At 38.8% G+C, this 144,179-nt stretch overlaps 2 protein-coding genes and 1 pseudogene across 4 annotated transcripts; 1 reads left to right on the top strand and 2 right to left on the bottom strand.

The window, feature by feature from the left end:
- Positions 1 to 32,243: 32,243 nt before the first annotated feature.
- On the bottom strand, positions 32,244 to 121,957 carry PLS3 (plastin 3). 2 transcript variants are annotated; one of them, XM_082864843.1, is made up of 16 exons: positions 121,874 to 121,957; positions 74,707 to 74,787; positions 57,213 to 57,376; positions 51,076 to 51,205; positions 50,435 to 50,567; positions 48,137 to 48,218; positions 46,966 to 47,131; positions 45,130 to 45,272; positions 42,585 to 42,680; positions 38,763 to 38,958; positions 37,602 to 37,680; positions 36,661 to 36,775; positions 36,339 to 36,472; positions 35,564 to 35,687; positions 35,219 to 35,343; positions 32,244 to 33,578 (listed from the first exon to the last, which is right to left on the bottom strand). In XM_082864843.1, the coding sequence occupies exons 2-16, from the start codon at positions 74,777 to 74,779 to the stop codon at positions 33,446 to 33,448; spliced, it is 1,893 nt and encodes a 630-aa protein (XP_082720969.1). In that variant the 5' UTR covers positions 74,780 to 74,787; positions 121,874 to 121,957; the 3' UTR covers positions 32,244 to 33,445. The 2 variants fall into 2 exon arrangements, with proteins under 2 accessions (XP_082720969.1, XP_082720970.1); XM_082864844.1 differs by lacking the exon at positions 121,874 to 121,957 and adding an exon at positions 90,259 to 90,277.
- Positions 95,137 to 95,579, top strand: LOC309978624 (ferritin light chain-like; the record flags this gene model as incomplete). The annotated part of the gene is made up of 2 exons (XM_082865137.1): positions 95,137 to 95,314; positions 95,377 to 95,579. 2 exons carry the CDS (start codon positions 95,137 to 95,139, stop codon positions 95,577 to 95,579), a joined length of 381 nt encoding a protein of 126 aa, XP_082721263.1.
- On the bottom strand, positions 113,973 to 115,080 carry LOC309978423 (heterogeneous nuclear ribonucleoprotein A3-like; annotated as a pseudogene). Its single transcript has one exon. The product of its transcript is annotated as a heterogeneous nuclear ribonucleoprotein A3-like (transcript).
- Positions 121,958 to 144,179: the final 22,222 nt, after the last annotated feature.

Raw genomic sequence — 144,179 nt, 5'->3', positions numbered from 1 at the left:
TCCAGCATCACAGAGCAACACAGAGGTTACTTAAGGGTTTCTGAAGACATGCCTTTGCTTTTTCTGTCACTAGAATAGATTCTAACAACTTGAGCATCACATGTTTGCATGAAGCTTTCACTTATATTGGTGAAAAAAATGCATGCTTTGTGATTAATAGACCTTTATATATCCAATGTTCTTATTTTAAGTAGCACATTCAACACTCACTTTGAGAATCTTAGAATCCACTTAGTTTTAGGCACTTTGACCAGTCACACAGGACTGGAGCAAATTGTGACAATCTATCTGCGAAAATTTTCTGTAAGGATATATTTTGGGGAAAGGAGCACTGAAAAATAATAACAAAGTCATTGTAGTGTTTGTTTGATGCTTTATTCTCTTCACCAACATTTAGAATGAAACCATGTATGTTCTCCCAATGACTATTTGTATTCCTCTCTTGTTCTGTCATTTAAAGAAGCAATATAAAGCAAAAAAAAAAAAAAGAGGGGCTTCCCTGGTGGCGCAGTGGTTGAGAATCTGCCTGCTAATGCAGGGGACACGGGTTCGAGCCCTGGTCTGGGAAGATCCCACATGCCGCAGAGCAACTAGGCCCGTGAGCCACAACTACTGAGCCTGCGCATCTGGAGCCTGTGCTCCGCAACAAGAGAGGCCACGACAGTGAGAGGCCCGCGCACCGCGATGAAGAGTGGCCCCTGCTTGCCACAACTAGAGAAAGCCCTTGCACAAAAACGAAGACCCAACGCAGCCAAAAATAAAAATAAATAAATTAAAAGAAGGCTCAACATTAAACAGAAAAAAAAAGAAAAGAAGTTAGTTATAGAATGATAAGCAGTAAGATCTTATCTCAGCAATGCTACTACCTGGCTGTGGCTTTAAGTAAGTCACACTCCTTGCATTTTAGCTTCTTCGTCGTTAAAAGTGGAGGATAAGGATCAGTGGACTTCTAAGAAGGCTCTTCCCACTCACATATTTCAGACCTGTGTGATTCCGATTCTATGTGTGGTTGATTTTAAATTACAAGCAGAAAGATTCTGTGCCTCTCTTCAAAGGTAGCAATGGAACATTTACATTAGGAAGTTGTGGACAGTGTGCTTGTGTAGGCACTATGCTGAATAAGCCCACGAGGAGAAGCTAATTTCAGGAGGGGAGATGGGAATGTGGATTCAGAGAAATCATGACACGGAGAGTAGTGAAGCTGAACAAGCTGACTTCTCAGTGAACTAGGAAATCAGATCACTGATTGATCATGAAAGCTCTGGGGAGGGTTTGACATTTAATGAAACTAGAGAAGATTTGGATCAGCCACTTGTGGCACATTTTCCAGGGATCCGGGTATGAATGGATAAAACAATTATTAAGGAGTATTTCAGGTTTGACCCCGTACTGCTCACCCACTCTTTCTTCAGACTTGGATCTGAATGCCTTTTATAATTTCTGAAGTTCAAACATACTCTAAGAATGAACATTTACTAACAGTTAATGTAATTTTTATTGTTCCACATGATCTATCACTCTTAGAAATAGAAGTAGCATTATTGGGATATGCCTCCAGCTTTCTAAAATGACTTGAGGTGACCTTGCAGCAAAGGTGAAATAAGATGTCTTTCCTTAGCTGAACTTAAGAAGTGTTCATGCTAAGTATGCAGGCTTGTTTGGACTTGCTTAGAGGCTTGAATGAGATAGGAGTTTTGGTAGGGCACTGCAGAAGAATGTCCACCATTCAGGCTTAACACTGGATTTTAACCTCTCACATTCCATCTCATAACATTTTAGACAAGTGTTTTGATTTGCCATCTCAAGGAGAATGCCGTTACGGCAAATATCATTCTACTGTCTGATTTCGTGGTGCACATCTTTTAGGAAGCTAGAAAATTAAGAATGAAAAAGAATGATTATAATTTGTGTTAAAGTGCATCGATTTGAATGTTCTAGAAGTGTGATCTCTTTTCAAGGTTAAATATATTTAAGAAGTCGAACTGACAGCTTATCCTTAACCTTCATTTTCCAATTGATTAAACTTAAATACATGGTATATAACATGAAAAAACAGCATAAATTATTAAGATCTAATCTTCATCAGTAAACAATGAAAATGTCCATGATACTTGAAGAAAAACGTGGCCCACCCATTTAAAAATGTTTTATAATTTTCCTTTTCCAGCGCTGAAAATGGTGTTGTTTGCCTTGGGTTGAGGGCATATTTCTTCATTTCTACCACTACCACCACCAGCACTAGCCCCATCCCCACACAGTGGTTTTAAATTTTCATGAAAATAATCATGAGTGAAAGGCTGGGAATTAAAGAAGCAAAGAATGTTCCATTTACTTTATACGTACTATTGTTTAATGCTTTCAGGAAATTATATGTTATCAAGTGTGTGTTTATGGTGATGATCGTTGCAGTTAAATGAAGAATTCAGAGCCTGAACCTAAGCTCAAAATAAGATGCCAAAAAAGGAAGAAAAGATCAAAGAGCTTGGAACGGAATTCCAGCAAGCTGAACCCAGGTAATGAAACTAGATATATATTCTATCATGTCAAGATGTGATAGAAAATTACCTTTTAAATGGAAGGAAAACATGACCAGTAACAGACTTTCTTGTATATCAACATTTTAGTTTAAATAACTTTACAAATCTGATTTCCTAAGACAGATCATTTCCATGTGTGGAAAGACTCAAGCATTAGTTTTTTTTAATTTGCCTAAATATTTTGTGACAGAATGTATTATACAAGCAAAACTGTTTTTGAGAGGAAACTTTCATTTTAATTTGAAAACTTGCGTCCCATTTTGTATTACTTTCAGCTCTCCATAGAAAAAGAACCAATAGGATTATATATATATATATATATATGTATATATTTATATGAGTTGGCTCACATGATTATGGTGGCAGGCAAGTCCCAAGATCTGCAGGGTGAGTTGGCAAGCTGGGAACACAGGAGAGCCTTCGGTGTAGTTCTAGTCTGAATCCAAAGTCCTGAGAACCATGAAAGCCAATGGTTTATAGTTGGAAGGCCAGCACTCTTGAGACCTAGGAAGAGCCAATGTTTCAGTTCGAGTCCTAATGCGAGTCTAGGTATGTGGGCTCAATAGTTGTGGCTTGCAGGCTGTAGAGCACAGGCTCAGTAATTGTGGCGCTCGGGCTTAGTTGCTCCGTGGCATGTGGGATCTTCTCGGGCCAGGGATCGAACCCCTGTCCCCTGCATTGGCAGGTGGATTCCTAACCACTGCGCCACCAGGGAAGCCCCCTAATTGCTTTTAGATATGGTAATTGAAACTATCTTTCTGCTGAATATTATTTTACTTAATCATCATCAAATAATATAACAAAATTTACCATTTTAACCAGTTTTTAAGTGTACAATTCAGTGGCATTGAATACTTTCACAATATTGTGCAACCATCACCACTATCCATTTTCTGAACACGTTCATCATCCTGAACAGAAACTCTTTACTCATTAAACAGTAACTCCCCATTTACTCCTCCCCTCCAGCCCCTGGTAACCACTTTCTGTCTCTATGAATTTGCCTATTCTAAGTACCTCATATAAGTGGAAGCATATAATATTTAGTAATGTTTGTCCTTTTTGTCTGGCTTATTTCACTTAGCATAAGTACTTATTCAAGCCCAGATCTAAGTGCTACATGAAGACTGGATATCATCTGGCTCTGAGCCATAACACTAACAAACCAACTTAAAAGTCAACTTCTAGGGGACTTCCCTGGTGGCGCAGTGGTTAAGAATCCACCTGCCAATGCAGGGGACACAGGTTCGAGCCCTGGTCCTGGAAGATCCCACATGCTGCAGAGCAACTGAGCCCGTACGCCACAACTACTGAGCCTGTGCTCTAGAAGCCCCTGAGCCACAACTACTGAGCCCGCGTGCTGCAACTACTGAAACCCACACACCTAGAGCCCGTGCTCCACAACAAGAGAAGCCACTGCAATGAGAAACCTGCGCACTGCAACGAAGAGTAGCCCCTGCTCACCGCAACTAGAGAAAGCCTGCGCGCAGCGATGAAGACCCACCGCAGCCAAAAATAAATAAAATAATTTTTAAAAAGCGTCAACTTCTAGAGGATACAATTAATCAAACAGCCACATGGACCTTCTAAACTAGTAGTCAATAAAATGAAACCAGACTACAAGTAATATTTGGATATGAAGCCAGAGATAGAGAAATCACTTATGGTCAATAAGGTTCCAAATAGACAGTGGAAAGACCATATCCAAGATCAAATGTTGTACCAACAAAAGACAGCTGCCTTTGTTTCGAGAGTCTACCAAAGGATATAGGCTTGGTGATAAGGCAATGCTCAAATATAGGAACCCCAAAACAGCAAAAAGTATTCATCTGGAACTTCATGTAGCCATTGGCCTGTACATGCTGGTCAGTGTACGTGTCGAAACAGAAAGGGGGCAATGAATGTGGCCCGTTGAGAGTAGAAACAAACCAAGAGACAAGGTAATGAACGAGGAGTTGCCCTGCATCAGAAGAAAGACTTTCTTGATGAAAGGGACAGCAGTGGACAGTGTGAAAGGTGATATAAGCAAGTGTGCCAGGAAACCAAGGTCCAAAGAGGCTAATTGCTTTTGCCATTATGAGCCAGGGTTTCACATGACAAATTCACACACACGGGGCTCTCATGCTACAAATCCATTGCTCTCTCCTTGCTATACATGGACTTTCTGATTTCATCTTAGGGTTGTCGGGGAGGAAGACATTTTCTCCTACTCTTCTAGGTTCTTCTGCCTGGTCTAAGGATTAAATTGGCATGAGACAGATTAATAGGAGAAAATCAAACAAAGTTTAATAACGTATTCATTGGAGGGACCCAGGAAAAGTGAGTAATTCACAAAAATGGCTGAAACACTCACCTTTAGTACCATCTTCAGCTAAAGACAAAAGACGGTATTAGGGGTAGTGGTTTGGAACTTCAAAGGGGAGGAAGGCAATTCACATGGAGATGGAAAAGCAAATGCTTGGTAAACAAATGTATGCTGGGCCAGGCACAGACAGTGGGAGACAGAGAGGAATTGTAACAAACAGACTTTGCTAGCTTCCTCCCTGTCTGCACACCTAGTTCATATTATAGTTATCTATGGGGATAGCTCCCTTCCTGGAATAGGTCCTCTATCCACATTCTTTAGGGAAGGTCAAAGCTTCTTCCTGAGTCTTTTCGTCTTGAATATTTTCAGCTCGAGATAATCTGCATGCCAAAGAGACATTTTGGGGTGACAAATTTTGTTCCCCTACAGAGCCGAGACCAACTTGACCTGCAAACCTTCATAACACTTGATGCTTCTAGACTCCCAGCCTCAGCTCCAGCTCCAACTACCCTTCTCGGGCTGGGCCAGTTTCAATGCCAATGAAGGCGAGCTCAGTATACTCTAATTCCTTTCTCAGCCACAGGCCAGGACCATCACGACCTGCTTTCTGACTTGCTTCTGTTCTCTCCAGTTTTGCCTTGGTTCAGGTTCTTTTTTTTCTTTTTTTTGAAGATAAAAGGAAGCACCAAGTTAATGAAAACCTAATTTACATACTGTTCTGTATGGCATTCAGATTAATAGGAGAACAATGGATATAATAAGAAAATTATACAAGGATTGAATTTCACATGGATCATTTGATATTCTACCTGTGCTGTGAGCAAGTCATGTTGCATTAGATCACATCCTGATTTTATTACGTTACCGAATATCCCACTGTCGCATCCTCACCTTTTGCCTCTTCATTATTTTATTATGTTACCGAATATCCCATTGTCGCATCCTCACCTTTTGCCTCTTCATTACAGGGATGTAATCGCAGGATGAACCCCTCAGAGCTTGTGTTCAACTGCCCGTGTGTGCCTATTTCACAATCTGCCATTGTTACAAGACACTCTGGTTAATAAGCAGATAATAGGATATGCAAATTGCATGTACCTGATGAGGAAGGAAAAGTGTTGGGCTCAGGTTCTTGAAGATTACTTCCATTCAGTGTCTCCACCCCTGCCTGTGGATGGATTTTGATTTACAAGCTCAATATGAGGCAGGAGATAGATAGGCCCCAGGGTGAGCAGCTGGAATTCGTTCCCTGTGGACTGATACTCCAAGATGAGGAGAGGCTGAGCCCAGATAAAAGATAAAAGACCACGTATTTCTCATTCTCAAAGTCGAGGAGACCTTCCTGACTATGAAGCTCCTTGGAGGTCAAAAGGGGAGTGATGTCAAGCTACCCATAGGCCTCTTCGCTGGAATCCATCTTGGCTAAGAGATGCATGCACACACGGGAGGATCCTGAGATATACCAAATATGGACTCAGAACCAGACAAATCAAAATGATTGGCCAAAGGAAACCCGGAAGAAATACCCCATATAAGTGATTTAAACTACCACGAGGGCACGATTCTCTCTCTCTGAGTCCACCCGTGTGTCTATCCACATGTACAGTACTCTTTTTCCTCCTATTAAACACTTTGTTTCACTACTTCCCATCTTTGTGGGAATTCTTTTTGGCAAAGCCGAAGGGCCAGGGCCTTGTCACTGGCCACTGGTCTAGCGGCTAGGATTCAGCGCTCTCTGCCACGGCCCAACCTCAATCTCTGGCTGGGAACCAAAACCCCGCTTCAAGCCGCTGCAGGCTGAGGCCACCCGAGATCAAATACTGAGTGCATCAAGCTCACTCCCTTGGCCCCTACATCTCCTGGAACTCCACAATTCTCTCTGGCCTTCTGGTAAGGCAGGAGAGAGATGGGCTTCAGGTTAGACATTTATAATAAGCCTCCTGTTTATACTTCGAGATAGAAATAACAACAGGAACAGGGTAAATTAGCTAGACTGTGTCTCCTGTGGACACTTTAAGATAACAGTAATGGCAGGGGCAGAGAGGGGCTAAACCCTGCTTGGGCAAAAGGTCACATACTTCTCATCCTTGGGGTTAGGGAGACCTTGACTGCACTTGCACAGAAAGGCTCCTCAGGGATCAAAAAGGGGAGGGGACACCAGATCAATAATAAGTTTTGCTAACTTCCCAAAGGTCCTCGCGCTGAAATCCACCTTGGCTAAAGGATGCACGTGCACATAAGGGAGGGCCCTGAGACAAATCAGCTATTGGGTCAAAACAAGACGAATGGCCAGAGGAAAACAAAGACCTGGAAGACTGCCCCCTTATAAACGATTTAAACTTCCCAAAGGCGTGACTTTCTCTGAGCTCACCTGTGTGTCTGTCAGCATGTACTCTGCTTTTGTAATAAATACCTTACTTTCCTCTCTACCTTCTGTCTCTTTGTAAAAACTTTTTTCAAGGCAGACAAGAACTGGGGCACAGACCCTAGCCCCTGGCCCTGGTGGTCTAGTGATTAGGATTCGGCACTCTCACCGTCACGACTAGAGTTCTATCTCTGGTCAGGGAACTAAGGTCTCACTCCAAGTTGCTGCTCATTGCTGTCTCCCCGAAATCACTGGGATACAAATCCTGGCCCCTTCATGCTTTGCTGCACCCTTGTAGGAGGCAGGGGAGGCCTAGGCTGACAAATACTGTTCCTGAAATCTATGTGCTCACCAATTCTGCTCTCAGAATCCTGCTGCCTGAAATGTATCCCATCACGATTTCAAGACAAATACCCACACACATGGTCATATGTAGTTGGGATTAAAGGGAACCTCAGCTTCAATAACAAGTCAAAATCCTTCCCAGATGAAGACTTTTATTTTCCTACTAAAGGCAGACCATTTCCCCAAAGTTTAAAGCGTTCCTTGCCTTCAGTTCAATTTTAAGTAAGCAAGTTGCATTATGCAATTTAGCCACTAGATGGCAGGACCTCTTCAACCTGAGTATAACACTAACTGCTCAGAACATCTCCAGGTGGTCACAAGGGGGAGCCCCAGACAAAGCAAGAGGAATTTACTAGGTTTTGGGGAAAGAAGCTCTTTCCAAGCATATCTTTATCTTGATAATGATGTTAGCAAGTATAATTTTGATCACCTACTTTGTTTCCACATTGATAAATCTCTCCTCTTTACATCCTGTCTCCACATTTAGGAACTCTTTTAAGGAAAACCACTTTAATCAGGAAAGAAAATCTGAGACTTTTTATGGAAATACGGGGCACACACAGAGGCTCCACTTTTGTTGAAAATGTATTTCAGAGGAAGTCCCTAGGAATCCTCAGCAAGCTTGCTGAGCACAGATCCTTTCAAACACAGAAAAACTGATCCAAATTTCACTCAATTATTCACAGATCTTTAAAATTAGTTTCATGCTAAGTACTTTGAGCTCTTTCCAAGGGTGAAGTAGGTGTGTTGCAAAATTATTTTCCTCTTTTTTAGAAAATAAAGCCAGAGGAGACAAGAGAGTGGGCTGAAGGAAAACTGGAGGCAAGGAGACCAGTTCTGGGCATGTGAGTAGAGGTGAAACTTGAATATATTTTCTCACTCTCCTTGCAAACAACCTGAAGATGGAGGCTGTTGTTTCCAGCATTAAAGAACACTAGGACCATCCATCCCTGGAGTGAAACAAGTGAGATTTATGCCTTATTGAATGAACCATGGATTGTCTCCATAAAAGGTTGAAGAAAGTACTTAACTTGGGGTTTTAATTTGTATTAGGTGGTTTTAGAGAGGGTTTAAAGAATCAGTGTTTTGGTCTAGATTGGATGCTGTGATATAATAAGAAATAAATATTTAGTCTTTGTCCCTGGTTGCTGGCACACAGATTCTAAAACCCTTGGAATCTCCCAGAAAATAAGAGTGTGTTTTGTATGCTAATTAGATGACTGATGCCTTAGGGCTGCTCCCAGAAGGACCAAGGCATGATTAAAGGGTTAAACTTTCAGCCCCATCCTCTGACCTTCAGGGAGGGGAAAGGGACTGGAGATTGAGTTCAGTCATCCTCCAGTGTAAGCTGGCATCATCCAATCTGTTGAGGGCCCAAATAGAACAAAAAAGGAAGAGAAATGGTGAATTCTCTCTCTTCTTGAGGTAGGACATCCATCTAATCCTGCCGTCAGACATCAGAGCTCCTGGTTCTTGGGCCTTTGGACTCAGTAAACCACCTCTCACACTGAAACCGAGCAGGACCCTGTGGGGTCCCGGGCACAAAAATCTTTCTGTGTCCTCCATTTCTTGTTTGTAGGAAATAGGCTTCATTCAGCCTCCATGACCTTCCCTGAGTTCCAAAGGGCAGGTTCAAAGAGTTGCTAATCAGGGAAGGAAGGGGGATGCAGAAACAAGGGAGGAGCAGGCAAGAAACAACAGTGCAGCCTTGGGGCAGGGTCCTGGTTCCTCCTCAAGGGATACACATAACAATATCCCTGAGCTCTTCTGCAGAACTAAAAATCCCCACCAAATGGAAGATGTTAACTACTTGATGGAGCATTCTTCATTCCAGAGAGAAGGTCACAGTTCAATAACCTCGATAACCACAGAAGCCCATCACGAGACCATCTGATACCAGATGATCTCTGGATTGAAGAAATGCAGGCCCTGCATGCACCCTGACCCTTATCAGCAACCCAATCCCTTGACTATAAGACTCCTCATGAACCCCCAGCCCCCACCCCAGGTTGGAACACAGTTTTGAAGGCATTAGCCCACTGTGGCCCCCTTTGCCTGGCAAAGCAATAAAGCTATTCTTTTCTACTGCACCCACACTCTGTCTCCAAGATTCAGTTTGGTGCCGGTGTGCAGAGCATGACTTTCGGTATCAACCCCCACCCTGGTTTCTTAGGCCTTTGGACTAGGAGTTACACTATTGTCTCCCCTGGTCCTCAGGCCTTCAGACTTCGACTGAATTGTACCACCACTGGCTTTCCTGGGTCTCCAGCCTGCAGATGGTAATTAGTGAGATTTCTTGGTCTCCATAATCACCTGAGCTATGACCAATTCATCATAATATATATACATATATATATTTCCCATTGGTTCTGTTTCTCTGGAGAACCCTGAGTAATATAATCACCAATGACCAATGACTTAATCAATTGTGCCTACATAATAAAATCTTCATAAAAATCCCTCAACAATGGGATTCAGAGAGCTTCTGGGTTGGTGAACACATCAGGGTGCTGGGAGGGTGGCATGCCTGGAGAGGTCATGGAAGATTTGCACCTCCCTCCCCACAAATGCATGTCTTCCATTTGGCTATTCCTGAGTTGTATCCTTTATACTAAACTGGTAAGTATAAGCATTTCACAGAGTTCTGTGACCTGTTCTAGTAAATCATCAAACCTGAGGAGGGGGTCATGGGAACCCCTGATTTATAGCCAATTGGTCAAAAGTACAAGTGGCAACCTGGGACTCGTGACTGGTGTCTGAATTAGGGGCAGTCTTTTACATTAGCATTCTGTAGATTGACAAACTTATAAATACTATTTACAATTTCTAAAACGTGTGTGCTTTCTTATAAAAAATGTAATGTGGCATGCAACATATTTATCAAGAGTCCTAAATATCTTTACTTTCTCTGTAAAAGGAAGCCTATGTTCAGTATTCAATGTTTCAGTATCTTATTTTATTCTGGAATGATCTAGATATTCAATAAACTTCCATCATTTAACTTAATTTAGCAAAACTCTAAAGTTTCAAGTTATTAAAAAATCTGGAGAAACTATTTTTAAATAGACATACCAAAAAACATAATTATTCTTAAAGAGTTCACCTAAAAACTCTTATCTCATTTACATTTAATTTACTTATGAAAATATCATACCAAGTTATTTTTCTTGCTGACAAATTACATAATAGAAATAATATCTTATTTGACTTCTATTAAACCTAGGTATAATAAAAGTATTGTATTTAATGTTGATGACTGTAAAGACATGTCTGGGGCTTCCCTGGTGGCGCAGTGGTTGAGAGTCTGCCTGCCGATGCGGGGGACACGGGTTCGTGCCCCGGTCCGCGACGATCCCACATGCTGTGGAGCGGCTGGGCCTGTGAGCCATGGCTGCTGGGAGAGGCCGCAGCGGTGAGAGGCCCACATACCGCAAAAAAAAAAAAAAAAAAAAAGACATGTCTGTATTAATTAAACCAACAAACTTTAACTAAATTTAATACCAAATATTACTTTAATACTAAATATTTCCAAGATCACGTGAACCTGAAATTCATTTGGGTTAGTTTCTTTTATATTTCTAAGAACTTACTTAAGCACTTAATTTCCTTTAAGCCAATTAAATAGAGCTCATTTACAAATTAATTTTGTCAATACCATTTGGGGATAGAGACATATCATATCTATAATGTACACACAGACATATAGACAGGCACAACTAGAGACCTCATAGCTTTGTTTTGAAACTTAGTCATAAATCAGATATTACAATATAAAACTCACTAGTTTATAAATAACAGTTGAAATAAGTTAAGTTTACTTGCTTGAGTTTAAAGTTTCTCCCTTTTTTCCCCTCAGTCTCAGGAATTAGAGATGGTCTAGATAAGAGTAGGATAAGAGTTCCTGAGAGCCTTGGTAGAACATTTACATCTCAAAGGCACAGGGAGAGAAATTTGAGCTCCTCCTAGAAGGGTTTTGTTCCTTTAGGGTCAGAATTTGGAAAAGATGTTTTATCAAGCTGGCTTTCTCTAATTGCATAAGCAAAAATCAGTTTTGGAATGTCAAAAAAGAGCCTCATCTTGGCCATTTCAGGGCAGAATTTCCTTAGTTCCCAACTAAGTATATACTTGTGGAGGGTGGCCAAGATTGTTGAGTAAAGAACCTGCGCTCACCTCCTCTCACGAGCACACCAAAATCACAACTATCTGCAGAACAACCATCAATGAAAAAGACTGGACCCTACAGGAAAAGAGCTTCTACAACTAAAGACATAAAGAAGGAATCACAGTAAGATGGGTAGGAGGGGTGGACTCACGATGTAATCAAATCCCATACCGCCTGTGTGGGGACCCACAAACTGGAGAATAATTATATTGCAGAGGTTCTCCCACAGGAGTGAGAGTTCTGAGCCCCACATCAGGCTCCCCAGCCTGTGGGCCCAGCACGGGGAAGAGGAGCCCCCAGAGCATTTGGCTTTGAAGGCTAGTGGGGCTTAATTGCAGGAGCCCCACAGGACTGGGGGAAATAGAGACTTCACTCCTAAAGGGCATACATAAAATCTCATGTGCACCGGGTCCCAGGGCAAAAGCAGTAATTTGATAGGAGCCTGGGGCAGACCTCTCTGCTGGTCTTGGAGACTCTCTTGGAGAGGCAGAGGTGGTGGTGGTGGTGGTGGTGGTGGTGGCTGTGGCTCACAATGGGGACATAGACATGAGTGTCAGACATATTTGGGAACATTCAACTGCGTGAACACTCCTGGTTGCTGCCATCTTGGCTCATTAGCACCAAGACGTGGCCCCACCCAACAGTCTGAAGGCTCTAGTACCGGGACGCCTCAGGCCAAACAACTAACTGCGAGAGGACATGGCCCCACCCATCAGCAGACAGGCTTCCTAAAGACTTCCTGAGCCCACAGCCACCTCTAGACATGCCCCAAGACATGGCCCTGCCCACCAGAGGGCCAAGACCCAGGTCCACCCACCAGTGGGCAGGCACCGGCCTTTCCCACCATGAAGCCTGTATAAGCCTCTAAACCAGCCTCACCTACCAGGGGGCAGATACCAGAAGCAAGAAAACTATAACCCCACAGACTGTGGAATGAGTCTGCTAACAGCAGGTTAGACCCTACCCTAGGACCAGCTGGGACCTGGTCCTGCCCACTAGCAGGCCAACGCAATTTTTGGGACACCCCATGCCCCATAATCAGTTGTGTAAGGAACCGGCCCCCACCCCAACAATCTGAAACAAGCTCTGGGATCTCTGGGCCCTGCAGCCAGACTCCAGGAATCAGCTCTGCCTGCCAGTTATCCAGCACTAACCCCAGGATCTGGCTTTACCTGCTAGTGGGTGGGCAACAGCCCCAGAGTCTTCAGGACCCTGAACCTGACCACCAGTGAGCCAGCTCTAACCCTGGGGTCCCCTAGGGTTCTGCAATCAGCCACCTCCAGACGAGGCCCCACTATACAGCCAGCAGCATCTGCACAAGGCAGAGCCTGGCAACCAACCAGACTAGGGGCCAACCAAGCCTACCAGACCATCCACATGGTCAGCAAGCCACGAGAGAAGGGCCCACGCAGCCCTCTTGGAGGAGTCCCTAGGGCATATGGCTTGGGTGACGAGAGGGAGTGTACTGCTGGAATGCACAGGACATCTCCTACAGAGGGTCACTTCTCCAAGGTCAAGAAATGTAACTAACCTACCACATACATAAAAGTACAAATAGCAACTTAGAAAAAATGAGGCAGCAGAGGAATATGTTCCAGATGAAGGAACAAAACCCCAGAACAACTAAGTGAAGTGGAGATAGGCAGTCTACCCAAGAAAGAGTTCAGAGTAGTGCTCATAAAGATGATCCAAGAAATCGGGAGGAGAATGGATACACAGAGTGAGAAGTTAGAAGTTTTTAACAAAGAGTTAAAGAACAATCAGAGATGAAGAATACAATAACTGAAATAAAAAACACACTACAAGTAATCAAATAGTGGAATAAAAGATACAGAAGAATGGATCAGTGAGCTGGAAGACAGTAGTTGAAATCACTGCCACTGAACACAAAAAAGAATGAAAAGAAATGAGGATAGTTTAAGAGACCTCTGGGACAACCTCAAGCATAATATTCACATTATGGAGGTCCAAGAAGGAGAAGAGAGAAAGGGCCTGAGAAAATATTTGAATAGATAATAGCTGAAAACTTCCTTAACCTGGGAAGGAGAACAGTCCCACAAGTCCAGGAAGCACAGAGAGTCCCATACAGGATTAACCCAAAGAGGAACACACCAAGATACATTGTAATCAAAATGACAAAATTAAAGATAAAGAGAGAATATTAACTAGTAACTGTAAATATATATGCACCCAACATAGGAGCACCACAACATACAAGGCAAATATTAACAGACATAAAAGGAGAAATCAACAGTAACACAATAATAGTGGGGGACTTTAACACCACACTTACATCAATGGACAGATCATCCAGACAGAAAATCAATGAGGAAACACAGGACTTAAATAACACATTAGAACAAATAGATTTAATTGATATTTATAGAGCATTCCACCTGAAAGCAGAAAACACATTCTTCTCAAGTGCACATGGAACATTCTCCAGGATAGATCACATGCTGGGCCACAAAGCAAGCCTCAGTAAATTTAAGAAAATTGAATTCATATCAAGCATCTTTTCAGACCACAACACTATGAGACTAGAAATCAACTACAAGAAAAAAACTGCAAAAAACACAAACACATGGAGGCTAAACAATATGGTACTAAACAACAGTGGATCACTGAAGAAATCAAAGAGGAAATTTTAAAATGTCTAGGGACAAATGGAAATAAAAAATACCTAGAGACAAATGAAAACAAAAACACAACAATCCAAAACCTATAGGATGCAGCAAAAGCAGTGCTAAGAGAGAAGTTTATAGCTATGCAAGATTACCTCAGGAAACAAGAAAAATTTCAAATAAACAACCTAACCTTGCATGTGAAGGAGCTAGAGAAAGAAAAACAAACAAAACCTAAAGTTAATAGAAGGAAAGAAATCATAAAGAGCAGAGAAGAAATAAATGATAGACACTAAAAAAATAACAGAAAAGAACAAGGAAACTAAAACCTGGTTCTTTCAAAAGATAAACAAAATTGATAAACCTTAAGCTACACTCATCAAGAAAAAAAGGGAGAGGGCCAAATCAAAATCAGAAATGAAAATGGAGGAGTTACAACCGACACCACAGAAATACAAAGGATCATAAGAGACTACTATGAGCAACTATATGCCAATAAAATGGACAACCTAGAAGAAATGGACAAATTCTTATAAAGGTACAATCTCCCAAGACTGAACAAGGAAGAAATAGAAAATATGAACAGACCAATTACCAATACTGAAATCAATAATTTAAGAACTCCCAACAAACAAAAGTCTAGGACCAGATGGCTTCACAGGTGAATTCTATCAAACACTTAGAGAAGGGTTAACACCTATTCTGAAACTATTCCAAAAAATTTCAGAGAAAGAAACACTTTCAAACTCATTCTATGAGGGCACCATCACCCTGATACCAAAACCAGACAAAGATACCACAAAAAAAGAAAATTACAGGCCAATATTACTGGTGAATATAGATGCAAAACTCCTCAACAAAATACTAGTAAACTGAATCCAACAATACCTTAAAAGGATCACACACAATGATCAAGTGGAATTTTTCCCAGGGATGCAAGGATTTTTTAATAATCACAAATCAATCAATGTGATACAGCACATTAACAAATTGAAGAATAAAAAACATGATCATCTCAATAGATGCAGTAAAATCTTTTGATAAAATTCAACATCCATTTATGGTAAAAAACAAAACAAATAAAACTCTCCAGAAAGTGGGCATAGAGGGAACATACCTCAACATAATAAAGGCCATATATGACATACCCACAGTTAATATCATACTCAAGGGAGAAAAGCTGAAAGCATTCCTTCTAAGATCAGAAACAAGACAAGAATTCCCACTCTCTCCACTTTTAATCAACATAGTTTTGGAAGTCCTAGCCACAGCAATCAGAGAAGAAAAAAGAAACAAAAGGAATCAAAATTGGAAAGAAAGTAGTAAAACTGTCACTGTTTGCAGATGACATGATACTACACATAGAAAATCCTAAAGATGCTACCAGACAAGTACTAGAGCTCATCAATGAAAGTGGAAAAGTTGCAGGATACAAAATTAATATACAGAAATCTGCAGCATTTCTATACACTAACAACAAACTATCAGAAAGAGAAACTAATGAAACAATCGCATTTACCATCGCATCCAAAAAAATAAAATACCTAGGAATAAACCTACCTAAGGAGGCAAAAGACCTGTACTCTGAAAAATATAAGATGCTGATAAAAGGCCACACAAACAGATGGAAAGGTATACTGTGTTTTTGGATTGGAAGAATCAATATTGTTAAAATGACTATACCACCCAAGGCAATCTATAGATTCAAAGCAATCCCTATCAAGTTACCAATGACAACATTTTTCACAGAACTGGAACAAAAGAATTTTTAAAATTTTTTATGGAACCACAAAAGACCACAAATAGCCAAAACAATCTTGAGAAAGAACAGAGCTGGAGAAATCACGCTCCCTGACTTCAGACTATACTACAAAGCTACAGTAATCAAAACAGTATGGTACTGGGGCTTCCCTGGTGGTACTGGGGCTTCCCTGGTGGTGCAGTGGTTGAGAGTCCGCCTGCTGAGGCAGGGGACATGGGTTTGTGCCCCGGTCCGGGAAGATCCCACATGCCACGGAGCGGCTGGGCCCATGAGCCATGGCTGCTGAGCCTGCACGTTGGGAGCCTGTGCTCCGCAACAGGAGAGGCCACAACAGTGAGAGGCCCGCATACCGCAAAAACAAAACAAAACAAAACAGTATGGTACTGGCACAAAAATAGAACTATAGATCAATGGAACAGAGCAGAAATCCCAGAAACAAACTCACGCACTTATAGTCAATTAATCTACTGCAAAGGAGGCAGGAATATACAATGGCGAAAAGAATATCTCTGCAATAAGTCATGCTGGGAAAACTGGACAGCTACATGTGAAAAATGAAATTAGAACATTCTCTAATACCACATACCAAAATAAACTCAAAATGGATTAAAGACCTAAATGTAAGACCATATACTATAAAATTCCTAGAGCAAAGTATAGGCAGAACAGTCTTTGACATAAATCACAGCAATATTTTTTAGATCCATTTCCTAGAGTAATGGAAACAAAATAAAAAATGAACAAATGGGGTCTAATGAAACTTAAAAGCTTTTGTACAGCAAAGGAAACCATAAATAAAACAAAAAGAAAATCTATGTACTGGGAGAAAATATTTGCAAACAATGCAACTGACAAGGGCTTAATTTCCAAAATATACAAATCACTCATACAGCTCAATAGCAATAAAACAAACAACCCTATCAAAAAATGGGCAGAAGATCTAAGTAGACACTTCTCCAAAGATGACATACAGATGGTCAACAGGCATATGAAAAGATGCTCAACGTCACTAATTATTAGAGAAATGCAAATCAAAACTACAATGAGATATCACCTCACTATAGTCAGAATGGCCATCATCAAAAAGTTTACAAATAGGGCTTCCCTGGTGGCGCAGTGGTTGAGAGTCCTTCTGCTGATGCAGGGGACGTGGGTTCGTGCCCCAGTCTGGGAAGATACCACATGCCGCGGAGCGGCTGGGCCCGTGAGCCATGGCTGCTGGGCCTGTGCATCCGGAGCCTGTGCTCCGCAACGGGAGAGGCCACAACAGTGAGAGGCCCGTGTACCGCAAAAAAAAAAAAAAAAAAAAAAAAAGGTCTACAAATAATAAATGCTGGAGAGGGTGTGGAGAAAGGGGAACCCTCCTACACTGTTGGTAGGAATGTAGATTGGTGCAGCCACTGTGGAGAACAGTATGGAGGTTCCTAAAAAGCTAAAATAGAGTTACCTTCTGATCCAGCAATCCTACTCCTGGGCATATATATGGACAAAACTATAATTCAAATAGATACATGCACCCCAATGTTCATTGCAGCACTATTTACAATAGCCAAGACATGGAAGCAACCTAAATGTCCATTGACAGATGGATGGATAAAGAAGATGTGGTACATATATACAGTGGAATATTACTCAGCCATTAAAAAGAATGAAATAATGCCATTTGCAGCAACATGGATGGACCTGGAGATTATCAGACTAAGTAAGTCAGAGAAAGATAAACATTATATGATATCACTTGTATGTGGAATCTAAAAGAATGATACAAATGAACTTATTTACAAAACAGAAATAGATTCACAGACAAAGACAACAAATTTATGGTTACCAAAGGGGAAAGGGCAAGAGAGATAAATTGGGAATTTGGGATTAACAGATACACACTATTATATATAAAATAGGTAAACAATAAGGACCTACTGTATAGCACATGGAACTATAGCCAATATCTTGTAACAACCTATATTGGAAAATTATCTGAAAAAGAATATATGTGTGTGTGTGTGTGTATTACTGAATCACTTGCTGTATACCTGAATCATTGTAAATCAACTATACTTCAATTTTTAAATACTAAATTATTAAAAATTTATGCCAGATATAAGGATTAAAAAAAGTGAGAATATTAAAAGCAGCAATGGAAAAGCAACAAATAACATAAAAGGGAACTCCCATAAGGCTGTCAGCTGATTTTTCAGCAGGAACTCAGCAGGCCAGAAGGGAGTATCATGATATATTTAAAGTGATGAAAGGGAAAAACCTACGACCAAGAATACTCATCCAGCAAGGCTCTCATTCAGATTTGATGAAGAAATCAAAAGATTTACAGATAAGCAAAAGCTAAAAGAATTCAGCACCACCAAACCAGCTTTACAGTAAGTGTTAAAGGAATTGTCTAGGTGAAAAAGAAAAGGCCATAACTAGGAACAAGAAAATTACAAAATGGAAAAGTTCACTGGTAAAGGCAAACATACAGTAAAGGCAGGAAATCATGCACACAAAAACCTAGTATGGAGGATAAAAGACAAAAGTAGTAAAATCATCTGTATCCACAATAAGCAGTTAAGGGATACACAAAACAATTAGATGTATGATTGTATTTTATTTTACATACAATTAGGTGTCTGTAAAATATGATGTCAAAAACAGTCATCATGAGAGGAGGAGAGTACAAATGCAGGGTATCTAAAATGCATCTGAAATCAAGAGCTCAGCAGCTTAAAACAATAATATTAATATGTATTTATAGACTGCTATAGAAAAACCTCATGGTAATTGTAAACCAAAAATCTATAATAGACGTACACGCAAAAAAGAAAAATGAATCCAAACGTAATACTAAAGATAGTTATCAGATCACCAGAGAACAAAAGAAGAAAGGGGGAAAAAAGACCTATAAAAACAAATCCAAAATAATTAACAAAATGGCAATAGGAACATACATATTGATAATTACCTTACATGTAAACGCCGACCAAAGACTGGCTGACTGGATATTAAAAACAAGACCCGTATATATGCTGCCTATAAGAGACTCACTTCAGATCTAGAGACACATACATTCTGAAAATGAGGGGATAGAAAAAGTTATTCCACGCAAATGGAAACCAATTAAGTAAGTACTTGCAAGTATACATTTTGTGTGTACCTAAACCCGGCTGGGGTATTAGTCAGAGGTTATCTGGTGCTCCTTTTACTTCTGTTTGGGAGACTCTAGTATAGTACTCAATTTAAAGTTGTTCTTTTGCTGGGATAAAATCACTGTTGAAAACTGTGTGATGGGTAGATGGGCTGTTGGTAAGATTAACTCTTCTAGGTGTCACCCCGGAGTCGTTTCAGCTCTTTCACATGTCTCAGTTTCTCTCCCCAGCAGCCTAAAACCACCATGGGCACTCAGTGTCTTCCAATTGAGCAAAATCTTCCCAGTGTCTTTCAACTGGAGAATCCCTAAGTATCTTTCAACTGAGCAAAATTTTAGTATCTTTCAACTGATAAATCTGGTTCCTTTTTAATGCACCACCAAATAAAACTCAGGATCATCAACCAAGATGGGTGATCCAAGACCAAGAGAGAGTCACCCAAATTTGTGTGGACTTGCTGGGGAGGAGGACGGGCACAAGGTGCCCTTGCTGGTACCAAGGCTCCAGATCCTCCTAGAATTCAGGCAAAGGAGAGATGTCTGCTCTGGGTTCTCTCGTGGTCACCAAAACTGTCAACTGAAATAAAAAATGCAGAACATGAAAGCTGTGAGTTTCAATTTTATTCAGGGATTTACTGAGGACTAGAGCCCAGGAGACAGCCTTTCAGATAGCTCTTAGGAACTGCTGTGAAGCGGTAGGGGGGCCACCAGGATATATATGAATTTTGGGTGCTGGGGAATACATGTAGTCAAGTATATATCTTGGTAAAAGATTACCACTAATCACAAAAACAGATCTCTCAAGTTAATGATTTTGGTGCTAATCTACGTATGGGAAGATGCAACAATCTGGGGTCATTAAAATTCTTCCTGAGATATGCATCTTAACTATCTAGGGGCCCATATATCCAAAACACAGATACTTCATCCTGTTTTTCATCCTGAATTCCTTTCAGGGTATGCTGAATGTCAGGGTCTGCAGCAGCTAATGACTTGATCCTTGTAGAATTGGATGTGGGGAAACATTCTTTGTTTTACAATACATACACATACATACACAATACATAGACATACATACACATACAGACAGATGCAAGCAGAGATCTTAGAGCTTTTGTTTAAAAATGTTTAGCCATGAGAAATGTATGATCATGTAAAATTCACTAGTTCATGAAAGAACAGTTGGATTGAAATTGTGTTTCCGGCAGATGGAATAAGTTAAGTTTACCTGCTCAGATGGCTAAAGCTTTTTACTAGTACTCAATATTTGTGAAGAAGACTTTTTTAAAAAATAAATTTTATTTATTTATTTATTGGCTGCATCGGGTCTTCGTTGCGGTGCTCGGGCTTCTCGTTGTGGGGGCTTCTCTTGTTGCGGAGCACGGGCTCTAGTAGTTATAGCACGTGGGCTCAGTAGTCGTGGCTCGCAGGCTCCAGAGCGCAGGCTCAGTAGCTGTGGCACACGGGCTTCGTTGCTCCATGGCATGAGGGACCTTCTCGGACCAGGGCTCGAACCCGTGTCCCCTGCATTAGGAGGTGGATTCTTAACCATTGTACCACCGGGGAAATCCCTCAAGTACACTTCTTAAATGAATGATCTTGTCTAATTGGAATGTACCACATAGTGACCACTGTGATTCTAGATGGTCTTAGTAAGATTTTGCCATTTTTGTAGATATTGACAGCTTCTGGGACCACAGTTCTTAGACACAGAATTAGCAGGTGTGCCACAAGGTGGTGTGCTTAATTCTTTGAAACTTGAGGATCCCATTTCTTTAGCTAAGTCTTGGGTATCTCAGAGCGAAATTAATACCTAAGGGGAATGTGCCAGTGGGTTGGGGATTTTGTGGTGTTTTACAGCATGCCTGTTTGCATAGAACTCTTCTTTGTTTTTTTTTTTTTTGTTTTTTTGCGGTACGTGGGCCTCTCACTGTTGTGGCCTCGCCCGTTGCGGAGCACAGGCTCCGGACGCGCAGGCTCAGCGGCCATGGCTCACGGGCCCAGCCGCTCCGCGGCATGTGGGGTCTTCCCAGACCGGGGCACGAACCCGTGTCCCCTGCATCGGCAGGCGGACTCTCAACCACTGCACCACCAGGGAAGCCCTAGAACTCTTCTTGAGGTTGGCGGGTAAGGTTAGAGTTAGGTGGCAAGCACTCTAACGGCTTTTAAGTGCTTGACCTGTACCCACCAATTTTGTGGCTATGGCTTCTGAGATTCCTGTTAGCAATAGATCTATTATTCCTTTCATGAGAAGATTTCTTTACAGTGGCAGACATCCTAATGGTTTTTAATAGTCTGACTTGTACCTACTTAGATTTTGATGTGCCATTGGTCAAAACAGTCGAATTTCTTGTCTTAATTTGTTCCCCCAAGTCCCACTCTGGCTTATGCTGTGGACTTACCTTGAGGCTTTGTGACTCCCCTAACAGCTGCCATCTTGCTTTCTTAGATTGAAGAGTACCCATTATTTTCCCCTGTCGAAATAATCCTCCCTAATTCAATGAGACTTACTGTTTCTGGCTGCCTGTGCCCAGTTCTTGAGACCTATGAGGACTTCCTGAAGGCAGCTTACCTTGTAGATGAAGCTGGCAACAAACTCAAATGTTGTGGTGCAGTAAGTCTCACCCAGAACAATCTGGAGTCTTTCACATTCTAATTTTCCACTCAGAAGGATGAGGACAAACAAACTTAAAGAGCTCAGAACACAAAATAAGCAGGGATAAACCCAAGAGAAGCTTACCAGAGATCCCGGAGAGTGGCTGAAGAGGCCGCAAACTAAAAGGGCTCTGTGGGTAACTTCACCTGTGTTTTGAAGCGGTTCATGGGATCTTCAGTAGCTGTCTTCAGGTCCCAACTCATTGCCAAAACCGTCAGTTGACAAAACAAAACAACTTAGTAATGAGCTTGATGTCCTTTATTTCCGGGAAAACAGTCCACGGATTGGTGGAGTACAACGCCTCACAAGTAGTGAAGCGCTCTTCCTGAGGGATTTTGGCAAGAGCGAGTTTTATAGAGTTGAAAGAGGCAGTGCCAAAACAGGGCATGATTGGCTACGAGGTCGGGGATTTCCTTATAAGGCTAACAAGTCCTGTTTTCTAAGGTAAATTGCTAAAGCTGAGCGGGAGGATAGTGATTGGTGTATGATAAAATCCCTTGACAGGTGTTTCCTATAAGTGCTGGCTGATTTAGGTTTAGGTTTGTGATGTGGGCCTGGCCACCCGGGTGGGCTTCACTATATGGGTCCTGATATCTGAATCACCTTTATCAATAGGTACAGCAATAGTGTTTGCTGTAGCATAACTTCCCCTTTGGCTGGTTAAGAGGGAATCAAGGATTGCATGATTGTCCATAACAATCCTAACTAATGGGTTTAGACTAGTTTGTCTTTCGAAGCTGAATTTGTGTTACTTATGATTTTTGTTAGGGTCTAAGGCAAGTTTTGAGCCGTGTTTGTCAGTGATATTATCCCTAATGGGGGAATTGCCAGTTACATAGTATGCATGAAAACAGAGTTACTTATACCTTCTGGGAGTTTTGTTTTGTTTTGTATTTTGTTTGGTTTTTTTGCCGTACTCGAGCCTCTCACTGTTGTGGCCTCTCCCGTTGCGGAGCACAGGCTCTGGACGCACAGGCTCAGTGGCCATGGCTCATGGGCCCAGCCGCTCCGCGGCATGTGGGATCTTCCCGGATCTGGGCGCGAACCTGTGTCCCCTGCATCGGCAGGCGGACTCTCAACCACTGCGCCACCAGGGAAGCCCCCTGTTTTGTTTTTTAATAAGCTTGGGTGCACTGCATTTTGAAGGTTTCTGGGTGGTATTTTTTCCAGAGAAACAGGATCCACAGGAGGGATGGTACCTCTAAATATGTAAAAGTGTCTCACAATTATCCTGAATACACAGGATAAATCAGTGTGTGGCAGATCGGTGTAAGCCTATCCACATAAAATGGAGTACTCTAGTTGGAAGTAAACTGTACTGGACGTATAAGTATCATTTATCACAACAGGGGTAAGCCAGTTTGGTGTCCTTTGAGGCAGACAAATTTTTGAGTGGAACTACATAGTTCAGCAAAGCAGGGTGTTTTCTGAAGAGGACGAACTGACTGTCGTGGTCAAGAAAGCCTCAATAATGTTGCCTACTCCTGATTGGCAGGTCTCGCTGATGGTATTATAATAACCTTAGCAAAAGCGTTCTGATAATGTGAGGTCAAGGTCCATTTTTATAAGGCTGAAGGTTGGGATTAATGACATGAGGGAAGCTTAAGTGCCAGAAGGGGCCTATAAAAGGGAATCTGTCTTCCGAGATGTTTAAAGGAAGTGATATTATATTAGTGTCAGCAGGGTCTGGTGGAGGATACTAGATCCAGCAATCAGTTAAATTCAGAGCAGCATCTATGACTGGGAAAAACATATAGGAGAGTTTTCTTTTCCCTGAAGTGGCAGAAGAGGGCAATAGGGGTTCAAAAATAATAGGATGAAGATAAGGGAGATCACATAGCGTTCTGGAGGGTGTGAAAGTGTCTTAATAGGTAATATTAGTAGAAGGGCAAAGGGACAGAAAAAAAATGTTGAAAAATGAGAAAATTAATCTCACTCTGTCATCTTGGGTGGAACCTATCCCCTTCCGAAGACAGCAGCTTTTGTTGTCTCAGGGAGAAGTTGCCCACTTCCGCTGTTAGCGGCTTCTGGAAGATTCCTAACAATCCTTAGTCTAAGGTCTTCTGATGAAATAGATGTCCAGTAGTGTGGGAGGAAGTGATGTATATCTTTTAAGTTAAACATTTTATATACTGAAAAAAAATCTAAGTATCAATACCTTGGAGTTTTACTGATATATCAGTTGTTAATAGTACCAACAAGAAAGTTTTCACTAGGGGTCAATGGAAGTTTTATTTCTGTTGCCTATTTCAGAAGACCAAACCTCCAGGTGGCAGATCACACGGAGGATGTGGTCATAAAGTTGGAGATATTTTATGAATCTCCTGGAATATTCAGTCACATTAGCTTGTAATAGAGTAGAACCTGGGATTGGAAGTGAAATTCCCAAATGCATGAGGCAGTTTATTAACATATAAGGAGGAAACTTGTGGATCCTTGAGTGGTTTATCATCATCGGGCTAATGGCAGTACTTTGGGCCTAGGAAGTCTGAGGGTTTTTGAGAGCTTTAATAATTAAAATTTTAGAATTCTGTTAATTTTCTTTATTTTTTTCTGAGTTTGAATATGGTATGTACAGAGGAATTTCTGAGTAAAATGTAATATTTTAAAGGATTTTAAAATGGCAATACCAGCAAAATGTGTGTCCCTGTTACTGGAGAGATACCTTGGGATTTCCCGTATCAGGAGTGGGAAACCATTTCACTCAGCTCTCCAGCAAGCAGAGGCCTCAACCCACCCTAAGAATACACAACAATAACCAGAACACACTCATTGCCCATTTGGAGATGTTTAAGGGGACCTCGAGGCTCTGGTTCCTATTTCCTACCTTTACAGACTTTCAGGATTTGTGAGATTACAGGTAGGACATGCCTCAGCAGTACCTCTTACCATTTCCCCACTACTGTTGGTTCAGTGCTGTGGCCAAACCATCTCTGCTATTAAGGGTGATACCATGAAGTGTTTTTGCTAAAATCTGTTTTTATCGTGGTTATCTTAGATAATGGCAAAGCATCTCAAGGTCTTTTAAGTCACCATTTATTTTATAGAGGTTCCTAGAGAGGTCAGGAAATCTTCTTCTAAACCATGAGGACATCATGGAATTAACCTAAAATCACATATTTACTATCAGTATGAAATATCCTCCTTTATATTTTGTCAGTTAGTCTGAGCAAGGGCAATTAAGTTAGCTATCAGAACTGATTTAATTTCTATGAGAAGCTTATATTTCAAGGGGACATTTAAGTCCATAATATCATACCCTATTTAGCAATTTTTTAGTTTTACTTTTCCTGTTTGAACCATTAACAAATACAACTAAATCATAGTTATTTAAGAGTCTCTAGAAGGTCTGTCCAGGGCATAGATAATCTAAAAGGCATAAGCAACCATGGGGGTTTTCTGTTTCAGGTGAAGGAAGGAGCGTGACTTACAGCTTGCAAAGTGGGTATGTTTTGGTTATTGGATCTAAGCAATAGAACTTTCATGAGTCCTATGTAACTGAGTCAGTACCTCAAGTGCCTGTCCACAAATATTTTGAACAAAAAAGAAAAATGGTTTGTGAATCCAGAATCCTGGAAAAATGTTTGGAAGAGAGTCATTGCATCAGTCTTTGTGCTTAAATGTATGTTTCTTTTAACTTGAAATGTATTCAATCATTGAAAGATATAATTACCATATTTAATTATGCATAACTAACATAGGAAGATAAACTCTTAATTTGTTAAGTTTATCACCATTATTTTTACAGTTTGAACTTAATTAAAAGGTAGAAAGATTTATTCTTATTGTTCTTTCTTGTATAGAATTGAGAAGCAAATCTTCATATTCCCTAGTGGCCATTTCAGGAAACCCAAAGATAGTTTAGGCATAAAAGACATTTTAATAATTTTATTATTCTGAATTTGGAGCCTAGATTTGGGAGAGGCGAAATCAAGGCTAGCTGTCAGAGGAGATAAGGTGTAAGTCATAAGTATCTAAAGACAAGAAATATTTATAATCAACACTGTAAAACTACACTAGATTATACCAAGGCTAAAGCCGTATTGGGGGAAAAAAGACAGCAGCAGGGCCTCATATAAGCCAGTCGAGGAGGATGTTTGTTCATTTCTGAGATTTGGATGACATTCATATTTTGTCTGTGTTCAGACATGATTACACAGTGGTCTTGGTTTTGTCTCACTTCGTTACCATCATAGAGGGGCCTTGTCAGACGTTGGTGTGTGAATTTCTCTCTGCTCACAGGAGAACAGGCTGAGCCTTGAGTGCCGGGCCAGCTTCCATATGCCAGGGGCTGTTTTCCTCTTTCTCATCAGTGACATAGACTCTGAGAGGACTGTCTTATCTATATTTTAAGTGTCAGCTGTCAAGCCTTACAAGGAGCCCCTTCCATGAAATCTGAGTGTAGCAGTTTTGAAATAAGATTTTGAAACCCGGGAGTAAGTATGGGTCAAATCTGGACCTCAAGAAGAAGCCTGCAGGGTCTTTAAAAACTCATCTGGACCCCTTTATCTCCAGTCAAATTTGTAAGAAATAAATCAGCAGCTAAAGCATCACTTTGCATTGGGGATTTTGCTGACCACCACGACCCCAACCCACACACATTTTGTTTACTCCCATCCAAATTTACCATTTTGGACTCTGTGCTCCTGATACAAACTTTCATAGACATTTTACTTAGTGATAAGTGTTTACGTCCCGGATCCGCAACTATACAGCTCAAGCAAAAGAACGTCTCTCATTCATCTTATTCAGGCCTTGGACAAAAGCCTGAAATTAAGCAGGTGCTCAATATTGTTTAATCGATTAGTGAATTATTAATGAAAAACATTTAAACAGAAGACTCAACATAAAATGTAACTTTGAAAACTTCTCTATCCACAGGAAGTATGTTGAGTAAAAAGCAACAAAAGAGGAAGACTGAAGTCCGAAGTTCTTCCCTGGGGACATTTCACAAAGTGGACAAAATCTGATCAGTTCCTCAGGAGTCGCTGCCAAGTTCCTTTGCCTGATTTTTAATTTTTTTAAAAAAATTATTTATTTATTTTTGGCTGCACTGGGTCTTCGTTGCTGCGCGCGGGCTCTCTCCAGTTGTGGCGAGCGGGGTCTACTCTTCGTTGCCATGCATGGGCTTCTGATTGCAGGTGGCTTGTCTTGCTGTGGAGCACAGGCTCCAGGCGCGCAGGCTTCAGTAATTGTGGCTCGCGGGCTCAGTAGTTGTGGCTCGTGGGCTCTAGAGCGCAGGCTCAGTAGTTGTGGTGCACGGGCCTAGTTGCTCCATGGCATGTGGGATCCTCCCGGACCAGGGATAGAACCTGTGTCCTCTGCATTGGCAGGCGGACTCTCAGCCACTGCGCCAGCAGGGAAGCCCCAATGGTTTTGTTTAAAAACCTTTCACCAATACTATTTGTTTCCCAGTAAGTCGTTGTCATCTCCCATCTTGTTGATCCTTAAAATACACCTTCCCATGAAGTGTTTCTGGGAAGGTATATGAAGGACAGAGGACCACTTCCCATTAAATTCGAAATGATTTGTTTTTATCTTTAAGAACATTTAACAGGGGATCTACCCTCTTAACAAATTTTTGAAGATGACACGATTGTATATGTAGAAAATCCCAAAGAACTTACCCAAAAACTCAAAAAATAGAATGAAATACTTACATATAAACTTCAAAAACTGTACAGATTCTGTATACAAAGAAATTTTAAATGCTGATTAAAGAAATCAGAGAAGACCTAAATAAATGAAGAGATACACTATACTCATGGATTGGAAGAGTTATAATAAAGATGTCAGTTCTCCCCCAAATTGATCTATAGATTTCACACAATTCCCAGCAAATTCCAGCCAAAAAATTTTTTGGTAGACATAGAAAAGCTTATTCTAAAATGTGTGTGGAGGGACTTCCTTGGCGATCCAGTGGCTAAGACCCTGCACTCCCAATGCAGGGGGCCTGGGTTCAATCTCCAGTCAGGGAACTATATCTCACATGCTGCAACTAAGAGTTCGCATGCTGCAACTAAAGATCCCGTGTGCTGCAACTAGGACCCAGCATAGCCAAATAAATAGAGATTAAAAAAATAAAATAAAATGTGTGTGGAAAAGCAAAGGACCTAGGATGGCTAAAACAATTTTGAAAAAGAAAAATAAAAAATCACTAGACTTGATGTTAAGGCTTATTATGCAGCTATAGTCATAAAGACGGTGTGGTATTTATTGGCAAAGGGCTATATACATAGATCAGTGGAAATTAATAGAGAACCCCCAGATAGACCCCAGGGTTAAGGATGAAGGCTGGTGGGTGTGGCTATTAAAGGGGTAGCACTAAGGAGCATTGATTGTGGTGGTTGTTCCATGACTCTACAAGATACAATTGCACAGAGTTATATATATATACACATACACATACAAATGAGTGCATGTAAAACTGGTGAAATATGAATAAGCTCTATGGATTGTATCAATGCCAATTTCCTGGGTTTTTTTTTTTTACTCTTTTCCAGTTCCTGTTTTTTATTCTTTAAATTGCAGTAATAACTGACATATAACATTGTGTTTGTTTTAGGTGTACAGCCTAATTATTCAGTATTCGTATATATTACAAAATAATCACAATAAATCTAATTAACATTTGTCACCACACGTAGTTACAAATCTTTTTCTTGTGATGAGAACTTTTAGATGTACTCTCTCAGCAATTTTCAAATATACAATACAGTGTTATTAACTATAGTCACTGTGCTGTACATTACATCCCCAGGACATGTTTATTTTGTAACTGGAAGTTTGTACCTTTTGACCCCCTTTACCCATTTCATCCACCTGGTGTTTGATATTGTACTATATACATATACACCTCATTTTATTGCAATTCGCAGATAGTGCATTCTTTACAAATTGAGGGTTTGTGGCAACCCTGCATCAAGCAAGTCTATCAGCACCATTTGTCCAATAGCATTTACTCACTTCAGGTCTCTGTGTCACATTTTGGTAGTTCTCATAATATTTCAAACTTTTTCATTATTATTATATTTGTTATGATATCTGATCAATGATGTCACTACCGTGACTTGCTGAAGGCTCAGATGATGGTTAGCATTTTTTGGCAATAAAGTATTTTTTAATTAAGGTATGTACAGTTTTTTTTAGACATAATGCTGCTGCAAACTTAACTGACTACAGTATAGTGTAAACATAACTTTTATACATACTGGGAAACCAAAAAGTTCACTTTATTGCGGTGGTCTGGAACTGAACCCACAATCTCTCCAAGGTATGGCTTTATTGCTATATAGGACATTATTACTGGTGAAACTGGATGAAGGGTGCATGGGACCACTTGTTCACTTTTTGACACTTCCTCTTAACTTATAATCATTTCAAAATAAAAATTTTAAGTGACCCCTCCCCCCAAAAAGCCATGTCACTTATTCAACTGTACCCACCTAAAACAAATGCTACAAACTCATCATAAGCTCATTTATACCAGGTTTTGTAAATATTATTTTGTCTAAATGGCAAATAATTTTTTTTCCTTCTTTTCACAATCAAATTCAGATGTGGGTCATCCTACTACAAAACTGGTCTAAACTCTTAACAAATGTCAATGGCACAAAAGACGAAAAGAGCAACAGATTGTTCCTGTGTCTTACATTTTAAAGGCAGAACAGGGACTTGACAATCAAATGCAATGTGTAAATTTTTATTGTATCCTGGATTAAAAAGAACATCTTTAAAGATACTTTTGCATATAACAAACCCACAGGTATCATCATTCTCAGTGGTCAAAAGCTGAAAGCATTCCCTCTAAGGAACAAGGCAAGGATTCCATTGTCACCACTTTTATTCAACATAGCTTTGGAAGTCCTAGCCACGGCAATCAGAGAAGAAAAAGAAATAAAGGGAATCCAAATTGGAAAAGAAGAAGTAAAACTGTCACTGTTTGCAGATGACATGATACTATACAAAAGAAAATCCTAAAGATGCTACCAGAAAACTACTAGAGCTCATCAATTAATTCGGTAAAGTTGCAGGATACAAAATTAATACACAGAAATCTCTTGCATTCCCATACACTAACAATGAAAGATCAGAAAGAGAAATTAAGGAAACAATCCCATTTACCATCATATCAAAAAGAATAAAATACCTAGGAATAAACCTACCTAAGGTGGCAAAAGACCTGTAGTCTGAACAATATAAGATGCTGACGAAAGAAACCGAAGACCACACAAACAGATGGAAAGATATACTGTGTTCCTGGACTGGAAGAATCAATATTGTTAAAATGACTATACTACCCAAGGCAGTCTATAGATTCAATGCAATCCCTATGAAATTACCAACAGCATTTTTCACAGAACTGGAACATAAAATTTAAAAAATTTTGTATGGAAACAAAAAAGACCTTGAGTAGCCAAAACAATCTTGAGAAAGAAGAACAGAGCTGGAGGATTCACACTCCCTGACTTCAGACTATACTACAAAGCTACAGTAATCAAAGCAGTATGGTACTGGCACAAAAGCAGAAATATAGATTAACAGAACAGGACAGAAAGCCCAGAAATAAACTCACGCTATGAACCTAAAACTGCTCTAAAAATAAAGTCTACAGGAATTCCCTGGCTGTCCAGTAGTTAGGACTCCACGCTCTCACTGCTGAGGGCATGGGTTCAATCCCTGGTCAGGGAACTAAAATCCCACAAGCTGTTTGGTGTGGCAAAAAAAAAAAAAAAAAAAAAAGAAAGTCTACTAAAAAAGGCAATTCTTTGTTGGTTTCATTACTTTTTGAGAATCAGCATTTGCTTTTTATGTTCATTGGTTAATTATAGGTTTTGAGTTGGATATTTACCTCCTTTGCCCAATTTTCTAAAGGAACTTTCTCTTTCATAGATTTGTTAGTGCTTTGAATACATTAGTGATTTTAGCCCTTTATTTGGAGGAAAGAAGAAATGGTGTGTTCAGGCCAATTGCTTTATGTGAACACTTAACAGACCAAAGGTGCATTCCTACAGACTGTGGGCCTTGTACAGTGAACCACCCAAGAAACCAGCTCTTTTTTTGAATAAAGGACAAGATGGAGTAAGCCTTTTTCTCTTGCTTCAAAGGCATTTCAAGGCATTTGGGACATAGTTACTTACAGAGAAGAACTTTTGTACTTGGAAGGAAACAATGTAGATAAGCATTGGAAATATAAGGTAGAAGATAGGTCGTAAGATACAGTCATCCCATCTCATCAGTTACCCTGGCATATGTTTGCAGAAGACTTGTCTTTTATTTATTCATAAAAGGTGTCCTTATATTAAGAAAATCCATGATATGGGCACCATAGACCAAATGTTTGGGTCTCCTCCAAAATTCATATATTGAAACCTAATCTCCCAGTGTGATGGTATTAGGAGGTGGGGCCTTAAATTATAAGGGTGGAGTCATGAATGGGATTAGTGCCCTTATTAAAGAGCCTCCAGAGAGCTTCCTTGCCCCTGCCACCATGTGAGGCTACAGCTAAAAGACAGCCATCTATGAACTAGGAAGTGGGCCTTCAGCAGACAGTGAATCTGCCAGTGCCTTGATCTTGGACTTCCAGACTGCCTAACTGTGAGAAATAAATTTCTGTTATTTATGTCACCCAGTCTATGAATGGACTAACATATGGGACTAAACTTTTTTCCTTGGTCATCTATATTTTACTTTATTATATTTATTTATTTATTGCAAAAGCAGAATTGTCACATTTATCATTCTTTCATTTTATGTCTCTGGGGTTTGTATCATACTAAGAGAAGTCTTTCTTATTCTTAAGACTATAAATACAAAATATTTTATAGTATCACCATGCACTTCCTCAAAGGACTACATTTCATATTACTCATTCACACAAAACCTTGAAATGGTACCATGAACAACAGGTTGTCAACTAGGGATGATTTTGCTCTCACCATGGAACATTTGGCCAGGTCTGGAGACATATTTTATCTACACACTGGGGGTGTGCTACTGACATCTGTGGGTAGAGGCCAGGGATAGAGCTAAACCCCTGCAATGCACAGGACAGCTCCCTCCCACCTCCAACAAAGAATTATCCAGCTCAAAATGTCCATATGGTGATGAGGTTGAGAAAACCTAACGTAAACCATCTCTCTTCCCTGGTTGTTCTGATACCCACTGTTTCGATCTTCTGTATAAAATCAAACATTGAAAAGAGTGAATGAGATGGAAAAGAAAGAAAAAGGGAGAAATTGGATAAGGAAATTTTGGTAAGTTGGAGAAAACCATCTTACCCCACTGATCGTATCCTTAACTCAGTCAGCCCCTGTAATTCAGCTCCAAAAGCTTAAATTTAACAAACATCATTTTATAAAGTACACCAGAAAAAGAGTTAGAATATTGGAGGAAAAAACCTGGCAAACATTACTGGCATACTACTAAGGGACAGAAGCATGAAGAGACTAATTATTATGTAAATGCCTTTATTTGAACTAATACATTGCTACCAGATTACATCACTTTTCAGAGTTAGAGTAACATTGTGATCTTGAAAACTATAGCAAACAGCTTGACAAAGCAAGAGTACATTAAGTCCTACATATATGTTTATTTTTTAGTGACCACATCTCCTTGTCTTAGGTGTAAAATTAGAAAATTTATTATACACTTAGCATACTTGGCCTACCGTATCCTGCCTAAATTCTGAGCCCACTCTCTCCTCAAAAGTGTCATATTCAACAGCACTTTAAATCTAAAGAGAGAGTTTGATGATACAGGTTTTAAAACAAATAAGCATATATTGAACCAAGTGTTTTAAGACAAAACATGTCAATTGTTTACAGCTTCGGTGTGAGAGGGAAGATGGAAATTCAAGGTACATTTTTCTTCTACCTATAATGTATGTTTTTTACTTACTTGAAGACCCCTTAAAAAAAGTAGCAAAATCAGCAGTCTTATTTAATGTAATCAAAATATTCTTAAATGTACAAAAAAGGATCATGTAGAAAGAATACTGTAAAAAGATACTGATTTTTAAGAATAAACGAATATGAAAAGCTTCTATTACATTCTACACAGCCAGTTACTTCTGTAAATTTTCAGTACTAGAGAGATAAGCGAAGGATACTCATATCCAAATACCCTCTGACCACAGTTCTTGAATAAGAACTAGCATACTGGATGAAAAGCAGAATTATTGCCTAATAATATTCATATCCAATCATCTAAGCAAGTCCCAGGAGGTGGACATTCTAAGAGGGAAACAGAAACAGAGAGAAATACGTACAGCAATGGGAAACGTCAAGGGCAGCGATCTAGGAGGAGCGAGTAAATGATTTGGCTATGAGCACATTTCAGGTGGGCATGACAAATCCACCTTGACTACGGGAAAGAGGAGTTGTTATTAAAACTCTTTCCCCTGAGGGCTCCCATGATGAGCTTAGTCTTGTTAAAAGTCCTTTAAATAACCAATGGTTCCTTAAGCCATGAGCATTTCACCTGGAAATTGCTGACCTGCTAATCATGCACTCGGGAGCAAGGTTGTTTTTATTCAAATTGGTTATTTTACACTCTCTTCATTCCCCTGCCCATCAAGCATGCAAACACAGTCATGACCATCTTGGGCTTTACTTCCACAAGGTCTTCCGGGAGAGCATACACCCTGGCTCCAATTCTTCTAGCCATTGACACTGCGTACCTATTTTTGGAGGAAACAATAATTAAGGTGAAATTCTGGTCAGTCAAGGGCACAACATGAGACATCTATTTCCTCTTATATAATCATTTGTCTGGGACACAAAACTTCTATAGTGAAAGTTCAAATCAGAATGATTTCATTTTTCGTTATTTTGTTTTCTGTTTTATTTTGTTTGTGAGGTCACTTATAAGTGACACCAGATTTTTAAGCTCTACTATTTTGGGCTGATAATATTTATTCACTCTTTTTCTACAATATAAAATGAGAAATAATTTTGGAGCACTGATTTGATATGAAAAAAATAGTTTTCTAGAATATATAATTACCCAGATTGATATTCTCGTTGAGCATGTAATAAGATAATAGTAACTCTCATGAGATCTTAGAGATTTGGGGTGGAAAAAATTATGCCAGACGCAAAATACAAGTTGGTAGATGCAGTGAATACTTCCAAATATTCAAGGGAGGGGAGAGAGCCTACATGGTACATGGCCAGAGTGGCCGAAGCAAGGAATGCAAAGTGTAGAGAAAGGAAGGGAGAAAAGAACATGACATGTCCAGCTGGGGGAATCTGCAGGAGCTTCCCTCAATTAATACACAAGGCATTTCTAGGTGTTCTGTAACAGGAATCTTTAAAGATGATCAAGCATCTGGAAAAAGACACCTCAGGAGTTCTCTATAAATTATGGATATTAAATCTTTATCATATTACGCTACAAATATTTTTTTAAGGAGGGCAGAAATGACGTGCTTAACCACGAAGTTTTGCAGTAATGTTTCTTAGCTATCCTGTGAAGTCCAGCTGGGGGCTGATTTTCAGTGTGTACTGGGAAAGTTTTCATGGGTTACCCGTGAAACCAGATCACAGTCTAGGTCTTTGGAGAAGGGAAGAGACAGGTGGAAAAGACCTCAATACTGTTGAAACACAGGAAACTTTCAAGGCACAGTTCCACCTGAGGGTTTAGCATCCTACCCACTTAAGGGACCAAGATAATAAACTCAACATACATAGTAAATTGGTCTATGCACAGTAAGAGAGACATCACTAGATAATGTGTGTTAAAAGAGTGCGACAGAAGAATACTCTTATCAAAGGCATGGTTATTCTTAGCTCATCTTTCACTTGTGAGTTTGCAGCTAAGTTGCATTAAAACATACATTATTTCTGTAATCTACTAAAGCAACGACTGACTGAGCACCTACCTACTAGGTCAGGTGCAACGCTAGGCTCTTACAGATTTTATACATTTCAAAATCTCCAAGATAAGTATTATTATTATTTGCGGTACGCGGGCCTCTCACTGTCGTGGCCTCTCCCGTTGCGGAGCACAGGCTCCGGACGCGCAGGCTCAGCATCCATGGCTCACGGGCCCAGCCGCTCCGCGGCATGTGGGATCTTCCCAGACCAGGGCACGAACCCGTGTCCCCTGCATCGGCAGGCGGACTCTCAACCACTGCGCCACCAGGGAAGCCCTCCAAGGTAAGTATGATTGATCCTATTTTACTGATGAGGAATCTGAGGCTAGAAGAGGTTTCCCCCAGGTGACATCATTCTCAAGTGGCAGAACCTGAATGAGAATGCAGGTCTGCCTGACTATAACGCCTGTGCTCTTGCCAGGATATTATGCAGCATCCCTTACTTGGCATTATTGTGCTTGTCATCTTCTGTTAGATTGCCGCTCTTAACAAGGTCATAGTTTATGCAGCCTGGCTGGATGGCATCAATTAAATCCACAACTGCCAAACTGGAGCTGATCGTCTTGTCCTAGTGTAAAAGGACAATACATCTGAGAATTTCAATGTGTACAAATTAACGTGGATTACCTATATAAAGCTGCCAGAAACAAAGTCCAGTGAATTAAAAAAGAATCACGCCATTGGCCCAACAATGATTCTCACTCACAAAGAAACCAAAAGCTAGCCTTCCAAATTATAGATACTTTCTAGAGCAAACAGTGTTTAATAGTCAAACATGGAATTCTTACCTTAAAACTCTGAATGGAAGTTGATTTTCCAGCTTCACTCAATGTTCTGTTCACCCAGCTTACAATGATGTCATCATTAGCTTTCTGACCATCTCCAAGATCTTCCAGGACATTGAGGGTATATCTAAAAGAAGCAGAAGAAAAGGTCCTGATCTACTTCATGAGAAAAAATTCAATTAGAAAGATGCTTTATCTTTAATTTCTTCTCTTTAGGTTTAGATTTCATGGAAAGAGAGTTGCACTGTATGAAAAAAAAACAACCAACATTTCAAGTAGTAGTGGCTTGCCATTGAGCTGCCTTTTGCACTGGTGGGGGGAAGATTCTCAGTGCTTTAATGAGTAAGCCCAACAGTCTACTGCAGTCTCATTTTGTACTAGTCCAACCATGGTAAGGACTTAAAATAAGCTGTGCTTTGGCTGGTACCCAGTTATAATGAATGCTTTTCAGCATTACAGTTAAGAGATCTTTCTCAAATGTATACATGGGGTATTCATAATTTTTGCTATTTTTATTCACCGACACTGAATGAGGCTCAAGTCTGTCTGTCAGGCTTCCTATGCAAAAAGGGAAATAGTCACAGTTCTGCTGCCTCACTTTCAAGAAGCCATCTCTCATTGGCCATCCAACATATATTCATTACTTAAGCTCACTTCAGAGTCTAAACACAGAAATTTCAAAGATGTAGTCATCGATACATTTGCTTAAAAATAATAAGGACTAGATCACAGACCTGTATTACAGTGAAGCTTAAACAGCTAAAATTGTGTACCATACCTTCTCATCAGCTGCCAGACTAGAGCTAAAGTCAGGGTTTGGTTCCCATCATTCAGGTCTTGCCCTCCAATGCCAACCAGGGAGAATTTGGCAGGATGCTTCCCTAATTCAACAGCATAGTTGCAGTTTTCTAGCTGCAAACACACAAAAGCAAATGCTTAAAAGATTTTTCACTTGTTTAATCTGTATATGGACGTGTGCACAAAACTAAGACACAGTTCCTTTCCTTAAGAAGCTCAGAGCCAACGAGTTTCCCAAACAAAAGAAACAAATTGTGGATCAAAAGTCTGTAAGAAATACGTGCAGCAACCTAATTATCTACCTTTTTCATGTTGGCTCCAAGTTTCGGGTATGGAGGTTTATTCACCTTACTCCAGTCAACAGGAACTTTAATTCGTTCGTATAACTGTAAGATTACCAGGGCATCTTGCAGGTCACTAATGATTTAAAAAGAATTTGATCAATGCTTTCAGACAGCTGGGCCTATGTTTCCTTAAAAACAATAACACTACACTGTCAAACAAGATATATAAAACCATAGATAATACCCAAGACTCCTATTTTTTTAATCAATCTGTGCTGAAAGTAGAGCTAACACCATCCAATTCTCTTAAAAATATTTATTGAGAGTTTATCGTTTGAAAAGTACTGTTCTAGAAGCTGGGCACATAGGACAAAAATCCCTGGCCTTTAAATGAGAGAGAGAGAGAGAGAGAGAGAGAGAGAGAGAGAGAGAGAGGGAGGGAGGGAGGGACAGAGAGAGGGAAGAAACAAGTATATGGATAATATGATTTGGGGTGTATTTAATTGCTATAAAAAAAAAAAAGAACGAGGTTAGGGGTTAGGTAGTGGTAGGTGGTGGTCAAGATCTGAATCAGTGGCTTGAATATAGCAAGGGAATAACGCATTAGATGTGGCAAAGAACATTCCGGGCTGAGAGAACAGTGAGTACAAAGGCTTCAAGGCATCATGGATGGTCTGCTTAAGGCACCCTCTGGTCTCTGTTTCAAAATATAAATATCTGTTCCCTACGGTGTTAGAAAGACGTTTATACATTCTTTCACTTAATGTTAATGATCATGTAAAGAAATAATCTGGGCTTTTGTGTATTTGGAAATGAAAATGGGAGTCACCACTCAACATTTTCCAATATAAGTAATATGCTACAAACTAACATTTAGGAAAGGTTTAGAGCTGTAATTATTTGTGTAGCGTCCATTCATGATGTTCATAACTGTTTACAATAGCAGTAGGAAGGCTTACGCATAGAGATGGTTTACATGGGGATTAACACCAAGAGAGTTCATCCAGTTACGGAAGGTTCTTTCTTCACGAGTTTCTCCTATTAAAAATATTCACAATGTTTATATATTCATTAAATACCTTGTATATGTGCATATAACATCAACCCACATATAAGATTATTTTATTTCTTCTTTACAGATCTAGAGCTTTTTCTCCATTGTGAGTCTCTAAGCAGCCTCTCTAAATACATTCTCTCTAGATACATGCTTCTTTTTTAAACTGGATGAATTTATTTTAAAAGTAAAGAATACAACCTTATTAATAACCAGTTAAGCAATTTAGAGGTGTATGAAGTTTTTAAAATCTCCTCCTCTGTCTAATCCTCCTCCAGTATCTCCCCAAATCCCCATACCTCTAAAGTAACTGATGTTATCAGTTTAGTTTTTATTTTAAAAATTTGCTAGGGTCATATCATATAAACCTCTATACTCATATTAATCTACATCTTCCCTCTACCCATTTAACAAATACTAAACTACATATATGTACTCCTTTTACATGCCTATATTAGAGCAACAAATTATTTGAAACTTCAGAAGCATAAAATTTAAAGATTTTATAGTAATGATAGTAGACATGCAATGAACTACTATTTACATTTGTTAATTTTTAAGTACTATATTTCATGCATATATAATCTGGCAAAGGTAAACTCTGCCTTTCCTGAACTTAAGCGAATAATTACCATGCATTATTATTATTTTTTGAGTAGGTTAAGTGTGAAAGGAACTGGGGCCAGTTTCAGTTAGTCTGACTGGAAGAATGAAACATAAATATTGTAAATTTATAAATTTTGTGCAAATGTGTGTAAATTTTATGCATATAGGCATTTTTCTGTTGAGAGGTTTAAAAAGTGACCTAATTCTAAAATATTAAAATAAAACATTGGTTTACTAAGTGGCCTTAAACTAAGTGACCCTAGGCTAGCTTACTTTAAAAGTTCCCTTGTATCATTCCTTTCTATCAGCTGCCACTTTTTACTCAGCCCTTGGGACTACTTCTAGCAGATGGTTGCTAAAGGCGATAAGGAAACTTATTAAAGTCAAGATTATGAAATCACTGTGGCCTATGTATTTCTACTCTGTAGTCCCAAACATAATTTAAGAAACCTTTAGTTACCTTCTAATAGAGTCCAGTCAATATCCTGGTTCTCTGGCTTAGTTAGTGCCGGGTATTTATTAAACAGGTTAGCCACAAAGGCTAAGTTCAGTTTGGGGTTTCCACTGACGACATCAGCAGGGGTAACAAACTGTCTGCAACCTAATTTGTCTGCTTGTTGAAGCATGCTCTCGGCTCTCTTCAAATCATCTGTTTCCTGTTGAAGTAAAATAAGAAGACATTTTTTAAAAGACCATACTAAAAATATAGAAATGTTTTCCTACAATGGTAGGCTGGGTATACAGTTCTGTTTTCTCTTAGTCAATATATGGTACTTATTGTTTTGAATGCAAAAAAAAAAAAAAAAAAAAAAGTTGGCTGTGCTGGATATGCAGTACCTTGAAAATACCCTAGATGGCACCAGATCGTATATCTAAGGACAGAATACATTTAACTCAATAGAGATTACATCTCTCATGGCAAAATTCATCAAGAAAAAAGCAAAACCTGTTCAGATTTTTAAATTAAGCCCTAAAGAAGGTGTAAGGCTGAAAAAGATGATGGAATTATGAGAAAATATTTTAAAAATAATAATCAGGGATACCAGGTTCCGATAATTTTATTTCAAGTTTAAATTGCATATTTTAAATCGTTGTTTTTCTCTTCAACTATTTTTTCTTTGTTTTATTTTACTTTTCCACCCGGGAAGCAAAGTTGTCCATTTCTGTAAAAAAAAAATACTTACTTTCAACTAATTCCTAGGACTCCTAACTTTTCTTCTTCTCCATTTTGCCTTTTTTTTCTTCTGGAAAGATGCATGCTGATCTCTTGACTAACGTATGGTTTGGTGAAGATTTTTAAGTTATAGATCTGATGATTTCAGACCAATGTAAAAATAGTTTCCCAGGTGCTCACCATTCCCACCTCCCACCAATAAAAGTTCCTCCTCCTGGAGCTGCAGGAGAAACAGTTGCTTTTGGATTATTCCTTTCTAGTGACCTGCCCTCCAGACTGTTCTTGGCAGCTACAACAGACATCTCCACCCCAGTCTACCCCAGGACAAAAGTAGCTCTTCTGGAAAACAGTGTCATGTGAAAAGAAAAGGGATTTTATAACTGGGAGGAAAAAATAGAGAAAGGGAACTTGAGGAATGTTACTTCTAAACCAACACGGTGCATGCAGATTGTATAGTTTGAGAGTCTTAACTCTGTCTTTAATGGGTGGTGGTACCTTTAGTTTTTTAATCTCCAGTGAGGTGCCTTGACTGTCTGGGACTCCAGAACAATGTGTATTTATTGTGTTACCCTTCTCTGTTACCATCTGCAGAGCAATCAGTAACCACGAGCAGATGGGCAATTGAGTGGGATTCAGCCTTTCTTCAGGACTCTCTGTGAGCCTAGTGACTTCCTCTCACAGAGCCTATTTTATTTCTTGTAACCTATCAGTTGTTACTTTAATGCCTCTGGTTTATGCTATTTACCATCTTTATTTTAAAATCCCTTATGTATTGATCATCTTGGCATTCCTAAACAAAAAGCATTGATAATATTGGAATAGAAGGAAGCTTTAAAATAGCCCAAAATTTAAAAAATTCAAATAGTTAAATACATTGTAGAATAGTGAAACAAAAAATAATCAAATAAAAAATATACATATGCAAAAAAGAACTTCAGCCCATACCTCACATCATATTCAAAATTAACCCCAAACACACACACACACAAATGTATAAACCCAACACTATAAATCTAAAACCCAAATGTAAAACTAAATGTAAAACCCCAAACTATAAAACCTCTAGGAGAAAACATAAGGAGAAATGCTTGTGACCTTGTGTTAGGCTAAAAGTTTTTAGATACAACACCAAAAGCATGATTCGTAAGAGAAAAAAAATAACTAAATCTGACTTTGTCCAAATTAACAACGTCTGTTCTTTGAAAAACACCGGGACTAAATATTTGCAAATCACATATCCAATAAAGGACTTGTATTCAAAATATATAAAACACTCAAAACTTGACAAGAAGAAAACAAACAATGCAATTAAAATGGGTAAAGTGTTTAAACAAAGATATATGGATGGCAAATAACTACGTGAAAAGATGTTCAGCATCACTTGTCATTAGGGAAATGCAAATTAAAATCACAATGAGACACCTCTACACCTGTTAAAATGATTCATGTTTAACCACACTAAGGTGTCAGTGAGCATGTGGACGTACTGGTACTTTCACGTCCTGCTGGCGGCAATGTGCAAAGGTACAACTACTTTGGAAAACAACTTGGCAGCTCCTTAAAAAAGTTAAACACACACATACCACACTACCCAGCCATTCCACTCCTAGGTATTTACCCAAGATAAATGAATGCGTATATGCATACAAAGACTTGTATATGAATGTTCAGAGCAGCTGTATTTGTAATAGCCCCAAACTGGAAACAATTCAAATGTTCATCAACAGGTGAATGGGTAACAAATTATAGTATATCCATTCACTGGACTATTATTCAGCAATAAAATAGGAATGAATTTATGATACATGCAACAACATGGATGAATCTCAAAATAATTATGCTGAGTGAAAGAAGCTAGATAAAATAAGAATACATACTGTATGATTCCATAAAATTCTCAAAAATTCAAACTAAACTGAAAGAAAGTAAATCAGTGGTTGCCTGGGATGGAGGAGTATGGGGGCAGGGAGGAATTACAAAGGATCATGAGGAAACTTGATGTGGTGATGGATGGATATATATATATATATATATATATACCCCTAAAGAAGATATGACTGAAAAAGGTGAAGGACACTGAGAAACAAGGGGAAAAGCAAGAGGAAAGGCTCAGAGGTAAAATGAGTGTGTGTGTGGTGGGTACAGAGTAGTGGGAAATTGCACTGGTATAGCAGGGCCTTACATGATCAGCAGAACATTTCGGATTGAACTCTAGAGTCAACGGGGAAACCTTGAAGGATTCTGAGGAGGTAAGAGACAATGAAGGGAGTGCTTTAAGATCAACTAGGGAGGAGTGATAGAGACAGCTCCCTTAGTGCACAAGAGGGCCCCTTGTTCGTGCCAAGAGTGACCTGAACTGAAGAATTTCACAGTTAAAACCAGACAGAAATATAAGCACTACAAAGTCAGTTACAAATTCAGTTCTGATAAGGGCAGCATAAATGGTTTAGCCAGTGTAATCCACTCAATCCTACTGTGAAATATGCTAGAAATGTGGATTTTTAAAAACCAGCAGAATACATTCCACATCTAATGAGTACTAGCAACAACAGGATCCTAGAAAGTTGGGACTAAATAGTCTAGGCCAACTCTTTACTTCATGTATGAACAAAGTGAAATCCAATTTCGGGAAGGAACTTGTCCAAGGTCATTGAACAAATAAGTGATGCAATCAGGGAACATGTTCCGTGACAGTAATTCCCCAAACTGGATTTCAGGGAGCAGCAGTTTGTAAACATATTCACATTACTCTCAACACAGGAATATTACAGATGCATATATGAATATGTAGTCATTAAATCTATCACTGTGATTGTAATCCAAATACTTGGAAAACGTTAGTCTCTAGTGCTTATTTCCCCACACTTGCTTTGAATATTTTATGCCATCCATATGAACCAATGCCACCATAATTACAGAACTCACGAATAAACTGTTAACATAAATCAAAGCGTCTTTCTGTCTGAATTACACCTACAGTAATAAATTTTAAAATAATGCTTAAAATTGTCAGCACCACAACATGCAATTATAAAAATTCTTGTTATTTATAAGAAATTGACAACAACTTTGTAAGCTTGTAGAATTCAAAAGAACACCTATACTTACATTGAAACCTGACATGTTAATATCTATCCGTGGTTCACCTTCCTTTTGTCCTTTTGGTGCAATTTGATTGAGAAGATGAAAATAGGCTTTGGAATCCTACAAATGAATTGAAAATGTCAGTGAGATCACATTTATAAAGAATGAATGTATCCTATTGTCCCATGTTTGGAAGGATACTTGCATCGGATTTTGTGAGAATGTACGACACAAATCTCTATCTTCTAATTTAACAGCTCCTTTCCCCAGAAAAGTCCACTTTTCTGGCCTGAGGTCTGCCTTGAATATGGATGAACTGGATTTTGTCATGACTTTACAATTTATTGAAGTCATCAATACAATAATGCTAGTAAACACGTAACTAGTTCTGTACCTTCACTGAGTTACTGAAGTCAATAAGCTTGATAGATAAAACAAGCAAGAGAAAAAAGTAGGACAGGAGAAATCCAGGAAGCATAGGGAAAGAAAAAATAAACAGGTTACATCATTACAAAGCACAATATGTATATACCATAAGGTATGGAGAAGAGATTAGCTGTGTTAAAGATGTACTTAAATGACAAAAATTTTAAAACGAGTAACACTTGAGGTGGTGAAATAACATTAAACCCTTAATTATCTGAATATATTTAACCAAACAAGCTTCTCTTTGTTTAAGCCCCTGAACTCTTTCATCACTTGAACACTTTCACTTGGAATCCCAATACCTAAAACAAAATGGCATTGCTCATACGGGGTGTGCGCTGGGTGAATGCAGGCTGTGTGGACACTGCACAGAACAAAACGTGAAAACCACTGTACCAAGTGCAAACACTTATGAGGGTCTTCAACACACATGTCAAATTGTACCAGAGGACAGGAACTGGAGTGAAGATTCCTTAATCATGTTATATTTGAAGATCACCTTCCCAGCTATGACAGTTTTCTATTACTAGGCCTTGACAGTCCAGACAGATTATAAAGGAATGTTTCTTGTGGTAAACCCTACGGATTATGTGCATCTTAATCCCCTGGAGAAGTTGTTCAATATGGAGATTGCTGGATCCAACCTCAGACCTACCAAGCACAGATCTCTGGGAGCTGCCCGGAGAGCTGCATCTTAAATGAGCCACCCCAATAAGTTTGATACACTCGCCAGAAACGATTCTAAGATCGGGGAGAATCAGGTGAGTGAAAGCCACTTCAGAGCAATTCATGGAATGCAAACCCAGATCATACCATTAGTGGGCATAGGGGTTATCTCCTTCCAAGGAGTAGTGCATTACAGTTGTGAAAGTGCTTTCGCTTACAATTACCTACTAAAGGTGCAGAAACAATTCATAATCTAACCCTATGTACTTGAGAAAGACAGGTAAAGAGCAGACCCCACAGAGTCTGTACTTACTACCCTGAAAAGGGGCTGTACAGGTGAAAATCTGAACTTGAACATACATTACCTAACAATCCTCTGCTTTTTAAAAATATTCAAAGCAGAATATTTTTTTTAAAAATGTTCATTTGTATATAAGATTCCCTTTTATACATTTAAATTATGTGCTCCGAACATAAAATACATTTATGAATGGTTTTTGGGAACATATCTAATGTGTAAAGCAAAATATAGCTGGCTAAGCATGTTGCATAAATTAAAAGAAGAGGTGGGGTCAGTTGGTTTTATAATTTTGGGGCCATCCTTAATTTTCACTGATGAAATCAGTAATGCAAATATATCCCATTACTTTCTCTCACCACTGAATAAACTGATGTGGTCACAGACTATTTTCACAGCCCTATTGGCCAGTGACATCTGGTGAAGATCCTTGAGTTTGTTCCCTGTGTTCCAACATCCGGATTTTGGAGAGTCGAGTTGGTTAATGAGAATGCCAAGATATCTGCCCTGGTGATTTTGGCCCTGTCTCCCCGAGATGCCAGAGGCAACGTGTGGTAAATGAATGCTACCGATGTCTCCCGCCCTTGCGAGTTTTCCCTAGTGCTTGTGGTGAGCAGTGAGTGCCAAAATTCAACTCAACGCAAGAAATCTTTGTGGGTCTTTTATGTGCCAGGTGTTGTGTTAGAGGTGGGCTTTAGTAGGAGGGCGGTAATGCAAGGGCGGGGGCTGAGGTAGGAGACACAGACATAAATAAAAGTATGTAACTACCCTCAAGAACTCAGTGCCTGAAGGAGGGAGCACATGACAGAAGGAGACAGGGAATCCTGAGGCCCTTTCTCTTCCAGGTCTTTACTAAAAGGTACACTGAGGCCTGGGAAAGGCAGTTAGCAACAGAAGAGTCATGACTGCCTGTCCTTTCGTACTCCATGTTGAACAGTAGGTAGAATAGAAAATGTTAGGACTATAATATAATACTTTTTACCCCTTTCCGCAAAATGAAAGCTAGACTTGGCGCTAGTGCTCCTTACTTGGCTCCATCTCTCTACTGAAATCTACCGTCAGGGCCAAGAGGCAACAAGGCTGGGTGATAAACTCATAGGAATGACCCCCTCCTTTAAGCTGGCATGAAATCTCCCGAGTCGTTATATTCCCCCAAAGTGTCGATAACTGCACAGTTACCTTGATGTCAGCACTAAAATTGTTGATTTTCTGCCAGCCTGAGTTTTCCAAATGAAAGTTTGCCCATCTAAGCAGAAGCTCTTCTGGAGATAATTTCATAAGCTCCTCCAAGGTCTCACCGTCTCGAAGTAAAGCAGCCAAGGCTATAAGGAAAAAACCCACAACCAATATATTCCATGTAACAGTTATTACAAGTTTATTGAGTCTTTTGACACTTTAGTAAGTAAGTAAGAGAGGTACTAAAAGTACTGTGACCTAGTGCCTGGTTTTCAGGTACTCACAGTCTAATAACAAAGATAAATAAAAGTAGATAATTATGATACAGATAGAAACACTGTATTATGAGAATACAAGGCAAATATATATTATAACATATTCTTTATTATTCTTCACATTCCAAATACCAAATGTTCTAGCTTTTAAGTTGAACATTTTCACATTATGTCATATATTTACATAAATTGTTCTTAAATAATATTAAAATCAGAGACTTGGGGGAGTATGTTTAAAATTTTGGAGCCCTTTACTTAACCTTTTGATTAAACGAGTATACAAACCCTAAGGTATTTATATTTAAGTATAACTAATTAACTCTTGAAGTGTTAACCCTACTTTTAAAGGAATAGAATTCAACTTTACATTTTCTATAGCATCTAACATGTAAAGGCTGCTCAATAATTTTTTGTTGTTGAATTGAATGCCTAGAAGAAGCCAAGGGTTTTTTGATAAATATTCCCAGAGGTAAGAGGTAGAAGCTTGGGTGTCTGTACAGAGCACTGTCTAAATTCAAGCACTGTTTTATGAAGAAGTTGTGTAGTCCTTATGCAATAACTACCTCCCATAAGATAAAAGGAGATTTACATTGAACAAGACTGAAACTGCCTGACTTCCAAAGAGGTCTAAGCGATACCTCTAACAGGGAAATTTCATCTTTCATGGACTCTGCTTCATGCCATGTCACTCTGGCACTGAGGGATTTAAGCAAGGGCAGAGGTAACATTCTTACTTGTGCAGAAGCCTCTGCTCAGAAGAGGCCAGCAATTAGAAAAATTTTATTTGTTTAAATATAGGCCCCTTTGAGTGGATTGAAAGTGTAAGTGTAATAAAGTTTTGGATAAATGTGCAAAATAAGACTGTTGACAGGCATTGTGAGACCCTGAAATACTGAGAACCCCCAGTATATATTCTTCCCCCAAAGTAACTGAGGATTGATATGGTGATTTCCAGAAGAAAATGTGAATATTTGGAGTGATGCTTAATATTTTAAACTTCAAAAGGAGAGGATAATGTAGTACTTCCGAGCACCCCAGAACCATTGTATTGCATATGCTTATATATCCTAGAAGTCTATGATGTGATATCAAAACCTATCCTATAAGAATGATGCTTCTGCTAATTCAGGAAACATGAGACCACCAGGGGCAATTTAGAATAGTTTTGAAGAGGCCTAAATCTATGATAGAATAGAAAAGGTATGGAAAATAATAGGAGATGGTGTGCAGCAGTGGAGCTGAGGGTGGTGATGGGGTGGGGACTGTGTGGTCAGAGCAGAAAAGAATACATATTAAGTTTGGGGACTTTGGGCAAGTTCCTTAAACTCTCTGTGCTTTCGTGCCTTTATTGTACAATGAATTCTAAAGTGCCAGACAAATGTTAATTACTACTAAAGAAGAAAGTTATAATTAGGCTATTTTCCTGAATAACACTATAACATTACCTTATGTTTAATTCTAGTTATCATCTAATCACCTCAATTAAGTGAAAGCATGACAGTCTGCATGACTAGAAAAAAATAACCAATAAACAACTTTCAAAATTATGACTGTGTTCCATTACCTTCATTCCTGCTTAATTCAATGTCAGCAAACAAACCGATCTTAATGATCTGCCAAAGCAGTCCCAAAACCAGATGAGGTTTCCCAGCCCGCAAATCTTCTGCACCAATATTCACAACGTGACACCCAATGGCAGAAGCAGAGTTCAGTGCCAAGTTCAAGTTTTCCTGCAAGACAGCCAATTTACAACACTTACTTCTTAACCTTTCTGCGTTTTTGCAGTCTATTTCTCCCTTCACTGAAAATAACACTCAGCAAGGAAATTATATCTTAATTTTACCCATACGTGATCCACAGAAAGCAATATCCAGGCTTTGGTATTAAAAGCATAGCTAGGGTCTTCCCTGGTGGTCCAGTGGGTAAGACTCTGCGCTCCCAATGTAGGGGGCCCGGGTTTGATCCCTGGTTGGGGAACTAGATCCCACATGCATGCCACAACTACGAGTCTGCATGCCACAACTAAGAAACCCACGTGCCACAACTAAACATGCCTCAATGAAGTTCCTACGTGCCGCAACTAAGACCTGGTGCTGCCTAAATAAATAAATATTAAAAAAAAAAGCATAGCTAAAACAAATCTAGCCTCATTGTTATTGTCTTTTTCAGATTTACAGGGGAAGTTAACTTGGTATTTTTATTTGGTCCCTTCTTAAGGACACTGACACTAAAGGGAAAGGCTGAGTTACTAGAGTAAGGATATCCATATGGGTTAAGTGTCGTATTTCTAAAAATGCCTAAATGAGAGGTCTATTGAAAACACCTGAGAGTTCTAGAAGTTCTCCATCTCCACATCCCGAGATGCTCTTGCCTGAGGGAATTTTGCTATCTAACAGTCTAATACTCACTAAATGGAAAATAAAAGCCCTTTGTTCTTTAAGCATGCTAATTAATTAAGAGCTTATTTCTGTATGTTTGAACACAAAATGCAATGAAAAGAACACAGAACTGCTTCGCAGTTAGACCTGGATTTGAACTTTACTTCCAGCAGCAACGTCAGTACAGCTCAGAAGCCTTTCTGAGTCTCAGTTTCTCTTTTCTATGAAATCTGGAACAATCCTCAACTCAGACTTGTTATAAGAATTAAATGAGAAGATGATAGGTGCAGAGCCTATGGTCTGTAGAACAGGTCCTCAAACAGTAGTTTCATGGAAGGAGGGGAGAATGGTGCATACCTGAATGATGAAGGGTGTAAGTTTCTTCTTGTTGATTGCTCTCTCATCAATTGTATCAGGAACTGAAAGGTTGATCATTTTACTGAAACAAATTTTGAAATGAGTTGACTTATTTTAAAATAATCTTTAATATACACAAATACTGTAAGGCTTATTATAACATGTCTCTCATATAATCTGAAAAAAAATGCAACATATGACTTTTAACATGTTGATCTCAAAAAAACTATACATATAAAAATGCTCATAAAAAAGACCAAAGTATTTACAGTAGTTGAGTATTTCTGAGTTGGGCATTAGGGTATACTGTCTTATTTAATTTTTTGTAACTTCCACATTCTTTTAGAAAAATGAATTACTCGGATATTAAAAAAAACTTTATTGAATAAATATTAAAAACAGATAATATCGCACATTGAAACTGAATCTCTCTTCTAGATTACACAATGCACAATTAAAACGACCATTTATCTACAAAGAGGTAAAATTAGTTGAGCATGAGTTTCTTTCATTCACCAAATACTTATTGAGTGCCTAGATGATGTACCAGGTACTATATTTGGTGCTGGAAATACAGTGATAATACAGAGAGAAAGAAAAGTTATCTTAATTAGGTTAGAATCTGACTTAGGAAGAATCTCATTTGGTAAAATTTGGAGTTAGAGTCTAACATCTTAGATGTTTATAATACTGCCCTAAAACAAGTTATTCTGCATAGGGAAAACCATGCTTCTTTCCATGCAAAATTTAAATATTAAATAAATAGTACCATATGAGTCTCTATATTAAAACATATTGGGAATATCTCTTTACAGCCGATAAGTGGCAAGTAAGGGGATATTTCACATTTTTAAAATCAGCTTTTCAAACAACCAAAATGATCTTACTGAAAGAAAAAAGAATTTTATATATTGTACACTGTCATCAGAAATATACCCATTGCACTGTTCTAAGTGCTCTCTATATAGTCACTTAAAGCTCACAACAGCCCTGTGAGGCAAGTACAATAATATGGGGATCATAATGGATGGATCCTGAAATGCAAAGTGATCAAGTACCTTTTATTTATTAAAAAAATTCTTCCCTATTATGGTTTATTACAGGATATTAAATATAGTTCCCTGTGCTATATGGTAGGACCTTATTGTTTATCTATTTTATATATAGTATATTTTATATATAGTGTGTATCTGCTAATGCAAAACTCCTAATTTCTCTCTTTCTCCCCCTTTCCCCTTTGGTAACCATAAGTTTATTTTCTATGTCTGTGAGTCTGTTTCTATTTTGTACATAAGTTCATTTGTATCATTTTTTTTAAGATTCCACATATAAGTGATATCATGTGGTATTTTACTTTCTCTGTCTGACTTACTTCACTCAGTATGACAATCTCTAGGTCCATCCATGTTGCTGCAAATGGCATAATTTCATTCTTTTTTATGGCTGAGTAGTACTCCATTGTGTATATGTGCCACATCTTCTGTATCCATTCCTCCGCTGATGGACATTTAGGTTGCTTCCATGTCTTGGCTATTGTAAATAGTGCTGCTGTGAACATTGGGGTGCATGTATCTTTTTGACTTACTGTTTTCTCCAGACATATGCCCAGGAGTGGGATTGCTGGATCATATGGCAACTCTATTTTTAGTTTTTTAAGGAACCTCCACAGTATTTTCCATAGTGGCTGCACCAATTTACATTCCCACCAACAGTGTAGGAAGGTTCAAAGGGGTCAGTATCTTGATTGCAGCTATTGATACATAGCTACTGAGTGGCAGAGCCTGAATAGGAACCGGGCAGACTGATTATGGAGCATGCTCTTAACCACTGTACGTCACTGCCTCAAAAAAGAGTTGTGTTCACTGACAAACTGTTGATAATCTTATATCATTTCTGCCAAGACACTGTTGGGTCTGGGGCAGCAGGAGTGACAAATGCATTTTCCAGAAATAAGTAATTGGAGGGTGAAAAGTGACGAGTGGCCTGTTTTTCTCTTTTGGAACCTATGGTACTTGAGAATAAAGAGATGCTGACATAAAAAGTTCAACTAAGATGTATTGTTTAGCTTACTCAGTGGAGAGAAGAAACTGGAAGCTGAGAGCTTCTCTAGGAAGAGGTCTCTGGTCTAAATGACTGAGTTTTAGATTCACCTTTGGTGGTACTTTCACGGACAGGCCTAGAGATGAAATGGGCAGAACCTAGACAAATTTCAATTCTGGCTATTCCCCGAGATGAATCCATCAAGCATCCAAAAACAACTATGTCAATTACATGGAAGACTATTTTTGGAAATCTTACCAAAGCACAATTCCATCACCAACAGCTTTGAACAGGTCATCGGTATTTGGGTTCATTGGTATGACATGTCGGCAATCTGGATCATTTTCCAAAGCTTTGTTTATCCAGTTAACGAAAGCATATTTTTCTTCCTCTAAAATTATGTGGAATAAGAAGACATTAGTTCATACTCTAGGTTAAATATTTGACTCTAAAGCCAGAAATAGTTGTTCAGGAGAGCTGTACGTTAATGTATCACAAGCCTGTTGTTATCCTCTTTGGAAACCCAGACAAGTGAATGCAACACAGTGGCTATTAGGAGCTATAAAATAAACAAAAAGAATAGAGCAGGGTTAACTGATCCTTAGAAGTTAGTTACAAAATTCTTTAAAAATTCTATTTATATTACTGTAGGGCTCTGCTGTAATAAAGCCTATCTGTGCATGTATTGTATCATGGCTCTTACAAGCTAACAAAGCCGTACAATAAATACCTGTAATGCCTTTATGGGAAGTATTAGTCCCAAGTCCAAATATAGGTCACAACGACTTCGACTGTATTATTAATTAGGAGGCAATGTATTTCTAGAGCCCCTCCTTGACATTATAGCAGGCAACCTACTCAGTTCACTGTGTTCACCTAACACATGTGAAACTATTTACCTGAGTAAGAATGCTGCGTTCCTTCACTGGACAGCTCTGAAGTTCCTCCCAGAGCACAGATCCCTTCTTTCCTATTGATTGCTTTGCGGAAGGTTTTGGCAATATCGCTGCTTTTTACCTCTTGGAAAATCTAGTAACGGAAATATGTTGTTGATTCACAATTTTCAATCAGGTACAACCATAAGCATATTTATCTTCTTTTATACTGTGGTAACCTACATTTTCCCCCATAGGTGATGAGTGTTAAAAGATAAGGCAAACTAGGCTTGAGTTTTAAGATGCTAAACAAGTACTTCAATACCGCTACCAAAAATGAAGTGCCAGAGGTCAACTGCTCACACTTGTCAAAAACATCAAGTGCCACATGCGCTGAATCCGTTTTAAGCCAAAGACTAGTGTTGTTCAAAGGCACAGGTAAATCTGTTAATTTTCTAGAACAAGGAAGGCTTTGTTCCTTTCCTGGAGAGAAAAGACTGAAGGATTCCCCCTTCTTTAAGCACGATTCATAGTGCAAAGAAAGATGAAAATTTTGGGACTTCCCTGGTGGCGCAGTGGTTAAGAATCCGTCTGCCAGTGCAGGGGACACGGGCTTGAGCCCTGCTCTGGGAAGATCCCACGTGCCGCAGAGCAACTAAGCCCGTGCGCCACAACTACTGAGCCTGTGCCCTAGAGCCCACAAGCCACAACTACTGAGCCCAAGAGCCACAACTACTGAAGCCTGTGTGCCCAGAGCCCGTGCTCCGCAATGAGAGAAGCCACTGCAATGAGAAGCCCGCGCACTGCAACGAAGAGTAGCCCCTGCTCGCTGCATCTAGAGAAAGCCTGTGCGCAGCAACTAAGACCCAACGCAGACCAAAAAAAAAAAAAAAAAAAAAAAAAAGAATAAACCCAGAAAAGAGGCTTTTCAGTGATTGAGCTTCTCTTCACAATAAGGCACATGGCTAATGAAATTAACCTGCACATTCTAATTGTACAAAAGCAGGCTGTAACGAAGCAAATTTCATACCCTACTCTAACTGCTTGACTGAATGACCGGACATTCCAAAGGTCTGCCTATACATGTCTGAAATACTGGAACTTACCTAATCTCCAATTTGTTCCTGAGCTACCAATGTGCATGGCTAAATTAGCCACTGCCAGAAAAACAAGAGCAAGATGTAGCATTTTCATAAAAACTTCTTTAAAACATGTTTAGAACACAATAGACTTATCGAAAGAAACTTACGGCCCTAATGGAAAAGTTGCTGAGCAAACAGAAGATAACCCAAAGGCCTTTAACATTACTGACAAGTACATACTCACAAACACACCTCAGGAGGGGTAGCCTATGTTTGAAGGCCATAGAACAGGGTCACCGTATTTAGCAGTTCAGGCTGTGTCTACGAGAGCAGGCATGAGTAGAAGCTGAAATCCAGCCCATGCTCCCCTAAGCAGGCCTGGTGTCTAGTGCAAGACTGTGGCAGGCAGAAAGAGGAGTGACTTTTTACATTTAGTCTCTCCAGGAGAGCATCTTTTTGTAATTAATCAACTGAGACAGACTCTTTCTAACTGGTAGGAAAGTTGCTGTAGCCCCATCACAAAGTCATCTTTTCCTGTTACCGTCCTGAAATCCTGGCCTTCCTTGGACTTATAAACCCAATTTTATTTAGGAAAATAGTTAGTAAGCAGTAAGTTTTACAAAATCAAGCTTACTCAATTTCCATAGCTGTGATTTTGTGCTATACCTGTAATTTCAGAGGTAGACTCAGAATGTGTGCGCGCGCGTCTATGTCTGTATATGTATATAGACACACACACACTGACTACTCTAAATATTACACACAGCCAATGAAATCACTCTTCCTCCTCTCTGGCCATTATACTGACTCCTGTTAAGTATCCATAATGTGGAACTGACTCATGTACTCTGGGTAATTTCAAATTATTAAAATTATTTTTACTCACACTGATTCCACCTGTAATTTCATTTAATTTACCTTACCTTCCAAGCCAAGATTAGACAACAAAATGGTTACTTGGGAATATAGCAATCTTAACTGTGATGCATTTTGTTCCCACAGCTCCCTCTTTGATAACTATACGTATCTGCTCAGTGGAAAAACAATATTTACTATTCTACCTCATTCTGAACTTTACTTCATTTAGTATAACACTGTGTAGTAAATTAAAATATAAAATGTGTGCTTCTCCTGACTGAGATACCATAAATCACTGGAATGACAAAAATCTCCAAAATGTGATTGCCTCGAAGCTACTACCCTCAGAATGACATATGAAAAGTTATTTTTCTTATCACGACTATTTTTGCCTTAAGGATCATTAGCTTCTAAAAATTAGGTTGTTTCCATGATCACTATTTCAGCTGAAAAACTTTGTAAACATCATGGAAAAGAGGAACAATACAAATAATAATAACTTTTAAAGAAGAATGTCTACTGTACAATATTCTAATGCAATTACTTACATAGCTCTACTTAAACTCTTGATGCTTGGGAACAACATGTTGAATACAAAGTTGCAATTAAATGAGTTAATTTTCAATTGTCTTACAAAAGTTACATGACCTTCCTTCTCTAAATATTTTAAAATAAATTCTTCTAGCCGGGCTCAAATTTTCAGTTTCATAGTATTTTCCTCTGTTCTTTAGGTTTAAAAAAATGTTAAAAGATAAGTGATAGTTGAAGATTTATGTATCTGTTAAATTGATTCACTACGTGAGAATTTGCATTTTATTTTCTACTTTAGTAAAGGAATCAGTCGAGTGGATGATAAAGCAATTTGAGTATAAGCCTTGGCTTTACAAGAATCTCTGAAATCAGAGACAGCACCAGGCCAACTACTGTGCTGGAGAGTTGTCAATGAATCTTTTCAAAGCTGCCCGTGGTGATACTAATGAGCTCACTGTTTCATGCTGTTTTCCCTCCATGAGGAGGGACTTGCTTTATCATGTGTGAACAAACTCCTGGTGTACACTGCTCACTCTGGTTCTATATATCTTTTCCAGTCTCTTTTATGAAACGTATATGTTTCTTATTCCTTTCAAAAGTGTCATCATCTTCCTAGATCAGCACTAGTGGCCAAACCAAAGCAATGCAGAGGCACAGGACTTAAGAAGGAAAGATTTTAGAATGAATTGCAAAAAAATACGGACTGGCTTCCAGTGTTTGAGGCTTGTTTCCAACGCAGCAGGTTTGAATTTTTACTTTTCGGGGAATCTGTTGTAGGCCTAAACTTAGTAATAATAGGAAAAGAACACTGCCTTTTTAATAAATAGAAATAACTACCAACAACTAACACCTGTATAGCATTTGCTATATACCGGGTATGGTTCTAAGCTACTTAATCCTATGAGGTCGGTAATATTAGTAAAAGTTCTAAAACAGGTCAATAACTTATTACCATTATGTAAGAGCAAGGTTCTCACTGTGAAAATAAGAGTTTAATGCAGATTTCTCTGCTGAAAGAACTTATCGCCATACCAATCTTTTTACAGATGAAGTAAAAAACCCCACTATTGGGCTTCCCTGGTGGCGCAGTGGTTGGGAGTCTGCCTACCGATGTGGGGGACGTGGGTTCGTGCCCCGGTCCGGGAGGATCCCACGTGCCGCGGAGCGGCTGGGTCCATGAGCCATGGCCGCTGAGCCTGCGCGTCCGGAGCCTGTGCTCCGCAAGGGGAGAGGCCGCCAACAGTGAGAGGCCGGCGTACCGCAAAAAACAAAACAAAACAAACAAACAAACAAAAACCCCACTATTACCTCGGAAGTATAAAAATCCAGTAATTTAGTTTTGAAATACTTAGAAGAAATAAGATCAGTTAATATATTTAATTTTAACACGTGAAGTTTACATATGATTTGGGGGCTCTTTTCTGCCATATATATATATTCTTCTCCAAAATTAATATAAACATGTTGTTTGTAGCCTGGTTTGCAATTAACACCTCTTAGGTAGCAATTTAAAATAAAACCCAAAAATCTAACATGCAAGAACATGTTTACTTCTATTTCCTTATGTTAATCCCTGACAGGAATAATGTGCTTCCTCTTGCTCAGGTAACTAGGATCTACCCATACTTTGTCTGACAATTTGTAAGATGTTTCATTGATGACAAGGCAGATGGGAGTGGACAGACATTTGGTTGGTTACATACCCATCTTTCTTTCAGTACAGTCACGGTGGTATCATTCTGAAACTTCATGTGGGTTATTTTACTGTCCTTCAGATTTCAAATTTCTTGAATAGAAGGGAGGTAACCGGAAAAAGCCACTAGTCCCCTGTGTAATGTTGGGCAAGTCACTTCCTTTTTCAGGAACCCAGGTTTTTTTAATTTGAAAAATGAAGGAGTATAAACATATTGATTTCTTCCAATTCTAAAATATACATTTTAACCAACAAGGTCCTCATTAGTATTTTATTTTTTAAAAAAATCCCTGGTGATGCCAAAATTATTATGCCTGTTATTCACTTTTTAAGAAAATACTAGGGTAATCACAGCCTTCACTTAAGAGCCACAAACAGCTGTGTGGAATCAGCAACGTTTCAAAATATACAAAATTAAATATTTCCCTAAGATGATTTTTCTCAAAGACAATTTCATAACTGTGTCCTTCATAATACTGGCACACTGCAAATCTTGATTATTTAAGTCTGTTCTTTTTAGTAGATTAAAAAATTCTGAGCAGAAAATTATATCAAAAATAAGTGATCATAGTTATCTACTGCTCTAAGCTGTTTTAAACTCACAATTAAACATGCAGTTACAAGGGAGGCAAGTTATACATCAGAGGACATGCAAGCGCTCATATTGCAAGTCAATTGCAACTTACTATTGAACATAGGATTCGAAACAAAAGGCTTTGGCAATAACTGGAGACAAAAAATGGTGGGGAGGAGATCAGTATTTCAAAAGGAGATGGCAAGAACTATAGCATTATAGTTATGAAATATGTCTGCATTTTTAAAAAAAGTAACACTCCCCTCCTCCCAGCCACGCCCTGCCCTGCCCCACCCCCAGGCAAATGCTATCAGTTGAGTAGACACCACTACTTAGTCAATTTGCTTCTGGAACTCTCAAGGTGTTCTAAAAGGGTTAATTCTAGTTGGAAAAAACATCAGAATTTCACCTCCTTTACTGAGCTATGGTTACTGATGGGAGTATACGCTATCATTTCAGGTGTCTTGGGGCAAAAACAAACGTGGAAAAGGATAGGAGTGCTAGAAAGTTTGTAATAAGTATTAGGCACTAATTACCTATCTGCAATATATATAAGGAATGCCAAATTCGATCTAGTCAAACTCAGCCTTAAATGAATAATAAATAAAAACAATAAAATCTTAAGTGTCCTTAACTGAGGGGAGAGGCAACAGCTATTCTTTAATGTATATCTCAAATACCTTGTTAATGAATATGGATGGAAAATGCCGTACGTCTAGAAAAACCTTGACCCTGCTAGTTAGCAGCTAAAAGCATTAGGCTTCAATAGTGAGTACCACACATACACTCTCTACGCACTGAGTATGGAACACTAGGTGCTTGGGGGTAGAGGAATTAAGAAATCAGCCCCTAACCTTGAAGAGTATTTGATGATACTAGAGAAGAAAACAAGAATTTTAAGTGCCTCTTCCAATGGACCAAAAAGATGTGCTTCTAACTTTTAATTATCAAAATCATCATCCTAGGGAAAACGGTACAGTTAACTACTACTACCACAAGAGTAGCAAACATCTTTTTAATCAGAAAGTTCAACTCAGGAAGCATCCAAGACTGTGAGTCAGGGTGTATCGTTAAAATTTGGGAGTACACTGTTCCCGATAGAAAAAGCACTTGGAGGATGTCATTTCACACCTTGAAAAATGCCCTTTAATGATGCCCCCAAAGGAAACTGTTCACCTTACACAGTGAGCAGAGCGTTATATCTTTGATTCTGTAAGTGTTCTTTTCTTGATTCTTTTGTTAAGATATTCTAATGGCTAAAAGAATGAACTAAATGTAGTGGGTGGGATGAGAGAAATTTTATTAGTTATAACAGTACTACTATGATATATTTAGGAACTTAATAGGACTTAACTACTAAAAGACCCCACAAGACAAAGGAGCAATCATCACTTCTAATAATGGTAGGTCTTCACATACTTACATAAACAAATTCGTCAAAACTTATCTTCCCATCTTTATTCCTGTCACCATCCAGCATGAGTTTTTGAATAATTTCTCTCACTTTATATCCCGGTAATGGCATATTAGCTTCCTTGAAAAGCTCATGAAGTTCATAGTCACAGATGAATCCATTGCTGTTGAGATCTTTGTAAAAAGGGAGACCAAGCAAAAACGGAAACAAATTAACCTATTAGAGTATTTTTCTTCATTTTAGGCTCAGTTCATAAGCTCGCCTAAATACAATGTTTTTCTTTCTTATTGTTTGGTACCTAAGGCTGTTTGAAAGGGAAATGCAAATTTTAACTGAAAGGGCATGGTTTACATCATGTTTTTAATGTTTTAAACAGTGTATAAGTAGCTTTACTTAAAAATAGCATCCCTAATTTTAAGAAAGCATGGCTGCTGAATAAAATTATTATTAAATCATAAAGCTGACAGGACTTTAAAAATTAAACAATTAATATATTATACACCAATAAAACACTGCCATGGTATAAAACATTTTCTACTGTAGCTATTTAGAAGCTTTATGCCCCTTATTCTCCCCTTAGTCTAATAGAACAGTTTATGAATTAATGCTGATTATATTACATAGTACGTCTGAAATTACAATACCATCTTCAGTGCCAATTTTTTCAAGAGTTAATGTAAATAAACGTTTAGCCAAAACAAATATAGAGTTCATAAAAATAAATGCAGTCATGAGTAATACAAATGTATAAATAACTTTTAAATTTTTGTGCTTTCATAACTTAACACTGTATCTAAGTGCTAATGAGCTTTATTCTGAAACTGTTAAAAATGGGGGAAAAAAACTGATCAATGACAAAAAGTTAATTTATCGGAAAAGAGGGCTAATGTCCTGAGGGTTATAATCACTTGGGTATATTTTTTTAGTAAAGACAGTTGGACTTTCAACAGCAATTTCAAATACTTATTGTTCAAAAATGTTTTTTATTCCTTAGGTCCTCCACTGATTTTCATATATAAATTTAATTATAATAAAGGGAAGCAATCTGAATAGAGAAATGACTCAAGATGAACACAACACCATTCAAGAAAATGTACTATGAAGTTAATCTATTTGATATATTACTGCTTAAAAACTGTACCAGATACTGTTCCTGGGATCGGGGATACTGCAATCAATGAAAGAAAGTCTTGCTGTACAAAAGTTCACATTCTAATGACAACTAATAAGCAAATAACATATAACATAAGGTATGATTATAAACATAATGTAATATGACATAAGTGCTATGAAGAAAAATAAAGAGGGGTTAGGGGTTAGACTAGAGGCTATTTTGCCCCCCAGGGAATATTCAGAAATGTCTGGAGACATTTTTGATTAGCACACACAGCTGGGGGTGGGGAAGACACTCCCCGCATCCAGTACATAGATGCCAGGGATGCTGCTAAATATCCCACAATGCATATGACCCTCCTTCCACAGAACTGTGTGGCCCAATATGTCAACGTTGAAGTTGAGGAACCCTGCGTTATAGTGACAGGTGGGGATGTGGGTGGTGGTGGGGGTGCTATTTAGATAGAAGGTTCAAGGACAGCCACTTTGATGAGGTTATATTTGAACGAAGACTTATGTGAGAAAAGAAAGCACATCATATGGCTATCGGGGGGGGGAATTTTAGATAGAGGAAATAGCAAATGCCAAGTCTCTGATGTGGAAGAGTGTCTGGTGTGTTTTGGGGACAGCAAAGATCCAGTATGACTTCAGCAGAGTGAGCAAAGGAGAAAATGAGAGATGAGGTCAGGGAACTGATCATAAAAGCTCTTATTAAAATATTAAATCCCCTGTATGAAACCAATACATTGAAAGCTGATGATATTGTTATGTTTACTTTTAATGAAGTATATGATTTTAGAGTCAAATATTCTTAAACATAGATTACCATATTTTTAATCTATCAATTAAAATATCTATACTTTTAAAGCATCATCACCAAACTACCCAACACTTCTGAAAACCACTAATATTTCCTTTGAGGTAAAGCACTTGATTCCCCTAGGGCACATCTTCAAGTTGTTTTGCTTTGAACTTATAAAAGGCCATACATCAAACACTTGATTAGTAAAGTGTTTATATGCAGAAATCAATCCAGCAACAACATCTGCAGCTGCTAAGAAGAACAAAGTAATTCACGTGGCACTGTGGCAGGATTTTAGCAATTTTTGATGAGTGAAATTCGTGGGTTTCAATACACCTTCTCCTATGCATGTACCAGTCTATTTCTCCCATTTTCTTTAAAAAGTTAAAAGAGAGCTCAGTACTAGAGAGTTAAGTGTGACAAAGTGAAAGAAACACAGCATAGATGAAGGGACACAACAAGAGAGAGTAATAGGACACCAGATCTAATTTCATCTTGGCTACTAATTTGCCCAAGTCATCTCTCCAGATCTTAGTTTTCTCATCTGTAAAAGGAGGACTTTAGATCAAATGATCTCTAACGTCCCCTTTTAGCTCAAAAAACTGGAGATAGGGCTTCCCTGGTGGCACAGTGGTTGAGAGTCCGCCTGCCGATGCAGGGGACACGGGTTCGTGCCCTGGTCCGGGAAGATTTCACATGCCGCAGAGCGGCTGGGCCCGTGAGCCATGGCCGCTGAGCCTGCGCGTCCGGAGCCTGTGCTCCGCAATGGGAGAGGCCACAACAGTGAGAGGCCCGCGTATGGCCAAAAAAAAAAAAAAAAAAAAAAAAACCAACTGGAGATAAAAACCATCATACACAGGAAAAACAAATATAGAGTAATAACATTCTGATCACTACTATACCTCAGTATCTAAATACTATATTCCTTCATTTTATGATATGTTTAGAGAAGGAGATAGCTTATTCCTTGCAACTATCAAAACTCTTTCCAAGAGATCAAGGTGGCAGAAGAGTAAGCCATGGAGATCACCTTCCTCCCCACAAATACATCAGAAATACACCTACATGTGGAACAACACCTACAGAACACCTACTGAACGCTGGAAGAAGCCCTCAGACCTCCCAAAAGCAAGAAACTCCCCACGTACCTGGGTAGGGAAAAAGAAAAAAGAAAAAACAGAGACAAAAGAATAGGGATGGGACCTGTACCAGTGGGAGGGAGCTGTGAAGGAGGAAAGGTTTCCACACACTAGGAAGGCCCTTCGCGGGCGGAGACTGCGGGTGGCGGAGGGGGGAAGCTTCGGAGCCACGGAGGAGAGCACAGCAACAGGGGGGCGGAGGGCAAAGCGGAGAGATTCCCGCACAGAAGATTGGTGCCCACCAGCACTCACCAGCCCGAGAGGCTTGTCTGCTCACCTGCCGGGGTGGGCAGGGCTGGGAGCTGAGGTTCGGGTTTTGGAGATCAGATCCCAGGGAGCAGACTGGGGTTGGCTGCGTGAACACAGCCTGAAGGGTGCTAGTGCGCCATAGCTAGCCGGGAGGGAGTCCGGGAAAAAGTCTGGACCTGCCTAAGAGGCAAGAGACCACTGTGTTGGGGTGCGCGAGGAGAGGGGATTCATAGCGCCACCAAAATGAGCTGCAGAGATGGGTGCGAGCCACGGCTATCAGCTTGGACCCCAGAGGCAGGCATGAGACGCTAAGGCTGCTGCTGCCGCCACCAAGAAGCCTGAGTGCGAGCACAGGTCACTGTCCCAACATCCACTCCGGGGAGCCTGTGCAGCCCGCCACTGCCAGGGTCCCGGGATCCAGGGACAACTTCCCCGGGAGAACAAACCGCATGCTTCAGGCTGTTGCAATGTCACGCTGGCCTCTGCCCCCGCAGGCTCTCCCCGCATTCCGTACACCTCCCTTCCCTAGGCCTGAGTGAGTCAGAGCCCCCTAATCAGCTGCTCCTTTAACCCCGTCCTGTCTGAGTGAAGAACGGATGCCCTCAGGCGACCTACACACAGAGGCGGGGCCAAATCCAAAGCTGAATCTCAGGAGCGAACAAAGAAGAAAAAGGGAGATCTCTCCCAGCAGCCTCAGGAGCAGTGGATTAAATCTCCACAATCAACCTGATGTACCTGCATCTGTGGAATACCTGAATAGACAACGAATCATCCCAAAATTGAGGCGGTGGACTTTGGGAACAATGAAATATATATATTTCTTTATTGATTTGGTTGCTCTCTTCCTTTACATATATATATATGTGTATATTTATATTTTCTCTTTTTGTGAGTGTGTATGTGTATGCTTCTTTGTGTGACTTTGTCTGTATAGCTTCGCTTTTACCATTTGTCCTAGGGTTCTGTATGTCCGTTTTGCTTTTTATTTAAGTATAGTTTTTAGCACTTGTTATCATTGGTGGATTTGTTTTTTGGTTTGGTTGCTCTCTTCTTTCTTTCGTTTTATTCCTTTTAAATTTCTTAATAATTATTTTTTTTATTTTAATAACTTTATTTTTCTCTTTCTTTCTTTTTTTCTGAGCCGTGTGGCTGACAGGGTCTTGGTGCTCCAACCAGGTGTCAGGCCTGTGCCTCTGAGGTGGGAGAGCCAAGTTCAGGCCATGGGTCCACCAGAGACCTCCTGGCTCCACATAATACGAATCAGCAAAACTTCTCCCAGGGATCTCCATCTCAATGCTAAGACCCAGCTCCACTCGACAACCAGTAAGCTACAGTGCTGGACACCCTATGCCAAACAACTAACAAGACAGGAACACAACCTCACCCATTAGCAGAGAGGCTGCCTAAAATCATAATAAGGTCACAGACACCCCAAAACACACCAGCAAACGCGGTCCTGCCCACCAGAAACACAAGATCCAGCCTCATCCACCAAACACAGGCACTAGTCCCCTCCACAAGGAAGCCTACACCACAACCCACTGAACCAACCTTAGCCACTGGGGACAGACACCAAAAACAATGGGAACTACAAACCTGCAGTCTGCGAAAAGGAGACCCCAAACAGTAAGTTAAGCAAAATGAGAAGACAGAGAAACACACAGCAGATGAAGAAGCAAGGAGCAAGGTAAAAACCCACCAGACCAAACTAATGAAGAGGAAATAGGCAGTCTACCTGAAAAAGAATTCAGAGTAATGATAGTAAAGATGATCCAAAATCCTGGAAATAGAATAGACAAAATATAAGAAACATTTAACAAGGATCTAGAAGAACTAAAGAGGAAACAAGCAATGATGAACAACACAATAAATGAAATTAAAAATACTCTAGAAGGGATCAATGGCAGAATAACTGAGGCAGAAGAATGGGTAAGTGACCTGGAAGATAAAATAGTGGAAATAACTACTGCAGAGAAGAATAAAGCAAAAAAAAATGAAAAGAACTGAGGACAGTCTCAGAGACCTCTGGGACATTAAACGCACCAACATTCGAATTATAGGGGTCCCAGAAGAAGAAGAGAAAAAGAAAGGGACTGAGAAAATATTTGAAGAGATTATATTGAAAACTTCTCTAATATGGGAAAGGAAATAGTTAATCAAGTCCAGGAAGAGCAGAGAGTCCCATACAGGATAAATCCAAGGAAAAACACGCCAAGACACATATTAATTAAACTACAAAACATTCAATACAAAGAAAAAATATTCAAAGTAGCAAGGGAAAAACAACAAATAACATACAAGGGGATCCCCATAAGGTTAACAGCTGATCTTTCAGCAGAAACTCTGCAAGCCAGAAAGGAGTGGCAGGACATATTTAAAGTGATGAAAGGGAAAAACCTACAACCAAGATTACTCTACCCAGAAAGGATCTCATTCAGATTTGATGGAGAAATTAAAACCTTTACAGACAAGCAAAAACTAAGAGAATTCAGCACCACCAAACCAGCTTTACAACAAATGCTAAAGGAATTTCTCTAGGCAGGAAATACAAGAGAAGGAAAAGACCTACAGTAACAAACCCAAAACAATTAAGAAACTGGTAAATAGGAACATATGTATTGATAATTACCTTAAATGTAAATGGATTAAATGCTCCAACCAAAAGACATAGACTGGCTGAATGGATACAAAAACAAGACCCATATATATGCTGTCTACAAGAGACCCACTTCAAACCTAGGGACACATACAGACTGAAAGTGAGGGGATGGAAAAAGATATTCCATGCAAATGGAAATCAAAAGGAAGCTGGAGTAGCAATTTTCATATCAGACAAAATAGACTTTAAAATAAAGACTATTACAAGAGACAAAGAAGGACACTACATAATGATCAAGGGATTGATCCAAAAAGAAGATATAACAATTGTAAATATTTATGCACCCAACATAGGAGCATCTCAATACATAAGGTAAATACTAACAGCCATAAAAGGGGAAATCGACAGTAACACAATCATAGTGGGGGACTTTTAACACCCCACTTTCACCCATGGACAGATCATCCAAAATGAAAATAAATAAGGAAACACAAGCTTTAAATGGTACATTAAACAAGATGGACTTAACTGATATTTATAGGACATTCCATCCAAAAACAACAGAATACACTTTCTTCTCAAGTGCTCAGGAAACATTCGCCAGGATAGATCATACCTTGGGTCACAAATCAAGTCTTGGTAAATTTAAGAAAACTGAAATCATATCAAGCATCATTTCCAACCACAATGCTATGAGACTAGATATCAATTGCAGGAAAAAATCTGTAAAAAATACAAACACATGGAAGCTAAACAATACACCTCTTAATAACCAAGAGATCACTGAAGAAATCAAGGAGGAAATCAAGAAATACCTAGAAACAAATGACAATGAAAACACGATGGCCCAAAACCTATGGGATGCAGCAAAAGCAATTCTAAGAGGGAAGGTTATAGCAATACAATCCTACTACGAAACAAGAAACATCTCAAATAAACAACCTAACCTTATAACTAAAGCAATTAGAGAAAGAAGAACAAAAAAATACGAAACTTAGCAGAAGGAACGAAATCATAAAGATCAGATCAGATAAATGAAAAAGAAATGAAGGAAACAATAGCAAAGATCAATAAAACTAAAAGCCAGTTCTTTGAGAAGATAAACAAAACTGATAAACCATTAGCCAGACTCATCAAGAAAAAAAGGGAGAAGACTCAAATCAACAGAATTAGAAATGAAAAAGAAGTAACAACTGACACTGCAGAAATACAAAGGATCATGAGAGATTACTAAAAGCAACTCTATGCCAACAATATGGACAACCTGGAAGAAATGGACAAATTCTTAGAAAAGCACAACCTTCTGAGACTGAATCAGAAAGAAATAGAAAATATGAACAGACCAATCACAAGAACTGAAATTGAGACTGTGATTAAAAATCTTCCAAAAGGGCTTCCCTGGTGGTGCAGTGATTGAGAGTACGCCTGCAGATGCAGGGGACACGGGTTCATGCCCCGGTCCGGGAGGATCCCACATGCCGCGGAGCGGCTGGGCCCGTGAGCAATGGCCGCTGAGTCTGCACGTCCGGAGCCTGTGCTCAGCAGCGGGAGAGGCCACAACAGTGAGAGGCCTGCGTACCGCAAAAAAAAAAAAAAAAAAAAAAATCTTCCAAACAAAAGCCCAGGACCAGACGGCTTCACAGGTGAATTCTATCAAAAATTTAGAGAAGAGCTAACACCTATCCTTCTCAAACTCGCCCAAAATATAGCAGAGGGAGGAACACTCCCAAACTCATTCTACGAGGCCACCATCAGTCTGATATCAAAACCAGACAAAGATGTCACAAAGAAAGAAAACTACAGGCCAATATCACTGTTGAACACAGATGCAAAAATCCTCAACAAAATACTAGCAAACAGAATCCAGCAGCACATTAAAAGGATCATACACCATGATCAAGTGGGGTTTATCCCAGGAATGCAAGGATTCTTCAACATACACAAATCGATCAATGTGATACACCATATTAATAAATTGAAGGATAAAAAGCTATGATCATCTCAATAGATGCAGAAAAAGCTTTTGACAAAATTCAACACCCATTTATGATAAAAACCCTCCAGAAAGTAGGCATAGAGGAACTTTCCTCAACATAATAAAGGCCATATATGACAAACCCACAGCCAACATCACCCTCAATGGTGAAAAACTGAAACCATTTCCACTAAGATCAGGAACAAGACAAGGTTGCCCACTCTTACCACTATTATTCAACATAGTTTTGGAAGTTTTAGCCACAGCAATCAGAGAAGAATAAGAAATAAAGGGAATCCAAATCAGAAAAGAAGAAGTAAAGCTGTCACTGTTTGCAGATGACATGATAGTATACATAGAGAATCCTAAAGATGCTACCAGAAAACTACTAGAGCAAATCAATGAATTTGGTAAAGTAGCAGGATACAAAATTAAGGCAGAGAAATCTCTTGCATTCCTATACCCTAATGATGAAAAATCTGAAAGAGAAATTAAGGAAACACTGCCATTTACCACTGCAACAAAAAGAATAAAATACCTAGGAATAAACCTACCTAAGGAGACAAAAGACCTGTATGCAGAAAACTATAAGACACTGATGAAAGAAATTAAAGATGATACAAACAGATGGAGAGATACACCATGTTCTTGGATTGGAAGAATCAACATTGTGAAAATGACTATACTACCCAAAGCAATCTACAGATTGTATGCAATCCCTATCAAACTACCAATGGCATTTTTCACAGAACTAGAAGAAAAAAATCACACAATTTGTATGGAAACACAAAAGAGCCCAAATAGACAAAGCAATCTTGAGAAAGAAAAACGGAGCTGGAGGAATCAGGCTTCTGGACTTCAGACTATACTACAAAGCTACAGTAATCAAGACAGTATGGTACTGGCACAAAAACAGAAATGTAGATCAATGGAACAGGGTAGAAAGCCCAGAGATAAACCCATGCACAGATGGTCATCTTATCTTTGATAAAGGAGGCAAGAATATACAATGGAGAAAAGACAGCCTCTTCAATAAGTGGTGCTGGGAAAACTGGACAGCTACTTGTAAAAGAATGAAATTAGAACACTCCCTAACACCACACACAAAAATAAACTCAAAATGGATTAAAGACCTAAATGTAAGGCCAGACACTATCAAACTCTTAGAGGAAAATATAGGCAGAACACTCTATGACGTAAATCACAGCAAGATCCTTTTTGACCCACCTCCTAGAGAAATGGAAATAAAAACAAAAATAAACCAACGGGACCTAATGAAACTTCTAAGCTTTTGCACAGCAAAGGAAACCATAAACAAGACCAAAAGACAACCCTCAGAATGGGAGAAAATATTTGCAAATGAAGCAACTGACAAAGGATTAATCTCCAAAATTTACAAGCAGCTCATGCAGCTCAGTAACAAAAAAACAAACAACCCAATCCAAAAATGGGCAGAAGACCTAAATAGACATTTCTCCAAAGAAGATATACAGACTGCCAACAAACACATGAAAGAATGCTCAACATCATTAATCATTAGAGAAATGCAAATCAAAACTACAATGAGATATCATCTCACACCAGTCAGAATGGCCATCATCAAAAAATCTAGAAACAATAAATGCTGGAGAGGGTGTGGAGAAAAGGGAACACTCTTGCACTGCTGGTGGGAATGTGAATTGGTACAACCACTATGGAGAACAGTATGGAGGTTCCTTAAAAAACTACAAATAGAACTACCATATGACCCAGCAATCCCACTACTGGGCATATACCCTGAGAAAACCATAATTCAAAAAGAGTCATGTACCAAAATGTTCATTGCAGCTCTATTTACAATAGCCAGGAGATGGAAACAACCTAAGTGTCCATCGACAGGTGAATGGATAAAGAAGATGTGGCATATATATACAATGGAATATTACTCAGCCATAAAAAGAAACGAAATTGAGTTATTTGCAGTGAGGTGGATGGACGTAGAGACTGTCATACTGAGTGAAGTACGTCAGAAAGAGAAAAACAAGTACTATATGCTAACACATATATATGGAATCTAAAAAAAAAAAAAAGGTTCTGAAGAACCTAGGGGCAGGACAGGAATAAAGACACAGACATAGAGAATGGACTTGAGGACACGGGGAGGGCGAATGGTAATCCGGGATGAAGTTAGAGAGTGGCACGGACTTATATATAGTACCAAATGTAAAACAGATAGCTAGCGAGAAGCAGCCGCGTAGCACAGGGAGATCAGCTCAGTGCTTTGCGACCATCTAGAGGGGTGGCATCGGGAGGGGGAAGGGAAATGCAAGAAGTAGGAGATATGGGGATATATGTATATGTATAGCTGATTCACTTTGTTATAAAGCAGAAACAACGCACCATTTGTAAAGCAATTATATACTCCAATAAAGATGTTAAAAAAAATGAGTTACCAAGAAGAAAATTAAATATAAAAAAAACTGTTTCCCCGCTAGCAATTTCTGATAGAACGATATTTTTAAATGTATTCTACTTTTCTCTGACTTCTGAAATGACATATCTGAGCAAAATTTAAGCATGTTATTTAATCCAGTTTAGAGCTAGAGTGTTGTTCTTTTTGTGTTCTTAGGGATACAACAGAAGTGGAAGGTAGAGATGTTTAAAAATAAATACTGGAGAACTATAATGAATTCAGGGCTACATGAAACTGACAAAGGCCCTGAGAGTCTAGTCTATCTGGCAGTTTCTTCGCTTTAGGTAGAAGAGAGGTGCAGGCAATGGGGGAACTACCACTTGTGTGCACCCTCTCTGAAATAACCTCTCTTGAGCATTAATTAGAAGCTCACTGATGTGATTAAAAGATGCCAGGAAGTAGCCACCCTAAAATATAACTAACATAAAATAGCCACATGTGGAAATACCATTTTGAAGTAAGTGTAGTAATAACAGATGCTTTTAGTAATGGACAGGAACGTTTTAAAGGGCGGTTGGAGGAATAAGAATTTGTCATTACCTGACAATCTTATGAGACTGTAAATCTCTTGATGAAGATTCTTCTAAACCTTTTTATCTCCCACCCCAATATGTAGCACAGTACCTTGCATAGAATAAGCAGAGGGAAAAGTAATTTTTGTAGAATCATTGATCCTCAAGTATTTTTTAGTTAATTTTTATTGGAGTACAGTTGCTTTACAATGTTGTTAGTTTCTGCTGTACAGCAAAGTGAATCAGTTATACATATACATATATCCACCCTTTTATAGATTCTGTTCCCATGTAGGTCCCAGTACTCATTACAGAGTATTGAGAAGAGTTCCCTGTGCCATACAGTAGGTTCTTATTAGGATCCTCAAGTATTAAACCAGGAAAAGAATACTCTAATCTAATGAGCATTTAAAAAACAGAACTAAGCAAACAACAATGACCAAAAAATGCAGAAATAGCACTGAAAAACTGAATGGCAATTCATCAGGAAACCCTGAGGACAGAAATATCCCTTAAATAACATTCAATCTCATTCCCTTTGTTCTAATTCTGTCCCCACCCAGCAGCCTTCAGATCTGTAATTTGGTTTTCTAACTGAACACACCCACCAAGGAGTCTCCAAGTAGACTACCAGTGATGGCTGTCAGGTCAGGACCTCTCTCTCATTCTAAATGTAGAAACCTGCTTTGACTTTATTAAGAAATACCTGTGCATTTGTATAGCAGGAGTCAACCTCCAGAGCAAACTGAGTACCTACTCTGTGGCAGGCACAGCGCTAGACACCAAAGATACAGAATTAATCAGACAGAATCTGTGGCTCTTTCTTGAAACTGTGGCTTCAAAATACTTATAAAAATTTGGAGTCACTTTGAATCTCTTTCCTGTATCCTTCCTGATATGGGAAAAGAATCACTGACCATGTGTCATCTACTTTTACATATTTGTAAAGTTTTATCTACTCTGTTTCTCCATATTTTAACAGCAGATCTGGCTTGTACTACCTCCCGAGATCAAAGGCATTTTAGTGTTAGTACTAGTAAATTACTGCAAGGTTTTCTTAGAGTCCCCAAATCATACCTTTTGAAGAAAACAATTTTAATTTCAATAAGGCAGAGGGAGCCTAAAAAGGCAGCTTGCAATTAATTTTGGAAAATCTCCCAGCTGCTAAAGTACTTGAAAGACAAAACAGGGTGCAATTATTTTAAAAGAGTTTTATGCTAATTTTATTTCCAATCCCCAGCCAAAACACACACACACACACACACACACACACACACACACCCTTAAACAATATCAGAGATCTAATGTGCTGCGCTCTGGAAGGCTAGAATATGGGACAGCACAAAGGCATTTTAGAGAGCTTCTCCCTCTTCAGTGACGTTATTAACCAGGAGCTCGAGACTATGTTTGATGGTGAACTTTTCGTATTCTGAGTTTTGACATAAACATGAGAATTTAATAACAAATGGACCCCAAAACACAGCTCTAGACTGAAAGCAGTTTTAACAACTGGAAATCACAACCTCCTGTCATGATGGCAGTCCTTTATTTACTCATTAAAGCTGCCAATATTCTGAAGGCCCTTTCTGGCTCATTTGCCCCTTCCTCATTAACTACAGATTGGTGTGGGGTGGAACAGGTTCTGCATTTCGAAGACTCTTCTGTTCCAGCATCATATTTTCGACCACCCGATAAAGCAGATATTATCATACAGCCTGTATTATCTACAGTGTTCTCAATGTTTCTGCAAACACAGGTCTCAACTATTCGGTTCAGAAAATATGGCCAGTGTGGGCAGACACTGACGGGCTGCAGGGAAAAAGAAGAAACTCCACCTACTCAATGAACAAAGTTCCCGCATGGAGTCCAGAGCTGAACTTCAAGAAATGGATCAAGTGTTCTATTTTTAAAGAAAGATCGCTAGACTTGAAAAAAAAAATCACTAAGACACTCCCAGTGCTGTACCAGAGAGGCCAGTGTCTCAGTATCTTTCAAACTGGCTGCTGAATTCATCAGAGAGGAACCAAATGTTTTTAACAATAGATCCTCTCTGTCTGTCTGTCTGTCTCTATGATGACACGTGTAGATTCACATCTGCATTGTTTTGAAAGAAACCTCATTATGCTCTCTTACCAAGTATTATTTTAGATGCCAGTTAACTCTCCCAAAACCCTCCCCCCAAGTAACCTTAAAGTAAATAAACTTATTATACAGCCATGTTCCTGCAGAAGTTTGAATCACACCAAGAATGCATATCCTTAAAAGGAAATGTTTTCCCTCCCCTTGCATCCTGTTATTTAAGCTATTTTAAGTACTTGTCTGGCGAAAGCTGAGCCAGAATTCAAGTAGTTTTGATTTTACCTCTGTTTTACACTGCCCATGTCCAGGTGGTATGTGGTACAATCTATCACTTCAAATGCATCTTTTGGGGTGCTACTTTGTCTTATAAATCTGACAGTGAGAGAACGGGATTTCCCTTGACCCCTGGGTTTTGTGTGTATCTGTGTGTTGCTTTATTCATCCTTGAATCTGTTAAATCTAGTGTCTTTCTTTATAAACAGGTCACGTATGTGTGTCCTCATCTGCAATACATATGCAACCTCTTTACAAACCCACTATGGACAGTACTCATTAGGACTTAAAGAAGAAAACCAATCAAGTGCAGATGCACATCCTTTCAGAAAAGCTGTGTTTAAAAGTTCCATTTAGTTTAACCAATATATTCCACAAATTTTTTGCACTAAAAAAATGACAAAAGGAATCTATATATCTAACAATAATGGATTTAAACACACACACACACGATCCTGATTGCCTATGAAAGCACACAAAATATTAATTTAAAAGACTCAGCCAAAAGACTTGTGCAGAAGAATTTAGATTATATTCCACCCTCAGATCTAAGCAATAAAGTCGAGCTTTCATTAGGCATTAAAACTTTAGAAAAGGCAGCTGCTAAACATCTCCAGATGCTTAAACACGGGTTTTGCCTTTCACAGCTTATACCTTTTGAGGTAGCTCATTCCAGCGAATACATATAAGAGGCAGTTTAATGAGTCCCAGCTAAGGATAGAATAGAGGTCGCTACCAAGAGTTCATCCTAATAGTGGATCCCCAAAGGTGGAGGTCAATTACAGCTGAAGGCTGGACAAGGTTAGAGGGCTGAGACCAGGCAATCAAAAATGCTGTCTATCAACTGTTTTCCAACTCAAAATTTCCAGCAGTTTGGCTATCATTTTCCACCTGCTGCCACTTTCCCACTTAAAAAATACACACACACACGAGCGCATTCTCGCACACCCCCAATCTGTGTTCCTATCTTCCACACAGTCAAAACATGGTTTTCAGACTATCCTGAGACCTTCATTTCTAATATTCCATCGATAATTAACCAGATGGCACAGTGAAAGAGCACTGGTTTATTTATTTATTTTGGTTGGGCTGTAGTTTTAATTTTTTAAGCCATAATTAAACAAATATGCACTGGTGTCATCTTATTGAATACTAAAAGTAAATTAAAAGAAACCACCATGCTTTTTGCGGCATCATCCTGATGTGGTTTTTATATACTAGAGAATATCAAGTAATTTGAAATAACTCAACTTCCTGAGATGAGAAAATCTGGTACAGCTACAATCACCATAACCAAAAATTGTTGTCTTAGTTTGGTGGGCAGCCTCAAAGGAATAAACCCACATTCTTCCTAGTCATTTATGAAACCCCATTATTTTATTTCAGAAGTGTTGAATTCCTGTTTGGAAAAAAAACCTGAGCGGCTATTGCTTAGGAGAGAAAAAAGTGTTTGCAGGATTAAAGCCAATCTGAGAAGATCTACAATACATGAATTTATCTTTATGACAAGGCATCATTCAAATGACCTTTAGCTTCTATAACAAGATTAAAGTCCCAGAGTGTAAAAGACATTTTCTCCTTGGTAAAATATTTACTTCCTATGTGTTCTGAAAAGTTTTATTTATTCCTCTTTAGAATGAACTTATACAGCATTGCAGCATTTTAAATTAAAACAGAAACATTATGAAGTAGGAAAAAATGAGAGCCAAGGATTCTGCTATCCCAGTGGAAAATACTAGAAACAAATGTTGAGAAAACGAAAATAATTAAATGAAAATATACTGCTTGGAACTTAACACTAAGCAGGTGCAGAAAGTGAGTGAAAGGAGAATGTAAATCTTAATACTCGATTTTTATTGCTAGTAAAGAGAGTTTCAAAGCACTATTAATTGATTGAACAAAACCCATGATTAGTGGTAATTACAGAGATTTTCTCCACACACTATTATTTTGCTGAATTTCTAAAGAGATAATCAAGGCTATTATTTTTAATAGACGGGAAAAATCATATAATGATTTCCATATTGTGTCACAATTGAACTGAGACAAAGTAGTCTTCCCTCCCCTCCCCTCCCCATAAGAAAGAATTGTCAGGAAAATAGGTTATAGAGCTTGTTTTTAAAATCAAGTTTCCCTGAATGAAAAAAAAAAAGGATTTCCATAACACCTTTGACAGTTGCCTAAGGGCTCTGCAAATAAGAATAACTAAAAACTACAAATATTTTAAGGGAAAATCAAAAGATTCAGCTGGGTCTTTAAACACTTTTCTAAAAGACAGACTATACACAAGCATATTAAAAAATATGCTGAAAAATATAAATTTTATGTGTTACATTGTAATGGCCAAAGCCTTCAGAATAAATTCCGCCATGATGAAAATCTTCATAACAAAGACCGCTTGTGATAATGACAAAGTCCCAGTACATGAAAAGACTACCTATAATTCCTTGGAATTCAATCAATTAACTATTTATGTATTGAAAACCTAGCATGTGCAACAGTGAGCCAGATACTGAGGGGGAATAGAAAATAATAATATGTGGAACAGGCAGAAATTTTGGACTCCAGAATTCCTATTTACAGCATATAGAGTAATATGGGTCTACATATCATAGAAATACATGCCTGGTAGGGCTTCAATAAGACACACGGCTCAATCTCCCGCCTTTGGGAAGGTGTTTGCCTACCCTAAATCCTCCAAGATGTATGATTTAAAGTAAGACAGTAGTTCCACAATGACCCTTTCTTGCAGTCCAAGCTCTAATTGATCTCTCAGACCAATTTAGCCCTGTTTCCTCCTTGGAGATAACTGGTCAACCCTCTTTATATCATTAAGCTTTAAAAGAGCAATTAAGCTCTTTTACTGATAAAAGTATCCCAGTGCCATCAGGTAAACCATATTCAAATTAGCTTTAATTTTTAAAAAATATTGCACACAAATATTTCCAAGATGCTGCACATGAGAACAAGGCTTGTATTCAACAATAAACAGTGATTTGAGGAGGTGAGGCCTTGAAGATTAAGCAATAGCAATAAGGTCCCCACCCCCAAATCCTATTCGTAAAAAAAACAAATCAGGTTGTCCCAAACACTGAAAGATGAATATAAATAAAACAGAAGGTTTGAAGGAAACAATTATGATAAGAACAATTTCTACAGAATAATGTGATTTAAAAAGTCTTGCAGCCAAGAATTCACCTGCTGTTTTTCATAATCAATCTATATTAAACTGAGTAGTACACTTCTTCCAGTAAGTGGTATCTATGGCAAGTTAATTGACTGCCTTTTTTTCGTACACACACACACAGACACACACACACACAAAAGTGTTAGATCCAGGACTTATTTTTTCCTAGTTAGAATTCTGATGGGATTATGAATAGTCACGCTGGCTGGGGGAGTCATTATTTTTCCCAAGGCATGTTGTTATTACTAAATGACTTCATAGAAAATGTTGCTCATAAATATATGGGAATAAGGATGTGTATTTCCTCACTTTTCACTGATGGGGTTCCCAACACAGGTCAAAGAGTAGATTCTGATTTAAATAACAAATCATTTTGATTTAACTTCATACCCTTTAATCAAGGAGATACCAAATAGTATTAGTCTTCCTCGCAAAGCACATGTTGACTCATGTGAGCACACACATCAATAATCAGGTCTTACCCTGTTTTCTCATTATCTTCACTGACTTGACCTGAGCACTGAAATTTGGAATGTAAATACTATAAATTGCTTCCAATTCAGCTGCTGAATTCGAAGACATGTTATATGATGTTTAAGGATAAACCAAGTGGCAGGCTAATCCTTCCCATCTTATACTGATGCTAATTCAATTTAAGAAGGTCGAACAGTGTGCATTCTCCAAAGGCACATAAGATCCATGAAAAAGGCAGGAAAGCCACGCTGATTAGGGAAAGGTAAAACATCATCTAATGGTTCTTAACATCTTCAGGGGTCACCTGGCCCTTTAAGAATATGGTGAAAGTTCCAAATCCTCTCCTCAGAAAAATATGATAAACAAAATACGATAACAACACAAAATTTGTCTAAAAATTTCAGGAGCCACAGCAGCCCCCAGTTAAAGACTGGGATCCTGGACTAAAAACCTTTGACCATATTAGACACTAGATATAATTAGCAATAACACAGTTTAAAGTGTAGCTTCTAAAACTTTATTCCATTGGTTCTAACCATCTTGCCCTAAGTTTCATGATTAACCATTCATATAATTTTTCAGAGAAATAACTTTGATTAGTACCAAATAAAGTTTGCTTTACTATAGTTACTCTACAAAAAACACTTACCGACTTTTGCAAAGGCCTCTTTGAGTTCATCAAGCTCATCTTTGGAAATCTGAGTGGTAGCCATCTCATCCATTTAAAGATCTAAAGAGAAACCAGAAGGGTTTAAGACTTTAAACAGAAACAGAGTCATAGATACAGAGAACAAACAGGTAGTTGCCAGAGGGGAGGGTGGAGGGGGAGGAAAGAAATGTGAGGGAGCTTAAGAGGTACAAACTTCCAATTATAAATTGGAAAATAAATAAGTCACAGGTATGAAATGTACAGTGTGGGGAACATAGTTAATAACTATGTAATATCTTTGTGTGGTGACACATGACAACTAGACTTATCATGGTGATCAGTTTGAAATGTACAGAAATATCGAATCACTATGTTGAGTAACAGGAACTAACAGTGTTGTGGGTCAATTATACTTCAAAAACAAACTCACAGAAAAAGAGATCAGATTTGCGGTTACCAGAGGCAGAGGTAAGGGGAGGGGGAATTGGATGAAGGTGATCAAAAGGTACAAACTTCCAGCGATAAGATAAATAAGCACTAGGGATGTAATGTACAACACGATAAATATAATTAAAACTGCTGTGTGTTATATATGAAAGTTGTTAAGAGAGGAAATCCTGAGTTCTCATCACAAGGAAAACAATTTTTTTCTATTTCTTTTATTTTGTATCTATATGAGATAATGCATGCTTACTAAATTTATTATGATAATTATTTCATGATGTATAGAAATCAAATCATTTTGCTGTTCACCTTAAACTTATACAGTGCTGTATGTCAATTATATCTCAATGAAACTGGAAGAAAAATTTTTTTTAAGACTTAAAAAAATTTTGTGATGATTATAAGCGCTCCTGCAAACTCTCATTTTAGGGATAATTTAGACTTTCTAGAAATGAAAACTACTAAAACCGTCTGAATAGGTCCTCATATTTCTAGCTACAGCCATAATAAAGAAAACAAACAAATGAGAAGTTATCATTTACCAAAAGTTATTCAGAAAAAAATACTTGCGAATCTTCCTTTCAAGGACAAAATCTTACATTACGTTCAAAGAATGTAAGGAAGGGGAAGGTACCAAGTAATGACAGAAATTCTTGGTTACATGTGCCAAAACTAAGTCAAAATTATGTGACCAAAGATTCGTGTAAAATATAACTTTTTGGGGCCTTCCCTGGCGGTCCAGTAGTTAGGACTCCAAGCTTCCACTTCAGGGGGCACGGGTTCGATCCCTGACTGGGGAACTAATATCCCGAATGCCATGTGGCGTGGCCAATAAATAAATAAATTAATGAATAAGTGTTAAAAAAAATAACGTTTTCATTCAGCATTTACGTATCTATCTATCTTACTGGCTATTTCCATTTTTCCCATCTTTATTGAGATATGTGACATATGATACTGTGTGAGTTTAAGGTGTATATCATAATGATTTGATATACATATATATTGCAAAATGATTACCACAATAAAAGTTAACACATCTATCACCTCACATAGTTATCACCTTTTTTTCCATTTATATATCACCATTTCCATATATCACCATTTTTTTTCCATTAAGCCAGTTAAAAATCTTTCACTGTGAAAAAACTGATTTTCAGGTAGTATAAAAACAGCTATCAATCATTCCCATTAAAGGAGGAGTCAACTGGGCTTCCCTGGTGGCGCAGTGTTTGAGAGTCCGCCTGCCGATGCAGGGGACACGTGTTCGTGCCCCGGTCTGGGAGGATCCCGCATGCCGCAGAGCGGCTGGGCCCGTGGGCTATGGCCGCTGAACCTGCGTGTCCGGAGCCTGTGCTCCGCAACGGGAGAGGCCACAACAGTGAGAGGACTGCGTACCGCAAAAAAAAAAAAGGAGAAGTCAACTAAAACAAATTATTTTTGGCTTTGATACAGAAACACACACAAGAGCAGGCTAATTAACACATCTTTGTGTACACAACTTATTAATATTATTTGTTTATACTCTTTCTGATTTGGCCCTATTTTACCTATTTAACCAATAGTCAGGGCTTGGCAAACTATGGCCTGTGGGCCAAATCTGGCCCACTGCTTATTTCTGTATGGTCCCCAAGCTAAGTATGGTTTTTACAGATAAACATTTGCTGTCAAATGTTTGAACCTCAGTTAAGTGAAATGTTACCCCAGGGGGCGAAAAAAATTCCATTCTTCTCATCAGTTGAGTTGTATTACCAAAAAAGGTACTCAAATATTTATTATATTTTGACTTTTGTCAGTAAAAACCTGTGGAAATAATATTTAAACCCTTGATATTAATAATATAATATTCTTATTTTGCCTCTTGGCGTACAATATACATGATGTGGACCTTTACAGAAAAACTTGACTGAGCCCTGCAACAGAGAAAGGAGGTCTGTACCACAATGGAAAATTCCCACATACCAACCTATTAACAATTTTTAGACAGAAGGAAATGAAAATGATTATGTGTTGTCCTTTTTTGTTTTGGCTTTGCTGTTTTCTGTCTTTTTAATCTTTTTAAAGAACTTTACTCTTTAGAACAGTTCATGGCAAAATTGAGCAAAAAGCACAGAGAATTCAGTTCCCATATACCTCTGCCCTCACACTCGCACAACCTCCCTCATTATGAACATCTTCCATCAGAGGGGTACATTTGTTACAATTGATGAACCTTCTTTGATACAGCATTGTCACCTAAAGTCCATAGTTTACATTAGGCTCACTCTTGGCATTGTAATACATATTACGCATTTTGACACCATTATAGTATCATACAGAATAGCTTCACTGTTCTAAATGTGTTGCCTTTTCAAAAAAGTAGTCTATGTGTAAAATTTCACAAACTGTGAAATGCCAATTTGAGATCTTATATTTACCCCTTTTAGACATTTCAAAAATAATTTTTGAATAGCCTTTCATATGTATTTGTGGGATTTATTTATTTATTTATGGCCGCACCGCGGCATGTGGGATCTTAGTTTCCAGACCAAGAATTGAACCCATGCCCCCTGCAGTGGAAGCATGGAGCCCTAACCACTGGACCACCAAGGAATTCCCCCTTTTAGACATCTTTATTAAGAGTTAAAAAATTACTCGCCAACTCATCTTTTTTGCCATGATGACTAATACTTAGTACAGAGACGCTCAAGAGAGAGCTGGGCCACATCTGTCTTTTGCACACCCATAGCTGTCACTTCTAGAACTTATCACAGTCCCAGGCAGGTAGTAAGGCACTCAATAAAATCGTATTTTCATAAATTCATCCATTCAACAACTTGCGTCAAGGCCTACATTAGACAAATTCATATTCCTACTAATTCCCTGAATGCTCGTAACAGCCTTTTGAGGTAAATATTCCTACTCCCTTTTTTCTTATTAGAGATAACCTAGGCTCAGAGAGACCATGGACCTGGAATTCAAACTCAGGTTTCTCAAATCCCTGGGAAGTTTTAGCTAAGTTTCCACCATAATGTAACGCATTTATAATGACTCATATTTTTAAAAAATTAAATAAAAACAGACTTTTTAAAAACATAAAACAGAACTTGCCGGTTCATAAACTTTTCTTACCTATGGTGTTAAAATGTCACTAAAGAGGGACAACTTCTCAGTAGAAAGTTGGGTAAATACACCTTTCAGAGCAGTCTCGGGATCTATAAGGTGAAGACCTTCAGTTGGACACGAAGGCAGACATTTTAAAGATTAAGAGTAAAAAGTGATTTTGCATAAGTTAAGCTGCAAAGTGATAACAGTACTTTTAAAAAGTATTGTAGGGACTTGCCTGGAGGTCCAGTGGTTAAGACTCTGCGCTTCCACGGCAGGGGCTGCAGGTTTGATCCCTGGTTGGGGAACTAAGATCCCACATGCCCCGTGGCGTGGCCCAAAAAAAAAATTCTATATTTTATTCACATGGTGTTCAACACCTCTCATTACAAAAATACTATATAGGATTTACTCCAATTTTCTTCATGTATATTTTAAGTAATGATGTTTTCAATATAAAATTATTGCCCATCTCAGAACAATGGCACAGAACGATTGAAAGTGAGACTGTCTCAGAAAATCCAAAACATGTGGCCTCTCCTTTACTTCTTTTTTTTAAAAAATAAATTTATTTATTTATTTATTTTTGGCTGCGTTGGGTCTTCGTTGCTGTGTGCGGACCTCCTCTCATTGCGGAGATCGGGGGCCACTCTTTGTTGTAGTGCACGGGCTTCTCATTGCGGTAACTTCTCTTATTGCAGTGGCTTCTCTTGTTGCAGAGCACGGGCTCTAGGCTCACGGGCTTCAGTAGCTGTGGCTCAAAGGCTCTACAGTGCAGGCTCAATAGTTGTGGCGCACGGCTTTAGTTGCTCCGCGGCATATGGGATCTTCCCAGACCAGGTCTCGAACCCGTGTCTCCTGCATTAGCAGGCAGATTCTTAACCACTGCACCACCAGGGACGCCCCTCTCCTCTACTTCTAAAGGTCCTTTCTAGTTTGGGCAATTCGTGAGTCAATAATAATCTAAAGTAGTTAGTCTTTTTTTTTTTTTAAAGACGATTTTATTCTCATACTACTATATCACTTCTATAAAAGAGAAAATTAGACAAAGATGGTTCTGGACATACCCCCCGCCCCACCGCACCCTTTATCCCTGCTGAACAGTGGGTTCTGACTCAATCCTTCCCTCCCACTTCTCCCCTTTGCAAGCAGCGGGTCTGAACAGGGTAGAAATCTCTTCCCTCTTTTTATACACCTCCCCCAACACACACCTCTACCCTCACACAATTTACCAAGGCGTCTGTTATATGCCTAGTTCCTGCCCTCAAGGAATCTACAATCTGGGGAAGACAAAAAAATGTAGATAATTATAATTTGACACAAAGTGAATTAGTGGTTGTAATAAAAGGTAGAGAAGGAGAAAGACTCTGGAGACCTTAAGGATTATTAATTCCATCTCAGGCAGGCCAAGAAAGTAGTACTTTTGTTCTTCGTGCAAAATTAGGAAATACATAGATCTCATAGAAATGATTTCGAGGCACTTGTTTACTTAAAAAAATATTAACACAATGCAGCATTTAAAAAACCCAAAATATACTTTCTGTTCTTTCTTTCTTTATTTATATGGCTGCACTGGGTCTTAGTTGTGGCACACGGGCTCTAGTTCCCCGACCAGGGATCAAACCTGGGCCCCCTGCATTGGGAGCGTGGAGTCTTAACCACTGGACCACTAGGGAAGTCCCCAAAATATATTTTAAAGTTTTCTAATTTCTTATTCCTGTCTAATTATCATAATGAAAGCTTAAAGTGTCCCCTTTTACACCTATAACTCAGATTTTTCATCTACAGAAGACATGAAGAGGCACAACTGAGTAAGAGTAAAAAGAACTGCAATACACATATATTCCCAAAACAACATTTGTTTGATCCAGGATAACAAAATAGCTTAATTTAGGAGTCTCTCACTTGAATAAATTCAATTTCATTTATTTACAATTATTTGAAAGTAAATAAATAAATGCTACCCTGAGGCACCTGAGCTAAAACTAAGAAATCCAACATAAAGTTTAAAAGGCTTACAATATACACTTCAGTTGACAAAAATCAGAATATTTAAATTAGCTACTTGATGCAGACTTTTTTTTCCCACTATGAATAAAAAAGGTTTGTCCTTAAGACTACTCAAAGGTACTTGATGGAATCTTTAAGGAAATCAAGCAATGAAATACTATCTTGGGAGAAAATATCACATTTAAATAATTTAGGGAAGACAGGAACATCAGATTTTTAGAAAACCTTGCGAATTTACTGAAAGCTCTATCCCTCTTCATCGGGCATTCATTGAATTTTTTCTCTCAAAGCAAGTAAAACATCCCAGACTGGGGTTTAGGAAGCAAAATAGATGACGATATCATTATTGCCCTATAGACACGTTGATTCAATCCTGAACACTTGCGGCAAACTGTTGTTCCCCACCCAAGAATGCAGTATGTTATGATAGGAAGATTGTGAGATGTGGAATCAGAAGACATCAATTAATGCCCCGGCTCTGCTACTTCCTAGCAGTGTGTCTATGAGCGAGTTTATTTAATCCTGCTAAGGCTCAGTTTCCTCTTTTGAAAACAGCGATAATAACTACTTCCCCAGGGTCCTTGTGAAGATTAAAGATGGCATGTGAAAGCACACTGTAAACTATAAAGTATTATACAGCAACTTCAAATCCTTAATGAAAGAAAACGGTGAACAAATCAATGCCTAAGTAATTGTAAGAGACTATATAAATATAAGGCATGAGTTCTACTAAGAACCTTTTAAATGGAATGTACGAAAAGTTATGTCATTTGCCCTATAATTATTGACTACAGAGTATAATAGATCTCCTTCATATATAAAAATTATAAGCCTTTAAGTCGAAGTAATTTAAGAAGGATGGGACTAACAAAAATCTGTCAGCCATTTTTTACCCATGACTCAGTTTGGCTCCTGCATAAGACCAGTTTCTAAACACAACTTGAAGAACGGCCAGGAGATTTTTTTTTTAAATACAATTTTTACTTTATATCAGGACCACTTAAAAAAATAGCTAACAGCTTGTCAATATTGTCACATTCCTCCTACATTGCACATTTTTTTCATAAGCAATGCAAAATAAAAGGTGAAGAGGTAAAAAGTAAATATTATTGCTGAATAAAAGTTTAACCTCAATTTCACAGTATGTGATTGGTAAGTAAAAAGAAAGTCTGACTTTTGAAATATGTTGAAATGTGTCCTTTTCCCCAGTCTGTCTTCCCACAAAAGTGAACTTTATTTACATGGAGAGAGCAGGCGCCGATATTAAAGAAAGAAAGAAAGAAAGAAAGAAAGAAAGAAAGAAAGAAAGAAAGAAAGAAAGAAAGAAAGAAAAGAAATATATTTTCCCTCCATTTAAATTTAGCCAAATGAAATACCATCAAAAGTAAAAGCTTCCAGGGTCTCTGCATTTTTCTGAATTCTCTCATCTGCAGAGCACTTTGATCTGTCCCCAATTCTGTTTCCTCCCTAGCTCCGATGCCTGCCTTCGCTATAAAGGGAAAGCATCAGGAGAAAAGCAAACCCTCTCCCTAAACATCTGAGACACAGGAAAACAGATTTTCAAATAAGGGAATGAAAGGAAAGCAAACAAAACCTTGTTTGTTTGTTTTGTCATAAAAGGATATGGTGTACAACTGGGTCTGAATTCAGGGCGTCACCCATAGAGGAATCTTATGCCTATGAAGTCATCCCTAATTACAGAGTTTGACTAACAATACAGCAATTATGAAACCACTCCACTGGCTCCTTTAACTATACTTAAACCCTCAACACAAATCTTTGCTGAGAAAGGTGTACCTACAACTACCTACCTGAAACTATTACTCAAATTCTAAAAGGTATTTGATGGAGATGAGGAAAGGGGTGGTGGTGCCTGTTTTCATCCCCTAAGGTGATTCACGTTAGGAATGCTGCTGACTAAATAATCTACTTACTAATCTGTGTCATTCAGAACCACTCGGGTCAGGAAGCAGGGCACACAATGGGAAACTTAACCATAGATAATCAAGAGTTGATTACGAATTTTATATTTTTTTCTTGAAGTTGAGAGGAACTAAAAGATAAAAGCAGGGCATATTCACCATAGACATTATCCAGCCACTTGTATGCCAGGTAAACAGAATTGGTAAAGTGAGGCTGATGACTTAAAATCAGAGATTTGGCCACACACACTTAAGCTGGTAAGCTCGAATCATGAAGAAGAGAGGGTGGACAAAACATGGAAGAATACATTATTTGTAGTTGTGTATTTGTCACCTTCCTCTGTCCAAAACAGGCAGCACTTTGGAGCAGCCACACTTCACATACCTACCTGTACCAACAGAAACCGCCACCCTGCCTCCTCACTAGTAGGTAAGTCAACAGCACTAGTCTCCAGGTCAGATGGGCGTGCAACACTCTCAGCTAAAGCTCACCCACTCTCACTATGATTACTCAAGCTCTAGTGCCACGTTTCCAAATGACTTGAGAAGATTTCAGCTTGAATGTCTATCATATTCACCCACTTATTCATTTATATTCAAGCCTTAATTGAAGGCTTAATATGTACCAGGCACTGTGTTGGGTGCTGCAGATATAGAGATTTAGGACCCAAAGTCTCCTCTCAAAGACCTTACTGTCCAGCGGGGAGAAAGATGGAAAAACAAAGACATAATATTAATGCCATCATCCTATTCACTGAGTGGTGGGGTGACAGTGGTGGGCTTCAGGAAAAGTTTTCCAGAGAAGGTGACTTTTGAACTTTATCTTAAAACATAAGTAGGGCTTCCTCAGACAGATATCACTGGTAAAGGCATTCCAGGCAGAGAGAAGATGATATTCTAGAGCTGTAGAAAGATAGTGTGGTTGGAGCACTGTGCCTAGGGTTTGAGAGAGACACAATTGGAGCAGAAGGTCAGGGTCTAATTTAGAAAGGCCACACTTAAAATCTGGACTTGACCCTCTGGTCAAGGGAGAAGCAAGGTCAGTGAGGAAAATTCCAGTCAGGAGAGTCTAAGTGTCTACATTTGAACTTACTGCCACATTATTTCTCCCCTTTTCAAATATCTCTCCTGTCAAATCAGGTCTCCTTTTCAACTTCCCTACTTTCCTCAGTCTCCAGGTTTACAAATTTGAGAAGTTTGGCCACAAGAAACCACTGGAGATTGAAGTAAATCACTAAGCTCTCTGGATTCTTCCATCATACCCCTTTATCACCTCATGTCTGGCCTTTTCCAAAGGCCTTTTAGCTGATCTATCTATGGTCCTGTCTCCCTCCAATGTAATCTCTACGCTGCTAACTTCCTGAAGAGCAGATCTAAGGTATGTTTCCTACAAAAGCAAGTCCTAACTTTTTTTTTTCTTTTTGTGGTATGTGGGCCTCTCACTGTTGTGGCCTCTCCCGTTGCAGAGCACAGGCTCTGGACGCGCAGGCTCAGCGGCCATGGCTCATGGGCCCAGCCGCTCCGTGGCATGTGGGATCTTCCCGGACCAGGGCACGAACCCGTGTCCCCTGCATCGGCAGGCGGACTCTCAACCACTGCGCCACCAGGGAAGCCCAAGTCCCAACTTTTAAGCACAACATCCTAAGCCCTACACTCTTCTGTATTGATACCTGTCTATCTTTCCAATGTTTCTTCCGATTACACATACTGCACATCCTGGAATCACACTCTCTTCACACCCTATTCCCCAAACAGGCCATGTATTTTCCCACCTCTGTTCTTTCTCCTCTGTGCTTCTCTCTAGTGGAATGCTGTTCACCCGTCTCCTATGTACTTTTCAAAAGCATCTTTGAGAAAGTCTCTTTGCAGTGTCCCCACCTGAGAGAAAAATTCTCTGTTCCCAGGACTCTCACAGAACTGCATGCTTTCTTCTGTTACAGCCAGTGCTGGATCCTTCCAGACTGCTCCAATTTTAAATATCTTACTGTCAGACCATATGTACTAATTTTTGAATGGGAAAATATAGTCACCACAAGGATAGCATTTAATACTACTATACATAAGCTCTCTGATGGGATGGAAGGGACCGTTTCCCATTCATCTTCATATTCCCAGCCCCTCTCACTGTGCCTACAGAGTAGGTAATATAAATAATTAATATAATAACATATCATTGTAAGTTTATACTATAGCAGCTAACATTCTTGGAGGACTAATTGTTTATATGGACTGTGTTAAATGCTTTATATATATTATGTAAGTTATTTCTCAGCAAAACTCTATGAACCACGTAATATTGTTATTTCCATTTTACGGAAAAGCAAACAGGATTAGAGAAGTTGAGTAACTTGTCCAAAGTCACATGGCTAGAGAGAGGCAGAGCCAGGTCTCAAACCCAACTCCACCCGACACCAAAGTCAGTATTCTCAATCATTATGCTGTACTGCATAGCTTCCTCAACCACGGCTTAGTGAATGAATTTATCTCCCCACAGACTATAAACTTATTAAAGTAGAAACACAGCTTACTCATCTCTGTATTCACCACAGCATTCTATGCAGAGACACAATGCATTATCAGTAAATATCTTGAATCAAAAAAGGTCCACATCTAGTACCCACAACCATTTTGATCATGTCACTCCCATTTCAGGAAGCTATAATTTCTTATGCCTAAACAGCTGGTCTAAACTTTGCCTGGTATTCCTGGTCCTCTAGTGTTCCTATGAGTCACATCTAACCAGTTTAACCTTACAACAACACTCAAAATTAGCTTTTTGATCACAACCATCCTCCTGAACGATACCCGTCCTATTAACTCTTACATCAGCATCTTTTATCCTGCCACCACTACCTCCTGCCCTCCCTGCTAGTAAGAACTCCCTCTCTCTGTATCTACCTTTCACACTTATAATGCCCTCCTCTTTATTCCTCTTATCTTCTTATCCAAATCCTACTCATCCTTCAAGTCTCAGCAGAAGCCTCATCCGCTCCCAAACCACATTTCCCAGTGACTCCACACCCCTGCTGACCTTTCTCTTCAACTCCCACAGGATCTAGAATCTTGCCACAAAATTTAGCAGTTTAATTATAGACTTCCTCCTATAGTTATATAAGTGGATGTGAGTACAGTCTGGCTGGGACATCCATCATCCTACTAGATTCAGTTCATCTGCCTCCTCCACACTGATCCTCAAACTTGGTCCAAGACAATAATCTTCCCCAATCAAAGACAACCATTCTTTCACCAAGAGCACACAAATACTTGTCGAATTACTTGCTCTGCAAGTCTTATTTCAAGATTGTTTGTTTCTCAAGAACAGAGTCTAAACTTCATCTTCCTCTCGGATACTCCCACAATGATAATCCACTGCTGGATGCTGGGTACAGAGGTACGGCTCAAAAACGATTCCAGTTGACTGCAATGTTTTGAGGGTGGTGATAATCTGCAACATGCCCAATATTCAATGATTACTGAAATTATATTAGGGAAGAAACAAGAGCCTAGGGTAGTTGAGTGACTTTGCCCAAGACACAGAGCTGTGCAGCAAATGTAAAATTTTAAAAAAAAAAGAGTATGTGAGAGAGAAGGTAATTAACTACTCGTACCGTAAAAATAAAAACAAAGAGGCTACACACTGCTTTGTGGAAAGAAGGCTCATGCCTATTATACCCTATGGAAGATAATTTAAAAACTCCTAACCAGGAATTCCCTGGCAGTCCAGTGGTTAGGACTCTTTGCTTCCACTGCAGGGGGCACCAGTTGGATCCCTAATCAGGGAACTAAGATCCCGCATGCTGCATGGCACGGCCAAAAAACAAAACAAAAACAAAAAAAACCTCCTAACAAATGTGACCATCATATTGAGAAATATGAACGGTTGCCAGAAAATGCAGTTCCTTTCAGCTAATTCGTTTTTATTACTTGAAGGAGGGATTCACTTAATCCTTGAACTGAAATCACCAAAACTGTAACTGTGTAAAATATATAGAATATTGGCAACGGGTTCAGTAGATACTATATATTATAGAGTTCTAAAATTTCTTTCTTCAAAATACTGGTGTTAAGTGAGTACTGACAATAAAACAGGCCATACTTTTTAAAAAGAAGGACATGAATGCTGACCTTCTCTTGTGGCACATTCATTCCTATATATGACATGTTTCTGCTTCCCTGTATTTAATATCCCTTAATTTCAGCCACTTACATGCTAACTACTGTAAACAACCATTCCCATTGTATCAGTGCTAATAACTTAGTACAAATGTAAGCAAACACTCAAGTATCAATGTGACGATTTGATTTTGAGTTTAGGATTTCTTTTTTCATACATAAGCCATCACTGTGGTACTCCTAGTTTTTTTAGTGATTAGTTTTTTACCTTACAGCTGATTTTTCTCCAGGGGCAAGCGGCTTGGAGTTTTGTTTGCTTACTTTTAGAAAACTTTAATGGAATCTTGGTAAAGGAGCAACTGTAATAATTTAAGAGGTTATATGCCTCTTTCTCAATTTAATGATCTGTTGCTCTGAAAGTCACAAGTGAGTCAAACTCTAACTGGTCTCACCTGTGTCACAGGTTTCTAGTCCTGAAACTTTAGGAAAGGTAAAAGCAGACAGAAGAAGTGGTGAAGGATTTTACTGTTTATTATTCCAGCACCTCAGCATTATTAAAAATTGTTCGTTATAGTCAACGTGGAGAGCAGACTTCTGTGATGAAAGCAACATTCAACATGTAGAACATACTTTACTTAACGAGGTTGTTTTTCAGGCCTAGACCCTCTGCTAATTCTACTTGACATTTCAGCCGCAAATTGGTAAAACTACACAGAGGACATTGATAGATAACCCCCAATAGAACAGACAGTATTTTCCCATGAGGCACTGTTATCTATGCTGTTAGGCTGTACAGGATTCGGGACTAGAGAATAAAGCTGCTGGCTGATGGAACACACATCTGGATACATTTAGCAACTATGCTTCTACAATTCATTTAGATTAAAATAATAGGAACACAAAAACATATCATTTTGGTAACATAGCACACCATTTCAGGGACATTTGTGAAATGACCTAAAAAACCTTACTTACTATTTACATGACAAAATACGTTTCAAATTCCAAATCAATTGAGCAATGAACTCTGGAAGGTTCTATCAGGGACTGAAGGCTAACTCTCCCTTTTATCCAACCTCAAGTAGCTGCCTGCCTATAAGTGCAATTTTGCTTTGGATGTACCCAAAAACATTAAGGAGACTGAAACATTAGCTCACTATATTTAATGTGAAGAAGGGATTGCTATCTCCTGCGTGTATGCTGCTCCAACAATGCCCATGGATGCATGAGAGAGGGTGAAGGTTTATTAAGAAGGGCAAGGGAGCAGAGGCGGCTGTTATTTGCCAAGTAATGCGCACAGAGTTAAACTAGCCCTCTTCCTACTTCCCTAATACCTACAACCAATTAAGCCACCTCAAATGTTCTGTCTGTGTTGTTTTAAAGGAGATGCAGCATAGGGTTCTGGTTGCTAACCAGTGACACCCCTTCCCCAATTCCGGGAGCTCCCCACCCCCCAGCGTGTCCCACCATCTACTTCTCTATCTCCTCCGCTAGGCTGTGAGCTCCCTGAAAGCAGGGCTGGTACCTCATTTGACTTTGTATCTTGGCTCACAATAAGCCCCTACTAAATGTTTGTTGAATGAACTGATGTTCGAAAGTAGGGAAAGTGAACAGACTTAAACATACTGCAGGCTAAGTAGTTGTCACGCGTGGTTTTCAACATGCATACTCTATAGAGAAAGCTGGGAACAAAATAGTCAAGACATAATAATGTTCCCACATTCTTCACAGGCACTTGGCCTGTTAGCATGCTTTAACTATCTACTGGTCTTTAATACTTCAAGATACTACAAAACTCTTCAAGATATTTGCAACCTGTTCTTTGAATTTAGCTGAAAGTCAAACAAAGGTTTTTTTTTTCTTTCAGAAAGTTTTTACTTGGCGACAATTTTGGCAATCAAGTAGCACATTTCACCTTTACAATAATATACATCACGCACACATCATGTTTTGACAAACCTGCAATTTATAGATAAATGTATCATTTAGAAATAAATGTAAATTGCTGCAAACTAAAGCTGTACTTAAAAATTTTATTATGAAAATTTTCAATGGATACAAAAGAGAAAATGTACAGCAAACACCCATAATCCCATCATCCAGATTCTACATTTATCAGATTTATCAGGATTTCCACACTGATTCTCTCTTCCTGTCCTCTTCTTTTCCCCTGCTTCCTCCCTCCCTCCCTTCTCGACCCCCTTTCCCTATCTCCCCCTCCCCCACCCCCTCTCTCCCCCCAACCTCCTGAATTACTGTAAAGCAAACCCCAGACATCCCATGAGTGATTTCACCCTACTTAGCTATTAAATGAGTTCATTTCCTGGAAACACCTCTATTCTGTTCTAGGATCTAGCATAAGCTAGATTCTAATTGATCTTTTTTTCAAGTACCAATATCTGTGAGTCACTTAAACCCCAAAGGGTGCCCAATCCTGTGTCATTTCCTGGAGGAATATCAACTACTTCCATTTTAAGTAAAAGTTTACTTTCCTCTTTTTGTCTTAATAAAGATAAGATCTTTAAGCAATGGCTATTTTAAAATAAGTTAATTTTTCCCATAGAAACATTCACATCAATTAAGTCAGATTGAAGACATTCTTTAAATTCTTGCTAGACAAGAGTTTTGTAGATATTTAATATACATCTTAACCGTATTCTAAAAGCCCCCTTTCCTATTATGAAGAATACTATATCAAATCCAAAGACACAACAAAGTTATACCTCTACTTCCCCATCTTTACAAAGCTAAGAAGTATTAACTCCTTGGATTGAAATAGCACATTCTTCTTTTAAAAGGTCCAATCCCTTTATTTCCTAAGTAAACTCTGACATTTTCCAAAAATATCTGAATAATTTATGAAAAAAACATATCTGCTGCTAATGAAATTAATTAACCATCACACTTGAGGAGTAGTTCCATTCTCCTTTCCTGTGAAAAATAACATGGAAGCCAAGGGCAACCTTCAGGTATATATCTCTCACAAGGCAAGATCAGACCAGTTAACTCAAGACAAAATATTATGATGTACAACTCAGAAATCACTAGAGATAAAATTTCAGCTTAGACTTTGAGCTAAGCTGGAAGTTTATCTATTAGTCACTAAAATGGCCTCCTGCAGTGTAACATACCCTGCTTATATGTTCTCAAATATGGTACTTGTTAATTGAGAAAACTAGACTCTTTTGTTTCATACTTCACTTTTTACCTCATACGGGTGTAGTTAAGTACAACTAATTTGAGAGGTTACCCTTGATTCGGAGTCGAGATTTATACAACCAGCTATATTGAAATAGGAGAAATAAAACATATGATCACTATTGTGACAGAAAACTCTGGTGAGTTTGTGAGCATCAGAAATCACTATCACTACCATATTATAGTAACACCACCAAAATCTCATCACCAATGATTTTCATGTATTTTGGCAAGTATGAATAAACACCGGTACAACTGTTTGTCATAAGTTATTTTGTAAGTGTAGAATATCAATCTGTTTGCCATATTCTGTCATGACAGCTACCCTCAACTTCTATTTCACAGAATTTTGAAAAACCATTTAACAGTGATCAAAAGTATTTGAAATTCCATTCCCCTTCGCCCCACCCCCGAGATATAAAGAGTTTCTGTCATTTAAACCTTTGGCATCTGACTTGATAGATACAGCTATATAATTAGGATTACAAAACCAATTTTTAAAAAGTACAAAGTCCCTAAAATATTCCCCAAATAAAGAAAAGACAATATATAGAGAGAGAACAAGTCAGATTCTAAACTTCAAATTTTTCTCTTAAAACAAATTTGCTTCTACTTGAATACATAAGATTTAGAAAGCGTCTCCAAATGTGTAACTACCCAAACACATAATAAGGATTTCGAGATGTTTAAAGTAAATTTCTGCTTAAATATTCCATAATATAAAAGTTAGAGCCTAACGAAATAATATTAAAATTGTTACCCTTCCGGGATGAGAGCAAACCTGTTGTTTCTTTCTCGCAGCACTAAACAGAAGGAACCTCCCACGCCCAGAACGCCAATCTGGAAACCCAACATTCTTCTCACAATTGCAACTTTAGAGAGCAAGTCATAACACTTCCTGCTAGAGAGAGAGAGCACCCTGACAAAGCTATGATACAATACTTACGAATTCCCTTCCTGTCAGCCTCACAGTATTTTGCCAAGTATTAACAAATTCGAACTTCACAACATTTAGAGAAAAGTGAATTTTTTCATTGCAGCTCCACTGAAATCATGCAAGAACACAAGGGAATTTAAAGTTGGTTCAGGTCGAATAGCTACAACCCACATACCTATTTAAAGTTTGAACATTAGCCAAGTAACCTGCTTATTTTAGAACACATGGAACCAGCTTCTCCCCAGAGGCCAAGTCACTCGTCCATAGGAAAGTGCATTACTTAGAAAGGCAAATGAACTGTCCCAGACCACTTACATTCTATTATTCATCTCGATCCATACTTACGTCTTTATACAACACTTACACTCCATATGCTAGGCGTCAGAGCATTAACTGCGAGTATCTATATCTTGTTTTCTGTTGAATACATAAGCTGTTAAGTGTAGGAACTATATTTTCTACCAGCCTAGCATACAGGAACGAAACCAATACTTGACGAACTGAATTTTCTATTGAGAGGCAGTACTGCTGAGTAGTTTAGAGTTCTGGAGCCAGACTGGGTTCAGATCCTGTCTCCACAATTTTCTAGGTTGTCTTTGGACAAACTGCTTAAGCTCTTGTGCCTGTTTTCTCATCCAGGGATGATAATAGTAACTACATCACATAATGATAACTATTTTGTACATTGTTGTGATGCTTAAATGATTTAATGTGCATTCAAATTTTAGATCATAGCCTGGTAAATTGTAAGCACTAGGTATGTGATAACTGCTATATTCTTATTATTGAAATTTGTTCTTTTAACTGGTCTAGCAATTCTAATCAGTTAATTGTTAAATGAAGCAACTGGTTAGCTATGAGTTCTCACCCTTTATTGGAGAGAACAATAAATCAATAGGAGTACTGTGCTAGGTTCAGGAGACCATTTCTAATACTGACATAGGGCAAGTCAATCATTTGAAAGGAAATGGAGTGCAATGGGAGCATCAGGGTCTTAGGAATCAGACTGACTTCAACTCTGTGTGACCATGAACACATCCCTTAGCTTCTCTGAGCCCCAGGTTCCTATCTATAAAAGTGGAACTAATTCCACGAACTTCAGAGGGTTGCGATGATGATTAAGTGAGATAAATGCATAAGGGGGTCTGGCTCCAGCAAGGTGCTCAGTAAGTGGCGGCCATCGTTATAATCTGTCTGGGATATAATATGCATGATACCATCTGCTCTACCTACCTAATAAGTATGAAAGTGAGATAATAGATCCTTCAGTCCTTTATAAATAATATAAAACAAAGTGAAGCGTTTTATGCTAACATTGAAATCTCAGAATAAGGAGGCGACTCACATTGCAGTCACTTGTAAAAAGCATCAGGACAGCCCACATCAGGAGGCAGAGTGTTCTCCTGTCCTCATCACTAACCACCATTAGCAGACACTGGATTACATTTTGTCTCCTTAATGGAAGCACTTTATTTCATCAATCACAAAAACTGCATGAACTATCAAAAGGCAACGCAATCCTGAACAGAAGGAATAGAGCGTCAGGAGTCAGAGGACGTGTTTTTCCACCTGTTTTCATTGCTGACTCACTATATGAAGTCTCTTCAACTTTCCTGAGTCTCAGTTTCACCATCTTTGAAACAAGCATAGCACTAGCTGCCTGTAGCCAGTCAGGGAATATGTGGGGTAGTAAGGAATGCTCAAGCACCTTGAGCTAACTGGAAGAAAGGGTATACGTGTATGTATTATCATGCATTTCCAGGGAAAACTGGGGCACAGGCAATTGCCTCCGGTAAGAAGACAGTATCAGTGACAGGCCAGCCATGTTGGGTTTCCCCAGCCTTACTTTTCTTTAGCCACACTTGTCACTTCACAACACTTATATGGGTCTGTCCCAAGTGCTATTAAATTAACTTCCTCGGGCTTCCCTGGTGGCGCAGTGGTTAAGAATCCGCCTGCCAATGCAGGGGACACGGGTTTGAGCCCTGCTCCGGGAAGATCTCACATGCCATGGAGCAACTAAGCCCGTGTGCCACAACTACTGAGCCTGCACTCTAGAGCCCACGAGCCACAACTACTGAGCCCGTGTGCCACAACTACTGAAGCCTGCGTGCCTAGAGCCTGTGCTCCGCAACAAGAGAAGCCACGGCAATGAGAAGCCCATACACCGCAACAAAGGGTAGCCCCCGCTCGCCGCAATGAAGACCCAATGCAGCCAAAAATTAAAAAAAGATAACTTCCTCAATGATCACGCTACCCAGAAACAGCTTCCTTGTCTTTCCCTTTCTTGGTCATCTGGAATGTATATGCTTTCTAGCTTTCTGAACTCTAAGGCTAATCTTTGATCACAGTGAAATCTGTCAACACCCAGTTGTTGATTTTAAAGTCTATTCACCATAACATGATAGAATTCACTTCAACTGCAAAATATTGTGGTTAAAGTTCTAGGAATGGATACTCCCTTTAAAAATGGACATCTTCTACTTAGTAAATACCAGGACATTTCCTGAAAGACTGCTGTATCACATCAGTAGTTCAGCCAGTTTTGGCCTGCAGCCCATGCTGTAACCTTCTAAATGTCTCATCATATGACGTATGTGCAGGTGTGCGGGGCCAAGGGGGGGTATTGGCGTTTGTGTATGTGTGTGAGTATGTGTGTGAACAGCATCTCTGTTTTTACTATGGGTAATGAAAATTGCTTTGGGAACAGAAGATGGTGGCAAGGGTTATGTAATCCATTGCACATTTTTATAAGCAGGCCACAGAATGAAAACAACTTTACATTTCCAAATTCATCATGATGAATGCTGGGGAAAGTCAACAGAAACCAACCTATGTTTTATCTATACATGTAAAGTGCACAAGCTCTCACTCTCTCTCAAATGTTACAAACAAATCCATAAAGTTAAAAGTTCACACACGCACCTATGGACACATACACCCTTCAGGGTGGAGAGGAAGGAAAGAGGCACACCCAAAGCTGCATGAGCATTTCATAGACGTATCGGTGTAATCTGCAGTTAGGACACAAGACCTAGACACAGTATTTTTAAAGTCTCTTCCAACTTTCATTCAAACATCATCCTCTCCCCACCACACCCAGTACGGGTTATATTCTTTCCATGTGTGACACGTACAATGGAGGCCTCTCCCACTGTGCTTAATGCCACACCTCAGTAACAGTGATCTATCGTCCTTTAATGGAACAGGATTTTACCCATCTTCATGACTTATAAAGTAAACAAACAAATAACGCTCACAGTGAGTGAAACATCAAAGCAAAGGGATCTAACATAAAACAGGTACCAAATTAACACGGAGGATATTGCTACTGTAATTTTGGGCTATATTGGAAAGTTTAGGAAATTTATGCCAGGAACAGTATTAGGTACACAAACTTCCTGTTGCGTGGCTGTGTCAGTTTTAACAATCAAGTAGATCTGGTTTACGTGATGATTGGGCGGGGGGTAAATAAGCCACAAGAACATCTTAATTTCAATATTCCAAGGGCTGTCTCCCCAACAGTAAATATTTGTGAGCTCTGTTTTTGCATAACAAAGTAATCAACCTTTTAAAACAGGATGCCTTATCATATATTAAATTATATACCTTGTCCTAATGCCCTAAAACAAAAGGCTGAAATAGGGCTTCCCTGGTGGCGCAGTGGTTGAGAGTCCGCCTGCCGATGCAGGGGACACGGGTTCGTGCCCCGGTCCAGGAAGATCCCACATGCCGCGGAGCAGCTGGGCTCGTGATCCATGGCCACTGAGCCTGCGCGTCCGGAGCCTGTGCTCCGAAACGGGAGAGGCCACAACAGTGAGAAGCCCGCGTACCGCAAAAAAAAAGGCTGAAATAAATAGAAGGATTTAAAGCATGGGTCCTCCAAAAATTATCAGTTGAACTATACATGGGATAAGGAAGTGATTTGGAAGACATCTGTGGTGACTATATACAGTTAACAACACTGAACTGCATATTTCAAAGTTGCTAAGAGAGTAAATCTTAAAAGTTCTCATCACAAGAATAAAAAAGTAACTGTGGGGTGGTGGATGTTACCTAGACTTATTGTAGCAATCATTTCACAATATATACATATATTAAATCATCTCGTTGTACACCTTAAACTAATACAATGTTATATGTCAATTATATTTCAATGAAACTGGGGGGGACATTGTGTTCTGTTCATAGCTAATAAAATCATACAAAGAAATAACTCATATGCTCTACACCTTCCTATCCTGAGAGTCTCTCATTCAAAAAAAGGATAGGGAAGGAAAAGAAACAAAACAACCCAACTAACCGAGCAGCTCCTAAACTTTTTGGCCTCAGGACCTGAGGACCCCAAAGAGCTTTTTGATATGTGGGTTAGATCAGTGTCTTTATCATATTAGAAGTTACAACTAAGAAGTTTTAAAGATATTTATTTAAAAAAAATTAACCCCACCGCATGCTAATATAAATAACATTTTAAAATGAAAACTATATTTTTAAAAAATGTAGTGGGAAGAGGCAGGGCATGCCTCGCTCCTGCGGATGTCTCTTGCTTCAACACTGTTTGAATGGAACAGACCCAGGGACGCCCCCTTTTCCAGCCTCCAATCACCCTGGAACCTCTTTTCCAGTCACACCCTTAGGAACCAACCACTATGCCGTCCTCAGCCTCCGGAACCAGCCAGCACCGTTTTTTTTTGGAGCTTAGCTCCTTACTGCTGATCAACCATGAGCTCCCAGATTTGTCAGAATTATTCCACCCAGGTGGAGGCAGCCGTCAACCACAGGGGTCAACCTGCATCTGGGTCCTCCTACACCTACCTCTCTCTGGGCTTCTATTTCTACCGCGATGATGTGGCTCTGGAGGACGTGGGCCAGTTCTTTGCTGAGTCCACCATTGAGAAGGGCAAGGGCGCCCAGCATCTCTTGAAGATGCAAAACCAGCACAGTGGCTGTGCCCTCTTCCAGGAGCGCAGAAGCCGTCCCAAGATGAATGGGGTAAAACTCTGGACAATAAGGAAGCTGCCACGGCCCTGGAGAAGAACCTGAGCCAGGCCCTTGTGGACCTGCACCCCTGGGCTCTGGCCGCGCAGACACGCACCCGTGACTTCCTGGAGAGCCGCTTCCTGGAGGAGCAGCTGAAACTCATCAAGCAGATGGCGACCACCTGACTAACCCCACCTCCGACTAGCGCAGGCTGCTGCCGGGGTTGGAGTGCGGGGGGGTGCTGAGCCAGTAGCCCTTCCAAAGGCTCACCCTCAAGTACGACAGGGGCCTCTGCAGCCCAACGGTCTTTGAGGGGCCCCTCTGCATCCCTCTGGTGTCAGGGCTTCTGCCTAAGCCCCTCTCTGCAGCCACTAGGCAGCTTTTTGACCACCCTGGGGCCCTCACCTAAGCCGTGGGCCAAATGGAAACAAAGGTTTTTGCAGGAAAAAAAAATAGAAGAGTATATTGTTTACATCTTTGTTTAACTAAATACAGTGACAGCTGGATTTTCATATCTGCTTCTGCATTGTCTGTTGCAATATGTTGTTTTGATTCAAGTATATGAAGAAAACAGGGCCTCCCACAGATACGTTGTTTGGAAAAAGGAAGTATTTTAGGAGCCTTTTCAGATAATTATGGATATTCTTCTTTATAATACCACGCCAAAACTGGGTAAGTGCTAGTTTCCTAAATAGTTGTTGCAGTGTGGAATCTGATATCAGATCAATGACGTTTTCATACCCTGTTAACGTTAAAATCCATTGGTCTATCTTGCACTTTATTTTTTTGTACTTTATTTTTTTTTTTGGCGGTACGCGAGCCTCTCACTGTTGTGCCTCTCCCGTTGAGGAGCACAGGCTCCGGACGCGCAGGCTCAGCGGCCATGGCTCATGGGCCCAGCTGCTCTGCGGCATGTGGGATCTTCCTGGAACGGGGCACGAACCCGTGTCCCCTGCATCGGTAGGCGGACTCTCCACCACTGCGCCACCAGGGAAGCCCCTATCTTGCACTTTAAATGGACCTTTTACCCATGCTTGATTTCAGAACATCATGCACTGATCATATGGAACAATATTGTTTGACTAGTACAGATCTGTTGTCACACTTCATTTTACAATATCTAACAAATCACTTCCATTAAAAACACCACCAACCTCATTAGAAAAGTCTAAGTATTGATGTATGGTGGCTGACGCAAGTTTTCAAGAATTTGAATTTTTGCTTGAAATCTCTAACTTTATCATTGGCAACAAATACTCCCAGCCATTTTCCTTGCAGTGACTAGCACACTTGATTCACTTTTGATAACATATCTGCCAAATATTCAGGTCTGAATTATCAGTTAATGCGTCATTCGCTCTTTCGAGTAAAAATGGTTTTCTATTTTCTAAAAGTGCAGCTAGTTTAGCTTGCAAATCAAAAAACTGCACAAGTGCTTTTCCTCAAGACAATCACTGTAAATCCATATGCAGCAGAAATGTTTTTTATGTACTTCCCATTTCATCACACAGAATATTGAAAAGATGTATATCCAAGAGTTGAGATTTAATAAAATTAATTTTTCCTGCTAAATCAAGGACATTCATTAATGAACTGCATGTTATAGGTATTTTTCTAACAGGAAGGGTATGGTGTTGAATACAAAGACTACTCATACAGTGTGGGGCTAAGGCACGAGCAGTTTTACCCACCATTGCTTCTGTCAGTATAGTGAAAAAGCAAAGAACATCTTAGTGTTATTATACAAGTAATTTTGATCTCCAAGGGACTATGTGGCATACTTTTCTATTGAGAACTGGTGCTTTATTTGGTAATATTTATGATGGAGTCATCTAATTTTAGAGAGACAAAAAACATAAGGTCCATAGGTTTTTAACAAGAAATTTCAAAACTGAGAATGCAATTACCAGAATAGGTTTTAACGCGAGTTCTGTTCTGTTGAACTGTGAAAAGAAAAATTCATTGATTAATATCAATTCTGAGAGGACCAATCTATAGCTTATTTACTCCAAAGAATATTTTGCAGAATCAGGTTCATCTCCATGAGATGGGAATTTATCACGATAGTGTAGTTTTCAGAAACTTTTAATACATTTTTTAAAAGATTAAGAAAGACAATATGTTATAAAACTACTTAAAAATATCCAGTTCATATGTAGCAAATCAGATTTTTCTTCTGATAATCAGTAAGAGTTTCCTTCTCTGATACTAGAAAAGAAAGGCTTTGAAAGTTAGACTCTGTATGAAATGCAGAATTATTACTATTTTAAAATATTAAAAATGAAGTGAACTATAGTATTTATGTGTAAAATAATATGCAGGTTATTTGAAAGCAAATCCCAAACAACAAAAAAGGGGAGAGAAAAGATGAAATATAAGAACATCAAATATTGATAAACTGTTGAAACTGTGGGGGGGTTCCTTATGCTATTTTACTTTGTATGTTTGAAATTTTCCATAAAAGTAAGCTTTTAAAAATTCCATGAGCTTATAAAAAAGTATTTTGTATTTTGGAAAGCAAAAATAAAATTCCTGACTCATATTCATTCGTTACCACGAACACTGAATGAACATCCACTCTGTAAAAGGCACTGTACTTAGATGGCATCAGGAAATAGAAAGATTTATGAAATATGCCTTTTACATTCAAGGAGCTCAGAGTGTCTGTGTCCATATATGTAATTGATTCCCTAAAATGGGTATAATGCCTCCACTATGACCATTCTAAGGGGTACTTATACTATTACAAAGCACAGCTTGAGCCAACTGAACTGCAAATCAGGATAATGCAATTTTAAGGGAAAAAAAAAGGAAACTGGCATGAAAAGAAAATACAAAAAGGAAACTTAAAAAATAAGAAATGAGACTCTCTTTGGTTTTCCTCTATAAAAGGAAACCAACAAGAGATGTGAGCAAATATGGGCATGACCACATCATTTTTCCACCACAACCCCATCATCTTATTTTACTTCAGGACAGGAACCATCATGTCATCTCCTTTGAGTCAGCTCTTGTACTACTCACATAGGCAAAAATAACTGAGCAATACATTCACTTCCCATGGTGAACATTAAATACATTAAGTATTCTATAATTCTTCCAATGAAAGAAGACAGCAGTTACAGATTCCATATTTTAATTTTCAGGGCTACTATGTCCATTCACACCACCCGCCCCCCCCATATAAATTAAGACCATCCTAAAGAATAAATCCACAAGTTAAATCAATAACATTCCTCAGTTACTCAAGGGGTCTAATTTTAACACTGATAAATGAAAAATAAAAGTGAGAATCAAAAAAATCAAACATTTACTTTAACTATCATCTTCTAGCTTATTGCCATATATTCCAAACAAATTATCAACTTTTCCCTATTCAAACTTCAGGTAAAATGTGCAAGAGTTCTCAAAACTCATTCAATGTAGGTCTTTAAAAGCTGAGTGATAGATTAAAGGATTTAAAATTGCTCCATTGTTTTCATCTTTAATATTTATTAAGCTCTATGAGGGCAGTGATTTGTCTTTTCACCAATCTATCTCAAGCATCTAGAACAGTGCCTGGCACACAGTAGGCACGCAATAGGTATCTGTTAAGGAGGGTGGGGGTGGGGGGATTGGATGAAAGCAATCAAAAGGTACAAACTTCCAGCTGTAAGATAAATAAGTACTAGGGATGTAATGTACAATATGAGAAATTAACACTGCTGTATGTTATATATGAAAGTTAAGAGAGCAAATCCTAAGAGTCCTCATCACAAGGAAGAAAAATTTTTTCTTTCTCTTTTATTTTGTATCTATATGAGATGATGGATATTCACTAAACTTACTGTGATAATCATTTCATGATGTATGTAAGTCAAATCATTATACTGTACACCTTAATGCTGTACGTCAATTATGTCTCAACAAAATGAAGAAAAAAATTCAGGAACAAATATTTACTTTCAAATGAAAAAAAGTATCTGTTAAATAAATTTGTGATAATAACATTGCATGCTAAAGGAATTAAACTCACTGTCATGTGCTATAGTGGTGTATTACATAATAAACTTTTAGCACTTTTAATGCAAATCACATAAATAAACATAAAAGACATCTACTCTTGTCCCATTGGGTAACCCTACAAAACAGGGTGATTCCTAAGAAGTAATCCAGCCAAAGAAACGGTAGGTTACATCTTTCTAGTGGCACCGAATCCATGATCATATTTGGCAGCTGAATGATTTTCTAATTCTCAACTTTTCGAAAATAAAGGCATTTCAGAGAAAAGTGGAATGGAAGGTATAAAGAACTCTGAATTTTATCAAGTTTTCCTTCAAAATTGCCACACACACAAAAAAGAAAAATCGCACTTAAGCTGTCAAGATCTCAATGCTTTAGCTTTCTTAACTTTAAAACGACTACTTTTTGACCTCACAAGGAATCACAAAACCTTCAAAAGAAACAGCCGCTTCAGCATTTCCTGCCTGTCTGCCCTAGTCCAAGATTAACCTTGTCAGTTTTTAGGAAGACTTATAAAACTCCTTTAAATGACTAATTCAGATGAAGTGGTAACATGAAACCACAGTTTATAAGACGCTGGTTTCTACTTGTTACCAGATGTTGCCATCACTTCAAAGTGTTAAATGCATTCATGAAGAGGTTCAGATATATTTGCATGTGGAATATTTTCTGACTTCTGCTATTATTGTGAAGACAGAGGAAAACTGTTGCCTTGTTGTCTAATAAAACATCTTTAAGGTTGCCAATATTCACATCAAGAATCACCAAGTACTCTGTCGGTCTAATTCCTCCGTGTAATTCTTGCAAGCACATATATATATAAACACTTTAAAAACACACCACAGGGACTTCCCTGGTGGCGCAGTGGTTAAGAATCTGCCTGCCAATGCAGGGGACACGGGTTCGAGCCCTGGTCCGGGAAGATCCCACCTGCCACAGAGCAACTAAGCCCGTGCGCCACAACTACTGAGCCCTCGCTCTAGAGCCCGCGAGCCACAACTACTGAGCCCGCCAGCCACAACTACTGAAGCCCACACGCCTACAGCCCATGCTCCCCAACAAGAGAAGCCACCACAATGAGAAGCCTGTGCACCACGACAAAGAGTAGCCCCCGCTCGCCGCAACTAGAGAAAGCCCACGTGCAGCAACGAAGACCCAACGCAGCCAAAAATAAATAAATAAACAAAACAAAAACACACCACAAATTAATTCCATTTCTTTGGGAGCTTGTCATGAAACAGCCCGCTTAAAGATCTAGCTGAAAAATCCAAATGTGTGTGTGTTTGTGTGTATGTGTATACTTTTGGAGTTGCTTTTTTAGACAAAACAGTAAACAGTCACTAGCTTCACATAGTTCAGGGTTCCTTTGCCAGGATAACTCAACAATTGCACTAGGTTTTCTGCTTCTACACATTCTTCTCTGGTTATGTTAATTTCTTTGGTTATGTTGCCATTGGGGTTTTATTAGGTTAATTAAAAATGTTTTTTAATCTCCAGAGAGAGTTTAAGGCAACAACAATGGTTGCTATTTTCTACACATAATGGTCATTGTTAAGTTTTGGCCCAACACAGCATCCTGAATACAATGTAGATTTATCCTTAAGATTGGCTGCAAAAATACTGTGGTCTCACACAGTGTTATGTGCCCTTTCTATTCAAATGTCTGGGAGATACCCCATAACTCTTATTTTATTTTTGCTGATACCCCGACTGCATTTCTTTGAGGATGGAGTTGAATCCATAAACATAACACTAATGCTGGCTCAGATTTCTAGACACTGAATTATAACTGACCAGTTTTGCTTGCTCAGTATTTTATTTGGCAATCTGTTAACCTGGTACAGCTAAAAAGTCTCATAATTAATTCTGCCACAAATCAAACAACTTTTGTGGCCTTTGCTTGCTAAAAATCATATTGTTAGCAAAAAGTCATCCATGCAAGAGCAACTTCTTCCTTCTCCCAGTTTATCCCTCTCCCTGGTACTCTTACCTCAGAAATTGGCTAAGCCATTAGCAGGGTTCTTTTGATGGGGTAGACTATGGTAGGCTCGCTGGCTCTGAGAATTCGCTGCTTTAGAGAATGAGCTTTTAAAGGTCTCTCATTAGACCAAATACAAAAATGCAGATAAGCGATATGTGAAGAAAGAAGTTGGAATATCTGTTTGATGAGTACCATTATACTGCATTCTTCCTTAAATTACACTTTTTTTCCATCACAGGATAGGTTTTGCTGTAGCTGTGACTATTAACCTAAACAAAGTTAGGAGTAGATGGGGAAGAAACAAATCACTGATATTAGTGGTAGTAAATTTTTTTTCAGTATTAATTTTGTATTTAAATGGATTCAATGATCATCATACATCCTTTTACCAAGACTCCTCTATTCTTAAAATCTTAATTTTGCCCTATTTTTTAATTGGCTGAATTTCACTTTCGAGTATTTCTCTTTTCTACGAGTTCTTTTATATTCATGGGAACTGCCTAGTACCTTTATTTTTGAATGACATCTTGGCTTACTATTCTTGGATTGCATTTTTGTCCTTTCAGAACTCTGTACACAATGCTTAGTGGTAGTAAATTTCACTGTAATAATTATACTAAAACTATATGAGCCACATGCTATAACTTAGGTAAGTTTTCCTTATTGAGAAGTAATTCTGTTAATTGTGTTTAAGGTAGTATATCTGGACTGTGATTTTCAAATTCCTGCTTTCTGAGTATAACCACTTAATGCCATATTCATAATGTTATAGGCTGCCAGTGACATATTTATTAAAACAATAAAAGCCAATTTAAAACAGGATGGGAAAGAGAGCCAAGTTTTTTTGGTGCTTCCACCCTGAATCATGAAGCAGAAAGAAGGGTGGAAAAGCTTTATCTTGAGAAAGCAAGACAGAAATGAAAGCATGATCTCATTCACTTTTCCCGCACCCAAACAAGGTGACATTTTCTGTTCCTTTCTTCTTCAGCCCTAATCAGTTTAACAGTCCTCTTTTTTTAATCCCTAATAGTAAGTTTCCAAGTGCCCTTTTTTTTTTTTTTTTTGCGGTACGCGGGCGTCTCACTGTTGTGGCCTCTCCCCTTGTGGAGCACAGGCTCCGGACGCGCAGGCTCAGTGACCATGGCTCACGGGCCCAGCCGCTCCGCGGCATGTGGGATCTTCCTGGACCGGGGCACGAACCCGTGTCCCCTGCATCTGCAGGCGGACTCTCAACCACTGCGCCACCAGGGAAGCCCTCTTTTTGTAATTTTTAAGATTTTATTTTTCAGAATCAAAGATCAAAGCATGAGTATGCACAAAAGTTTTCATTTAAAATGTTTTGATTTACTATTCATGACTAACAAACACATCCTAAACTCCAATACCCTAAATCCCAATGATTTAGTGGCATATTCTGTTTTGCTATGTGGTTAATGCATTTGTTTGAAACAAAAGAAGAGGTAAACCATACTTAAGGCAGTAGGTTTAGGAGTCTTGCAAAGAGAAATCTAAGGTGGGGGCAGGAGTCTTTAAAAATTCTGGAAAGAACTCTTTAAATAATTTTAAAATTCAAAAACATATCAGTGATTTAGAACTTGAAAGTTATATACCTAAATCAAGAATGTGTCATTCCTTTGAAAAAGTTTCAATATTGGCAATTAAAAAAAAAGATATCCAAGTTATATCTGAAGAGAAATGACCAATTAATATTTGTTCAGTGATTTAAAAATCATAAAAGTAGGCACCACTTTAGAAAATAAGACCTAGCATGAGACTATAGAAGAAATTAAATTGTCTTCCTTAATGGAATTACCATTTTTAACTTAATTAACATTACATATGCAATCTCAAAATTCTAATTTATTAATGTAACTCCTATTGACAGCACAGTTTTTTGTGGTCATAGACCAGCTTATTCTAAAAATTTATGTGGAAAAGAAACAGGTCTTAGAACAGGTAAACTTTATTGAAAAATAGACTGGGTGGACTCACTCTGCCTGGTGTTAAGTCATTCCTTGTAGCTACAGCAATCAAGATAGTGTGGTTACAGAGCAACACATGCAGAACAATGGAACAGGCCGGAGAACTCAGAAATAGACATACACGAATAAGCTCAACTGATTTTTGACAAGGGTGCAAAAGCTCATCAGTGGAGGAATGGTGCTACAGCAACTGGACAACCATAGGGGAAAAAAATAAGAACTCTGACCTAGACCTCATTTTGTGTAATATTGTGTAAAGATTTACACCAAAATTAACTCAAAATGGGCCACAGACTTAAATGTGAAACATAACACCATAAAACTTTAGAAAAAATTTTTTGAAAAATTCATCAGGAACCATGTTTGGTGAAGAGGGCTTGGACATAACATCAAAAAGACAATCCATAAAAGGAAACATTGATCAACTTGGCCTTGTCAAAATAATACTTTTGTTCTGTGAAAGACCTTGCTTGGAGGATGGAAAGACAAGCTACAGACTAGGAGAAAATAGCTGTATACCACAGATCTGACAAAGGATTGTTATCTAGAATATATAAAGACCTCTCAAAACTCAACATTAAAAAACAATCCAATTGGAAAATAGGCAAAAGACACGAACAGATATTTCACCAAAGAGGATATACAGATGGGAAACAAACACATAAAAAGATGCTCAGCATCATTAACCACTGGGAAATGCAAAATGAAACAAAAATGGGATATCACTACACACCTATCAGAATAGCTAAAATAAAAATGTGACAATACTAAGTGCTAGCAAGGATGTAGAAAAACTGGGTCACTCATACATTGCTGGTAGGAGATTAAATGGTACAAGTCACTACAGAAAAACGTTTTGATAGTTTCTTATAAAATTAAACATGCAGCTCTCATATGACCCAGAGATTGCATTCTTTGGGAATTAATCCCAGAGAAATGAAAATTTACAATCACAGAAAAGCCTGTACACAAATATTTGTAGCAGCCAATACTAGAAATGGCCCAGATGTCCTTCAATGTGTGAATGGTTAAAAACACTATGGTACATTTACACCATGGAATACTACTCAGCAACAAAAAGGAGGAAGGTATTGATATACACAACTTGGATGAATCTCTAGAGAATTATGCTGAATGAAAAAAGCCAAAAGATTGCATACTCTGATTTCATTTACATAATATTTTTGAAATGACAAAATTATAGAAATGGGAAACAGATTAGTGGTTTTCAGGGGTAGAGATGGGGCAGGTGCAGGGGAGGGTGGAAGGAAGTGCATGCTGTTACAAAAGGGTAACAAAAGGGATTCTAGTGGTGACGGAACTGTTCGGCATCTTGACTGTATTAATGTCAACATCTTGGCTTGGGTATATTGTACTATGGTCTTGAAGAGGTTACTACTGGGGGAAACTGAGTAAAGGGCACACAGGATCTCTTTGTTATTTCTTACAAGTACATGTCTACAATTTCTGCAAAGTAAAAAGTTCAATTAAAAAATCCAACTCAGAATTAAACACAGAATATAGTATATATTATATATATATATATACTATATACACAGTATATAGTGGATAGGAAAAGGGAAGAAAACTTATATGCAATAATTTCATATCCTATTTTAAACATTATTGCCACGAATTTTTCCAAAATACTATAGACATAACTACTGACACTATAGTCTTAGCATATATGGTCAATTCATGACTCCACTAGAGTATTTGATCTGGGTAAACGATATTTTTTCTGTTCAATACCAAAATAACAAGCTGATATAAAGGAGAATTTCAGGGCAAGAACCCACCAATGCATGACAATTTTGGTATCTGTTATTAGAAATATTTACTTAAGTGACACTTCTCCCCAGATCGTCACTCCTTGATCTCCTTCATGTCTTGCATCAAATATCTTCCTTTCAGTGAGGCCTCCTGTGACCACATGATTTGAAATGGCAAAGCACTCTTCCCACTCCCTATACCCTCAACTTTAATTTTCTCCATAATACATTACCATCGAATATACTATATCGTTGTTCATTTTGTATCTTCCCCTAGTAGGATGTAAACTTCATAAGGATGGTAATTTTCATTTGTTTCAGTCACAGGTATAATCCCCAGTGCCTAGAAAATAACTTGACCTATAGAGGCACTCAGTAAATATCTGAATAAGTGAATGAATCAATGAATAAAATGGAATTTTTTTTCTTGGTGAGGAGTGTACAAAAGGGGAAATGCTCTCTGAGAGAGAAAATCCAGTTTGGAAGAAACCAAGAGTGATAAATCCAGGAATTCTCTGGAGGTCCAGTGGTTAGGACTCTGCACTTCCATTGCAGGGGGCACGGGTTCAATCCCTGGTCGGGGAACTAAGATCCTGCAAGCCACGCGGTGTGGCCAAAAAAAAAGAGTGATAAATCCTACAATGTATATCCAATATATTGGCATTAGAGTTTTCAAAATCCTTTGGATGGGGGCTTCCCTGGTGGCGCAGTGGTTGGGTGTCCGCCTGCCATGCAGGGGACGCGGGTTCGTGCCCTTGTCCGGGAAGATCCCACATGCCGCAGAGCGGCTGGGCCCGTGAGCCATGGCCGCTGAGCCTGCGCGTCCGGAGCCTGGGCTCCGCAATGGGAGAGGCCACAACAGTGAGAGGCCCGCGTACTGAAAAAAAAAAATCCTTTGGATGCAATACAATGTAGGAAACTCTTTAAGATCAATGATTAGGACTGCAGCTTTGTAAGCATAAGAGTACTTTGGTTGAAGATACAACCTAGAAAATAATTTACCACTTCAAAGCTATTACTAATGAATTTTCATTAGCTATGGAAGAGTTGGTCGAGTTAAATAATGTTGCTCAAGTTATAGGTGAAGTGAGTTTCAGAGAGTTTATGTCAACTTTAAAGACATGGCATTTGCCATTTTGTTAACGTCTGAAAGAAAACTCCAGATTGTATAAACTGATTCAGGGTGGAAGAGGCATTCCTAGTGAACCTCGCTGGACTCTGGATGTGGTATTTAAATTTATGGCAAGAATAGTGATGGATTAGGTATCAGGAGACCCCATGCCCCACCACTGTCCAACACTGCATTAGACCTCTGTCGCCTCATCTGCAAAAATCAGTGGCTGGATTAGACTCTGAGCTCTTCAAACGATGGCACATTATGTTATTTATCTTAGTGATAACAGTGTCTAGCACACTGTTGATGATTAATAAAGGCCTGTTAAATGAATTAAGTAATTAAATAGGAAGTTCTAAATAGGTCTCCGGGAAATTGTATCTTTTCTTGACTGAACTGCAGCCCTCCTCTCTCAGGGAGGCCTATCCTTTCCTAGTTGGCCTGCCCAGAATAAGGCAACTAGGTCCAGAAACTTCTCTGTGGGTTGAATACAGAAGACAATGGCAGAGATCGGTTCTAGGTGTCATTAGCTATATTGACCTGAAGGGTTCTTGAAAGAAAAACTCTGATCTATAACTGATTCTTGTTATCATCCTTGGATAATCCCTCCTTCTCGTGTTCATTCCTGAAGAGTCAAAAGGTAAAGACTCCCTCAAACTTACTGCTGAACTTTCTAAATGTAAAACACCAAGCTCTTCTGAAAATGTCAAGTGTCAAATGTACTCAATATTATTTCTGGATGGATAGACAAGAAACTAGTACTAATGGTCACATCCTGGGAAGGGAAATGGGGGATCGGAGTCAGGGGCAGGAGGTTTATTTTCTTTATGTCCCTTTTAGCTTTTGAATTTTTTTCTGTGTATGTATTTCATATTTGAAGCGTAAATTTTTGTTTGTTTGTTTGTTTGTTTTTGCAGTACGCGGGCCTCCCACTGTTGTGGCCTCTCCCGTTGCGGAGCACAGGCTCCGGACGCGCAGGCTCAGTGGCCATGGCTCACGGGCCCAGCCGCTCCATGGCATGTGGGATCTTCCCGGACCAGGGCACGAACCCACGTCCCCTGCATCGGCAGGCGGACTCTCAACCACTGCGCCACCAGGGAAGGCCCTTGAAGCGTAAATTTAAAAATTAAATATTAGATGTGCTCAATAATGCTTTAGGTTGACTGAAAACCATTGTGTTTCAAAGCATTTGTCATTTACTTCTGCAATACTTAATACTGCTTACTTTTGTTCCTTATACTAGGTATTCAATAAATGTGTATAAACAAGGAATTTTGTATAAATCTGTTATACAAGTTTTTAAAAAGGTGATTATAGAACTTTTACAGGCTTTCCATTATTCAAGCAGAAATATTACTAAGGAATAAGGTAGTGTTGGGAACAAGTTGATGATAATAAGCTACTGAGCATCAAGAAACAGGAAACAGGGCTTCCCTGGTGGTGCAGTTGTTAAGAATCCGCCTGCCAATGCAGGGGACACAGGTTCGAGCCCTGGTCCGGGAAGATCCCACATGCCACGGAGCAACTAAGCCCGTGAGCCACAACTACTGAGCCTGCGCTCTAGAGCCCGCAAGCCGCAACTACTGAGTCCGCGTGCTGCAACTACTGAAGCCCAGATGCCCAAAGCCTGTGGTCCACAACAAGAGAAGCCACCGCAATGAGAAGCCCGTGCACCGTAACAATGAGTAGCCCCTGCTCGCCGCAACTAGAGAAAGCCCACGCACAGCAACAGAGACCCAACACAGCCAAAAATAAATAATAATAAGTGAAATTTAAAAAAATAAATTAATTAAAAAAGAAAGAATCAGGAAAGAATTAGCTACACTTAGATGTAGAAATCAATATTGTTCAGAGTCAAAGCAAGGATCTACATTAACAGCAGACCTGTGATAAATGAAATGTTATCTTGTCAGTACCACTTCTAACTCATTAGCTGACCCATGGTTAGACATTTAATATTAACATATCCCATTATTCATAACAGCCAAAAAGTGGAAACAACCCAAATGTCTATCAATGGATGAATGGATAAACAAAATGTGGCATATCCATACAATGGACTATTATTCAGCCATAAAAAGGAATGAAGTACTGATACATGCTATAATGTGAATGAACCTTGAAAACAATATGCTTAAGTGAAAGAAGTCAGTTACAAAAGACCGTATGTTCCATTTATACATAAAAGTCCAGAACTGGGAAATCTATAGAGACAGAAAGTAGATTAGTGATTTCTTAGGGATGGGGAGGTGGTGGGCTGGGGAGAGGCATAGCTTAAAACTCTGGAGTTTTAAGCCTCCTTCATCCTTCCAAGGCGATGAAAATATTCAAAACTTGCTGATGGTTGTGCGTATCTGTGAATATACTAAAATCCGTTGAACTGTACAATTTACATGGTTGGTACACAATGTGAATTCTCTCTCGATAACACTGCTTTAAAAAGTGAAAAACTGTTAATATGTCCCAATATCCTCGTTGATTCTAAAGTTAAGCAGTTCTCACAATGAAAGTGCCATCCGTGTGTAACATTCACTCCTGACCATTCACTTAAGACAAGTAAAGGAGGAAGAAAACCAAGCAAGCCATTTGCTTAGTTTTCTGACAGGTTCACATCAATATGTATTTTATTCAATATGATTCATAAGTTACCCATTTGCTGATTAGGTTTTCACAATTTAATCTTTATCAGCAAGGGCCATCCATGGCCATTTATACCCTCTTTCAAATGTATTATATTTATGGAGACCTGCTGTGTGCCAGGTGTACTGTGAAAGAACCAGGAGAATGGGTTTATTTTCTTTTCTCCCTAGAAGAACAGTGTTTTCCATGGTACATGGCAGGAATTTAGTACCGTCTTTGAAGAAAACCATGTACAGCAGACAGTACATCCAGATATACTGCATTCATTTGATCCCCTCCCACCAAATGAAATGATGACCAGATTTGGAATCCTGGGTTTTCCAGCTCATTTTAAAGTCTGGGACAATCAAGAAGTTCAAGGCAGAAAATTAAGGTGTCAGCTATACCTGTAGTTACTCGCTATTATCCTTGAGTCAGATAAAACTTAACAGAATGCTGTACTACAGAAAGTATGAGAGCTGCATGTGCAAGTAATGGCGAATCAATGTTTTTTAGGGCTTCTACATGCATGGATATTTCCACAGCTGCAGAACCAACTACCGCAGAAGTACACGCTGTGCACAACATCTACAATTTAGTAAAGCTGGAAAGAATTTTATTTTTGTAAAAACTAAATGGGGTGTGGCTCATTTTCTTGCCAAAGGGCTATTTTATTCCAAGACACTGGTGTCTGCTGACCTTCATTTATAGGCTGAGCAATGTTCTATTTAAGTAAAATTAACTCATGGTCGGCACTTTTTTTAGGATGCAATAATTATTGCAAAGAAATAACAATGTTTAAATTTGATTTGTTCTTAGTTTAGATTTGATTATATTGGGTTATACATGAATGTCTTTGTTCACACAAGGTTTAAATTTAGAAATTATTTTATGTTGAGAAAAAAGGCCATATTTAAGTTCCTTTTCTACATGTAAGAATATTTTTAGGTTTCATGAAATCCAGTATTACGTTTTTTTCTTCCAGACTGCAGGAGTATCTTACCATCTTTGTAGCCCTAGCACCTAACCGTCTTCACTAAACTTATTTTAGTTGAATGATGAAGCCATTCCACAAATAGACTAATTAAGGCATTGTCCATATTACTATCTTTGGCTATTACTCCATCTATAGTTTGTACTATCTCAATATATACTTGAGAACTCTGGGCACATTTTAAAGTTTTCCTGAGGGTTACATCTCTTTATAAATGCCTTATAGGCCGCCTTTTATATAATCTTTACACATTTCAAGGTACTTGACACAGCAATCAATCCTCCCTTCATCTTTACACAAACCTTCTCTGGTTAGGGAAGTTTGCCACCTTCTGCTTGCACCTATAAATATATTCTAGTTTGCTTTTATTTTTCGCGGGGCTGGGGGCCCAACTAATGCTGGAAAACTTTGATTTAGGATAAGATACCAAATGTATGGGTTGGCTTATACCTTTAAACATGTAAATCTATCAGTATTACTTTTTGGTTATCTATACTGCATGGTAATTTGGCTATATTTGTTTTTTAATTATCATAAGACAAAATATAAAATTTTAATTATTCATAACCACTTGCAAAACTGATTCAACTGCAGCTTTAAACTGGAGACCCACAAACTGCTCAAAATATTTGTTGAATGTGTCAATGTCCTTCATCATTTCCTGGTTTTTGCTTTTGAAAACTTCCACTAGAGGAAATAATGGGCATCGTAAATTTAAAATTAATATGTTTTGGATTCACCCATGTCTAAAGGCTACATGTCATCTTGGAAAGATACTGATTTAATTTATAACTCTGCCTTCCCCAGCATTTTAAGTTTTCACTAACTTATTTTCTCTTTTCTCCTATTTTTTCAAAGGTAAACTTCTAAACATTCATGTTTATACTATTTCTACTATTGTAGAAACACTGAAGAACTTGAAGCTTTTTTTTCCTCCCCCCAAAAACAGGCATCAACATTACCTATTACCTTTCACCCTGCTCTAAGCTAAATTTGTTAGTGACTTTATAATGGTGTCCGTAATGTATTAAAAGAGTCACGTTTCCAATTTTCCTTTGAGGGTGAATTTAGACTGTTGGATGGCATATCCTCATAAAAGGATAAATTAATGGTAAAGGGGTTTCTTAGATAAGCCAAGAGGCTTCTTCAACCTGGAACATTGTTAAAATCCTCCACATTTGTAATGAAAAGCATTGGAAAGTCATATTTTCACAATACCATTAAATAAAACAGAAAAAATAAACTATCTTATTTATCTTCAATGGTGATACTTAAGGAAAAAAACGTTTAAATTAGAGGAAAATGAAGAGGTAGCTACAGAGACCTGATAAAGATCACCTAAGGCAACATTAATTGACCTGTAAATGGGAACACTGATTGAGCACCTAATATACGCCAGTTTCTTTATAAATGTTCTCCTTTAATTTTAAAGACAAGACTGAAAACAAGTGATATTATCCCCATTTTATAGATAGTGAAATTGAGGTTTAGAGGAATTAAGGAACTTCCCCAATGTCACAGAGATATAAAATAGCAAAACCATGGGAACCCATATTTTATGCTAAAATCCATTCTGACTATGAAATATAGCATGTACATGATCCCTCTGAGAACAAAAAAAGGAGGTGGTAAGAACAAGTTGTCCAGTCAGACAAAACTTTCCACATCACTTCCGGGTCATCATGGGATGCCCGGACCAACATGGTCCTTAGTGCCACCAGTGAACTGGGGTAAGGAGACAGACATCCAGGAAGGGTCTGTGAAGCAGCATGGGATAAGTTTAGGGAGAGATATGCAGTGTACAATGAGCCATTTAAATACACAAAATATTTGTTAAGTCAAGTGTTGTAATTTGGGGATTCACCATATACTGAAACTAGGCACAAATTAACTGGTGGTGCCAGTTTTACCACTATTGGATCTCCGTTTAGTTATTTAAGCAACCCGAATGAAACATAAAACTTTGAGTTTATTGAGCATTGTCAACGTATAGGTACACATCATTTTATTGCACTTTCCAGATATTGCACTTTCTACAAATTGAAGGTTCGTGCTAACGCTGCATCAAGTGAGTCTATTGGCACCATTCTCCAATAGCATTTTCTCACTTTGTGTCTGTGTCACATTCTGGTAATTCTCACCACATTTGAAACTTTTTCATTATCATTATATTTGTTATAATGATTGGTGATCAGTGATCTTCGACGTTACTAGGACACACTGAAGCCTCAGATGAAAATTGGCATTTTTTAAACAATAAAGTATTTTAAATTATGTACATTTTTTTAGATGTAATGCTATCACACACTTAATAGACTACAGTATAGTGTAAACATAACTTTTATATGCACTGGGAAGCCAAAAAAATTGATGTGACTCTATTGCGATAGTCTGGAACCAACTGAAGTATCTCTGAGGAGTGACTGTACTTCAAGAGGCTGACAGCCTGAGATAAAGAAGCCTATCAACAAACACAGCCATTTCTATGTCTGTGAGTCTATTTCTGTTTTGTAAATAAATTCACTCGTATCATTTTTTTAGATTGCACATATAAGTGATATATGATATTTGTCTTTGTCTGACTTACTTCACTCAGTATGATAACCTCTAGGTCCATCCATATTGCTGCAAATGGCATTATTTCATTCTTTTTTATGGCTGAGTAATATTCCCTTGTGTATATGTACCACATCTTCTTTATCCATTCATCTGTCGATGGACATTTAGGTAGCTTCCATGCCTTGGCTATTGTATATAGAGCTGCTATGAACATTGGGGTGCATGTATCTTTTCAAATTAGGGTTTTTGTCTTTTCCGGATATATGCCCAGGAGTGGGATTGCTGGGTAATATGGTAACTCCATAGATATAGAAAACAAACTTATGGTTACCAAAGGGGAAGGGGGGGTTAAATTAGAAGCTTGGGATTAACATATATACACTCTATATATAAAGTAGATAACCAACAAGGACCTACTGTATAGCACAGGGAACATCTTGTAATAACCTATAATGGCAAAGAAGCTGAAAAAGAATATATAAATATATATCTTTATATATATACAGCCATTTAACCAACTTCAGGATTAAAAGTCTCTTCATGATACTGAAAGTTTATGGTCACAAGTAAGCTTTCTGTACTTGAACTGAGTTTTACAGCAATCTGAAATCTAAAGGCTAATTAAATACAAACCTGTCTCCCTTCCCCAATTAACAGTTCTGTTTCAAAAAATAGAACTTCCTATGATTGTACACCCCACAGGATTCTACTTCATCCTCCTTTGCACCTGCTAACTAGATCAGAGGAAACCAAAATATTTCCAAGACATATACTTTACCTAAACCAGCTCCATACGAAACACTATATAAAGAATGGCTTTTTTTTTTTTTGAGAGCCGCTGTTTGAAATCAAGGCTCTTTTTGCTTACACCAATGTTTAAATTTCAGAGATTGGCAAAGGAATTCATCTTTAAAACAAAAATCTTTGCAATTTCTCTTTATCTCAAAGAGATATTTATCTCAAAGAAATAATCAGAGTCATGAAATGGTTTTTGCCCCAGGGTGTTCACTGAAGCATTATCTATAAGATATGGAAAGAACAAAAACTTCCAACAACCTGGAATTAGCGAAATAAATTATGAAATATCCATTATATAGAATATCATGCAGTAATCTTAAATATTTTCAAAAATATCTGATTACATGAAAACATGTTTATAATATAAGTTAAAAGAATTGGATACAAACAGTATATACAGTATGATCCCAATTTTTTAAATATCTAACGTTCTACACAGGAAACAGATGAAAAATATGAACAGGTGGTACAATTATGAGTAATTTTAATTTTTCTTCTTTATAAACCCTCTTGTTTTCTTCTCATATATTTTTTTTGAAAAGTTAAAAGTTCCTTAATTTTTTATTCCTGGTACCACTACCACAATTTACAGGGCAATATACCTGATGTAATAAAAAGAAAAAGACAAAGCTACAACAGATAAAAGACCTCAGGGATGTACATGTAATTGACACTACATTGCATTAATCAATAGCTGCACTTTTTGCAAACTGTGGCTATGACAGTCCTGAAGAAGAAGGGTTTCCTGTTTAAGCTGCAGTAACTTTTCTGACTATGGATCATCGTTCCTTCTGTGGCAGATTTTTACAGTTCCTCTAATGCATTTGGGACGACTGTCTCAAAGTAACCTGCAGCTTTCCTGACAACTCCTCGCTCTCTCCCCTGCTAAGAACTGTAGCCCTTTTCTTCTGAGTTTTTAGAACCTTCTGCTACCATCTCCACCACTTCCACCACCAGATCCATAACCACCACCATAGGGACTTCCTGAGCTTCTTCCACCAAAACTGCCCCCCTTCATGGGTCCATAATTTGATTGCTGTTGTCCACTATAATTTCCAAAATCATTATAGCTCCCACCACCACCATAGTTACCTCCAAAATTTCCTCCTTCATTGTAACCATCATATCCTCCACCACCGCCACCATATCCACCACCTTGGTTTCCATATCCTGGTCCACCACCACCATAGCCTCCTCTACTACTGTAACCAGGACCACCGCCATAGTTACCACCATTGCCTCCAAATCCATTATATCCACCATCACCTCCTCCATAACTACCTCTGCTGCCACCACCTCCACCACCATAGCCTCCTCTTCCACCAAAGTTTCCACCACGGCCCAAGTTACCTCCACCACCTCCAAAGTTTCCTCCACGACCCATAAAGTTGCCAGATACACCTCCACGACCTCTTTGTGATCCAGCAGATTGCATTTCTTGTTTAGAAAGGGCCTTTTTCACTTCACAATTATGCCCATTAAGAGTGTGGTATTTCTGAACAACAATTTTATCAACTGTATCATGATCATCAAAAGTTACAAAAGCAAATCCTCTCTTTTTTCCACTCTGCCTGTCTTCCATAACCTCTATGGTTTCAATCTTGCCATACTTTTCAAAGTAGTCTCTCATATTCTTCTGTATCTTCTTTAATACCACCAACAAAAATTTTCTTCACTGTTAGATGGGCACCAGGCTTTACAGAATCCTCTCTAGAAACAGCTCTCTTTGGTTCCACTACACGCCCATCAACCTTGTGTGGTCGAGCACACATTGCTGCATCCACCTCTTCAACACAAGAGTAAGTCACAAAACCAAAGCCCCTGGAACGTTTTATTTGGGGGTCTCTCATCACCACACAAACTGTAAGTGTGCCCCATTTCTCAAAATGTTCTCTTAAGCTATCATCTGTAGTTTCAAAGCTCAGACCACCAAGAAACAGTTTTCTCAACTGTTCTGGTTCCTTTGGATCGTGGCTCTCCTCCCCCCGGCGGCGGCGGCGGCGACGGCTGGAGTCTTCTCATATTTTTAAAGTGGTCTTGTATTTTTTTAATCCAAAGTAAACTGATTAAAAAATATCCTAAGTACACACTACTTAAGACACTTTTCCAGCAGATTAACTAAATATACCTATTGACTATTATAGCAATAGGATATACCCTAGGAATCATGTCTTATCATTTTCACCTCTGAGAAAACAATCTTAAATGGTAATTCTCCCCCACCTGATATACAAGCACCAAGATGTCAAAAACAACAATAAGAAATGGCAAAAATGGGAATATGCAAGCAAGTAAAGAAATACAGGAAAAAAAGCTTAAAAATTACATTCGTCTATAAAGGACAATGTATTATTCAGTGTCAATAGCAGAATGTCAATCTGAGAGCAACACTATGTAATTAGAGAATATAATGTAGAATGCAATAATATGAATATTCAAAGCTATTATGCTGCCCTCTCAAATTCTATTTTATAGAAAGTAAAAATTCTATATATATACTTTTTATGTAAACAAGTATTATGTATACATATAAATTTAAAACAGCTTAAGAGAATCAGAGTTGTATTTTCAATACATGGGTTACAAGATTACAAAAAAATGATTTCCTATTTAATCTTTTAAAACAGAGATGGTAGAAATAAGAGGTCAGATTTTATAAAAGAAAATGATTTCTTTTAACAAAGAGAAACTTCTCTTCAGAACTAGTCATAGGATATCAGGTTATTTCAAAAGTCCTTTAACTCAAGGCTTTCTGCTTATTCCATTTTCATGAAGTGCTATCACTTCACAAGTGCTATTTTAACAAATGTTAGCAAACATAATTTTAACAAAATAAAAACGCATAATAACACAAAGAATGACAGAGTTAAAGAACTATCATGTAATCGGCAAGATGACAATACACAGTGAAAATTAATTCCAAGTTAATAGTTTTGAGGGTGGGGGTTGAAAATAACCCCTAAGGGGCTTCCCTGGTGGTGCAGTGGTTAAGAATCCGCCTGCCAATGCAGGGGACACAGGTTCGAGCCCTGGTCCGGGAAGATCCCACATGCCACAGAGCAACTGAGCCCGTGTGCCACAACTACTGAGCCTGCACTCTACAGCCTGTGAGCCACCACTACTGAGCCTGCGTGCCACAACTACTGAAGCCTGCACTGCAACAAAGAGTAACCCCTGCTCGCCGCAACTGGAGAAAGTCCACGCACAGCAACAAAGACCCCATCTAGCCCAACATGTTTGTTTTTTCAAATGAAGACCTGCATTAACTTCTCACCTTTTCTGTGTTAATGATGGCACACCACTTAAACATAAGTTTATCTCCTCCATTATGCACTTTTCCATACCTGCATGTGCAATTTAGAGTGCAATTATAAGGAGAAACATTTGATTTTTCATGCGTAATTTTACACAAAACCTCCTATTACGGGCAATCACAAAACTAAGAATGAAGTATGATAAGCCAAAGTATTTTGTAACCATTACCAATGAACGCCAAAATACTGCTCAGTAGTTACTTGGGAAAGGTTAAAAAAAAAAACCACCACCACATTAATGGCTTTTACAGGCTACTTGGCACAATATTTGAGGGAAAAAAATTATAAGAAAGTATTACACATATAGGTTTTTATTCTCTTGTTATCAACCATTTCTCTTATTTTTCATTACATTATGTCTGGCTTTATTTCTTCTTAGCTTGTAAAAGTGGATGGCTGGAGAACATTTACAGACAAGTAAAAATGTGGCAAGGCTTAAGTGATGAGAATTCTACCATTTCTGTAAACTCTTATTAAAGCTTTAGTGTTTCTATGATATACTACTACAGTACTTTGAATTTATATAGCACCTGTCTGCTGAAGAACCAAGGCTTACATAGCTCATTTATCCTTTCAGCATGCCTGTGAAATACACAGATTGAAAACAGATGGCTTACAAATAAAGTAAAATCCAGATATGAAAACAGAGAACTTCCATGATTTACTGAAGATGGCCTGTCTGTGCAAACTGTAGTAGCCTAAAAGATCCTGGAGTCCACACTCAATGCCTTTTCCAATAAACAACACTACCTCCTTATCATCAAACAAATTTCTAGACCGTTAAGAGAAATTAAGCTTTGTCATAATAGAAAATCAGTAAGTTTAATGTGCCAAAAATCCTTGATAAGGAATGATATAAATGGTACCTCTATATTTTAAAGAAATAACATTAGTCACGGAATAAGCCACTGGTGACCGGAGAGTCACCAATTTGCCTACAAGGTATTTAGCTTGGTTCAATATAGTTGCATTAAAATTGGAAAAAAATCAACTGATAAATATAACTGAAATAAGCCAGACTATATCTATATAAAAGATATATCTTATGAAAGAAAAAAAAATCCCAGCAAACCAAAATCCTTGAGCCATGCCCTCATTTTATAATTGAGAAAATGCGTGGTGTCTGGCACACATATGTACTCAATGTTAATTATCAATATAATAATCTTAAGTGACTTTCTCAAGGTCAAACTATGAGTCAGTGGCAGAGCCATGTCTAGAATCTAGTTCTTCTGAAGCAAGTCCAACATACGTCCCCCTTAGCATTGTAATTTTCATTTAACAGCAATGCTTTTTCATCCCTAAAACAGTTTATACTCACCAATATTTATCTTTCAAGTGCTAAGAATAGAGCAAATTCAATGTTATTAAGCATATTGAATTTTTGGAAACTGTCTCACCTCCATAACTACCATTGGCCCAAGTATTATCAGATCTTCTCCTGAGACTGACATTTCATGATGAGACAGTTTTTTATATTTCTAGGCCATAATTTTAATCAAAGCTCTCATCACTAAAAACAGCTAGTCGTGACCACTGGTATCTAAAAGACCTTCCAACAGTATAATGTATCCAAAAAACTTTTGAAACCTCCAACACAATGAACATACATCATATGGTGTGTCACTCTCTAGAATAATTACAGACTCAAAACATGATCTAGCTGTTTTCTTCTAAACTGAGTTTTATTATTTTCACAGATTAAACCTTCCCCCTCTGGATTACTTTTCACCAAAAGAGCATGAGCAAGTACAAAATGATTCCAAAAACAGTTACCCAAGTTTTCATGTATTGATAGATGTTCGTTTTCAATTTTATACCAGCTACTTTTGGAATCTGTACTAAACAGCAAAAACAAACAGTTTGGCATATTCATTCCACCTAGATTATAGCAATAGCAAATTCATGAATTTATCTTATGTGCTAAGAATATTATGTCAGTAAATTTCTTGGAAGGGCAAGTAGAAATGCTTAAAACAGAATGTGGAAAAATGGCAAGTGAATTTTCTTCCTTTTGTCATCAGTTTCACCATACAGAATCTCCTTAGTGCTCAGGCACCACCGCCAAGTTACTACCCCCTTCTTTTCTGTAACAGTCACGCTGTTTGCCTAGGAGCAAAATTTCATGGGGTTCCTAATAGTGCCCTGGATATTGACATTCTGCCAGTATAAACAGTCACAGTCAAGTCTAATGTGCTTGTAACCATTGGTAGAAGAGACTTAATCTCAACCCAAATATTACTCACTAGTTATAATTAATCCTTCTACCCAAAATGCATTGAGCCTAGACATTTTTAGCAATTGACTCTAAATGATGGCATCAGACTAGACTAGAGACCTTGGACCTCAGTGTTGATTGTCTGTGTTAAATCAAGGCAGAGCATAATTTATTTGGCTCTCCCACCCCAGGTAAAGAGTCTGATAACTTTCTAGATCTAATTGTAGAAATTAAGAATTAGACTCATAATCCTCTAATTTTAATGAAAGCCTGGGTTCATTAGATCATATGACTAAAAAATGAAGTCAGTAGTTGTAAATGAGTGGACACACCGAGACAATGAAAGACTGGTTGGAGAGCCTAGAGAGGATCCTGTTTTGACATGAGTTAATACTATTTTAAAAAGAACTTATCTCCCTACCACTTTAACCTAGTTGGATAGTTGTGCTCTTCTTTTTTTAAGGTTAAATATTTGTTAGGAGTTCCATCTAAAATTATATTATCACCTCTCTTCCACTAGGGGGGTCTATCTCCCAGTGTAGTTAACTCCAATTAACTCAGGTGCAGTTTGAGTCCACTTCCAGCTAATCTGTGCCGCAAGGCTAGCCTTGTGGTCAGAACTATGTGCTTTAAAGTTGTTCTAGTTTTTAGGCTCAGAAACCCATGCACAGCATGAAAATGTAGTGCTCAAGTCATTCAGAGGTTGCTGCAGTAAGGAGACAAGGATTTTTGGCTGAAGCATACGAAGCCAAAATCTCTTAAATATTCCCAGTTTCATTTTTAGCTGCCCTAGTTGTTTTCAAGACTGAATACGTATCAACTGGATCCATTTTTGTAAATAAGTAAAGCTTTTAAACTCTCAACCTCAGAGATTCCTCTGCCCATTTCTACAATCTGCAATATATAATCTGAATAGCAAAAACTGCCATGTTTTTCCAACAGCAACCTTAACTTGGGCCACTTGGGTGGGTATTGGTCATTATGGGAGTTGTTTCTGTGGCCTCTCATTATTCTACTAAAGTACTGACAGGTAAAAACCCAACTAGCTCGATTTCTTAAATTTAGTGTCCACTGTTTTCCTGCCTGATTTCTGATCCAATTAATTCCAAACCACAATAACTGATGGTTAATTTTAGCCAAGAGATTATCCACCACCTTCAAGCAGATGCCTAATATAGAGAACAGTTCAACTGGAATATAGGCCAGACCCAGGGACATGGACAAAGCCTAATTTTTTAAAAAACACTATCTTATGGGATATGGCTTCAAATCTATCATTTAGGAATGAAATAGGGCATGAATAAATGGACGATTTTTCTAGAAAATAATTAGTAAGATATTTTTAAAATTTAGAAAAGCCATAACTAGATTGAAGGGCCACAGGGGAGATATATATCCCAGCACAAACATATTTCAAGCACTTATTTTAAAAACAGCTTCCGTTTTTTATTTTGGATAAAATCTGAGCACCAAATTCCCTTTCTGTTCCCCTCATCCAAATCCAAGTAGAACTCCCTTGAGTAGAGGCTAGTTCACACCGCCCCCTCCCCTTTTTTGTCACGGTAGTTTTGGGAAAATGAACTTCAGCCATTACATTCCAGTTTTAAAGTCAAAAGAAGTCATGTGACCATTACCCTAGGGGCATCAGAGACTTGGGGCACGTGATGCCAATTGACATATGTGGGGCTTCGGCCACTATGTTGGAATTCACTGTAAACTGGATCTTCAGGATCAAGTTTAAGCTCCCAAATACACTGTGACATCCTGTAAGTGGAGTGTGCGCTTCCGTCTCAGTAGTTTTTAATTTCACCTAGGTTTTCTACCTACTGTGCGGTCAGCCAGGCTCTCTTCCCCACCCCCCATCCCTGGTAACAGGTCGGGCACCCCGAGCATCCCGTCTATCTGATCCTAAACGGCGAGGCTCTCCAATCCAGTTAGTTCTAAACTCAACCTTGAGTACCACCCGGCATGTTGTGCAGATAGGGTGTGGAGCAAGAATTTGCGTCGCGTACAGGAAACGTCAGAAAGCATTAAGCCCACTCCACCTCCCAGGTTGGGATCTTCTGCCCTGGAGCCTGGCCGTCGGAGCCGCCAGCACGTTAGAGCAAGTAGCAGCAGCGGCGGCGGCAACTCTGGGACTGGCGAGAAGCCCGGGCGGGGGTGGTCGGCGTCCCCCGGCCTCTCATTAGACCGCTAAGTACTGCGAGTCGGGAAATGTAAACACCGGCAAGTGCAGCTCTGTGGGAGGAGGGGATGTTGCCCTCGCCCCCCGCCCCTTCGGCTCTGCCTCCAGAGGAGCCCCGGGAGGTGCCGGGCGGCCGCTGCCCCGACCACGCGCTCGAGGCTGCAGAGCCAAAGGAGCTGAGAAGGGAGCAGACGGGCGGCTCGGGATCTGAGGAGAGGAGAACGGAAAGGTACTGCCCTAATGGCCCGGAGATGTCCTGCTACAGAAAGGAAAAAAGTGCTTACTCATAGGGAGACGCGGTGCGATAGCGATTCGCTCGCTAATGGTAAGGGAAGCAGGCGGCAGGCAGGCAACCGGAGCCTCGTTCCTTCCCTGGGCCACCGCACGCCGTGGAGCCCGGGGGCCGGGGTGAGCCCGTGAGGTCACCCGAGGAGGGCGAGCGGGGGCTGGAGGCGTCGCCGGCGACCGGCTCCGGGATTTCCTGAGTCCGGAGCCGGCGGAGGAGGGGGGGAGGAGGGTGGCAGTAGCTGAAGAAGGACGACAGAGGGAAGTTAGGCGCTTGGTTTCCACTTCGGGGCCGCCGCCACGGAAGGGGAGAAGGGCAAGGGCTGGCGTCAAGGACTCCAGCCCAAGTTTGGCAACAAGTTAAGAGCAACTAGTGAGAAAGCACCATCTCTCCAGTGAAAAGCAGAAAACGTGTTTGCGGCGGGCGGTGGTCGTGGGGAACACTCGGTCACTCCCACCCGTTCTTGATGCGAACGACCGCTTTGGCGCCCAAGGTCTAGGACAGAAATTTCTGCAGCCTCCCTCTCAGTCCCCCGCCTCCCGTGCCAGGCACGTTCCTGCCGAGGTTCCCGGAGATGCTCTCTCCTGGACCCACTCATGCCCACGCCCAGGGATCCCGCTCCCCTAGTGCCCTCCCGCGCCTGCAGAGCACTTACATAAAGTCGCAGAGTACCGGATCTGGCCAGACAGCCTCCAACCGACGCACTCAGACAACTTCTGCCGCTCGGAATTTTTGCGGCTGTGGTTCTAAAGCCAGCGCTCCCTCCCCTCCTGCCAGCCCCCTCCGCCCCTCGGCCGCCGCCATTGGCTCCGGTGGTGCTAGCAGTCAGCTGGGAACCAGGAAGGGGATTGGGCCACGAGCCTGTCACATCAACTGGGTGGGGAGTTGGGAGAATAGGCACCGGGATGGGCGCCCTGGAGGGATGGGGACTAACTCTGCGGCTGGGAGCGGAGATTGGTCCTCCGCTCTTGTTACTTCCCCTCCCTGGCTATGAAGAGATTAGAAGTCCTCAGAGCCTGGCTCGGGGACCACGTTCCAAAAAATCGTATGGAATAAACGAAGAGATGAGAATGTTGGAGCGAGAGTTTGAACGTCACCAAGCCCCTATTTAAGTCTCTGGAGAGTACAGTTTCAACACAGAATCGTAAAGAGAATCTCGGCATGGGAAGGGACTAGTAATACTAGTACTTAGTTTCTTCTGCTCCAATCAGCCTGCGTGCGGAACAACGCAGAGGGAAAACCTCAGCAATCTTCCCTTTCCAACGAGGTCTAGGGAGCAGATATATGGACAGGACGAGGCTCTCATGTTTTTGGCTTCGTGCCCAAGTAAATTGTTGACCCAAATCACCTGTCTGGTCTGTTTGTCCATGCGGAAAGGAATGAGAGGTGGAGGTGGGAAGGGAAGGTGGAAATAACGTGGTTCCCACTCGTTTGACTGGAAATGGATGTCAATTTTCATCAGTCTCCTTTCACCAGAGAAAACTTGGAGACATGCTCCTGGTTCCCAGAGGACCCTTTCTTCTTCTTGGCCTCTGTGTCATAATTGACCTCTTTCATTAATACACGTGGAGGTTTCCCCTCCTTATTGTGCATTCCAATCCTTTGGCTCACTCCAGGCCCAAAATCAGCTCCAAGGACCAGAGTGTGACGGATTCTCCAGGGTCAGGTCAAGAGACTGGCTTGTGGCACAGCTGTAGAAGAGAAAGGCTAAGCTCTTTCCTGTTTCAGTCACAACCATTTTGTTCAGGAAATGTGTGCTTGGAAAGTTTTTTAAGAATTAAAAATTGGTTCACTTCTCATTTTATATTCACTATGAAAATTGCTAAATTAAGAGTGGCCTGGGACTTCCCTGGCAGTCCAGTGGTTAAGACTCCCAATGCAGGAGGTATGTGTTCCATTCCTGGTCAGGGAACTAAGATCCTGCATGCCTCAGGGCGCGGCGAAAAAAAAAAGAGTGGTCTGAAAATCGAATGATCTTGTCAAGGAACCCTCACTTCATCTGCTATTATGAATTTCCTTAGAGAAATTAACCTATAGTGAGTGCCGGCGCTTCTTGAATGGGCAGAAGAGGGGAGTTCATATACTGCCTAAAGGCTACACTAGCAGAGAAGGAATTGGCACTGGGAAAAAGGCTCATTAAATATTAATTAATGATTAACCAACTGGAAGAACATATGAAAGGCACAGAAAGGTGAAAAAGAAATGAGAGAGCAATCTGGCTATCGGAAATATTAAATTTCTGGTATGAGAGATTTTGTATTGGGTCAAGTTTGGATCAGCACAAAAATACTGATTTCAACATGTTCGTGTTGTGTGGACTGTGAAGTGTACCGCCACACACATTTACGAGAGGATCCACAGTGAGATTTCTGGCTTTCAGTAATTGGCCCAAGGTTTGGTATGGTTTCTGGAATTCTTTACACAAAATTTCTAGATACACTAATACAGTACTTCAGTTTTCTACATTTTATGGCGTCTGTTAAGTCACCACTGAAGAGCTTCCACCTGCTTTAAAACTTAAATTTACAGACTTAGAATGTCTGTATGAAGGGACTGTGCAAGCTAAATTTTTGAGTATGGATATATTTGTCTCAATTACTTAACTTAGTATTCTATTTTAGTTTATTTTTCAAGTGTTAGAATTTAGAATAAGTCAAAATATTAAGAATCCTATGCATATGCTATTTACACTTTCCTGTTTTTTTCTTTTCAAAAAAGCTTACATAGAAGCTTTACTTTATTTACTAACACTGATGTCAGAATTCAGTAAGAGTTTGTGGTCAAGAAATGTCACTTTAATGGAAGTACAGTGGTCACAGTTTCAAAGCCACAGGGTGCCCAGGTAATGGCACTGTGTCTCAGTGCCTCGGTAGTTTCCAACAGATAAAACTTGCCCTATTTGGATGCTGGTTGAGATTCCTGTTTAACAAGCTCAACAAAGTAGAACTCCATTTTAATGAATACTGCTATGATAGCCATCTTGATGTAACTAAGCTACTTTCATGTTACGCAAAATCTAAAAGTCCTTTTCAGAGGCTAACATTTTGCTCTAAGAAAGGAGCCTCAGACTCAAAGCTCTATTCAAACTGCATTTCTTTCTGATCTATCACACCATCAATTTAATCCATATACGATCATTCACAAAGTAACCCAAAGTTGGTAGTTTTCCTATCTATATAAAGAGGCTTGCAGGGACTTCCCTGGTGGTCCAGTGGGTAGGACTCTGCGCTCCCAACGCAGGGGACCCAGTTTGATCCCTGGTAGGGGAACTGGATCCTGCATGTATGCCACAGCTAGGAGTTTACATGCCGCAACTAAGAAGGCTGCATGCAGCAACTAAAAGATCCTGTATGCCAGAACTAAAAGATCCCGCGTGCCTCAACTAAGACCCGGTGCAGCTAAAATAAATAAATAAATATTAAAAAAAAAAGAGGCTTGCACATCTGGTCTTCAGGGTTCCTTTCAGAAGCTCAAAGGCAGATCGTAGGGCCTAATTCATCTTTTAAAAACTGAGTTATAATTAACATACAATATTATATTAGTTTCACGTGTACATGTTGATTTGATACTTTTATATGAGATGATCATCACAATAAGTCCACTTACCATCAATCACTATACAAGTTGTTATAATATTATTGACTATATTCCGTACATGTACATTACATTCCTGTGACATTTATTTTATAGCTGGAAGTTTGTACCTTTTATTCCCCTTCACCTATTTCACTCATTCCCCCATGCCTCCTCCATTCTGGCAACTACCAGTTTGTTCTCTGTATCTCTGAGTCTGTTTCTGTTTTGTTTTGTTTGTTCGTTTGTTCTGCTTTTTAGATTCCACATATAAGTGAAGTCATACGGTATTTGTTTTTCTCTATCTGGCTTATTTCTCTTAGCATAATACCCTCCAGGTCCATCCATGTTGCCACAGATGGCAAGATTTCACTCTTTTTTATGGCTGAGTAATATTCCACTGTATGTATGTACATCACATCTTCTTTATCCATCCCTCCATTAATGGGTACTTGGGTTGCTTCCATATCTTGGCTATTGTAAATAATGCTGCAGTAAACATAGGAATGCATATATCTTTTCAAATTAGTGTTTTTGTTTTCTTTGGATAAATACCCAGAAGTGGAATTGCTGGATTGTATGTTAGTTCTATTTTTAGCTTTTTGAGGCACCTCCATATTGTTTTCCATAGTGGCTGTATCAATTTACATTCCCACAAACAATGCAAGAGGGTTCCCTTTTCTCCACACCCTCTCCAGCATTTATTGTTTCTAGATTTTTTGATGATGGCCATTCTGACTGGTGTGAGGTGATACCTCACTGTAGTTTTGATTTGCATTTCTCTAATGATTAGTGATGTTGAGCATTCTTTCATGTGTTTGTTGGCAATCTGTATATCGTCTTTGGAGAAATGTCTATTTAGGTCCTCTGCTCATTTTTGGATTGGGTTGTTTGTTTTTTTGATATTGAGCTGCATGAGCTGCTTGTATATTTTGGAGATTAATCCTTTGCCAGTTGCTTCATTTGCAAATATTTTCTCCCATTCTGAGGGTTGTCCTTTCATCTTTTTTATGGTTTCCTTTGCTATGCAAAAGCTTTTAAGTTTCATTAGGTCCCATTTGTTTATTTTTATTTCCATTTCTCTAGGAGGTGGGTCAAAAAGGATCTTGCTGTGATTTATGTCATAGAGTGCTCTGCCTAGGTTTTCCTCTAAGAGTTTTATAGTGTCTGGCCTTACATTTAGGTCTTTAATCTATTTTGAGTTTATTTTTGTGTATGGTTTTAGGGAGTGTTCTAATCTCATACTTTTACATGTAGTTGTCCAGTTTTCCCAACACCACTTATTGAAGAGGCTGTCTTTTCTCCCTTGTATATTCTTGCCTCCTTTATCAAAGATAAGGTGACCATATGTGTGTGGGTTTATCTCTGGGCTTTCTACCCTGTTCCATTGATCTATATTTCTGTTTTTGTGCCAGTACCATATTGTTTTGATTACTGGATCTTTGTAGTATAGTCTGAAGTCCAGGAGCCTGATTACTCCAGCTCCGTTTTTCTTTCTCAAGATTGTTTTGGCTATTTGGGGTCTTTTATGTTTCCATACAAACTGTGCAATTTTTTGTTCTAGTTCTGTGAAAAATGCCAGTGGTAGTTTGATAGGGATTGCATTGAATCTGTAGATTGCTTTGGGTAGTATAGCTAGTCATTTTCACAATGTTGATTCTTCCCATCCAAGAACATGGTATATCTCTCCATCTGTTTGTATCATCTTTAATTTCTTTCATCAGTGTCTTATAGTTTTCTGCATACAGGTCTTTTGTCTCCTTAGGTAGGTTTATTCCTAGGTATTTTATTCTTTAATTGCAATGGTAAATGGGAGTGTTTCCTTAATTTCTCTTTCAGATTTTTTCATCATTAGTGTATAGGAATGCAAGAGATTTCTGTGCATTAATTTTGTGTCCTGCTACTCTACCAAATTCATTGATTAGCTCTAGAAGTTTTCTGGTAGCATCTTTAGAATTCTCTATGTATAGTATCATGTCATCTGCAAACGGTGACAGTTTTACTTCTTCTTTTCTGATTTGGATTCCTTTTATTTCTTTTTCTTCTCTGATTGCTGTGGCTAAAACTTCCAAAACTATGTTGAATAATAGTTAGCCTATTATTCTTGATTGTTTGATTCTCAAATATGTTAGGCCAGATTTTAGTGAATTTAAAAGTGTCTGTGTGCATAAGAGCATGTGTGTGTGTGTGTGTTGTGTGTGTGTGTGTGTGAGAGAGAGAGAGAGAGAGAGAGAGAGGGAATATAATATGATTTTTAAATGCTATTAGTATTTGAAGGCAGATGGATGGATCAAGAGACTGAAAAAGGAGCTTTCACAACATAGGTCATTGGTTAAATACCATAAATATTTGCGTCTGTGTCTACTAAACAAACAAAATGTGACTTTAAAAAGAGATTGACAGAGTTATAACATAGATGAACTTTGAAAATATTATGCTAAGTGAAAGGAACCAGTTACAAAAGACCACATATTGTATGATTCTATTTATCTGAAATGTACAAAAAAGGGAATATCCATAGAGACAGAAAGTAGATTCATTGTTGCTGGGAGCTGGGGTGGGGAGGGGTGGATGTGAAGGAAAATGGGGAGTTACTGCTGATGGGGTTCCCTTTTGGGGCCATGAAAATGTTCTAAAATAAACTGATGGTTGCACAACTCTGTAAATACACTAAAAACCATTGAATTGTACCATTTAAGCAGGTGAATTGTATGGTGTTGTGAATTATATCTCAATAAAGCTTGTATTAAAAAAGAGATTGACACAATTAGGCTGCTTAAGCACAGGAAAACCACACTAGTGAAGATATGGCATGTGACGGCAGGAAACAAGTATAGAAAGGATCTGTATTGCAAGAGACAAACTAAACTCAGAAATCAAAAGGGCCTTGGTAGATAAAGTCATCTACCTCTTGTTCAGCATGATCCCTTGTTTGCCACTGTCACTGCAAGAAGGACAAAGTGCTTCAATTTACCACAAAAGAGATTTCAACACTGCAAAAACATTTGATTTCAACAAATCAAATAAGCCAGAAACAGAAGCTGGATAGCAAAAAAAAAAAAAAAAAAAGATATATTTCTTCTCTGATACTTTTAGAAAGGTTTAAGTAATCATGTGACTATACTGGTTTAGGGATTATATCATGCCAATGTTTTCATAACTAATTGCAGTCAGAAAGATAATTGGACATTTGGTCTAAATAACCAAGAGTTTCCTTGTAAAATATCACAGAAGGGCTGAGGACAAGAAGTTTCATTTTGAACCAACAAACATCTCTTTGATAATTCAGAACCAAGAATGCATCCACTGGTTTGTTTCTTCGTCAATGTCATAGGGTCACCTGAACAAGGGTGTAAATAGAGTGTAAACCTGTCCATTCAGAGAGGATTCCCTTTCACACACTGGCACCATTATAGTAAGATACATCTCATCTAGTGGATGGAATGGAGTAGGCCTAGAAGTAACTAAGCTTAAGTAAACTTTAAATTTTTTTTAAATATTTGGGAGTCTTCAGGAAAGTACACCATGTGAAATGAGATCAGACTCGTAGGAATATTCTAAGTCAGGAGTCAAAAACATTGTCTACAAAGGGCCAGATAGTAAATATTTTTGGCACACAGGCCATATAGTCTCTGGTACAACTACTCAACTTGGCTGTTAAGAGTACAGAAGCAGCCACAGACAATAAGTAAACAAATGGCCTTGGTGATGTGCCAATAAAGCTTTATTTACAAAAACAAGCAGCAACAGGTCGGGCCTGGAGCAGCTTAGTTTGCTGACTCCATCTGGGTTCCTGTGCTTGCCCCAATATGGTCTTGGTATCTGGGTGGAGTTGTGTTCTTAAAGGGGTATATTTACATTAGAATTGGTTCATGACTGAAGATATGAAACAGATTAAGATAGAAATTAGCTCCTTTGCACATTACAATCTTAGGTCTTCACAATCTTTAATACCAAGCAACTGATGGATAGCTGTATTCTACTCTCATTTCTTTATCACTATTCAAATTTGAATGTAATCACAATTGCGGAATTCCACGGGGGTGGGGGGAATGACAACTACAGCTACCTCTTATTGAGCTCCTGCTATGTGGCAGGACTTGTACTAGGAACTTTATGTATATTATCTCATTTAAGGCTAATAACTATTCCATGAATGGAAGTGTTATTATCCCCATATTCAAATGAGAAAATAAGGCTTATAGAATTAATTAGTAACTTTTGCCCAAGATCATTTGGCTTGTAATGTAGAAGCTGGAAGGTACAGGAGTGGGGAGGAGATATTCCATCTCATATCTGACTCTACAGCCTGTGAATAGAACCATAGGATATTACAGGAAACGTTCACTGTACTTTGTCCCAAAAAATAAAGCATGGGGGCTTCCCTGGTGGTGCAGTGGTTGAGAGTCCGCCTGCCGATGCAGGGGACGCGGGTTCTTGCCCTGGTCTGGGAAGATCCCACATGCCACGGAGTGGCTAGGCCCGTGAGCCATGGCCGCTGAGCCTGGGCGTCCGGAGCCTGTGCTCCGCAACGGGAGAGGCCACAACAGTGAGAGGCCCGCGTACCGCAAATAAATAAATAAATAAATAAAGCATGGGAATGCAGCTGATGATTTTACCTTTCTTCTCAATTCCATGGAAAATTGGTTAGCCCACTAGTGGTAAATCTCATTGATAAGCAGGCATGTTTATTACACTTATGCCTAATCTAATGTTGACAGTGTATAGTAGCATGTATTTATTTTTATAATTCTACACATCGTGCTTTCTTTCCACCAAATGACACTGTCACCTTTGAAGAGTAAGTCAGTGGATCCGTGAAATAGAAATTCATGCCAATGGCAGCAGGAAAAATATAATTCTGTCTTCCTCTTAAGCAATATTTTAGGTGATGTCCAGGATTAATAACATAGATATTTTAGGACTCTGAAGACTGGAAATAAAGAGAGTTTATTTTCAGGCTATATTCTACAGGATATTAAAATATAGGATAGTTTCAGTGAAAAGCTTAGTCAAACCAGTTATTTGTTACAAACAGAAAACAACAGATATTCAGTTTATCCTCTAGGCAGGATATAGACAGAGGCCTAATTTATCAAATTTTCCAGAAAATATACTATTATAGCCCAACTTGTCCTACCTGATGAACTCTGAATTACGAGTCACATAAATCGTGTGTCGGAGGGAGGTAGTTTTAAACAAATGAAATATATTTCAACATAAATGTGTTGATAACAAAACACCCATAGCCTATGGCCGACATTTTCTTTAATTTGTTTAATATAGGGTCTCCTGAAGCATCACATTTAAAAACTAAAATAGAGATTGGGATTGACATATATACACTAATATGTATAAAATGGATAACTAATAAGAACTTGCTGTATAAAAAAATAAATAAAATTCAAAAAAATAAAATAATTTGAGAATGAAAATCATAGAATTTTTGTGTTAGAAGGAACATTATAGACCATCTCCCTCACTTTACTGATTAGTAAAACAGAGGCCCACAGGAGCAAAATGACTTGCCGTAATCTTTTGGTTCTTTTAAAGTCCTTTTATAGTTACCTTACCAGATGGCATTTTCAGGATTATAATCTTCTTTCTATGTAATTCAATTTTAAGAGTGGATTTGCAAATATGCTAGATAATGATGTATTCCAGTGACCCTGCCTTAACTCAGGCCATGTAGCAGGATAGAGTCCCTTCCAGCTGTCAGTTTGCTGGAGAAGGGAAGTCAACAATAAGGTACTACCTGAGTGTACCCAAATAGCAGGTAGGGTGTAAGTGGGTCTCCAAAACCTTGCACTTACAGAGCAAAAGTAGGGCCGGGACTGACCGAGATCAGGAACCCTGTCAACCAAAAGAAATGCAAAATCCAAGGACCCAGTCCAAGATGAGGGCTGGACAAGGAGGCAAGGGGAGGCAAGTGAAGACAAGGAAAACCTGAATAGCAGCTCAGCATAGAGATGATTTGCTGGTTTTGAGACAGTGCCCCCTACAGGTCACACGATGCAAAGATCCCTTGTTCCGACTACTTTTTTAAGTCGGCTCTCTAATTAATTAGTCTGATTCTAAGAGGCATGAAAGTCAGTACATTATTCCTGGGGAAGCTGGAGTAAATTATTCACAACAGGAGGAACAATTCAATGTCTGCAAAGAGGTCACTTGACAGGTCATTCTGCGCCACAATGGAAAGACTTCACCTAGTTTGCCTCTTTAATTCTCATTTCTCCCTTTCCTTATTGTTGAATATACAAAAGTCCTTCTCTTCTGTTAAAGGAGGGCAAGCCCTTTCTCTTCAAATCTGAGAAACAGATTCTAGGCTTATTTATCCTTTCCAGTTTCTTTGTTACCTTGTCTGAAGCAGGTACTTCTCAGTCAAGTACATGACTTAATCATTCTGGATCAGTGTAAATTTCAAGAGCAGAAAACCCACCAAGGAGAGAGGCATAGGTTAACAGATTGCAAAGGGTTGGCAGTACTTCCTTTAAACCCAGATATGAATACCAGCCTCTCCTACCTCCCAGTGACATATGATTATGCGTTAGAGCTCCCCAGATGCACAGAACGGATGGATGTGCCAAACTAGAAGCAGTCGTTCGGGAGTCTTTCGTCTTTAAAATTTAACTTGAAATATTTAAAATAGTAATAGATATCATTCTTTTTACCAGAAATGATTCAGAACATTAAGGTCTTTTCTCAATCTTACTTTCCGTTTTGAAGTAAATATAAATTTCTCAAAAATGAACCAATACTTCCTTTAGTAATTTTTTTTTTTTTTTTTTTTTTTTTTTTTTGTGGAGGAAAGAAAATCCTCTGAAGGTTTGGAACAGCTCAGCCTCCAAAGTTCAGGCCAGAAAAGTGGACTAATTGAATGCTTATCGGTAGTAGTATAATTTTTTCCAAATGTCTCATAGAGTTTTGGGTTTTTTTAAAATATATTTATTTATTTATTTATGTCTGCATTGGGTCTTTGTTGCTGTGTGCGGGCTTCCTCTAGTTGTGGCGAAGGGGGCTACTCTTTGTTGCAGTGTGTGGGCTTCTCATTGCGGTGGCTTCTCTTGTTGCGGACCACAGGCTCTAGGCGTGCGGGTTTCCGTAGTTGTGGCACGCGGGCTCAGTAGTTGTGGCTCGCGGGCTTAGTTGCTCCGTGGCATGTGGGATCTTCCGGACTTTCCGGACCAGGAATCAGACCCGTGTCCCCTGTATTGGCAGGCAGATTCTTAACCACTGTGCCACCAGGGAAGTCCCTCATAGAGCTTTATAAATAATTAGAAGTACGGTGCTTTGTGACCACCTAGAGGGGTGGGATAGGGAGGGTGGGAGGGAGGCTCAAGAGGGAGGGGATATGAGGATATATGTATACATATAGCTGATTCACTTTGTTATACAGCAGAAACTAACATAACATTGTAAAGCAATTATACTCCAATAAAGATGTTTAAAAAATTGTTTCTAAAAGGGAAATTGATATATAAATTACAAAACTGTGTATGAAAGGATAAAGTATTATCGAAATCCAAAAAATGCATAACCATTAGTAGGTTTTTTTTCAATTACTTAAAATTTTAAAATGAAAGTGCCATGCTCAGAGCTAATTTCTGTGTTTTCAGTTATTCCTATTAAAAGTCATTAAATTAATTATAATGCTTTGATGCTTCATGGAAGCTAAATATTTGCTTAAACATTAACATCTACAATCTTAAAACCGACATCTTAAATCTCAGTATAGGGGACAATTCTTTCCCATGATCACTAAGATAGGTCATTTCAATTACTGCCCTGAAGGCTTAATAGAAATCCTATGAAACTGGTGGCTTGCACCACACAACAACTTAATCTTTATTGCAAAACACTTTCTTTTGTAACACTTCTTAATACATTTATAGATCATTTAATGAGATTTAATTTTATAAGTAATGAATTTTCAAGGTGTATGCACAATTTGGCAATGGTTTTTGGAAAATGAAAACATGAGATTATATAAATACAATATAGTTATGATGCAACATGAAGGTTGTCGTTTTTATTTGGTATCCTCATATTTGCTTCAGACAGCTGTTCCCTGCTCCTCGGTTGGGTTCGGGCATATTGTCTGGAAAGCTGGGTGATAAATATTCATGGTGTTTTAACATAATTGTAAGTAAAAAATGGTTGCATTGAGAATCAATTTTAATTCTTTCTTGGTTTGTTTTCCTCTCAACATTGCGGGGTCATAAGTTTCTAAAAACTTTAAAAAGTTATTATTATACCTGTTCCAGGATCTTCTTGAAAAGGCACAAAAAGGAATTATTTCTCCTTTTCTAAAATTGAATGCAAATAATCAGATATATAAACCTTAACATGCAAATTAGTGAAACATTCCACAGATTGTCTGCTGCCACTTCTCACCCCACCCACGCATTCCCTCATATTCTAGCTAAACCAGCTATTTCATCATTTCCCAAATATGCCTGTATACCTATATAATCCACTTTTGACAGTGGAATAGAAAACGTGTATTTAAGGAGAGTCAGAACTTGATTTGAATCTGTCCCTTGCTATCTGTGTGGCTTTGAGAAATTTAGTCTCTGTCTGCCTTGGTATACTCATAAGAAAATTCAGAGGATTAACACTTGAGCACAGTGCCAGGTATATAGCATGTGCTCAATTAGTTGTTATTGAATGAAGGATCAAATATAACATAAATAAAGTATCGGTACATAGTACATCTATCATTTACCCTCTGTTCCTCTGTGAGGTCTGCTTTCATGTTCCTTTTTAACCTAGCAGGTCCCTAACCATCCTTCAAATCCTGTATCAAATGACATCTTTGGAGATGACTTCTCCAGCCCCTCCAAGGCAGAGCTAATGGTTCTATCTCTGCACTCTCACAACATCTCATACTTAGCTCCCAGAGCATGGTGCTGTCATTGTTGTCTATGTCTCCGACCAGGTATAGGGAGCTCTTTGAGGGCAGTGATTCCACCTTATTGGGCTTTGTGTCCCTAGTTTCTAAGTCCCAGGTACATAATAGAGCAAATAAATGTTTGATGAAAGATGAAGAAGAGGCTGAGTTGTCTGCCAAAGCTTTTTACTAGAATGTAAGATTGGACTAAACTTCTGAATTCACATATTCCCCACATCCCCAGTAGACCATGAAATCTAAGGGAAGGCCCCTTGCTTTGTATTTGCAGTGCTGACACAGTATCTGGCTCAATAAATGTCTGTTGAATTAATGTAGGCAAAATCCATCTTTAGAGCTCTTTCACCCATTCTTTTCCATTATTTGAGTAACTCTCTTCCCCCACTTCATAGGATCCCTACAATATCTGCCTTTGCTTGTGTGCTCTCAGTCTCTGATTTCTTTCCCTAAGTACCAATGGATAGGTTTGAATTAGATAAACTCATCACTGTTAATGTGTTATTAGCTAACTCCTTGCCATCCCTCCCAATCAGTAAATGTCCTGGCTAATGGTAGTATATCAGGACAGCCAGTTTCAAGGGGTTAGGGGAGGGGAGATTTGGATGCATAATCCTTAAAATATCTTTCAAATTACACTGTATACAGTGACTACTCAGTGTGTTAATTGGCATGTCTAGCCCTGGACAGAGGTTCGATAAATTACATATAGTGCATCAACCTCTGAAATCCCTCAGTTCTGAACCTATCCTTTTAAACATGAAGAATTAAACTCCCTTTTAAACATGGAGAATTAAACTCACCAAGTCTAATTCCCCACTTTGAGTTTGGGAATGCTCAAGTAGTGACCTCCTGTGGAGCTGGGAGAAAAATCTTGGCTCTAACTCCCTTCCAGATTACCTGAAGTGACCCCCACTTAGTTTTCATTTGCCCAGTAACCAAGAAGGGACCATTTTCCATGCTGATTTTAATATGAAGAAATTTGGGCTCTGGGTGGGTATTCAGCTAGCAAGTAGTGTACCAGAATTATCTCTGTCCCATCAGTCTATCAAGCATGATACAAACAAAATTAATATGGATGCCTAAGATTCTTTGGTATTTTCTCCTGCAAAGCTGGTCTCTGATGGGTCGGGTCAAGTATCCCAGCCTGTGTCATCTTCCTTTTCAGTCTTTTTCTTACCAAAACTAACCCCTGTCCAACCATTCAACTGTCAAGGAAGGAATACGACATTTCTCTTATGATTACAATTTAAATATCTTGAAGGAAAGTCTTTTCTGTTAAAAAAAAAAAAGAACAACAAAAAACTCAGAAGTGTTAATGGTGTTACGTTGGTCAATTCGGGTACCGGATTGTACAAGGAGAAGTGTTTTGGTCTAAGACTCCTAAATTAGAATATAGTTAGACAAGGATTGTTAGTAAAAATTTCCTTTTGCTTTATCCTGATAATTGTTTTATTTTCCTTCAGACATCTGTTCCCAGAGACTGCTGCCTTGAGTCCATATCCCCCTCTTTCAATTAAGGAGACAGATAAGCAGTTGTCTTCAGAATATAAGGTCACTGGCATTCCATAACTGGATTCCAGTGCCTGCTACAGAAACAAGTGGTGAATGTTCTCTGTCACTTGCAAACTATAAATTAATTAAGTTGACAACTTTTCCTTCTTTATGTTATGCTTTCAGAGGGACTTTTGAAATACCATTTGTTGCATTTTCTGATTATAAAAGTAATGTATGGTCATTGTAGAGAATTGATAGTACAGAAAAGTACTAAGAGGAGAATAAAAATCCCAACACCCAGATATAACAGCTGTTAGCATTTTGATGTAGTTATTTACAGCTTTTTAATGTGCATATAAAATATTTTAAAAGAAAATTGGGATCATATTATATATACAATGCTATATCTTGGCTTTTCAAAGTGTCCTTACATCTGAAACATTTTCAAGAACCATTAAGTATTTGAAAACACCAGTTTAAATTGTTATATAACATTTTGTCATATGAATATACCACGGGCTGTTTATTAAAAATAACATGCTTTTATGGTTGGACATTCAGTGTGAGTCCAATTTTTCCATCTTAAAAATAATTCTGTAATCTTTGAATTTCTGATTGTTTCATTAGAGTGGAATCCTACAAAGGAACTTACTGGGTCTAAGTGTGTGATTTTTTTTCAAAAAGCATTCACGATAAGAATTTTAAAAGTATCTTTAAAAAGTTTGTACCAATTTACCCAGCCACCAGCAGTGTTTGAGCATGCCTGTCCTTTTCACTGAACTCTCCCAAATAATCATTTAAAAGTTCTTAATTTGATTGACAAAAGTGGTATTTTAAAATATTGAGCATCTAAAAAAATATATCCATTAGGTTCTTGAACTTGCCTCATGTGTATTTATCTCTTTTCTTGTGCTTTACCCATTTTCCATTTTGATTTTTGTGAGCTTTTTAGTATTTTAAATCGATCATCCCTTTTTAATGTTCGTTGCAAATATTTTTCCCAGTTTGTGGCTTGTCTTCTAAGTTTTCTTATTTAGTAATGGCTTTTGAGCTTCAAGTTTTTCCATTTTTGTGTAGTCCAAATCTATTGGTTTTTCCATTTGCAGTTTCTTCCATTGCTTATGTGCTTAAAAATTCCATTCTTATTGAGTAGAGTTTTTGGTTAGTTTTAATTAGTCAGATTTGTAATTTTGAAGGCAATGGATTTGTTCTACACGACTGCAAATATAGCTATAGCTGCACTTTGTTCATCTTAAATATTTTATAGACAGATTTGGAAGTGTTAGTTACAAAAGTAGGAGCAGCTGTAATTCCTTTTAAACAGGACCGTGTATAGAGAGAGTGATTCTTAAGAAGTCTTTTGAAGAAAAGACTTGAAATGTTGACATTTTACTGCAGTGAACAACTGTGTTGATTGAATGTTCCACATTATTCACTTCACATTGTGTAAGAGCTCTGTAACTCAAGGCAACACAACACTCAAACTGAAGAATCCCCCAGCAGTTTTCACTTTGAGGATTATCTGATTGTAGCCTTATTTCAGAATAGTTAAAACAGCATTTCTCAAAGGGTGGTCTTTGGACTCCCTTCCATCATAATCACTTAGAGTAATTGTTAAAATGGAGATTCCTGCATCCTCCCTTCAAACATACTAAATCACATCCCTTGGGGTTGAGGCCTCAGAAGCCACATTCTAACAAGCATCCCGGATGATTCTGGTCCACTGTAAAGTTTGAGAATCTCTGGGCTAGAGAGGAAAATGAGAAGTGGACCCCCAGAGGCAAAAAACAAAAAGCAAGCATTTGCGAACTTGAAGTCAAAAATAGATCTGAAATCAGTATATCGGCCAATGGGCAGAAAGGATAGTCAGAATGCAACAGGGCAGAGATGAAAGAGCACTGGCCAGGAAATCAGAAAAAGGAGCTCTGCTACCTAATATCCTTGTGTCCCAGGGCGAGTCAAAACTCTTCAGGCTTCTTATCCTTAAAATGAAGATAAGAAATGCACGTACCCAAGCATACAGGATTGTGAGGACTGGGTGAAATAAACAAATGTAACAATGCTTTGTAAAGTTCATAGGTTATTGTTTATGATAGACTCAAAAAGGAAGTGCTGGTGGTGGTCAGCATCTGGAAGATGTGGCACTGGGTACCAGTGATTCATTAGAGTCATTAGAGTTCAAGGTCAAGAAATCCAGTCCCTGGAAGGACTTGAAGTTGGGGGCAGGGATGTGAGGGGAGAGAGAAGGCAGGACAACATTTGAAGGGCTATAGTAGGAGTGCAAGTTATTGGCAGACCTACATCAGAGAAGGAACAAAGCCTTCAGTGGCTCTTTCAGTGGTCACAGTCTCATCGAGCGATGTGAATAATAGCCACCAAGTTCTTTTATCAGGCTTCACACCACCCCGCAACCCCATTTAGAATCAGGATTGGGCCAGGGTATGAGGTGAGGGCACCCCTGTAAGAGGTGACTAAGTTAAACTGTTCCGTAAATTAGAGGATTGAGAGCTACATTGGTTGAGGGGAGGTGAAAGGAGCCCAAGTATGAACTTTTTCTGTTGTTGCAACCTCAGGAAATGGGACATTTGCTTTCTGAAGAATCTAATTTCCCTTTTGACTTCTCTCCTCTGAAGGACTTTATTTCCTTTTATTTATTGCAAAATTAAATATATTCCAGTGTTATTAAAATCTCAGGGGGTAACAAATAGACTATATAGCAGTCAATATAGATATACATAGTTATTTGAACCCTCCCGATGCAAACTCTATTCATTAAGTATAGTGGAAAGAGCATGGGCTTCTGCCTTTCAGGAATCACCTGAATTACCCCTGAGGTTTCCGGAATTCCCTCTCAATTTCTTACTATCTCTGAGATCTTGAATATGATTGTATATGAGCTACCGTTTTTTAAATCTGGAAAATGGAGATTAAAATGTCTACTTGAATAGTTATTTGAGGATTAAATCAGATATCCTGGCAAAAGAAACTGGTACAATGACTGGTACATAGTAAGTACCTGGTATCCTTGTTTAATTGATTAATCAACTTTCAACAATTCTTATCTGATTTTCTAATAGAGTACCTAAACTCATTCCTTTAGCCCTGATCCTATGGGATCCACAATTCTTCCTCCCCAGTTTTAGCTTGGTCCATCTCTACTCTTTCTCTTTTATGTTTTCTCCCTCCCTCCCACGTTTATGTCTAAGGAATCCAAGTTCTTGTGTTCTGGAATCTAGGACCACTTCTCTCTAGATGAAAAATTCTCTCCTTAGCCTCCTGAATATTGAATATATTTCCCTGATTTTCTACTCAGAGAAAACTAGCCGCCCACTTTTTTCGTGGCCACTTTCTTATTTTGCGTGATTTATCCTGCTATTGTATCAAAGACTTAAAAAAAAAATCTCCCCTCCCCTTATGACAGAATAACTTTTCTAGCCCTTCAGTGTTTTTCATCCTCTTCTGGCCACATTCAAGTCTTCCTACAGATATGCAAAAACATGCTGACCTAAAACCCAACTAATTATGGATGAGATCCCAACCAGGCTGGAGTTTTCACCGCTTAGCTTTCAGAGGATAAGAGGCCTGTTTTAAGACTCTAGACTACACTGTACTCACAGTCAATACTAACTTCAGCTAAACCTCTCTACTTACCCACAGGGGCCCAGGAGTCTAGTTGCTGAGCGTTACTTACATTTTAGACTGTCAGTGAGAAAAATGCCAAAATCTTTCTCCTCTTTCTTTCTGCATCCAAGTAGTTTCGGATAACAGAACTGCAAAGTCTTTTATTTTGAGTTAATAAAAGGGAAGAAACTCCTTTCTGAGATGTTTGCCTGGAAGTCCCACACATCTGGGTATGATCATTCTATAGCTGTAGTTAGTACAAAATAAAAACAGTCCACACATTCATTCATTCAACAAATGTTTTTCAAGAATTTACAATATGCAATGTAAAGTTCTGGATGAGGGCATTAAGATGAGTAAACATGGGCCCTGCTGAGATCTCACAGTTTATCATTGAATAGGGGAGATAAGCCACAAAAAACTACAATACACTGCATAAAGGGATAAACACTGTACAAATGAAAGAGAATGTATCTTCAGAGAAGGCAGAGGTTCCTCCAGGCTGAAAACCTCATGTGATTAGCTTCCCTCAGTGACTGACCAAATGATATGACAGTCTCATGAAACCAGATTCAGCAAGACTTAAAATATTTCAACTTGGGCTTCCCTGGTGGCGCAGTGGTTGAGAGTCCGCCTGCCGATGCAGGCGACACAGGTTCGCGCCCCGGTCCGGGAAGATCCCACGTGCCGCGGAGCGGCTGGGCCCGTGAGCCATGGCCGCTGAGCCTGCGCGTCTGGAGCCTGTGCTCCGCAACGGGAGAGGCCACAACTGTGAGAGGCCCGCGTACCACAAAAAAAAAAAAAAAAAAAATTTCAACTTAATATAAGGAAACAAATGAAATTCAATTGTCTCAATGAGCATAGTGTCATTGGATGAGGACACCCTGTGGGCACCAGAAGACCCTGACAATTGCGGTGCTCCATCTGTAAAGCTGTCTTTCTTTTCCTCAGGTTGTGGAAATAAGATAAAACAGTCTTCAAAAAGAGCAAAGTGGAGAATTTCCAGTTTTGTCCTTTAATAAATGGTTTGTTGGCACTGAATAGAATGAAAATAATGATAGGTCTTTTGCCACCAAAGCATAATGACCCTTGTGGCCTTTCTCCTCACTCTGTACCCTGTACTTTAGATGGTAAACAGCAATTTGAGTGGCGATATCGAAAAAGATTTTAACCCTCTGTTGCTCAGCAAGCATGAAGCAGACACAGAGGCCACATTGTACGCACTGAGCCAGGACTAATAGCAAAGGGGTGTTCCTGGGTTTTCCCCCTTCCCCCAGCTCATGGAAACAGAAAGGGCGGTATTGATATAGGGTCCTGACTGAGAAGGCAGAGGATCCATGGATGGTCAGAAAACTTATAAACCTAAAACTTACTCTTACATTGATGTTGACACTGCGTAGGAACTTAGAGTCTAAATTCTGTAGATGAAATTATTACCATCCTAAACCTTTAGAAAAGTAATGGAACAGTCAGATTTCACAGTTTTTTTTTTTTACTGTTAAGGAAAAAACACTTTTTTCTCCCACATAGCAGTGTAAGAACTCTTTGACTGTTCTTTTTTTTTTTTTCAGTCATTTAGCAAATATTTATTGAATACCATTGACTGGGGTATTAAACCAAGCTTCTCCAAAACTACAATGTCCTATGAAAATGCAGAGAATTATCAAAAGCACTGAATAAATAGTTGATATTCTGTACAGTCATTATCAACTCAAGTATGCTGAGGAATAACTTTTTTGGACGACATTTTTATTGAGATAGAATTGACATAGAATATCATATTGGTTTCAGGTGTACAACGTAATGATTTGATATTTTGATTGTTCTTTAAAGAATGCTAAATTAGAAAACCTGACTGAATTTTAAATGCCACAGATGTGATAAGTAGCACCTTAATAGGGTTGCCAAATTTAGCAAATAAAATTATAGGGTGCCCAGTTAAATTTGAATCTGAGGTAACAAAATAATTCTTTAGTATAACTATGACCCACACAATACCTGGCAACTCTAACCTTAGAGGCGTTGCTTGATTATCTAATATTCCAGTGGGCTGGTTAATTTTTAGGAGGCCTGTTTGCTTTTAGTCTCCGGCTTTTCAACTTTCCCCATTCCTGCATGTCTCCACAGCATACAAGATGAATGACTGGAAAAATCTTCAGTGAAGAAGACTATTCATTTCATAAATGAATTATTTTAAAGCCCTGCATCCCTCTGCAAAAAAAAGTGAACAGAAAGCCCCCTTTTGGTTCCCTTTTTGTGCTGTCCCAGTTGCTCTTCACGGTTGATCTGGGTTGAACCATCCAGATATGTGTCTCAACTTCAAGTGCCTTAACTCTACTCTTTTTGGTATGAAGTCTCAACCAGAATGAGGTGGGGATGGGGCGGGGAAGGGAGGAGGCTAGGAGCCGAGTCAAAAAAGTAGAAATATTTTAAATGAGAATTTGGAGAGCGCCCGAAATGCATATGTAGTGAGCCAGAATGTAGACCTCATTTGGAATTTTTCTTTAATTAAAGCATCTCACCTCCCCGACTAAAACTCAGATGGTTTACCTGTTCTGCTCATTTCAATGAACATTCAATTCACACTTCTATCGAAGGTTAAAAAACGTCTGAAAAGTTGATGGTTCCGCATTTAGTTCTTAACAAATTACAAGGAAAAATACACTCTCTTCACATTTGAATACCTTGATGTCAGCTTCCAGGATTACGTACTTACTCCTTATCTCAAAAAAAAGATTGGTTCCCTCCACCTCAGGCTATTTCTGAAGACAGATTCTAAGTATGACAAATAGTACAAATGAATCTTAGTAACATGGGCTGTTCCCTAAGTTTATAACAATTTTGAGAGGGGCATCAAATTATGCAAACAAAAACTTGTAAGAAAGAAATATTACAGATTTTCAGTTGTTAATTTACTGTATCATAAGAAAACCTTCTTATGAAACCCTGAGACAGCTTATCAAAGTTTTAACTATATTATGACAGATAACCTTCATGATGAAATAACCTTAAACATCATATTCAAATTTTTTTAATTATTGCTTTTCAAACATTTCTTATAAATCTTTAATCTTTTAATTTTAAAATGTGATAGGGCTTCCCTGGTGGCGCAGTGGTTGAAAGTCCGCCTGCCGATGCTAGGGGACACGGGTTCGTGCACCGGTCCGGGAAGATCCTACATGCCGTGGAGTGGCTGGGCCCGTAAGCCATGGCCGCTGGGCCTGCGCGTCCGGAGCCTGTGCTCCGCAACGGGAGAGACCACAACAGTGAGAGGCCCGCGTACAGCAAAAAAAAAAAAAAAAAAAAAAGTGATTTACATACTCCTGTCTTTTGTTTATATGTTTTGTTAAAACATACAGTATGTTTGTATGTATACTATACTTACTTGAAACCTCATGAATTATTGAGTTATGTAGGTAATATTACTTTATTTTACTGATGAAAAATCTTGAGATTTAGAGAGGTTAAGTGTTTTGCAGAAGGACACACAACGATAAGTACCTGAGCTGCCTCTAGAAACGAGTTAGAACTCTATTTAGGCAATTTTACATACACTGTCTGCCCTCGTCAGGAATCTTTTAATGGAAAAATGTTGGTGTGCTTCTGTTTATGATGATTATTAAATCTTTTGTTCAGCCCCCAAAACACTCCACAGGCTTAAAAAGTTATCATGTCCTCAAGATGCAAAAGCACAACTTCAGATCAAGCTTCAAGGTTGATTAAAATATATTTTTCTGTATGTGACTTTATACCATATACATTATACAGTATGTCTTTTGTCCAAGGGAGCTTCACTTATAATAACTAAATTTAAATAGATGCCTACATGCAGATAAAAAGATATTTTAAGGGTAATTTTAAAATTTCCCACACTATGAAATATATATATATTTGACAATAATACTGGCATTTAAATAAGTATGTACTATAAAACTATAGTAACTAAGATTCTAATAACATAAAATACATGATAAATTAGTTATAGGCTAGCCCTAAGTATATAGTTCCACTATCATTTAAAAAAATGTGCCAAGCAAATTAAATCAGGTCCACAATCCTTAACACAGGTACTCTGAGAACTTTTCAAGCAGGTACACACACACACACATATATCCATAGATTATATATTAATATGCTGATTGTAAAACATTCTTTTTAATAAAGAATGTCTTGACAGAGCCTTGCAATGAAAAGCTTATTAGCTTAGTTTAACTTAATGTACATTCTTAAACATAAAAACCTCATATTTTAACATACTGGAAGTTCTAACCAGAACAATTGGGCAACAAAAGGAAATAAAAGGCATCTAAGTTAGAAAGAAAGAAGTAAAGACAACATCATTAATCATTAGAGAAATGCAAATCAAAACTACAATGAGATATCATCTCACACCAGTCAGAATGGCCATCATCAAAACATCTAGAAACAATAAATGCTGGAGAGGGTGTGGAGAAAAGGGAACACTCATGCACTGCTGGTGGGAATGGGAATTGGTACAGCCACTGTGGAGAACAGTATGGAGGTTCCTTAAAAAACTACAAATAGAACTACCATATGACTCAGCAATCCCACTACTGGGCATATACCCTGAGAAAACCATAATTCAAAAAGAGTCATGGACCACAATGTTCATTGCAGCTCTATTTACAATAGCCCGGAGATGGAAACAACCTAAGTGCCCATCATCAGATGAATGGATAAAGAAGATGTGGCACATACATACAATGGAATGTTACTCAGCCATAAAAAGAAACGAAATTGAGCTATTTGTAATGAGGTGGATGGACCTAGAGTCTGTCATACAGAGTGAAGTAAGTCAGAAAGACAAATACCGTATGCTAACACATATATATGGAATTTAAGAAAAAAATGTCATGAAGAACCTAGGGGTAAGACAGGAATAAAGACACAGACCTACTAGAGAACGGACTTGAGGATATGGGGAGGGGGAAGGGTGAGCTGTGACAAAGCGAGAGAGAGGCATGGACATATATACACTACCAAATGTAAGGTAGATAGCTAGTGGGAAGCAGCCGCATAGCACAGGGAGATGAGCTTGGTGCTTTGTGACCGCCTGGAGGAGTGGGATAGGGAGGGTGGGAGGGAGGGAGACGCAAGAGGGAAGAGATATGGGAACATATGTCTATGTATAACTGATTCACTTTGTTATAAAGCAGAAACTAACACACCATTGTAAAGCAATTATACCCCAATAAAGATGTTAAAAAAAAAGGAGTAAAGATATCTCTGTTTGCAGATGAAGTGATCATATATGTAGAAAATCCTGAAAGAATCCACAAAAAATTACAGCTAATAAATGAATTCAGCAAACTTACAGGATATAAGATCAACATGCCAAAATTAG

This window comes from Leucopleurus acutus, assembly GCF_964270905.1.
Source record: "Leucopleurus acutus genome assembly, chromosome: X".
Taxonomy (NCBI): Eukaryota; Metazoa; Chordata; class Mammalia; order Artiodactyla; family Delphinidae; genus Leucopleurus; species Leucopleurus acutus.
This window is presented reverse-complemented; position numbering and strand designations above follow the sequence as displayed.

Coding starts and splice junctions, on each gene's coding strand:
- PLS3 (XM_082864843.1), bottom strand. CDS start 74,779: ATGGATGAGATGGCTACCACTCAGATTTCCAAAGATGAGCTTGATGAA. Junction 36,473..36,660: donor TTGGAGCCAACATGAAAAAG/GTAGATAATTAG, acceptor GTGTGTTTGCAG/CTAGAAAACTGCAACTATGC. Junction 35,688..36,338: donor GTCTGGCAGCTGATGAGAAG/GTATGGTACACA, acceptor TGCTTCTTTTAG/ATATACCCTCAATGTCCTGG.